General features: G+C 32.3%; 3 protein-coding genes and 1 long non-coding RNA gene across 4 annotated transcripts; 3 read left to right on the top strand and 1 right to left on the bottom strand.

Moving 5' to 3' along the window:
• Window positions 1–10952: 10952 nt before the first annotated feature.
• On the top strand, window positions 10953–17491 carry LOC136969298 (uncharacterized). Its single transcript, XM_067263413.1, has 3 exons — window positions 10953–11662; window positions 11924–13351; window positions 14968–17491. Exons 1-3 carry the CDS (start codon window positions 10996–10998, stop codon window positions 17436–17438), a joined length of 4566 nt encoding a protein of 1521 aa, XP_067119514.1. The 5' UTR covers window positions 10953–10995; the 3' UTR covers window positions 17439–17491.
• A 3204-nt stretch (window positions 17492–20695) lies between these two features.
• On the top strand, window positions 20696–51994 carry LOC136969336 (putative autophagy-related protein 11). Its single transcript, XM_067263466.1, has 9 exons — window positions 20696–20829; window positions 24761–24791; window positions 30821–30871; window positions 31084–31145; window positions 32270–32322; window positions 42714–42753; window positions 43890–48855; window positions 51827–51876; window positions 51991–51994. Exons 1-9 carry the CDS (start codon window positions 20780–20782, stop codon window positions 51992–51994), a joined length of 5307 nt encoding a protein of 1768 aa, XP_067119567.1. The 5' UTR covers window positions 20696–20779.
• A 6307-nt stretch (window positions 51995–58301) lies between these two features.
• Window positions 58302–72548, top strand: LOC136969351 (uncharacterized). Its single transcript, XM_067263480.1, has 6 exons — window positions 58302–58429; window positions 63763–63941; window positions 64468–64559; window positions 65710–65810; window positions 69655–69783; window positions 72315–72548. The coding sequence occupies exons 1-6, from the start codon at window positions 58383–58385 to the stop codon at window positions 72421–72423; spliced, it is 657 nt and encodes a 218-aa protein (XP_067119581.1). The 5' UTR covers window positions 58302–58382; the 3' UTR covers window positions 72424–72548.
• Window positions 72549–73166: 618 nt separating this feature from the next.
• Window positions 73167–102534, bottom strand: LOC136969322 (uncharacterized). Its single transcript, XR_010879805.1, has 4 exons — window positions 102118–102534; window positions 99079–99106; window positions 75750–75859; window positions 73167–73316 (listed from the first exon to the last, which is right to left on the bottom strand). It is a non-coding gene; the product is annotated as an uncharacterized lncRNA (long non-coding RNA).
• Window positions 102535–118985: the final 16451 nt, after the last annotated feature.

The raw sequence follows: 118985 nt of genomic DNA, 5'->3' as shown, positions 1-118985 counted from the left end.
AATAAACTTACAAATTTTATCGGTCGAATAGCCTATAGGCTTGTAAAAACAGAAAAGAAAAAAGCAACTAGCTAAATCGTAAAAGGTATAGTATTTTTAAGTTTTCGATAGCCCAGACCGCTGTATCTTTACGCTGTATGCTTTATTCCATATAGATTACATATAGATGGTGGCTGTAAGTAGATTAATTTGGCAACCTTGATTGTTTTTCACTAGGAATACGTCTAAGTGGCAAGAAGCTACGTAAGCAAATCAATGGTACGATTCGTAACGTATGAAATGAGTTATGCCATTGATTTGTTTACTTTGCTGCTTATCACAGTTACTTCCAGGTGGAGTTTAAACTGTCGTACGTAAACGTACCAGATCAAACAAACACCAAAATCACTTTGTTTCTGTTCCAACCTTAACTTTTAAGCCTAGCAAATTCGAGAAGAATGTCTGCAGAATATCATTTCCTACTTTACTATACGGAATTTGTGATTCTTTCTTTCTTTATCCTCGCCTTTCTCATGTTTATATTTCCTTCTCTAATACGTTTCTTCCATTTCTCCCTATCAAGGACTTCTTCTCTCTTAAGACTCCTCTGGTTCAAGTCTTTCACCTTATCTTTCCAACGCGTCTTTGGTCTTTCTCTTTTCCTCTTTCCTTTTACCACCAGTTTTCCGATCTTCTTTCCAACATAATTGTCGCTTTTTCGCTCTACATGACCAAACCACCTCAACCTACATTCTTGCATCTTTTTGCTCAGGGGGCCTACCTTAACAGAACCTCTAATAAAATCATTCCTTATTCTATCCTTCCTTGACACTCCACACATCTATCTCAACATTCTCATCTCCGCCACCTTCATCTTTCTTTCTTGGGCTCTTGTTATTGCCCATGTCTCCGCTCCATGTAACATTGCAGGTCTAACAACTGATTTATACAATTTTCCTTTCAGATTACAGATAACTTTCTTGTCGCATAACACATCTCCCAGCTTCCTCCAGTTCATTCATCCATATTGAATTCTATGCTGCACCTCCGATTTCAATCCTTTTCCCATTTCGACAAATGTCCCAAGATATTTAAAACTCGGAACCAAAGGGAGCGGCACATTTTGGATTTCAATATTACACTTGTCTCTACCATTCAGTCATATAAGCTGTTTTAGTTCTGCTAATCTTCATGCCACTTTCTTCCAAAACTTTCCTCCAATCTTCTAGTTTCTTCTCAGCCTTGGTTTGGGAAAGTTCATACAGCACAATATCATCCGCAAACAGCATACTCCACGGAGCCTCACACTTCACGTCACACACCAATACGCTCATTATCCGGGTTAAGGGCCGATCCCTGATGTAAACCAACATTAACGAAGAACCCTTCTGTAGTGCGCACACTACTCTTAACTTGGATCTCTGCTCCTTCGTACATTTCCTTGACGAGCCTAACATATTTTTCTGAAACATTCTTTTCCTTCAAACATCTCCATACCTCTTGCCTTGCTCTTGCCTATCATACGCCTTTTCTAGATCTATGAACACCATGTGCAAATCTTCCTGCATTTCCCTATGTCTTTCCATCAGCTGTTTTAGAGCAAAGATAGCATCAGTCGTACTCCTTCCCGGCAAAAAGCCAAACTGTTCCTCTCCAATCTCCGATTCCTGCCTAATCCTTTTTTCTACAATTTTCTCCCAAATCTTCTTAGTATGGGACAATAACTTTATACCTCTGTAATTTCCGCAATTCTGTACATCCCCTTTACCTTTAAAGATCGGCACCAGAATGCTCTTCCTCCATTCATATGGGATCTTCTCCTGCTGCCAGAGTTTCTTCATAAGGTCCCAGAGGATATCAATTCCCTCCTTACCCAAACCTCTCCAAGCCTCAACCGGAATCCGATCAGTGCCTACTGCTTTCCCCATCTTCATTTTCCTGAGCACACTTTCCACTTCTTCTCTGCTAATATCTCGCACCACTCCTTTATTTGTCTCTCCATTCTCGTATACAGTTCTGGGATTTTCTTCATTCAATAAATTCCTAAAATATTCTTTCCATTTTTCCGTGACCTTTCGTAATCTTGTAATACCACTCCTTTATCATCTTTAATCAGTTTAATAGAGGTAAAATTTTTTGATGCCTTATCTCTTGCTTTGGCGATTCTCATCAACTGCCTTTCACCACCTTTCCTTTCGAAAATTTTACAAGCCTCTTCTAAAGCCTTTGCTTTCGCAATAGCCACCGCCTTTTTAGTCATTTTATTTGCCAAAAGATAAGTTTCTTTATCTTCCGGTCTTCCTATCAAATCCCACCTTTTCTTTGCCTCTTTCTTTTGTTTAACTGCGTCTTATACAGTACATCAGCATTTCACCACCAAAGTTCCTTTCCTTCTGGCGATCAATTCCCTGAAGGTTTTCCAAACACCTCTTCTCCAACTTTCAAAATGCAATTACTATTCGGCAACCACCATGTTTGCACATCATCTGGGAACTGGATTTCTTTTAACACTCTTACCTTAAACTCTTTCCTTAATTCCTCCTTTTCAATCTCCACCATTTGATTCTTTGTTCAATCTGGCTAATACAATTCTTACAATTGCTCATAAGTGAGTCACAATCCACCAGGAGGACTCTATGTTGTGCAGCAACACTTTCTCCATTTAATACCTTACTATTTCTCACTTCTCTCAGATGTCTCCTGCGACACAAGAAAAAATTAATCTGGCTGGATCTACCTCCACTCATGTATGTTTGCTTTCTTCTCAAAGTAGGTGTTAACTAGCGCAAGGTCAAAAGCCACAGCATGATCGATAGTCTTTCTCCCTCTCCATTTCTTTCTCCCATACTCCACCTCCCAAGAACTCTTCTTTTCGCATTCTTCCTCTTCCCAACATGACCATTTAAATCGCCCCCACAGATTAATCTCTCGTTCATAGGAACACACATTATAACTTGGTCAAGATCTGTCCAAAAATTTGTCTTTTCTTCTTCTCCACTACCTGGCTGAGGAGCATACACACACACAATCGTAATGAAAATTCCACCACTGTCCAACTTAACGCTCATAATTCTATCACACCTTCGTTTAACCTCACAGACACTGTCTTTTAGAACTTTATGAATTACGATAGAAATATCGTACATTATATATATATATATATACTAGCTGACCCGGCCAAGCGTTGTTGTGGCTCAAAATGTATCTATTATAAATGTATCACACTTCCCCCGTGGGGAGAATTTCAAAAAATCCCTTCTTAGTGTACATTCTCTTGACGTACCCTATTAAAACGCAATCAAAAACGCATCTAAAATAGTATAATAAAAGCCGAGTTCTTCACAGTAAGCCTTAATCCCGTCATTTTTCCCGCTGGGGAATATCGAAAAATCTCTTTTTAGTGTATATTCTGTTGACGTAACCTATTAAAACGCAATTAAAAACGCAAAAAACCGCATGTAAAATAGTATAATAGAAGCCGAGTTCTTCACGGTAAGCCTTAATCCCGTCCATCTCCCCCCACTGGGGGGAATTTCGACATGTATATTATATAAAAACACGTGCGTATTCGAATGCAACGTTGTGTCAAAATTTCAAAGGAATCGGTAGGAACAAACGAACGTTATATTTTATTTATATAGATAGATAGAAAATGATCTGCTTCAGTCCATTCTCACAGAAAAGCAGAATGCCTCACAGAAAAGCAAACTTAGGTCGTCGGAAGTTAGCGCCATCTGTTGGACATAAAAGCCTTAATCCATATATAAATATATTTTTGAAAGGGGGAAATGGTGTAGGGGTATGAAAAATAGATAGTAGCCGATTCTCAGACCTACTGAATATGCATATAAAATTTGGTAAAAATCGGTAAAGCCGTTTCGGAGGAGTACGGTAACTAACATTGTGACATGAGAATTTTATATATAAGATATAATTTGTTCTAATGTTTAAACCACAGCGGTTATCGAATTCCGTTCTATTCAAATTCGAATAGAATTCGAATTTGAATAGGATAGAACGGAATGGAATAGAATAGAAATTCGAATTCTATTCGAATTTGAATAGAACTTAATTGCGATGCAATAGAGTCACACCATCCATAGTTTGCCATTCAATTACGATCGTAACTGCCCCAAATAAGCGGCACAAATTCCTATTAAATACATTGAATTGTTTCTGTTCTCTGAGTTTTCGACTAAATAAACGTCTACCCCAATTAACCTACGGCCCGATTAAGCGGAATCAACCGTAATTTTTATATAACAATTTTAAGAAAACTGTTCTAAAACTCGCAGCCCGGTATTGTGACTGTCACAATAAGCAATTGCTTTATTATAATTATCTTCTCCGATTCTATTTGAAGCTTATAATAAAATTTATTTTGAAATTTAGTACGAAAAACTTTTTTTAACTTAGTTAAAATGTGTCTAGTAGTTATTTTTTGAAATTTTTGTTTGAAAATTTTTAAAACTAAATAGTTAAAAAACTGCAGAGTTTCATTTTTTTCTTTTTTTAAATTGAAAGTAAAGATAACATTTTATTTTCTTATATTTAGGAAGCAACTGCTGAGGTGATGCACATCAATTACGAAATAGGAAGAATGTTCTTCCCAGATTATTAACATCGTTTCACTCAATTCACGCAACAGGAAGGAAGTTTCTGCGAATTATCGTACATCGTGTTAAATATAAATTATAAATATAAATGTTATTTATTTATGTATTACGAGAGATAATTTTATATTATTTTTTAAAATAATTACTTAATATAATAATAAATACTGATTACTACGAGCGAGTCAGTATTTATTAATAATAAATACTGATTTCCCGACTCAGACGTCGATTTTTTGGGTCTCAGAGGACTCCGCACTTTCAAATTTCTAAGAAAATTTGATTAAAAAACTTTTCTTTTGCAAATATATAGGCCTATATTAAAAAAAGCAGATTTATTTTGTGAAAACATGATTTCTCTTGTGTTATATTCACAAGAGAAATCATATTTTATGAATGAAAATATGAAAATATAAATTTTTAAGTATAAATAATTTATATTGATTAAAATAATAAATTTATTAACGTAAATAGGCCTATATAAAACAAAGTATTAATAATTTCCCTCAAAATAAAACATCCAATGAAGATGTTTACAGTACAGTTTTTGACGAAATAAATATTATAAACTAATTTCTTTAATGTCATTTAAATGAAATTAGTATTATATTAGTAGATTTAATTTCAAATTAATTCGATAAAACTAAAGTAATTGTCTAAATTTTTATACAAAATTTCAAAATCATTTTTTTTTTTTTTTTTAAATGATAAAACTAAAATAGAATTCGTGAAACCTCTGATTAGAAAATGAAAGTAAAAGCTGTAACGTTGAATAGAGAAACTATTTCTGACCAATAACAAGCTTAGTTTAATGTATGACGTATTTTACAATATGATTTACAAGTATTCTGTGTGTATATATATATATATATAGGCCCATATACACAGATATATACACGTGTGTGCGTCTTGAAACTGATCAGAAGATAAGAAAAAGTGTGCTTATAAGTTATATTCCCCACATTAAATATTTGCATTTAGCAGTCGAAAAAGAAATAAAAAGAAGGTAAATTAATTAATTTATTCGTTCTATTTAGTTCTGATTACCGTATAATTTTTACAAATAATATAAATTTTTTATAATAATAATTATAATAATTTTGTTTTTAAATCATAAACGTAGAGAAATGTTTTTCTTCCAGTTTAAGATAATTACATAACTCGGGAAGTGCTAACAACTTTTCACCTTTCGTGTAGTTAAAATATTAAAAAGTATTAGGGACTAAAAAGTCTCTAATACTTTTGAAATCAAGTTATACTTAATTTAAAAAAATTAAATCAAAATTGTTCACGATGATGATAATTTTAGAACAGTCTATTTAGAGTCAAAGTTAAAGAAAATCAAGAACACGCTCTTGATTTTCTTCAATTTCTGCCTTGTTTTGTCATTGTGCCAATGCGTGTCTTAGTATTGTCGATAAATTTTAATGTATTGCCGTCTGTTATAATATTAAATTCTTCTTCCGATGATAATTTAGTATGCCCTTTCGGAACGATTTATATTCCTGTTTATATGACATTTATAAAATTGAACAGTGTATATTGGAGGGGGGTCGAGAGACGTGGAAGAGTTCGGTGAAAAATTTACATGAATCCCAAGTAAATAAATTATTTAAAAATTTATTTTTTTAATTAATAAATATATTAGTTTTTTACAAAAATAGCGAGGTTGAGGCCGAAGTTTTAAACGCGAAAACGTGTACGTCGGACGTTCAGCGCCGCTTTCCTGTAAGCCTAGAAGTTTAACAATGGTATTTGGAAAGTCAGTGGAAGCATGCTCGACATTCCAAACGCCATTGTCAAACTTCTAGGCTAACAGGAAAGCGGCGCTGAACGTCCGACGTACACGTTTACGCGTTTAAAACTTCGGCCTCAACCTCGCTAATAAATGGCGATAATTATTGTTAAGCACTTTACATTACACTAGAGCATAAAAAAAAAATCAGCAACGAGTTGTTATTAAGCTTCAAAGAGGGTGAACAAAATCGTGTCCCCTGTACACATTTAGCATCCGTACATAAAAAAAAACCCGGCTATTTTAGCTAAAATATAGTGTGAATTTACATATATATATTATAATCGATATGGTATGATAAAAATAAAATCAAATATTGAAAATAAATAGAAATTCTTATAATTATCTAAAGTATTTAACCTATGATTCATAATCATTTCTACTGATAGGGGGAAAATGATAATATTATATACAGTATTTATAATACACTACAGCTTAAAAATATTATAATTGATAAATATGTTACGGCTAAAGTTGGATGAATCCAGGATTAACCGGCTAATGCTAGCTTTATCCAAGTGTTATGGCTAAATCAATTAACAATCTATTCATTTTGATAAATCAAGCTCTCGAATAAAGCGCGCTTTATCCAAGTCACGTGGGAATAAACTGACAAATTAAGCCAACGGGTTTTGTTCTTGCTTCCTTCATCCGCTTTTGAATAATGGATGACATTATCCAAAATGCTATCGTGTCCATTTTATCGGGTTTTATTTACCATATTTTGGATAAAGCCAGGAGAAAATTTAGTGTTTCATTTTAGCCGGATAATCTGCAATCTTTTCAATGCATGTTAGATTGATTAAGAAGGCGTGCAGTTTTGTTTAAATTAATTAAAATTTATTCTTAATTGCATAAAAATAAAGTGAACGAATGTCAATTTTGCCAATTTTTCCACCAAAATATAACCAGATTTTGCTTAAAAAATCGCTAAAAATTGTAGATTTAGCTTTAAAGTAACAAAAAGATCAGTCGAACCCTGTTTATCAGAATTGGTTTAAATAGTCTTTTTTTTTAATATATAAATTTTTGCTCATCTGTGGAAAAATTATTATTTTTTGCGATGTTTGTGAGATCATTGAAACATTACTATCTTAATATGTACTGACTGTATGTACGAAGCAATCTGACGTTTACAAGGATAAAAATACATGTGAGGAGGCTCTGGACACCTCCAACCCCTCACTAAAATTTGCGTTAAAATATTTTTGAAAGAAAGAAGAAAGAATCTAGAAATAATTTTTTTGTAAGAAAAACTTTTAAACAATAGAATAATGTAAGTCCTAAGATCGACTATCTCCGGTTGGGATCGAATTAAATGCCGATTTTGACCTCTCCCACAAGTCGAAAGCTCGTTTGTTACATTAGAAACGAGTGACCAATCACTTGGTAAGCGAGAACGAGGAAAAGCCACCAATTGGAATGGGAAATCGGGAACAGAAAATAATAAGAATTCCGAATTCAAAGACGGCGGCTTCTTCTCCCGAAAATTCCAAGTGTCGGATCATTTGTTGTGTGTGTGTCTCGTGCCTATCTTCGTCTCCGTCTCCCTTCTTCCGAACGACACGCGGTCGACTTCCGGAGTCATCGAGACCTACGAAGAACTCTCACTCGCGAACCAGACACACTCCTTCATTTGGCATTATTTTGGAAAGGAGAGGAAGACCCAGAGACCACCCTCGACTATGAAATTCGCGGAATCTTGTAAACTTCTTTCGTGTCAAACAAACGATTTCTTGCAACCCGACTCACAAGTCAGTACCAGTCGTACCCACATACGACCCACAACCCCTCTGTCCGACATCTCCTATCGGCAACCTTACATATTATTTGTATATACCGAGTACTTTACGGTACCTGTTGTTTTCGAGTCAGTGAACATAAGTTTATTTTCAATTCATTAAAAAAGTATTTTCGGTATGGAATTTTAGACTTTGATTTTCACATCGCATTAATTTCAGTTTATCCAGATTTTCGTCGATCTGGATCGGGCCCAAACTCGTTTGATGAGGATAGATAGGTTTCGACTGTACTTCGATTTACAGAACACCGATACGTAGGTAGATTTTCAATTGAATGGCAGCATGTACCGGCAGTTGATCACGTAATGAATAGCACTTAGCTTCGAGTACAGGTAACTTGGCAGTATGTTTTTTACACGATCCTGTTATGTGTTCGAAAAGACATCTATTTTGTCTACGTAGTGACTAAAAAAAGAAAATACTAATACCGATAAAAAGGCATCTATATTCAGCTGTATTCGAACAACTGTAGACAGACTCTACGTAATCCGAATTTTTAAGTTTTGTCCTTGCTTCATCTATTCGTTTTTGGTTAATGCCAGCTCCATTCGATTACTAGTATGACGCTTTGTACGGATAAGGTTCAAAATGAATAGATTGTTACTTGCATTAATCAAAATACTTGGATAAAGTTGACGTTATTATTATTATTTATTGAGACACTATGGCCATTGGCCTTTTATAAGTATCTTTTAACAAACAGAAACGAAAAAGAACAAAAACAAGGAAATTATTATCACGTCAAGAACAATCATAACAAATAACATATATATATTTTTTCTTTTTAATTAGTCCGTTGAGTTTTGCAAATCCTATAATTCGTTGTGTTTTATCAATTTACAATATCACTTGCACCCCTTTTGAAAAAAAAATTGTTAATAGCTTAATACTTCATTCTTCGTTAATTTTTCTTCTTTCTCTTCTATTTACCTTATGGAAAATATGACGAGAGGATTGTTTTTGATGGTTGTTTTGAACTTCTTTTGAATAGTTATCTTCTGTAGTTCGTTTTTTAATGAATTCCAATATGTTATTATCTGAAATATTGGAGCTATCTGTCCTATTGAGAGTTTTATAGTAGGTTTTAAGTAGTACTAAATTCGTCGATGACTATAGTTTTTTTTCCTGCAATGTTTTTCCATTATATCAAGAAGGTAACAATTGTTCGTTTTAATCTTTATAAGTTTGAAAATAAAAAGCAGGGTTGTTTTACGTATAAAGTTTTATATTGTCTAGTTTTCCTGGTGGTAATATATGGAGGTGGTTGCATAGTACATATGAATTAGCGAATTAGGAATAAATTTAACAGAATTAAATATCAAAGACTTAAAAATTTTAAAGAATTTTTTGTTAATATTTTTTACAAAGTAAAATGCTAAAAATCCAAAAAAATTAAATGTAACGTTTAACAATTAATTTTAACTAAACAAAACTCATAAAATTCATTTATTTTCTTAACAAATTTTAAGGAGAAAATTTTGTTTTCTCGCTTAATTTGCTATCGAGAAATATTTACATAAAATCTTTAAGGGTAAACGATCAATATATAAAATTAATCAGTTTAGATAAAATATTTAAAGTTTTTAATAAAATTCTAATTGTTTGTTTTCTGAAGTATAATTGAAGTATAAATGAATAAAGCGACATGTAATATGAATAAAATAATGCATATCCAAGCCAGTTAATGAAATAGAAATAGAAAACATATCGTTCGTTTTTACGGGTCTCACAACTCAAAAGTTACAGTTATATATATATATATATATATATGAACAATACCAAAGTAACTGTATTTTATGGAAAAAATACAGCTACTTTCAAATTGTTTTATTAAAAAATATTTAAAAAATTAGTGATTTTTGAGTTGGACGTTCTTCCAAACGAACAATACGTCTTTGTCGCTATCAAGCGACAATACCTATTGTGTTTCGGTGACAGTTCTCTGCTTTTGTAGCACACTTCGCATAAGATAGACATTCGAATACGATAACACATTCTTCTGAAGTTTTTTTAACGTTTATTTCAAGTAACCTTTCAACTTTGACTTCTAACGCTTCGAGAACGATGGTTATAATTTCACGTAATGTATATCTGTACATATTAAAATAGTTTTTATTTACGAAAGACGTCTTCGGATCTGGACTTTTGGAGCAACCTGTTTTTGACGTCCAAAGGGCACTCGCTTACTTTACACATGTGTTTTGGGCCGCAGTTTATTACGCAGTTCGATTCGCATAGAAGCAATTTTTAAACAAACATTCTATAAACTAATTGATAGTGACTGCTAAACTGCTAATTTCGACAATTATTTTGAAATAAGTGCATACCGAATCAGTATCCTACAACAGTATCCTATTTATACATTGCAAGCCTTTCAATTACTGTAAATAATTTTATCAATAATTACTATATTTTTTTCAAATAAATATTTTATAATATTAAAGATTTGAAATATATCATGTCAGTTTTATTAATCATCTTTATGCAAAATATTATGTATAGGCTTATATTTATAAAATCATTCCGATATTATAACTTTATATTAATAGGATTATATATACGATATAGCATTATAATAATATAGTATTAGTGCTGTAATTATTATTAACATGCTTTACAAGTTTGTAAATTTACGAATTTAAAAGAAAAATGGTGTTTGTAAGGGGAAAACATTCTCAATTTGTAAGTAGCCTATAATTAGTTTTATTTTATTTTATTTAAAATAACAACATTTGGGCATTTTTAATGTTCAGTGATGTTTTTCTAGATATTTTATAAAGTCAATTATTTTCTAGGTTCTTAAGAAATGACTCTGTTAAAATATCCTCTACCCGAATTGGATCATACAATGGAGGAGATGAAAAGAGTTTTAAAACTCATTTTAAATCCGGAAGAATTTGAAAAATTTTCAAATAATCTTCGAGAAAAGAAAGGGAAACTGAGTAAATATGACGAAGCGTTTAAGAAACAAATCGAAAACAAAGACAACTGGGCCACCGACATATTTAAGCATCAGCTACTGTCGCTTCGTTATCCAATACCCTTATCTACATCTTTGCCTGTAATTATGAAATCATCCATATCGCATACAGATCAATTGGCTCATTCGGCTGCTTTGCTGTGGTCGGTAGGCAAGATTATATTGAACAAAAATGAATTTATTAAGCAACTTGAAGGCAACAATTTGGAGGATACTCAACAATCAGAAATTTTTTCGACGGTTAGAATTCCTCTTCGAGACACAGACAATATAAAAGTTTATAAAGGTACTAGGCACGCCGTTCTTCTATACAAAGGTTCTGCATTTCAAATTGATATTTTAACCGATGCAGGAGAATCGGTCCCGATTCAAGATATTTATGATCAAATTATTAGTATTTCGTTATACGATGGCCCATTTTATCAAGAAATCTGCAATTACACAGCTTATGATCGGAATGTATGGAGCGATATACGATCTCGTCTTTTAGAAGGTAACTATATTTTTTAAAAATAAAATCTATTTTATGATAATTGCATTATATTTTACATTTTTAAAAACTTGAAAAAAGTCATCGGATATAGTCACATAAAATGCACCTATATCTGAAAATTGACACGGATACAACGGCAACAACTCTCAAAGTGTCGATGTAAAATACTTTAGAAAATAATGAGTTTGTATAAAATAGTTTAAAATGAAAATAGATTTATAATTACTTTAGTTTTTTGTAAATTATTTATTTTATTTTAAGGTGATTCACAAAAATCGTTGGACATTATGGAGAGAGCTATAGTGACTGTAGCTGTCGAAGAGATCGAAATGCCAGACGGAATGCAAAATGCCATGGATTATATAAGACTTGGAGGAGGCGAACAAATTAGTTGTATGAGATATTACGATAAAATTTTAAACGTTATAGTCTTCAAAAACGGCAAATATGGCTTGTTATTCGAACATTCTGCAGTGGATGGAACGATAGTCGCCATGATGGCAAAATTGTTGCACACCGTTTGCGAAACACTTATAATCGATAGAACTGTATTCAAACAACATCCTGTCAACATAATCGATTTTAAAATCCGAGAAAATATTTCTAAAGTGCCTCTTCAATATAATCATTCAATGAGTACATTCGAATATCACTCGTATCCGGATATCTTTAGAACACTTAGAGAAGAGCGAATTTACTTTCCGTGGATTAATTATTCATTGCAATTGGCTATACTCAAAACTTTTGGCAATTTAAAATATCTTATGGTCACTCCAACTCATGTTCGTCACTTTAAACATGGACGAAGCGATCCGACTTATTCGATAACGATAAATTCAAATAAATTATTGAATGATATATTAAATAACGAGGACGATACCAATGTTTTAATTCAGTTCGTTGCTGCTTTAGAGGAGCACAGGAAACTTGTCAAATTTACCAAAAATGGCAAAGGAGTTGGCCCTCATATAGCTCAAATCAGAAAAATGTTGAAAGAAGACGATAATGGATTGACTTCGTGCCTAGAAAAATTTGCAAAACCGCATATATACCTTACTGGCTCTGAATTATTAGAAGAAGTCGAATGTGGGGTTGGTAATGTATATGCTTCGGATCAAATTGCAGTTGGTTATGTGGGAAAAAGAGACAAAATAATAATTATTATGTCTGCTACTGGAATATTTGTCGAAAAACTAAATACCCTGAAAGAAAACTTCCAAAAATCATTACATTTAATGTTGAATATTGCATCCCGTGCTGCGATTGCATCTCAAATGAATGCTTTACACTTGTTCAGATCAAACAATCCTTTTGACAGAACTCCCAAAAAGAAATTTTCTATCGCTGTTCATGGAGGAGCCGGAGAAGAGTTATTACTTCAACAAGATGTTATAGAAGTTATAAAATTTTCTCTTCGAATAGCTGTTGTTATTGGTGTCAGCATGCTTAATGACGGCAAAAGTAGTGTAGATGCCGTAGAAGCTGCAGTCGCAGCATTAGAAAACTGCTTTTTATTTAATGCTGGACGAGGTGCTGTTTATAATTATGACGGTGCTCACGAATTGGAAGCTTCGATAATAGATGGAAAATCCCAAAATTCCGGTTCTGTGGCATGTATTACTGACATAAAAAATCCTATAAAAGCTGCTAGACTTGTTATGGAAAAGTCATCCCACGCTTTAATTTCAGGTAAATTCCTATTTTTTTTTAATTAATATATATTTTTTTATTTTATGAAATTTGTGTTTAATAGATATTTTTATGATTTATAGACGTATAAACTGTTAATATGTTATTTTAAAAATTAATTTCTTTATTTTAAATTAAATTAAATTTTAAGTCAATTTAAGTAATCTTTTCATGAAGGTGCTTCAAATTTTCATACTGAATTGTATTATTATATATTTCTAATTACTTTATACAATATTTTGTCCTATACAGCATAGTTCTGTGCGGCATTCTTGAAATTTTAAAATAGAAGCTACCAAACTCTTAATATATCATTAAGTTTTGGATTTTATGAAGCTTTTTACTGTCGTGCTTAATTGAAATTATTTAATTATACAATTTTTTTCCTATTTCTTGTGTTTACTTTATGTCTGATTGTTATCTGCTAGTTTCATTAACTGCCATCAACATCCGTTGTGATACCAGACTTATTAAACACAGAATACGAAATATCGCCCGATTAGAAAATCAATATTTATTGGTTTATATTATCTGGGGAATGCATTTCGCACCTTCTTGTTCCTCATCAGCCTCTATACAAGTTGTCAATAATTGTAAATCTTTTTACACAAATGAACACACATAGATAAGAATTTCACTTACACTTTTTGATGATGATTACCTTATCCATTTTTGAAGCCGTCAACGTTTTTATCATGCTAACTTCACTAGAATTACATTTTCTGCATTTAATCATCTTCAGTTCCAAACTGCATTTTACAGCCCCACTCCCTTTCACCCTTGTTTTTTTTTTTTCCTTTCCTTAATTGTATGTTTCCCCACTGGTGTTTAAAATAGGGTACCAAGAACTGTATAATTGTAAGCCATTATTATTATTAATTCTTTCTCTTTTAATCTGTAATTTTTTCTATTAATTCTTTCTGTAGTTTTTTCCCTCACAAAAATTTTACACATATTTGTTTGTGTATTTATATTTAAAAATTGTTTCCGGTAAATAAAAATAATGAAATTTTGCCTGTATATATTTTTAATTATCGATTAATTCTCAGTTTAAATGATAATAGAATATTTAAACTCAAATACAGAAAGGCAAACATATAATTATTTTTCGTATTTATATTTATTTATTCTCGGTATAACTAGCATCATATTCTGATAAGAGACCAGATATGAAAAGCTTAGGAGCACGAGGCCCAGATTAACTATATATATATACGAACTTCCGATGCAAACTGGGAGTTACGTTATTTCAATTTAAAAATATTCCCTCGAAAGGAGTTAGATAGACGACTGGCACAACTCCATTGCTTACGGAAAAGTATGATATACAGGGGCAAGCCACTACTAGTTTGAAGTGGAGAGAATATATTTTAAATTAAATAAATTAAAAATATGATTAAAAATTGCAACCCGGCATTGTGACCATGTTACAATAAATAATTGCTGGTTGTTTATACATTTCATGTATAGACAATCAGCATTTACTGTTCAGATAACAAACAATTGCCAAAAATTTTTATTTTAATTAGAAAATTAATCAATAAATGAAAAATAATATAATTTATAAATTAAATTAAATATTTAAATGTTAATATGTATTTTTCTCTTTTAAATAGGTACACTGGACAAATCCATTTGTATTGATAACAATATATGTCAAGTGAAAAATAATTATTTCGATACTGATATTAGATACAAACAACTAATGATGATTAAATCGAAATTGCAGAGTTTCTCTGTAAATCATCCTCAGACAGTTGGGGCTGTTGCAAAGGATGCAGATGGCAATTTGGCAGCTGCTTCTTCGACTGGAGGAATAGTTAACAAATTAAAAGGTAGAATAGGAGATACTGCAATTGTTGGAGCCGGATTGTATGCAGATCAAAATGTTGCGCTGGCGTGCACTGGAGATGGAGAAACTTTTCTCAGAAAATCCATTGCTAATAAAATTGCCATGCTTTGCAAGTATATGAATTTTTCTTTACAAGATGCTTGTCAAGCAGTTATTCAAGATGAACTGCAACGTTCCTATGGTGGAGTTATAGGCGTTGACTCAAAAGGAAATGTCAACGTAGAAAGTAATGCCAAAGTCATGTTTGCAGCATCTTATGATGGAGATAAGTTTGATGTTAAAGTCGGAAGTAAAAATACTGATGCGCATGAATGGATTATCTTTGAAAATGATCGTATCGTTGCTTATCTACACTCCTCTCCCTGTACTGCTGGTGTTACTGTAATACGGGCAAAATCTGAATTCGTTTATGATATTTTTGCACTTCCAATACAAGAATTTGTTAAAATAATGTCGGATATACAATATGTATCTGATCTTCTATGTGATCGACTCGGTGTACAACGGTGCGCATTGATTGTCGAACCACAGGATGGTCAGCCAACAAAAATTCTTCTAATTCCGCTTCACGGTCTCTCCGATGCCTGGAAACCATGCATCTGTTCGGAACCGGAGTTTAATTCATGCTATCCAGGTTACTGTACTTCTAAAAATGGACCTAGAGCTTCTGATGACGAACTGAACAAAATTCAAAATAAAATAAGAAATAAATTAGATTCACAAGAATTAAATTTTAAATTTTATGGAGATGCAAACGACGACAATCTCTTTGCAAAAATTGTAAGAGGTGACGAGAAAGCCCAGTGGAGAGTATGGGAAGACGAAGATCACGTTGCTTTCCTAACTCCATTTCCCAATACACCTGGTTTTACAGTTTTAGTTCCAAGAAAACATTTGGACAGTAATATTTTTGCATTAGATAAACAGGATTATGAAAAATTAATGGCAGCAACTCACAAAGTTTCTAACTTATTGATGAAGGCTTTGGAAACTAGGTCATGTGCTATGATATTTGAAGGATGCGAAATAGATTATGCTCACGTAAAACTGATTCCTTTATTAAATGGAGAGAAAGAAACAGAAAAATCGAAAACAAAAGAGTTTGAAGTCAATTATTCGGGGCATGTATCATCCCAGGATGGTCCAAAAGCACATAATGATAATTTGAATGCAGTTTACAAAAAAATTATTTCGATAGTTGCTCCAGCCTCGTGGAAAAATCCGGAGCAGCACTCTATTACCGCAATTACTCATCCTTGGTATTCAGCAATTTTTAAACTCCAGAACACACTTTATCATTCGACTATTAATTTTTTCCATCAATATAATAACTATTATTATGCTCTTACTCCAATGACTACGGATACAATATCGTCACCCATGGGATTAGGGTCTGATTCAGATCCTGTGAATATAAATTTAATGAATCAAAATGTTTATTTGGCTGATTCAATGCAGTTTTGTTTAGAATATTTTCTTAGATTGCGAGATAATCTTCCAGGAACTTATTATATCTCGCCAAGTTTTCGTGGAGAAGACCCAGATAACAGCCATCTCAATCAATTTTATCATGTCGAATGCGAACTATGTGGTTCTATGGACGATGCTATTCGTATAGCCGAACAATATATTTATTACATCACTAAAAGCATGCTTAACGAAAATAAGGAAATCATCCTCAAATTATCAGGAAGCATCGCTCATATTGAAGATATGCTGGAAAGATATGAAATTAAAAAATGTTTTCCAAGAATCACTTTAGACGAAGCACTGAAAGAATTGCCTTCCACCGATTGTTTTGAATTTGTGGAAGAAACAAGACCGGAATTAGGGAGGAAATTGACTAGAAAAGGCGAACAGGTTTTGATAAATAAATATCATGGCATCGTTTGGTTAACAGAGATGGATCATCTGAGTGTTCCTTTCTATCAAGCTTACGTTGAAGGAACAAATTTCCGCAAGGCTAAAGCAGCAGATCTCCTAATTGGAATCGGAGAATCACTGGGTCTCGGAGAGCGACACGAAACCGCTAAAGAAGTGCAAGATGCCTTGATACATCATCAAATTTCGGAAGAATCGTACAGGTGGTACATAAATATGAGACAAGTAAAACCTTTAAAAACGAGCGGATGGGGTTTAGGCTCAGAAAGGTATTTATGTTGGCTTTTGAACCACCATGATGTCAGAGATATGCAAATTATTCCTCGATTAAAGAACCAGAAATTTCTACCGTAGTTCAAAATCCAGTTAAAAAATTAAATAATAAACCGGGAAATATTTATAAATAGTTACCTCAATTTTAAATCTCAGGAATGAAAACACTATAATTCAACAAACCTCTCCTCTATTCATTGCAATCATCAATAGCGTACGAATGATATGTGTTAGTTAATGAGGAAGATATGCAATTTTCCAGTTAATGAATATTTGCTACACAGAAGTTTTACAGATTTTATTTTTGCACTGATAACTTCTTACATAGGACATATTTTACAAGTCGAAATGGTTCAACTAATTTCTTTGTTATATAGCCCTATTGTTTGTTATTATTGTTATTGTACTTTTTTCGGAATTATTGTAAAATCCGTGTTCAATTTTCATTCACGTTATATCTTCAATGTGGATTTAACGAATGTATTTTGTCCATAAAGTTCTAAAATTGAGTCGTAGATATTTTATATTGTAGGTGGTAATAAAATTAAATAAACTAATGTTTACGAGGTCTTACTTTATACTCAATACAGATTTATAGAAGCAGATTAGGAAAGAAAGCATACTTACAGGAGTTGTATAGGCTACCTACATTCATTCGTGTTAAAAATTAATATTATGTCTATATTAAGAAATCCAGCAACGAGTCGCCTAACTTTCTCGGCGCAATTTGTTAAGACATTTTGTTAAAAAAACAATTTTTATATTATTAATTATTATAAAATGGAAAAAGCTTTACTTGGAAGGGTAGAGATGAGTTTTATAAAAAAAAATTTGAATGCTAATAACGAGTAAAATTTTTATTAAGTCAGATCTCACACGTGACCCTTTTATCGCCTCATCCTTCGATCTTTAACCACCAAAATTTAATAGATGGAGACTCATTCACCTTCATCCGTTAGACGCCACTCTGATTATTAGCGAGGTTGAGGCCGAAGTTTTAAACGCGAAAACGTGTACGTCGGACATTCGGCGCCGCTTTCCTGTAAGCCTAGAAGTTTGACAATGACGTTTGGAACGTCGAGCATGATTCCACTGACCTTCCGAACGCCATTGTCAAAACACGAAATTTGACATAAGATACCGTGCCAAATTTCGTGTTTTAATCTTTCCCCATCCTGAGACATTAAACGAAATAGACATCAATACACAAACACACTCACATACATATCCACGGAATTTTTTCCGGTTTTGTTTTTAATTTTTTTGTTCAGGGGTCTCAAAACGTCCAGATTTGTAAAAACCCAGAGTCAAATTCGACACTATTTCACTCTCCCGCGTTATATAACTTACATAAAAAACCGGAAAAGTAAAATTAGCAGTAACCCGAATATTGAATATATTGAAATTTAGTTAAAGCTAAATTTAAGACAGGAAATAAATGACATCGTAGCTATGCATGCATGACGCTAATGACGTCATTTTGATGTATCAGTGACGTCATTACGACGATTGATGACGTAATGTAACGAAATAGATATCATTACTTTTTTATTCTTTCTGTCCGAAGATACTAAAAGGTGTGAAGTACTGTATATAGTTAATCGTTAGCCAACGAAGGAGAATACACCGAATAAAGAACCACGCACAACTCCATCCTTACTTTACGAGGGGGCCAGCCGAAAGACCCACAGTGGCAGAACGGATAAAACAATAAACACTCCTGGTAGTTTTTTTTATCTCATGCGATATTACTGTATTGCGCTACTTTCATTTATATGAGATTTTTTAGTGTTGTTTTTTCAATTTTTTTCCGGCTTATTACACGGACGTTTATTTAATCCAACTTTTCTACGGAACGACACCGTCTTGCAAAAATCAGCCAATCGTCGAAGATACATGTAAAGACCTCAAAACTACTGAGAGATAATCTTTTATGTTTACTTAGGATTGTTCGGAAGTACTAACCAATAAGAGAAGCGGTAGCGGTAACAGACGTCATCGATATGAGTTACCGATTGATACATTTTGAGCACATTGTTAATTAAATTTTCGATTAAACAACCTGGTGAATTAGCCAGACAACCACAATTACGACGAATTAATTGCTATATCTCGACAATTTCCTCAAAGTTTTTTTAAATGTATAATTTTACACTTTCGGGAAGTGTCTGACTTCAAATCACAACCCTCATTCACTTTCATCCGTTAGACGCCACTTTGGTTATTAGCGAGGTTGAAGCTGAAGTTTTAAACGCGTAAACGTGTACGTCGGACGTTCGGCGCCGCTTTCCTGTAAGCCTAGAAGTTTGACAATGACGTTTGGAACCTCGAGCATGATTCCACTGACCTTCCGAACGCCATTGTCAAACTTCTAGGTTTACAGGAAAGCGGCGCCGAACGTCCGACGTACACGTTTTCGCGTTTAAAACTTCAGCCTCAACCTCGCTATTAAGTAAATATCTGGTGGCAACCAAACCGTCACCGGAAACTTAATCGGCAATGGTTTTGAATGATGAATTAAGACTGTTTTATTAATATGTGACGGTATGTATCATTGGTCAAGATTTATGCCGTTTGAGGAGGAAATTGATTAGTGTGTATGCACACGCCACGGGTGGCGTGGAACGGAACCTGGCTGAACTCACGATTGGCACGATTAAAAAGGCTCACTTACTGACCACGGAGGAAAGAGACAAAAATGAAAAGAAAAACTTTCCTAATCAATTAATTAAATTTCTTACATAGTATTCTGCGTTGTCGAGAACATGGTCAAGTCTTCATGGGAAAGACGAACATATATCGTAATTTATAGTATAGTCACTATAGTGTATTAAAATTGTGAAAATGACAGTATTTTGTCCGAAAACTATAAATATATATTTTATTTGCATGTAAATATTTAATAAGCCTATTAAGCAAACTAATTACGGAAAACGAATTTTGACTCCGGTTCTGTGTCTTTAAGTAAAGATTTATGCGGCCGGATGGTCGAGCGCAGCCCACGGTTCTGGGGTTCTAAAAAGTCCCCGTAAAAAGTACTCGCAGGGCGGAAAGAGCTAACAAATTTTTAAAAAGTATAGATTTAACAATTCTTTCTTTTTCTTTTATTTTTTATTTGATTTCTTTTGCAAAAGAAATATTTTCCTCGTAGTTTTAAGATGAAATTTATTCAGACAAGAGCTAGAAATAAACAAAATTATTGATGTATCGTAATATATTAATTTTTAATTTAAAACGCGTGATAAATATTTCAATATTACAAAATAATGTTATAATATTTACTTTTACAAAAGAAATTTTAAAAAATTTAAAAAATCATACAATGAAAGTAAAATTCCAGGTGGCGCTGTAGAGCGGAAAATTCAAACCTAACGATTTCTTTTTTTAGGGGAATGTTTCTTAAGTGGTGTTAATTTGCTAAGATGAACGAAGATTGTCAGAATATTATCCTTCCCGACAAAGAAAATGTCAGGTATTTAGATTATTTGCAGTTACAAATAAATGTTTGAGTTTTGAGTGATACGTAGAGGAGTAATTAAGAATTGAAAGATAGAAGTTACTTGTTTACTTACGTGTGTATATATAGTGTCGGATCTTCCATTAGGCATGGGTGCCTGGAAATTGGAAAAACAAATAAAACAATTGTATATCAATTTTTAAATAATTCTTCTATGGCTATGACTGTTAGTTTATGACGTAAAAGAGTACAGTGGGGCCCGGAAAGTCGTCAATATGTGTAGTGTATGTATATATATATATATATATATATATATGATATATATATATGTTATGATGTATATAACTGTATATAACCCAAAAGTAACGTCTATCTAATTTGTTTATATTTTATCTGTAATTATTGTATTTGTTTGAATGAGTAACAAGGTTTACTTTTAATTTAATTTAAGATTTACTTGAAAAATAAAGGGAAACAAATAAATAAAATTTCCTGAAAGCTACAACCCTTTTCGGTTAATGTTACCTATGGTTCCAAGATGGCGGCTCGTCTGATTCCAGCAAGGAAACAGTGGGGACGCACGTTCTAACCTAACCTATTTTAATAATTTTGTTGGTAATAATTATGGTAATTTATTAGAATAGGTTAGGTTAGAACGTGCGTCTCCACTGTTTCCCTTCTATTTGCTGGAATCAGAGACGAGCCGCCATCTTGGAACCATAGGTAACATTAACCCCATTGTCTATGTAAATAAAATAAGAACTATATATATTTTTGTCATTGTAAAAGTTTAAAACTTTTAAAATTATTTGTTTTAAAGACAACTATAGAATAGCATTTAAAAAAAATTTAAGAGCTTAGATAAACATATTATATACTTTAATTTATATGATAATATTTGAATTTAAGAATTACACTTAACAGTTCTGTTTAAGGTAGTATTTCCCAATCTGAGGCATGGGTTTCCTCTTGGGCAGCAGTTCTTAATCTTCTCAGTGGTCAGCACCCCCTTGAATCTGAAAATAAGCTCTTGCACCCCCTTAAAAAATGTGTGTATATTTGTTGTATGAGGATTTTACCCAATTCTTGAACCGTGTTAGAGTGAATTCGTGCTATAGAAGTGCCATATTATACGGGGTTACCTGTAAATATTGTTACAAACTTTGTTTACGTTTTTATTCAAGGTATGCAAACACGTCTCAACTAGTTTCTGTACTGCACATGACAATGTAACTACATTAACTGCATGTAATGATGACTGATGACAAGCACGATGTGCTGAGAGACGGTAGAGTAGAGAGTGTAGAAGTGAGACAGTAGAGAGTGAAGAAGTGGGGATGCTGTGTTGCTGGGTACCACGGTTTGTAGAGAATACGATTGCCTCGTTCGTATTATTATTATTATTTTTTAATTTTTGAAATTTCTCTCACACCCCTGAAAAATGCTCTCTCACACCCCCGAGGGTGCACACACCCCAGGTTAAGAACCACTGCTCTTGGGTTAAGTGAAGTACTTTCAAGAGTATACAAAACAAAAAAAAAATCTGTAATGATTACCAAATGTAATTTTAAATCAGCAGTTTTTTAATTTAAAAGAGGTTTATACTTAAGCAATTCAAATTTTTTAACCCAAGTTCTTAAAGGCTGCTAACTTTCATTTTTTTTTTTAGACTTTATGATATTGATATAGATTTCTGAAAGTGAGTTCAATTATTTTAAGTTTTTAGTTCTATTGACTAATTTGTTGCTTATGTTACTAAAGTAAATGTCAAGTTAATAATTAAAAATCAATGATAATGGAGCAATTAATTTTTGAATTTCTTTAATAAATGGATATTCATTGTTGGCAGACAGAGCAACTGTCCTGTAGCCATTTACAACTACGTGCCATATACGATAGAGCAGGGGTCGGCAACCTTTTGGCAGTGTTGTGCCGAAATGATTCTACCAATTTTGTTATATGTACAGTATTATTGAAATTGATCTAGTTATAATGGACTTAAAAATATACAATTTTGAAGTTAATTTGTTAATTGAATTGTATTCTTACATGTGAAGTGCATGCACAACATGCAGATGGCAATACGGAGCGTAAATGCATGCACCGTAATATAAATTTACAAGCAAGAGATTTGTTTTTGATGTATCATGGCCTACACTGAACTATGGCTTCCATTTTAATGTGAAATTAATAATTAAAATTTTATTTTATTTTAAATTTAAATTTGGGTTCATAGTCCAACAATTAAAATTAAATTTTACTACATTTCTATTCAGTCAGAGTGCCATTGAAAATTGTCCCACGTGCCATAGGTTGCCAACCCCTGCAATAGAGCATACCATATGTAAAAAAGCATTTTTATTGCATATAAATCTGAAAACTAAAGATAGAAATAGACTGAAATTTGAACCAGATTAATGTTTTTATCTATCTTTAGTGGTACCAGGTTTTGAGAAATTGTGCAAACTAAAACAAGCATAGCTGTCACATTAATTATCTATTAGTAATAAGATTATTCCTGTTACTTATATAAGCAGTTTTTTGTGTATGTCCAAAGACAAATATTGTTTTCATGTTTACCAGAATTTAAATCAGTTTTGGCTTGCTTTTACTTTATTTCTGAAATATATCAATGAATTTAGAATGCAGATCTGATGATGATTCCCTTGGATAAACTACAGCATTGTGAACACTTGTCATTATACTTATTGTGTAATAGTTAATTACAAAACAATTTATTATAATTTATTTTAAAATATTAAATCACTTGAAAATTTGTTTGACTAAATTCTTTAACTGTTTATATTTTGGATGTTTAGGCCTTTAGGGATATGTGAAATTTTTTTTAATGCAGCACATGGACAGGAAAAGATTGAAAATTTATGGTTTAGGGATTAAGTTGTTATATCCTATTGGAAAGAAAATTTAGACTGATCTTATAACAGTTAACATTCAAATTTAAAAAAAATTTTTTTTGTCAGATGGTGATTTATGTTAAAGTTAAAATTTTCACTTTAACATCAATCACCATTTGATGAGAAAATTTTAAAAATGAAAATATTATAAACAGTTGTTGGCAGGGGACAGCTAAAACTACATGTAAATCTATCACTTACCTCAGTAGATAAAAAGCTTGAATATTATACTGAGTAGCATGGATGGAAACAAAAGATTTCATACATTTCATTCAAGATATACTTCATATTAGACATATCTGTCTATCCATGCAGAAAAGTCAAAATCACCTTCAAACTCCAACTAATAATTTCAATTTGATCTGTTATGCAGTAATACTGAAGAAATGAAAGCAGCTTATGCCTTTTCACTATTAGATAAAATTAGCATCAAATTAATTTGTGTGATGACTAGAAGAATGGTATCATGAGACTTTCTTCATTTGATATATTTATTGTTTGAATCTGAGTTGTTGAATTTTGAGAGATTGTAATGCTCTCATTAAAAATAACATAAACTGATAATATTTTATTATTATTTTGTTTTATGCTCATTACAAAATAAATATTAAACTTTGAATATAATAATTTGATTCTTCTTTTTTTATTCCCATTATTAAAATAACATCAAATATAACATTAGCTTTTCTTAAGTTCTAAATATGTTAGTTCTGTCCTACTGATAACATACTTATCAATTTCTGGTCCTCATCTATTTTAAAGTGTGCCACTGATGATTTAAATGGTCATGTGGTTGATTGCTATATTTCTATATTATTCTAATCTCAAATTGTCTTTATCTAGCTACTTAAATAGCTGGATAAAGATAGTTTCATAAATAATAATCTTATGCAATCTATTTGCTTTGTTAATCATGTAGTCAAATATATCTTTAAAAATTTACACTATGTTGAAAAAAGCAAGCCAATGTATTTAAATACAGATTTCCTTGGTACAGAAATATTATTTTAATGGTGTTGAATATATTTCAGGTCTAATCCACCAGGGAAAAGAAGATCTTCGGTAAAGTTTATTTTTAATAATCTAAACATTTTTTAAAGTAGTAAGGTTATATTGATTTATTTTGAAAAAATTTTATAAGTAGATTCTTAATGTAATTTAATGTTAAAGATGTTCACAAAATATAACTTTAGTACTTAAATTACATTTTAAATCTTGCTACAAATATATGAATAAGTATATTTTTAGAAATAATTTTTAACAAATAGAATATGATTTATGTAAATACGATATTATTATTTATTTCTATTATAGAATTATTACATAGATTTTATTATTATTATTATTATTATTTTTATATACAGTGTGTATCAGAATGACATTTTAAAAATTTGGGGGATTGTAGAGGATGAAATTTTGAACGTTTTGATATCAGGAACCCATAGCCGGAAATGTGATATAAAGCACTTTGAACTTTGCGGTTAGTATGCTGAATGAAACAGCAGAATACAGTATTTATGACAAGTTTTATTGACAAAACAGTAGAGTACAATCAAACTGTAGATCGAATCAGTGGCTGCACTACTTTAAAGTAAATGTTCAATGTGACAACCACGAACTTTGTTACATAATGTGCAACAACGAACCATGTTTTGTCCGACTCTCTGTAAGATGCCATGCTCCTCTCTGATGGTATTCCTCTGGGGTTATGTAAAGTCCCTTGTGTATGCAACACCTGTAGGAACAGTTCATGAGCTTACGGAGTACATGTTTACAGCATTTAATACCATCAGAGAGGAGTGTGGCATCTTACAGAGAGTTGGACAAAACATGGTTTGTTGTTGCACATTATGTAATGAAGTTTGTGGTCGTCACATTGAACATTTACTTTAAAGTAGTGCAGCTACTGATTTGATGTACAGTTTGATTGTACTCTACTGTTCTGTCAATAAAACTTGTCATAAATACTGTATTCTGCTGTTTCATTCAGCATACCGACCACAAAGTTCAAAGTGCTGTAGAAACTTTGTCACATTTCCGGTTATGGGTTCCTTATATCAAAACGTTCAAAATTTCATCCTCTACAATCCCCCAAATTTTTAAAACGTCATTCTGATACACGCTGTATATGCATACATACTCTCACATTCGTGGACTGAAAGGGTGAGCAACAGACAACGGGAGACTCAATCCTACAAATCATCCATTTAGCAACTTTCTCCACACTTTCCTGTCCAGACACATTCATGCCTCTTCTAGCACACTTCCCAATTTTTTTCTGACTCAACTTCTTATGTTTTTTTAAAATACTCATCCACTTGTTTCAATTAAGACTTTCTCAGTCTTCCCTACCATACTTCTTATCCATCCTTCTGATGTATAATCTCTTCAACAATCCTTTTTTCATTCCCTCAAAGTGGCCAAACCATCCTAGAGCTTATTTACTTACCTTTTGAGCCACACTCTTTCACACCACATTATTTCAGAACACATTTCTCATAGTCTTTCCTTGTTGTGCTCGACACTCCTATAAATATCTTATTTGTCATGCAGTGATGTGACGCTTGTGACCCTTTCGCCATACATGAGCAAATATAGGCATGACAACACTCCCTTATACAACCATTTGTGCCTCTTTCGGCTTCCTTTTCTCCCTCATAAATTTATTCATTGCACCTACTATCTGCACACCTGCATTTACTCATCTGGTGATTTTACCATCTATCCTTCCATTCCTATCTATCATGCTTCCCAAACATACAAATTCATTTACTTGTTCCAGTTGTTCATCACCCAGCTAAATTATGTAATCCATTTACTCATCTTTGCATTCAAACACAATAGTTCTACTCATATTCACTTTCAGCATATATTCCTCACATGCCTCTTCAAGATTAGATACAAGAATCTCAAACTTTTCCAAGCTTTCTGCTAACCCCATACATGAGGTGGTGTCTGTTGCAACAGACTTTCTTTCGTGTAGTCAGAGTGATGAGAGATTGCACTCCGTACTAAATTGTCCTCATTTTAGCAGAGATAGGGTTGTCATCTGGCCTATATTGGGTTAGCTTGACCAGCAAATTTAAATCAAGGCTGGTGATTGACAAAATATTTTAAGTGTCAGCAAAGTGTTTATATTTTAATTAAAAAAAAAATTATATAAAATCATTTTTAATATTTAGTATGTTTACTTATAATAATAAAAAGCTTGAAAAACACCTTAAATACTTTTTCAGCAACACTTTAATTTAAACAAAGCTTTTGACCACCTTTTCATAGGTCTGTGTCAAGTTTAACAAGAAGATTTGAACTATTCAAGAAGACAGTTCAAATCTTGCTAAACCTGACACAGACTTATGAAAAGGGGTAGAAAGCTTTTGTTTAAATTAAAGTGTTGCTTAAGAAAGTATTTAAGGTGTTTTTCAAGCTAAATTAGTTTCAGTTTATATAGAAGTGATTTTGTTATGATTCACAGATGATGCTATTAATCAGAATTGCACAAATCTCATTTGTTATAAATAAAAATAATTGTTTACAATAAATTTACTGCCATTTTGAGTTTTAAAAATTGATTTTTCAAGATGAAACAGTTTAGACATTCATGGCTCAAGTGAATGAATTCAAAAATTGGTTAACTTGTGGTGATGATATGTTTGTTCAGCATATTTTGCATCATTTTTGCCAAACCTCATTTAGTATTAAATATGATGGAATTAAAACATTTACAAGGCATGCCAATTGCAAGAAGCATTAAAAAAGAAGCACATCTCCTCAAAAATCAAGATTGATTGAGCTTATTCAGGCTCACGAATACATGTGGAATTTTAATTCTTCATTTTATCGAAGATTTTATCTTTCATGTATTCTCGCCATCTCTATCAAAATAATCGCCTTTTTTCTTTTATTCATTCCAGAAAAGGAACTGCTTGCCATTTTAATAAGGAAAGTGGTTAAAATTCTGTAAATACTCTGAAGTAGAATGTAAAATGGTAAATTCACGAAAGTAGTCAAAAACAAGACTATCGTAATTTTATTGATTTATTATAGGGTCATGTGTTTTCCTATATTAATGGTCTCATGGTCACAGTGAACAATGCGTGACCATGAGAAGACATGCGTGACTCATGCTTGTTGCAGTTGTGGTCGCCTGCGCGGCTTGAAATTGCATGGTGTGACCATGGCTTAAGTGATATGATGGGATAGTTCCTTGAGTAAAAGGGAATTAGCTGTAATTTCTTTGAAGGTAGTGTTGCAATATTAACTTTATTTGAAATAAGAATACAAATTTGTTTTATAGTACATAATAAAAGCATGCATATCCACATATAAATTGAGAATTTTTGTGTTTCTTTGAAAGATTGATTCTGGATTTCCCAATTATTTTTCATTGTTAAGCTTGATGTTTATTAATTAATGAATGTACCATGTTGGTAATGTAAATTGTTAAATTTTTAAACAAAAATAAACTATTCAAAAGAATTAAATCGGGAGTTTTCAGTGTAATTGGGAGAAATTTTGATATCGTCCCATCACTAATGAGCACTTTCTAGGTATGCTCAGCAAGTTTATGCCACAGAAGTTCTTGCAATCTGTCCTTTCACCCTTTCCCTTGTATGTCAGAACAATCACAATATTGTGAGGCTCTGGAAATGTCCTGGAACCTCACTAAAATCTAAAAATCACTAAATTTGTTAATATTGTTAAATATAATTTTAATGTCCATAAAAAGAAATATTAATTATTATAGTGGGGGGAAAAAACCCTGTTCTAAGAAAATAAACAAAGGAAAACTAGACAATGTAAGTCCTAAGATCAACTATCTCCGGTTGGGATCAAATTAAAGGTCAATTTTGACTCATTCTGCAATCAGGTTTCAGATCTCCTTATACTTAGTTCCGGACACATTTCTGAGTTCCGGAGGGAAAGGAAATGACTCCGGAGAAGGAAATGTGATCATTCTCGGATTGCATTGCAAGATCTCGACAAAAATTTCGAAAGAGAGGAAAAATGGAAGGTTTTTTTCCATTTTCGTCAGATCCGACCCTCACAGTAATGAGTGATGACCACTTAGAAAGTGGGGGTGAGGAAAGATAACCAAAGTGGTTGATCAGGGATTGAAGATGATAAAAACTTTGATGTGAAAGACAAAGGAGGTTCTCCCTTAGTGTTCTCACAGTGCTATACGTTATTTGGTTGCCTTCTCCACTTTGCTCTCAACACACTTGTTGAACTGACTTCAACATCTCTGGACTTTTGACGACATTACCCTGGGATAGTCAACATCGACAAATCTTTCCATCAGAATTCTCTCTCAACAGAAGGAACTGAAGATTTATAGTCATGCTCTACCCCCTGGGCATTATTTCTGCAAGCATGATTTGGTGTCTAAATAAATCAGGATAATTTTCTTCGTAACTGTTGAGTCTGACTCAGTGTTTATCGTGCTCACATTTTAAATCGGAACTCTCTTCTGTTCTGTCTTTAAGCACAATGTGACGACCTCACAATATTTCTCCAATCAAATGGCACTATGCTATTTTCTCTACATAAGTTACAGTGTCACAGCATCTATTCTTCTGCATTTTAACTTTTCTGCAATCACACCATCCAGACTAGGAGATTTGCCACTTTGCATTTTTCTTATTGCATTCCTAATCTCACTCAAAAAAATAGGGTCACATCCCTTTCTATCTTTATTTACCTCTGTAATTGTTTTTCCATTTGTGTGCCTCCCACCCAGCCTCTTGAGATAATCATACTACTTATGTACCTTACATTCATCCTATAGAACAGAGGTTTTCAACCTTTTTGTGTATTGACCCCTTTTAAGAAAAATTTTTTCATCTATCCTCTTCAATATTATATATACTTTGTATATTATACAATATTATGTTATATAAATAACATAATAATATATATGATAACCTGTCACTGTTTTTTAAATGTTTATATAATATTTAGTTAAAATAGAAAATAAACTAATAAGATTATGAAATGTGTGGTAGGTACTTACATAACCTCTTACATAATTTTTAAAAGACATCTTCCTCCATTTAAGAGCAAAATATGTGTAAAATTTTTAATATTTTTAAATAAATATTTTATATTTACAGTTTTATTAACCCCCTAAAGGCTTAATACTGATTCCATTGGGAAACCCTGCCATAGCAGCTCACCATTTGCACTTTACCCAGGATACATTTGTCTTTATTGCCAAGTTTAATTTTCATTTGCACCCAGAACACTTTTTTAAATGTCCCTTGCAAGTACTCAGTCCATTCTTTCATTCTATTCTTAACTTTCTTTAATGACTCATGCAGCTTCTTTCTTCAGTCTGCCTATGTATGCAGGCTTTTTCTTTTTCACTGCTTGCTCAACTCTCATTCCTTCACACAGTCCCCCTCTCATGGCCTACTCTCATCACACCACATACTTCTTTTGCTGCTTTTACGATTCAAGATCGCAAGTGCTTCCAAACCTCCTCCACATCATTCATTTTCTCACTTTCCCCAGTTTCAATTCAACATACTCTTTATACTCATTTTTTCTACTCATTAGGCACTCTGTTTTCACTCACTGCAGAGCCACCTTTTCTTCTTTTTCCATCACCCAATCTTCAGTTGCATCCTGATACTACTAAGTAATGGTCTAAGCCACAGTCAGCTCTTCTTATAACCTTTGTATCTTCCACTGCATCTCTGAATCTATCATCATATGCAACAAAATCTATTAACCTTTTCCGACCTTTTGTATGACTTTCCATGTGTACTGATGAATGGTCTTGTGTGGAAAAAGGTGTCTAACACCTTTTTTTCCACACAATCACACTCTGAAAGTCTTTTTCCACACAGAGCTCAATCAGTTGCTCTTCATTATTGTTCACCTGATATATAGACCCAGCACTCTCTCACACTTCTCTTCACACTCATCCATTCATTTATATCTCCAGTTAGAATCACACACTTCTGAGGGTCACACACCTTGCAACATTTTCCAAATTTATTATAGAATATTATTATTTATTTCTAAAAGTAATTATTTCATGATTTTATTATTATTTTTTTAAATTAAACATTTTATTTATTTTTTAGATACTTAAGCCAGTATCAAGAACACCTTTACAAGAACTGGATTGCAATATTGTAAGAGTGAATTATGTAACTATAAAAATAATAAAGGAAATTTAGTTTTTTTATTTGAGTTCTACAGCCCTTCTTTCCTCCTCCTGAAATTTTATTTATGCATTTATAAATAATAGTTTTAATAATTTTCTAATTTTAGTACTAGAACTGTTCATAAGTTTTAAATGTATATATTTATTATGAATTTTTAATGTTAACTATTAAATTGATAGAATAAAGACAAAGAAACTAGACGATCAAGACGAGTCAGTTTTGCAGATACTTGTCAGATAAAGTAAGTGTCATGAACACATTGTTGAATTGTGAAATTTTCATATTTGTTGTTTAATTAATTTAGTTTTAATTAATTTTTTTATCAAAATGTATATTTTAAGAAATATATTGATAAATATACTTTCTCAAAATTCTTCAAAATCCTCAAACTTTTTCTGTTTGTTCACTGTTTTTTAAATGTTTATATAATACAGTAGAGACTCTGTAATCGGAATTGCTGGTAATCAGAACGATTTTCAGTCAGACTGTGTCGTGCTGAATTGGACATTTTTGATACTAGATTTACTTCTAAAGTATAATTTTCATGTTTTTATATTCTTCAATATATTTATTTTGTTTGTACAAAATAAAGAAATAATTTTTAACGATACAATAGCCACGATTATTATTTTTAAAAATTTATGTTAGGTTTAACATCGATGAAAATTCAATGCAAAGCGACACACAACGGAGAAAAATTTGAACACCGGACAGGTTAATATATTTTTTCGTACATAATTGGTAATCGGAACAAATCACTAATCTGAACAACCCCAGTCCCCAATTGATTCTGATTTTCAGTTCTCTACTGTATATTTATATTAAATTTAGTTAAAATAGAAAACAAACTAATAAGATTATGAAATGTGTGGTAGGTATAAAAAATGAATTTTTTAATTATAAAATTTTAAAATAATTGAAGACAATTTTATTATAATTGAAAATAACATTTTAAAGGGTGCTACAGTTTGTGAAATGATTTATTTTCAAACTAATATAAAACTTTATTACTTGTTAGTTTGATACTAAAATAATAAAAGCTTACTGGAAAGTATGTTGAGGAAAGTCAGGAAAAGTCAGAAATTTCACAGTCGAGTTAAAAGATGGAACTGAAGCTGTGTAACTTAATGTTTATAATAGATGAAATTGATTTACTTTTCTTTATTTTTTGTTTAAATTAGTTTGAAATTTACATATTTTGCTTTCATAAGGATTATAAGAACTTTAAAAAAATGAAATACAATGTATATTAAGTATTATTATGTTTTGTGTAATTTTTATTTATTTTACACTTATAAATTTTAATTAATACTAATCTGAAATTAGTTTAGCAAATTTTTTGAATGATTCATATTATAATTTCAGAGAAGTTGTTTTTAGCCATAGTGGTATAACAGAATTCAATTTGACAAGAGAGAGTAAGTATTTTGTTTTTATATATACTCATAATGTTATACCACTTTTAAGAAATTTATTATGTTTTGTGTAACAATTAACATTTTGGCCGGCTTTATCAAAAATATAAATTTTATAAATATAGGCTCTCTATTTATTGGACTAATTGGGGAAGAGTTATTACTAAAAGTCCATTAAATCACATATATTTTAAAAACAAATATTAATAACAAACTTACAATGTACAAGATTTATTAAAATGTTAAATTATATATATGTATGAATTAGATGATATGATATTGAATTCTGCCAGTATGATCCAATCCTTGCTTCTATTTGTACTTGACAAGTGTTGGTAATGATTGAAAATCTGAAGCTCATTGGTTTAGAGAATATTCACTTTGTTCACTAATCATTTAAATTCAAATGTAAAGAAATAAAAAGTTTACAAATTGATATATGCAGGTCATAAAGTCACACTAGTTTTTTTTTCTTCAAGATAAATTTGCTCTTCTTGCTATTTTGTCTTTAAGTGTAAATGGGAAAAAAAACCATAAAAGAAATTAAGAGTAATTATACACTATTTCCTTCCAATTGCAGATTTTTTCATTATTACACATTGATAAAGTAAAGTACAGTGGTTTTTTTGTTTTTGTTTTTGCAGTTGATGATGATAGAATAAGAAAAATCTTGTTGACTTTCTCACACATGTCAGTGGATGACTTTTTGTGACCATGATTACTATGTAAGCACACCTTCTGTCTTCTCAATATGTTACTATTACATACTGATAGGTTTGTATCATCGAGTACTTAACCTAATGTAACCTCTTCCAGTTTCTCATTTTCTTTTTATATTTTGTTAGAGCTGTAGTGGGTTACAGCATCATGTCAAGAAACAACTATGTCATGATTGTCTTGGCACCCAACCTCCTCTTCTGTCAACTGCAAAAAAAGGGGGGGAGACTTGCACTCAACTTGACAAGTCAAACCTATCAGTGTGTAACAGTAATGCATTGTGATTGTGCACCAGAGACCACATTTAATGCAGGGCTTCATGGTAATGATGATTGCAAACAATTGTCAGCTGACATATAGGAAGAAATTCAGCAGGCTTTTTCTCTAATTCCATTGTCAACTACAAAAAAATCAATGGATCCTATTGGTACATATTAGTAAAAGATGTGCAGAAATAGTTCATAATTATTGGAGGTTACAAGTGAAAAAACTAATGTTTCAAACATGAAATTTTAAAATAAAAATCATTTTTTATCTTAAACAAAAATATAATAAGTTAGTTTTTTTATATTTTTAAATTATTATTTGAAATTATTTATTCTTATTAATTATTTATTAATTTATTACTATATATATATATATATATATATATATGTCGTATTATTTTGCAGTCGTAGTCGTGGGGTCGAGTGTAGGGTTAGCAAGACAAAAGAAAATTGGAGACCATAAAAACACGTCCGTTCACTTTCAGGTCCTCACTCGAACTCTCCTTTATTCTTTATTGGTGTTGTTAACCTCATTCCAAAAGGGGCGAGATTAACAAAGTAAATTACAGAAAAATATACAAAAATATATACAAAATTTAAAATATGTTAAATGCCCCCCTCCTGAAAAGGCGACATCATGGAGCCTCAGGGAGGTTGGGCTGGGTGTTATACAATTTATCGGCTTGAACTCTAAAGTTGGTTGGATTATAATACGGTATAATTTTATCTACATTTACAATATCAGTTAATTTATTTAATGATTGGACAGGTCTGTCTATTTCTACGTTACAAGGAGATACTATCTTTAATATGGTGAAAGGTCCATGATACTTTGGAGCAAGTTTTCCTTGGTCGGGATGGAAAAAGGTTTGTAGTAGTATTTGGTCTCCTACTTTGAAGTTTGGAGTTTGGTGTTGACTATTATATTTATCTCTGTTTCTTTCATGAGCTATTTCAGTTCTTTCGGTGGCAATCTTACGTGCTTCGCTGAGAGAGGGATAATTCAAGTTGTCAGGTGAATCGGGGATTTCTCCGTACATTAAAAACATTGGAGGGAATCCTGTTATAGTATGAGGCGTTTGATTGTATTCTTTCACAACGTCACGTAACATTTGAGTCCAGGATCGTTTTGGATTCTCTGAATATTTTATTCTTAGTCTAGAGACAAGTGTGGCGTTTAGTCTCTCAACTATCCCGTTGTGCTGAGGTCGCTGAGTACTTGTTAGATGTTGTTTGATTCCATTCTTTTCTAAATATCTTCTGAATCTAGAGGAGGTAAATGAAGGTGCTCTATCTGTTAGTAGACGTTTCGGGCTGCCTGTCTGTAATATTTTGCCTAGACAATCTATGTAGGCGTTTATAGAAGTAGATTTGGATGGAAAACACCAAGCAAACCTAGAAAAGTGATCGATGGCAACATGAAGGTAGCCTTTAGTAGATCCGTATCTTTGCATTCCAGAGACAGTGTCCATAGATAACATGTCAAATGGAGCTTTTGATGAAGGTAAATCACCTAACAAGCCAAACCTTTTATGGTTGTATGTCTTTGCTTTCTGACAAGCATCACAATGTTTAACAAACTCTACAACATCGTTGATGACATTCGGCCAATAGTAACGTGGACTAATTAGTTTCAGCATCTGTGTTATACCTGGGTGACCATAGTGTGCATGTGCCCTGGATAGCACCTTGTATTGAAGCGATGGAGGTATGACTTTCTTTGTAAATCCCTTCTTTCTGATACAGATTACATCTTCACGATCTCGGAAGAATTTGGGTGAGGTGAGTAATGAGGTATCCTGGTTGGAAAGGACTTCCTCAGTGGTAACAAAATGGCTCACGGGGGCTCTGGATAAATAATCAGCTTCTACATTCTGGCTTCCCTTCTGATGTTTAATATCATACTGATACATGCTTAGTTTCAAAGACCATCTAAATAACCTTCCAGATGGGTTTTTTATACCTTTCAGCCACTGTAAAGCCTGATGATCAGTGTGTATGGTGAAATAGATATCATGAAGATAAAAGTGAAACTTTTCAATAGATGCTACAATTGCAAGGCATTCTCTCTCACTAATGGTGTAGCTTTTTTCATATTCACGTAAGGACCTGGAGAAATAGGCAATAGGAAGTAATCCTTTAACAGGGTGTTCCTGTTTCAAGATACTCCCTATACCATCTCCGCTAGCATCTGTATAAAGATGTGTAGGAAGCAAAGGGTTATACATGTTTAAGATGGGTCTGGAGATAAGTGCTCTTTTTAATTTCTCAAAAGATTCTTGACATTTAGTCGTCCAAACCCAGTTTTGATTTTTCTTTAGGAGCTTATTTAGAGGAGCTCTTAAATTTGCATAATTTGGAATAAATCGATGGTAATGGTTTATGGACCCTAAAAAGCCCTGTAATTGTTTGATATTAGTTGGACATTTTAACTTTTGTATTGTTTCTATATTTGGTAATGAGGGGGAGTAACTTTCTGGTTTGATGTTGAACCCAAGATAATTAATTTCAGATCTAACAAACTGACATTTTTTAAGATTTAAGTAGAGACCCTCCCTTGAACATAATTCAAATACTTGTGTTAAATGTTTTAGGTGTTCGTCCACGTTCTGACTAAAAATTAACAAGTCATCAAAATAATTGATGAGAAAAGGAAATCTATATTTATTTAGGATATTTTTTAGAACTAGCTGAAAAATCTGGGGTGAAGTCTTTAGGCCAAATGGTAAACGATTCCACTGGAAATGACCAGAATTCGTTACAAAGGCAGTTAGTTCTTTGTCTTCAGAATGGAGAGGAACCTGCCAATAGGCTGACAGAATATCTACCGTAGAAAATATTTTCGCACCTATAAGTCTATCCAGTAGCTCATCTATTCTGGGAATAGGTTCATTGTTAACTTTAATCCTCTCGTTTAATTTCCTATAGTCCATACATAATCTAGTTTTTCCCTCATCTCTTTTCTTGGCTAATGTGACTGGGGCAGCGTAAGGGGACGACGATGGTTCAATCAATCCCGACTTTAGCAATAGTTCCACCTGTCTATCAATCTCTTCCCTATCACGGTAAGATGCTCTGTAAGGTTTTAAAGTTATGGGTCTTTCGTCTTTAAGTAATATTCTAGGGGAAGCTATTTTTAGGGCTGGCACTGAAAACTTCTCAGCAGAAAAAACTTCCCGAAATCCTAAAACAATGCTCTTTAGCTTCTGCTTCTGATCATCCTTCAGATTAGGGTTAACAACATCCCTAATGTTAAAAATATTTAACAGAGATTCCTTTAAGGAAGTAGAACTATTCCTACCCCTACAAGTTCCTGCTGCATTTTGAGCCAAAGGAGGTGGGAAGACAAGGTTAGGAGCCTGAGGGGTCTCCTTCTGATCTATCTTATATAAGCTATTACTATTTTTACTTATTCTATTACAAAAATGATTAATGTCTCTACTATAGTAACTATTTGTGGAACTAGAGTGATTTGAACGTACTTCAAAAGTATTAGGATCTAATGCTAGGATAGTCTGATTTTGGGAGATCTGATTAAGACTAGAATCTATGACAAGACTAAATTTTCTAATGTCTGGATAAGATAAAATTAAATAAGGGAAATACCTGGATACTACATGTAAAGTAATGTTTTTTGTCAGGTTTCCAATCTTAAGAGGGATTGATACATTAGCCATGCTTGTGGTAGATCCTGCAGCTGTAGTGATAATCTTCACATCCGATTGGTATTGAAAGTATTTGGATAAAGTATCTAATAGTTTTTGGGATATAAGGCTGATGGAACTTCCTGTATCGATGAGCGCAGGCATCGTCTTGTTCTCCATTGAAACAGTTAGTAGTAGTCAAGATGGTGAAGTTGGTTCTGCCTCATTTGCTTCAGATACCTTGTGGACGTCTCTGTGAATAGGAGCTGAATATCTTTGGGGACAGTCTCTTCTCCAGTGCTGTGCTGGTAATCCCTGCTGATAGCAAAAACGGCAAGGGGATGGCGGTCTGCTCATGTGATGTACCAAATTTCTGTACTGGGGTTGACCCCGTGGTGGAATCCAAGATGGCGTCGTTTTCTTTGTGTGCGGCCATGACAGTATCTGGTTTTTGGCAAAGTGTTGGGATCCTGTGTAATTTTCTCGATTCGGTTTAGTTGCCGGATGATTTTCTTTCTGGGTCTTCGGCGGATGATCTGCTTCTTCTTGAATTTTTATTAATTTAGTAGCCTTCTGAAGCCATTCGACAGCGGTGGCTGGCGGTGCGGCTATCATATATTTTCTAATTCCTGCATTTATGCCGGCATTGAGACCTGTAATGGTCTGTTGCATGTTTAACTTAGCTTTTTCCGCCAAGGAGGTTTTGTCCCTATAGTAAGTTAAGACGTCTTCATCTCGCTGGTGTTGTCGATTTACAAAATCGGTGAAGTAATCTTCTTCTTCCTGTGGAAAGTACTCGAGTAATTTTTGTTTAATTTTGTTCCAATCCGTTTCCTCCACTAAATTTTCACAAAAATAGTCGAAAGCTTCATGCTGTAAATACTCTGGTATGTAAAAGTGGAGCTCTTGTTCGTCAATCCTTTGTCTCGCCGCTTGCTTCTCAAACAGTCTCATCCACGAAGTTAGACTTAGCTTTCCACGTGGGTTAAACGGAATAAGATTTAGTTTAGGAGGAGAGGTAGAACTACCTGTTTCTGGGATGGATTTGTCTCTAGATTTACTCATTGCTGGATAAGGTAATCCTGTCGACTCTTATAAATTGTCGTATTATTTTGCAGTCGTAGTCGTGGGGTCGAGTGTAGGGTTAGCAAGACAAAAGAAAATTGGAGACCATAAAAACACGTCCGTTCACTTTCAGGTCCTCACTCGAACTCTCCTTTATTCTTTATTGGTGTTGTTAACCTCATTCCAAAAGGGGCGAGATTAACAAAGTAAATTACAGAAAAATATACAAAATTTAAAGTATGTTTTATATATATATAGTAGTATAAATTCTTCTATTTTACTATTTTCTTACATAATTTGACTATTTGAAAATTGGGTTAGTTTTGTGGCATTGGATCTGGCAACAAAAGTATCTCTTGTATGTGTATAAGTAAAAGATTGGCACAAATTGCTTCAAGGAGTTTGGCTGAAATAAGCAAACAGCAAAAATGTAGGGTAATGTAATAGTAAATTATAAGCTTATTGTATTGGAAAACAATAGAAATTCATTACAGTTAAGCAACTATAACTGTTTAGTTACTTGAATAATTATTACTAGTCTAGATATTATATCATTCATCAACACCAGCTAATACTTGAATTTTGCACAAGCTGTATACAATTTATCGAATTGGAAAATTTATGGCATTTCTGTTTGGAACTGATACATGCATTATAGTCTAATTCATTCTTCTGTTACTGTGCAATCAACTGCAGTATGTAAGTTTGGTTTCAAGTTGGTGCTTACATTTGGCATGCATCATTGTTTTCTGTTTTCTAACAGTCATTTTCATTTTTCTTTCTGACAGAACTATTTTAAAGTAAAACATGACAAGACAAAGTACATGCTTAAGGATGGATGGCTTCATAAAACTGACTCAATGGGTTTTGTGGTGTCATCTTGTGCCTTTGATCTTTTCTGTATATTGTGTACTTCTACTATCAGTGTATTTAGCAGAGGTTTCCCCGCAATCCTACAACATTAGGATATGACAAACACTAAAAGAAATGCAATGCCACCTTTATTCCCAAGTGATTAAGAATGACAACTATTCAGTTGTCTCAAAGTCTCAGTGCTGAAATTATTCCCAATTTGTGTAATGGAAAATCAGGTACCCATTCAGAGCACTATCAGTTAACCTATCAGTGATACAACTTTGTAATGTAAATGTTCTGCTTGTACTGCAGAACTTATTTGGACTATGAAAAAATACCCAGCAATTATTCATTTTCATTTTGTGATATAAAGGAGATAATGCCATATGCTCAAACAATCTTCCAAAGAAATTTTCATTGTTACATCAAAAAATTAGATACATGATCACTGAAGCTTTGGTTCCTTATTTCTTTGATCAAATGGTAGATGATATTCAACATTCTACAGTATCAGTTATGATGACATGTGCAATGTAGAAAACAAAAGAACTCCAAATTCTGATTAGATACTGGTCAGAGCAAAAACATGAAATTATCTGCAGGCATCTCTAGAAATGAATTGTGGGAAGATGGAAGGGATCTCATTACAGCAGTACAGTACACAGGTTTTTTGTTGGTTGACCCTCTGTATGGGATGAATACACAGATATTCAACAGAAACTTAATTTACCAAGCAAAAATTTATGAAACACTCATCAACAAGATGACTTACTTTTGGTCCTGCAGCAAAAAGGTTGATTGAACAACAGAATGGACTCTCATTGCATTTTCTAAAGCTTATTCCTGAAAAAGTCCAGCTTAATGAATGGTGTTTCATACAAGATAATTTCAGAATTTTTTAAATGTTCTACCATCAAAGCTGAACTTTATTTCAAAATATCTAGTGCTGAACTATTTACAAAATTTATTTAGCTGTTTCAGGGTCCCTTAATACATGAATTTTATAGTGGATTGTTTAATCTGGTGTGTTGGGACAGATTTTAACCACTGAATGCATGAAAAGTATAATGGAAGATAAACTACCATATGAAAAAAGTCTGTTTGCAGCAAAGAATCTACTACCATTGAGAGAGATAACATGCAGCACAAATTTGAAGGAAGAGTTGGATTCCTTGCAAAAAAAAGATTTTTTATCTTTCAAAAACTTGATGCAAAAGCACTACTTGCATGCATTTACTTACACACTTGAAAGTCACCAAGTGAGCTCAATGATATTAAGATCATTAAGGTGTTTGCAACCATGTGAAAGAATTTTACAGAGAAGTTATACAAACATAACCAGGATTACAAATGCTTACCATTTGATATTGCAATGGACATCTTACTTGACAAGTGGAAGCTATTTCAGTTGGAACCTGAATGAGCTGATCAGAAGGAAGTTAATAGAATTGACCATTACTAGAAACACTTCTTTGGGTTACAGAATCCTGCTGGGATGCCAAAATACTCAAATGTGTATAACATAGTCAAAGCATTGTTGGCTCTTTCCCATGACAATGCTGATGCTGAATGAGATTCCTCCATTTCTAGATGTGTTCTGACAGAAGACAGAGCAGCAATGTCAGATTGATTGATGAATTTATTGTTGATAGTAAGAGATGGGCTTCATATTTACAACAGTAATGCTTTTTTGGTGCCAATTACAAAAGAAATTACTTGACTTAGTCCACAATGCACATGCTAGTTACAAAGCCTTTTTGGAGATGCAAAATAAATTGAAAGAACAAGAACAAAGGGAAATAAAAGAAGAAAAGAAAGAGATACTTGAATAGGAGAGAAAATAGTTGATACACTTGAAGCTGAGTTGAAGCAGAAAAAAAAAGGAAGATAACATTCAAAGAAAAATAAGGGCTAGAATGTTTCAAGAAGCCAGTAATTGATTACAAAGGGCAATTAAACAAAACAATGTTGTAGAAATTCATCTTACTCAGGTATGTTTGAAGGTATGAGAAAAGTTCAAACTGAAGAAGAGGAGAGTACAAGAGAAGTAGGGAAACTTCTGGAAAAATTAAACAAAAGAAAATCATAGTTAATAACAAAGTTCCTTAAGTAAGAAACAAAAAAGTGACTTAGGACAATAGTAATTTTTTAAAAATAATAGTCATGGCTATTGTATCATTAATAACAAAAAAATTATATTTTGGAAGTTAATCTAGTATCAAAAACAGTCCAATTCAGCACAATACACATTCCTCAGAAAAACACCACACAAAACAAGCAAAGCTCACCACTCACAATGAGGGAAAAAAGGCTCATTCAAATACTGGCATGTCCTTAAGTATCCTCTCATGGTCCGTCAGTGCTGCCAGCTAAAACATGCACACCAACAAAAATAATATTAGAGTAGCCCAAGACATAGCCAAATATTGCAGCACCACAGCACTAGCAGAAATTTGAATTTGCCGACTGGAATGCTTTCAGTTAACTGATGTTTCGGTTGATCGGTATTCGGATAATTGATGCTCTACTGTATTTGTTTTAATATGAAACGTGTAAAAATGGTTGTAGTAATAAAGGAAAGATGATACAGAACTTTTTAAGAATTTTTCCTTTAATATGCATTTATCTCAAATCAACGTTTTGATTTTATATTCAGGCTGAATTAAATATAGTAAAGCACAAAATGTGATGACGTGAGCATATGCATACACATTTCTGGTGTAGGATTTCATTAGCTTTGTAATTTCGAGTCTTTCACAATACTTTTAACAGTATTTGCTTTTTTTTTTTTTTTTTTTTTTTTAATTTGACTTGTTTTTCTCACTTACTTTTGTTGACATGACTGCTTTAAACTATCCTATGTCGAAATTTTTTCTGTTGCATTATGCTGCAATGTTGAATTTTTGTAGATGTTAGGCTTAACAAAAAAAATTTTTTTTTAAATAATAATCATTGCTACTGTATCAGTAAAAATTATTTTTTTATTTTGCACAAACAAAATAAATATATTGAAAAATATAAAAAGAAAACAAATTATATTTCAAAAGTTTATTTTAATATAAAAATTATGATGCGTAGCGACATCTAGTATCAAAAACGTACCAATACTGTAATGAGATATATTGGGTTTGACCTGGTGGGCCAAAGGTCATGACCCTGATATATGTCTGGAATGACACAGGACAGGTTAAGGCCTGTATACAGATACTTTTCAGATCTGGATCTGGACCCTAGGCAATTATAACTGCCTAGTTTGCCTAGATCTGACTTCAAACCTGTTTTTAAAAAAAAATTCACACTATACCTTGAATGAATTTTTAATAGTATAGAAAAATTGCCAGATTGAAAATATCTTTTGCCAAATTACTAACTGGCTTGAAATATTGCTAAATCCCTACTCAAGTTTACATCTTCCCAAATAACAATCATATGTCATGGCTTCAGTAACAAATCACATGTGGGGAGGACACTGTCTACCATGGTTAGTTTTACAGCATGATATATATCCATTGCCATATTCAAATGCCTGCTGTTGCAAAACAATGTAAAAGATGCTTGTTGAAAGAGTATTGGAATTGGTTTGTAAAACAAACCAATTCAAATAGATCAGAAACATTTCAAAATGTCGATGTATTGGATTGTTATTATCAATAGTTAATTTGTAGTGTGGTTAGCATGCTTTAATTACAAACAAAAAAAATTCGTGCAGAACAAATTTTTTGTTTTTGAATTTGAAGTCATTAAATTGAAGACCTACAGTATTTTTTTTTTTTATGTGATTGATGCTGTTTATAATAATTTTAATTAATTTGATGTTAAATTTATTAATTTCCATTACTGCTTACAGTTAAGGATACGTCTGAAGCACAAGGCCATTCTCCTGAAGAGTATGTTATTTTTATAAATTTCTAATTATAAATGCTTTTTTAAAGTTGTTTATTGTGATTTTTGTTTATTTGAATCTATTATGCATTATGTGATCATATTCTGTTTTATGAATAGAACACTAGTTATAATATATATTACAATTATACATGTAAAATATATATATAACTTTTGAACAAAATCTTTTAAATAGTCATCAATTTTAAAAAATTATTGTTCACTAGTAAGCTAAATAAACTGATTTTATACAATTTTAGGATTATGAACATTTTAAAAGACAAACCATTAGCTAATTTTTTAATTCTTACTTCAAAAATACTTTTATTATTCTGAAGAAACTATATTGCATTTATAAGACATCTGAAAAACTATATTGGGCCATATAGTTACTAATTATTCATTACTCTTTTCCATAAATATTCAAATGATTAATTTCTGAAAACTATATAATCAAAAACACTATAACTTTCTAAATGTAAAATTGAAAAATTAGGCAAAAATGTTAACACTTATTTTTGATTGATAAGTTGGAAAAGTTAAATGTTCTATTATTTTAGACTTATTGTACAGGGTGTCTGAGAAATTTATAACACAAAAATGAAGTGATCTATTGAAGTGTGGTTTGCAATAAAAGAAAGAATAGTTTAAAACATTTTTTATTAGAATACATTTAATAAACGTTTGAGTTCTACCTTCAGACTCTTATAGAATTCTTCTTTAACCTGTTCCACAGATTCATCTAATGTCAATAGGCAACTGTAATCTTTTGACTGCTATGTTTTTAAATTTCTGCATCTAAATATAAATTGAAGGGATATTTTATGATGTCTTTTTGTACTTCTTGCAATACTCCCTCTGCATAGTTACAGCAATTTTGTTTCAGCTAACCACAATAAATATTGCCCTTTTTCCTGTATTGTCACCATTTTTAATTCTGCAAGCCACTAGCACTGTTATAAACATTTGTGCTAAAAAGCTTTTTTGTTATTTTTTTTACTAAAACTGCATTTCAATAGATTGTTTTGTTTTTGTGTTATGATTTTGTATAATAATAAAGATCTCAGACACTCTGTAGTGTATTTTTATTAATACACCATGCATATAACATTTTAATTGTTAAACATTTTAATTTCAATAGATTGCCTATTTCACAATCAAGTGGAGATGGTAAATTTGTAAATTCTAAAGAAGCCAAGTATAATGTTATAAAAAATATTCAAAATTCTATTGAAGTATCCAAATCAGTTATAGATCAACAATCTCATTCTGAAGAAATCTGTAAAGATAAATATAACAATAATTGCAAGAATGTTGGAAATAATCTAGTGGATGAAGCTAATATATCAAAATCTTATGAATATGGTGGAAACCAAAACAAAACATTAATATATAGTCAGCAAGATTTAAGCATGACATGTTTAGAAGACATAATAGAAACATCGAGAGAATTATCATCTACAGTTCAGGAGCAAACTACGTGCAAAACAATTATTGACACCATTGAGATGGATATCACACACATTCAAGCAGATGTTGATACTTTGTCAGAACGTTTTGGAGGATATTTTCAAAATGAAGATTATAACAAACAAGATGAAAAAGAGAATAAAACAATGATTTTTAATAATGAAAGTTGTGTGAATTTAGAAGAGACAATGTGTGGCAATGAAGTTGTTCAAGCAAGAAATTTGGATTCATCTGTAAATGAAACAAATGGAATTATAAATGCTACAATCTGTTCAGAAATAACCTGTGCATCTTTAGCTGGTGTTCCTGTTATTCAAAAAGATGATGACTATAGTTTTATTTCTAGAGATGAAGATGAAACAAACTTAAAATTAATTAAATTTACTTCAGATGCAGAATGTGAAGATGATCAATTTGGTAATAGTATTAATAAAAGTCAATATGAAAACAGAATATTATGTGAAAAATTAAAAATAAATGAATTTCATGAAAAACCCATTTTGGTAAAAGATGATGTGGTAAATACACAAAAAATATTAAGAGAAGATACTAAATTAGAAGAAAAAATATCAGATAATGTTCAAACTACTGCTATTCAACCTACTTCAGAAGCAAAATTTTTACAGATTTGCAAAGATACTATAAAAGACAGACAAAAGACTATTGGAATATCTCAGCTTGATAAGAACATTGGATTCAATTGTAATAGTAATGAATCAAAGCATAATGAAAAAATTCCGGATGACAATTTTAAATGTAATTTAGAAGAAACTGATGAAGTTCAAAGTTTTGAGAATTCTGGTATTTCAGAATTTCATTCTGAAATAGATGATAAAAATAAAATGGAAAATCTAATTGAACAAAATACTGAACAACCTGCAATAAATCTATCGTTATGTATGTCTGAAAATAAAACATTTTTTAACCAAGAATTGGATCTGAAAGAACAAAAACATGAAAAAAATTACAGAGAAAACAATCTTCAAGATAAAAATATTGATAATTTAACAAATATCACAAGTTGTACAGATATAAACAAATCTCATAAAGAAATTATAGATTTGCAAAATGATGATAAATGTGGTTCAAATGTAAAAATAGATATTATAAATACAAATGAAAATATAGATGAGAGAATGTCTAATAATGATGATTCAACATCAATAAAAGGTAACATTCTGTATCCATCAGATTTTAATAGGAAGAGTTTGGATGAGATACATCAAAAGAAAATTGATACTGAGGAGTTGCCACGAAGATCAGTTAAAAGCATTTTTGATAGAGAGTATCCATCAAATTTTAAATGGAAAAGTTTGACAACCGTCTGGCAAGAAACAAATGAAATTAATGAGTGTTGTCCAAAATTGGTACCAAATGTGTGTTCTGATGATAGTAGCAATGATGGACATGTGATAGAGGAAACTTGTCAAAGTGTAAAATTTCCAACTTGTTTTAAATGGAGAAGTCTTTCAGCAGTGAATGAAGCAGAACTGAATGAGTTATCTATAAATTCAAGCAAAAACATGGGATTACTGTTAAATAAAATAGATAAAAATAGTTCATGTAATCTCAGTTCAAAAAATATTACCAAAAACTCAATTGAAGTTTCAAAATTCAAATCTGATGATAAAAGATTTAAAGAAAAAACTGATGTTTTACATTCTTTCCAATTGGAAAGAGAAGTACAAAAAGATTGTGCAAATTCTTCAAAATTAATGTCTGAGAATGATAAATCTAATTATTTATCTAGGATAAGTGATACAAATGTCAAAAAACCTTCAAACAAAACTAAAATAAATATTGATGAAACAATGAATTTTACAAAAAAACTATCTGATGTATATTTTGAATGTTATGATCTTTCCAATGATGATCAATCAAAAGTAATGCCTGAACAATTTCATAAAACTTTAAATGTAACAAAGATTTTTGATGATGATGATTTGAGTTTAACAAGAGCCATACCTGATTGCTTGAAAAATATTTCTCCAAAAACTACAGTAATAGATGAAACCACAATTATGCAGGAATCTGACATGAAAATAAACAAAAGTTCACAGAAATCTTTAAATAGAACTAAATTTATTGATGATGATATGAACTTGACAAATATTACATCATTTAAGTTTTTGGATGGAAATGTTCCAACTACTGAAAAATATGAAATAAATACAACAATTCCAACAGATGTACTTTCAGATTCAAATGTAATTAAAAATTTGAGTGGGAGAAAGAACAATAAGAATACAAGAGAAAATATTGAAAATTTTATAGATCACTCAAATGATGATGATGATAACTCATTGACTGACTGTGATTTATTACAAAACAATGAATATATTAACCAACAGTTGCAAGAAAAAATTAATAAGTTAAATTTTAAAAAGTCATTGACTCAAACTTTAAATTCAAAATCAGAAAAGAATAAAAGTATGTTATTGCGTGAAGAAGTTTATGACAAAAAGACACAAAGCAATTTGCAGGTGATGTCAAAAGAAAACACTATAGATTTTGTTCGTGATAAAGAACTTATTGATAGTGAGTCGTACCCTAAGAATAACGACAATGAAAATAATTCAAAATATGATAGTTACAGAAGTTTAAATAAATCAAATGCATTTTATGAGGAATCTAACGTAGCTGAAAAAGAAAATTTATCTTACATAAAAAGAAAAAGAATTCATGATGAAATAAAACTTGATGCTTGTTCTAATTTAAAACTATTAAACAAAAAACCAAAACTTGCAGATTCTGCAGTTAGCTGTACTTGGAAAATAACTGCAATTAAAAAAGCAGATAATGAAAGTCTGAAAGTAAATGAAAGTAAACACTTATCTGATATAAATCATTTCCATTCAAGTGAAACAACTGAATTATCTAATCTGAAATCAAAAATCCCTGAGAATGAACACAATAATATTAGTTCTAATGCAGAGATGATGGATACTAATGTAAATTGTAAAAATAATGAAAGTGCAGAATCATGTAATGAATCAAGCCAACCAATGGGATTTTTCAAAGCATTTGAAAAGGATAGTGATTCAAGCCAAGATACTGTTACTCAGCCTTATTCCCTCCTGAATATGATTCCAATTAAACCGGTAAAGAAAATAAATCAAAGCCATTCTGAGATGGATGATAATTATTTACATAAAAAGAACTCTGTAAGCAAAATTAGCTGTGATGAGAATAATTTATATTCATCAAATACAGTTTTGCCTGAAAAGCAAAATGAAGAATTTTGCAAGAAAACAAAACTTGTAAATAATTTTGAAAAGACTTATGAAAGTGAAGAAAATCAGAATTATGTAAATAAAAATGAGTCGCACTTACATATCTCTGAAAGGATTTTGAGTAGCAGCAGTAATTTTAAAACCATGAATCAACCAGTAGCTCTGTCAGAATTATCAAAAGAACAACTTCATTTATGTTCAGAAATTGATGATATTGAAATATCGCCTGTCAAATTTGACCTTCAGAAATCTAACGTTACTGCTAATAATGACGGAGATACTTTGGATGTTACTGGTTTTATAAAACAAAATACTTGTAATTTATTTATACCTATGAGTTCAACTCAAATCATTAATTTTGATCAATGTAACAACATTACTTTCAATAAATCAGAACTGGAGAGTATTTTACCATTAGAAGAAACAAGAATGACTGAATGTCTTCCATTAGGTGAAATGGATTATTGTAATGCTGTTTCATCTCCTAAACAAAGCACAAGAAATAATAATGATAAGGTTAAAGAAATTGATACACCTGAGAAAAAAATTGAAAATATTCAGAGATCAAAGGTTTTAGGTATTAACGAAACTTTTGATAAAGTTCCAACAGGAAAAATTACTACTACAAATTCTATACAATTAGAACTAGATAATGATCTCACTAGAACTAAAAATATATACAAATCTGATAAAATAATTGAAAATGTCAGAGAATCAAATGTTGAAGAAAGCAATAAAACTTTTGATAAGCTTGCAATTGAAAAACTAGATGCTAATACTGTAAATAAGAATGAAGAAGCAATGAATAAAAGTAAAAAAGATATAAGCAGCAATAGTAAAATGAGCAATAGAATTGAAGATAAAATTTCTTTAAGACAGAAAGATGATGAACCTGAATTACATTTGAACCAAAGCACAGTTTCGCAAGTTGAAGTAAAAAAGAATCACATTATTGAAGACAGTTTACAAGCTAACCGTGTTAATGAAACTACACGTGAAACTTCTAAAAGAACATTTATTAACTGTGATGCAGATTTCAAACAGAATGATGTAACTGCTAATAAAAAAATTAGATTAACAGAATCTGTATGTTCAACGACAGCAATAATTGGAAATTCTATTGTTGATAACTGTAACAAAGAAATAACTAAAGCTGAAGAAGCAGTTCTTGTGCCAAGAAAAAAAGATTTTGATAAGGTAGAAAGAGAAGAAAAAGAAATAAAGAATGAAACTTTACTGATGAATAAAATGGAACAATGTATTGTTTGTAATCCAAGTATTTCAAAAACTTTTCTTGGAAACTTGACAAAAAATTGTTTAAATGAAAATGGAGATCAACTAGAACATGGTTCATCATGTTGTAATAAAAGATCAGAAGATGAATGTGTACAGCTTTTACAAGAGGTATGTTTCTCTTAAATTATTTATGTTATGATTAGAACGTTGTGGTTAATTAGAGTTAGTTTTAAATATTCAGCAATAATTAATATAATAGAAGACAAATACATTTGAAGCTTTATATGTGAACATTATAGCTTCACACAAGTAGATTAATTTAATTCATATACAAGAACTGTTCAAGGTTGAACTGCACATTTTGTAACTTTTGTCACTTTTTACACAATTAGTTAACTATGACATTGCTATAATATTTGCTACTTTGTAGACAGTAACTTTCTCTCCCTGCCAAGAGTGAGTTCTCCCCTTTGGTGATTGCACATAATGAAGTCAGACAACATGTCAGATTATGTTTCTGCAAACATGAAACAACAGTGCATGATAAAATTTCTTGTAAAGAATGAGAAACTAAAATTTGGCACAGATTGCAAGTGTGTATGGTGCAACAAGTTTAGCAAAGGTTGATCAACTATCAAGTGAATTTCAAATACAGGATATTATGGAAGTCAATTTCCTGATAGAGGATGCAATGATCAATGCACAATATTGGTTTCTTTTCTAAAAGATATACTTTGCAGTGCAATCTGCAAAAAGAGGCCAAGAAAATTGAAGACAGTTGTTTTACTGCACAAAAATTTACACTCACATATACCTCTTATGATGACTGTAACTTTGACAACTATAAACTGCAAACTCTTCACCCAGCCCATACAGTTCAGATTTAGTTTTAAGTAATTTTGTTTGTTTGAATTGTTATAGAAGCATTTAGGAGGAAAGAAATTTGTGACAAATGAAGCCCTGTAGGATTGTGTCCTGAGTTGGCTATGAAAACAGTTGGTAAACTTTCTACAGTGCTGGAATTCAAGTCCTTTCAGTACAGTGTGGAAGAATTTCATAAATGGTAATGGGGATAAATTAAAAAGACCACATAATTTGGATGTTGTATCTCTAATCCTTTTTTTTTTATAAAAAGTGTAGGTCAACCTTGAATTGTTCTCATATTGAAATTTGGATATGATGATTATGTAAAATTTATTAATATTTTCATATTGTTAACAGGAAAATTATCAAAAGTAATTAGATTATCTTAGAATTCCTAATGTTTAAAATCCAACATTTTTATGCAGTAATTTAAATTATACAGGATTTATCATTTATTTTTTATAAATTTTATGTTCATTAATACATTTAATATTTTATGTACAGTACCTTGAATTGCATTTTCTTTGTTTTATAAAATGTGATATATTATTGAATTGTTTATCATTATTTTCTTTTTAATTGAAATTTATAGTTATTACAGAAATTTTAGTTTATATGTAACTAGCAGATAGGCCCAGTGTTACTCGGGCAAAAGCAACAATAGTGAAGATTAAGAATATTACATTATAGTCAACCTTACCCATTTTCACAGAATGCAAGACTTGGGTCCCCCTGTTTCCAGACTAATTAGAGAATTTTTAGATGGGTCTAAAAATATGTTTGATTTCCCGCAAAAACAAAAAAAACTGCATCTGCGTCTTGCATGTCGCTTTCTCTTAACAATTCCATTGTTACTTAACACTTCCATTGTTGATGGAAGTGTTAAGCCTTAATTCTGTTCCTCTCCCCGTGGGGAGGAATTTTGAAAAATCCTTTCTTAGTGTGCGTTCTCGTGACGTACCCTAACTGTGCACCAAATTTCAACTTTCAACTCCTAACCGTTTGGGCTCTGCGCTGATTATTATTATTATCACAAACTCATCTTGATTATATATATAGATACAAAATACTAATAAAATAAAATTAAATATTAGTGGAAATAATAATATACAATTTCAATATATATTACAATTTTGATCAATTTTTTATTTAACTTTGCATTCAGCAGTAAGTACTCATGTTCAATATGAAAGAAGGTTAAAATAATAATATTCATTTTAATATTTTAGTTATGGAATTTTTTATTGAAATAATAATCAACTTTGCTTTTTCACTCTCCATATAAAATAAAATTGTTAATAAGGCTCAATTTATTGTCATTATCTGTAAATATAGTAATTCACAATCAGTAGTTAGTTAATTTATTGCCAAAAATTTGTTCATTTATTCATTACATAAGTTCATAAAGAACTGAGAATAACTTACATCTGATACAACAAAAAATAACATTAAAAGACCCAATAAATATTAAAATCTAAATAGAAAATGCATACATAAACAAAATACTAAACTGACAATTATATGAAAGTTAAAAATATAAATGATTAAAATTATAATTCAGATAATAATCCACCTCATGTTTGTTATTTACAATACAGAGAAAAAAAGCATTTTCAGATAAATTAAGGACTATGTTATGAAGTATAATTGGGTGGAAGAAGGCTATTAAAATTTAATTAAAAAATAATACACAGTCAAAATATTTAATTCTTAAAAAAATTTTAGCTAGACCTAAGTGTGGTCTGGTGACATCAGAATAATCAGTGAGTTTCAAATTAATTAATTATAAATTTATTTTAAAGCACTTTTAATGTTATGTAAATTTGTATTGGAAGTGCTAGCTCGAATAGGAAGGGAATAATTGATTAGTGACCGAAGAACAAAAGAAAGAAAAATGCACGACGAGTTAAACAAGAGGAAATATAACGACAATGTCATAATATGCCTTGACAGATAGCTAGGCTCTTTAAGATTTTTTTTCTGTATGTAAATTAAAAAGTGATTTAGTATAAAATATGACTCCCAATTATTAAGAAAATTTAAAAGTAAAATTTGAGATTATGAAAAAGTATTTACATAATCTTCAATACTATTATTTGATTTTATTTCTATAATTGAAATATTTTCTCCTTAAATTTTTCTATATTAATTTTAATGTTATAATTATAATTAGATGGATATTAGAGTTTCAAAAATAATTTAATAAAACTATAACTAGAATATTAATTTCAGTATTAGACAATATAATTGTTGTTATATGTTTTTTTTCTGTTAGGATTCAGTGATTGAAAATGAAAATGAAAATCTTAATGGCAGCCATACGAAGTAAGTTTATTTTATTATTTAATTACATGATGGGACTTATAAAATTGTTACTTGATATATTTAAAATATAATTGCTTTAAACACATTTTTGATTATTTCTTAATTTTGTTTTAGATAAATGTTTACTACACAAAATTAAATACAAGTTTAAATTTGCACATTAAATACACATTTATGAGACAGTCATTAATTTATTTATTCTTAGTACATTTATAATTACATTAATGTTAAAAGTATATTGTTTATTACATTTATGAATTTTTTTATTATGGAAGAACAATATCATACAAAACTGATTATCATGGCTTTCCAACATGTACACAGACAGACTATAATATATATAGACTCATGCAGTGCTCTACAGGCAATCAACAGTTGTAGGACTACTCAATTTTAAATAACATATAACACCTACTTCAATATCTGAAACATGCAGGAAATACAATAGCATTCTACTGGCTGCTTGGACATACAGGACTCCATGGAAATGAAACAGCAGACAAACTCATAAAACAAGAAAATGAGAACCAAGAAAGAACATTCAGATCATACTATAAAGACCGATACAGGTATCTTGATTAACACTGTTAATTAATCCCTCGATTTTACCACGTATATCAAAATTGTGTTAATCAAAATACGGTATCTATGTTAAGTAAAGACAGCTGGTAAAGCTGTGTAAATTAAAACTTCTGCCACATATATAAAGGGATTACTGCAATTAATTTTGTGCATTAATTAAATTCCACATTAAGCAAAACTGCATTAAGCAAGGGATTCTTGTATAGCTGTATCAACAACTACAGTACATATACAACAAATGGCAATAGGACTAAGACAGATAGCTCAACAAGATTCTAAACATCTTAAAACCAGATTTAATAAAATGAATAACCATTTAACAGAAAAATTGGAAAGTAGTACTAGTACTTGAGTGACAAAACTGGATACACAAGACTAGCACATAACTATCTAATAACAAGGATACCCACTCAATTTGCTCAACTTGTCACACTCCACTTACAATCTGACATATACTGATAACATACCCTCAGTATAAAATAGCCAGACAGATGACAAATATTTTCAGATGACCAAAAATTTAGACAAATTTAATAGACAAATAGTGACCAATAATAGACAAATTTGACCATATCTGAAGGCAATAAACTTATACACAGAACTGTAGGACATACAACAGAACAATTATGACTAGGGTTTCTCATTTCCCGGGATTGCAGGATAAAAGTGGACTGGATCCCGGGTAGAATGAATTATTTTTAAGATATACAAAATATCATGAAATCAAATGATATGATTATTTTTTATCTTTTAAACTAATTTAATACGTTCTGCAACCTCCAATATCATATTAATAATGCTGTGTAAGATATATATTAAAAATTACCTTTGAATTACGTAGAAATTTTCACAAATAGAAAAAATTTATTAAAATTTGCTGGAAACTGCATACAACAACAACAACAAAAATGCTTTGAATTGAGTTGAAAATTTAAAAAAAAATCAACTTAGATCAAACTTCTAATTCAAAAGGTAACATTTGTTTTTTAAATAAAACATAATACAAAATATTATTGTAAATTTTTATAATAAGATTTTAAAAAGCAAAGATGGTCAATACTCCAAACACTCGATCTGGTTCTTATTTAACTAATGAAAAGCCTGCTACCAAGAATGCCCTTTCCGATTCAATTGATGTGAATGGAAGTCGTGTTTAATGCATTTAAGAGAAGACAGATGCGCTGCTTTAATAGAAACATCAAGCTTATAGCCAAATAATTCAGCAATTCATTTGGCTTTAATAATCAGGTTTATGAAGAAAAACTTCATACTTGTACACTTCATACTCAATTGTATCTATGCCCAATTTGCACAACCAGGCATTATGCAGTTATTGAAGCCACTGGGCATGGTTAAAGATTAAGACAGCATAAGCACAATTATTCCAGATATTACAGGTTCTGACAAGTAAAGAATTTTCAGAGTCCTGCCACAAATATTGATTATTGACCATTTGGGACATGCCATAACGAGCAAAAATTTAAAAAACTAATAAGTAGGTTTAAAATTAATAAATACAAATAAAATTATGTAAAAGATAAAAATTATTAAAAACTGTTATCTTAAAAACCGATGGAGTCAGATAAAATCAGTCTTTTACTTATTTGTACTATATATTAGTACACGGAAATTAATTTCCAGTCTTTTCTGACATACGGAGGCTAGAAATTTCACAGAACTCTAATCTGTTTACTTAAAAACAAACACGAGTTAAAACTAAAAAATTCTTAAGGCAAACAGGTAAACTCTGAGAGAGAAATTTTATTCATATTACATTACCCCAAATGCATTTTGCTGCTAACAGCCTCCTCAGTAGGGCTTTTCACAAAGAAACCTTGATACAAGTTATCCATCAACAACAGAAACATCATCCACACAGTAAGTATTTCATGTACAATCTTTATATCCGATTAAGCTATCCCAGCATTCCGTGGTAATCATGCATTATTCAAATTCATTATGCTAGTTTGCATAATGATTGCATAATGTTCCTTAATTTTCCGCTTGATTACATTTTTTTCCCCAATGTAATATTTTTATATTATTAATATCGATAGAACAACTATTAGCCTGACAATGTAAGAACACTGGAGAACATTAATAAATACAAAGGAATTCTGACAGTTAATGAGTTAATTATACTTTCTATTTGCAAAATTTCCTTAACCTTAACACAAAATAAGAAAAAAGTGAACTTTTAAGAAATTTGTCGGATTTCCCGGGATATTTCCCAGGTTAAAAAAACAACCAGGATCCTGTTTGAGAAACCCTAATTATGACATATTAAAAAATCCAAGAGAACATATAGAGACATAACTGGCTAGACCTGGCACTCTGGCCTACCTAGACCCTTGTGCCACAAAATCCCAAATTCAACCAACAAAACTGATTAATAAAGAGTGCAGGCTCATGAACTTATACAGAAAATTTATAGTAATGAGAACACACTTTAAGATTAATGAAATAAGTATTTATGATAGAATATTTACACTCCTCAAAAGTGAAATTGTAACACCACAAAGGAATGTGCTTAAACAGGACCGGTAGAGGTGACAGATATGCAAATGATTAAAAGAACAAAGATATGCAATAGACACCTGTTTATTCAATAATGAATATGGCCCCCATGGGCAGCTATACAGGCCACTATATGGTGAGATATACTATCAATGAGGCAATTAATGGCTGCCTGAAATATCCCTTGCCAAGCTGTGTCCACTGTGGCATACATGTTGTCTAAGATATGTGGTGGTGGTCCCCAGTGCACCTCACATCGGGCAAAGTGCCACAAGTGTTCAGTGGGAGAGAGATCTGATGAGGATGCCAGCCAGGGAAGGATATGAAATCCATTCAGACTGGTGCAGTTGGGCATTGTCTTGCTGGAACATCCTGTTGGATGCAGCCAAAACCACAGGTCCCATAATTTATGTGGCATACTGGTCCACTGTCAGAGTACAGGAAATGTGCATTAGGGCTTTCCACTGATCGAAACATGATGCCACTCCAAACCATAATGCCCAGTCTGGGGCTGGTGTGATGCTCAGCAAAAATGGCCAGCATATAGTGTTTCCCACGATACTGTCACACCTGTCCATGGCCATCATTCCTCCGCAGACAGAAGTGGGATTCTTCCATAAACAATACTCAATGCCATTCAGTGGACCAGTTGCAAGATGAAGACACTGCGTCAGGCATTCAGCCTCGTGTCAAGCTGTTAATGGCAACTCAGTTGCAGGTTGTTTTGTGTGCAGTCCAACTTCATGCAACTTATTGCAAATGGTTTGGGTGGACACAGATGAACCTGTTGATGGCAACAGGCAGCTTTGGATGTCACATGTCATGGCAAACAGATTTTAATGAGCCATTCAGCAAATTTGCCAGAATATACTCTCTATCATGTGCAATCCCTCTTTGGTGTATTTACAGATGTTCCTGTGTCCATTGTCTCACATGTCACTAGATTGTAATAATGTCATGCCCAACACATGGCAATCTTGCACATTGACAGACTAAGGTCGTGCAGCTGGAGGATAGAGTCTTGTTTCCCCAGTTGTTAACTGGTGGTATTCAGTTCACTGTTGTCTCCAAGGAATTTTCTATGCTTCTTCAAAATTTGGCTGCTGCAAACTGTTGCTAATAGCATTTATGGCTCAAGGCAGCTGCTGGTCTTTATAGCCTGAAGTCAGGTACCACATGACTGAATGCATATGCAAACTTAATCATTTGCATCTTTTTCTCACCTCTACTGGTCCTGCAATTTGCAGGTGGCTAAAATAATCCATGAAGGTATAGGTGCTATGCCCATTCCTTCATGGTGTTGTGATTTCACTTTTCAGGACTATTTTGCCTACAGCATATAAATTTCAATATTTTCTAATTTGAAATTTATTGACTCAAAAAATAATCATTTTGTAAAGTTTAAAAATTCACAAAAATTGAAGAAACACTGAATAAATAAAGAAAAGTGTCTTTGCAGTTTGTTCTTGCTAAACACTTTGAGAACATAATGTGAGACAGAGTCAGGTTTTTATTGAAAACTACTCATCAGTCTGAATATGCAAAAATGTTAAAAATACTTCATTTCAGTGATGGCATAATCATAATAAATATATATTAAGAAATAATGTTCTAAGACGTATGTTCCTGAGGTGTTTAACAAAGATAAAATGGAAAAAGGCACTTTTATTTATTTAGTTTCTTCGAATTTTGTGAATTTTAAAAAATTTATTGTCATCCTGACCATTTTTTTGATTTGTAAAGTATTTAACGTACGTACAGGAATACTGTTCCTCATATATTTTATTGAATAAATTCTGAAATAGTTGAATATAAGGTTTGTTTTAAATTTTAAAAGCATTTTTCTCACAATTCAGGAATTAACAAGTGTTACACAAATAAATATTATATAAATACGTGTTATATTTTAAAACTTTTATTAAATGATTCATCTTTATGCCATTTGTTTCTCTTCTAATAATGCACAGAATAAATTGTTTATATATTGCTAGTCACTCAGTAAGGCTTTATTCTATCAATACAGGATCTAGATTTGAATCTGATTCAGACTTTTATTATAGATAGAATACAATAGGATGTGAATCGTTTGTACTGGCTTATCTCATTATTAGGCTTAAAATGGACAAAAAAATTATGCCTGGCCATACAATGCATAGTGTGTTTAATACTCCATATGTTAAATAACTATCATTTACATGCATTGATGCAATCAAAAATTTGACTATGTATACATTATTAATCATGATTAAAACTGATATTGCAGAATTTAAAATCTTAGTGCTAGTTTTCAGTTTATGAAGTTGAAAAGGAAAAAATTTATACAAACAAATGAAAAATATTTAAAACCAGTGTTTTTGACTATAAATTCTTTCATACTTTTATAATTATTGTGTAAGTACTTAAAGTTAGATTTATTTTAATATGTAGATATTCTCACGAGAGTAGTAAAGTTTGTTCTCAGAAGAATGTCATTTAAATATTTTTTTGACATAAATATAAATGTTATAAAATCATGGAAATTTATTTCTAACATTTAATATAAAAAGTAAAAAATGATTGGATCTTGTAGAGTTATTTTTAATTTTTTAAAAAAAAGATAAAATTATTTTAGACAACAATCTGTAAATTTATTTTTAACTAAACAGAATATTATGTAATTTGTAGAATTTTTGTTTTTGAGGTACTTAACTAATTTGAATTCTCTTGATGTCTTGTTGAATACTGTTATTAATATGATCATTTCAGACATTAAGAGGAATTGGAGTTCTTTTGAGTTATACATTTCTGTTCATTGAAAAAATGGACAGAAATGTGTAGTATTGATATGTTGATTTTAAATTTAAAGTACTCAGGAAATATTCTATTTTTGAAAGAAGTTAATTTAACATACGATGATGTAGCTTACATGATTATTTAATATTATGAAAATAAGAACTTAGCGGATTTCAACACTAGCATTTATGATATGCAAAATTAAGTATAATAAACACTGTATAATAATAAGAAATGTATGTTTTTTTTATTTTTTTTATTATTTTCATCTTTTATTTCAAATTTAATCATGAAGCAAAATGAATTAGCATCTCAAATTATATATAAAAATGGAGAGATTTTGTTATCTTACTGAAATTTATATCTGTGAAGTTTTATGTCACATGTAATAAAAACTATTCAAAGAATAAAAGATACTATGCTGGATGAAGTTTTTTGAAATAGATTTTTATACATTAAATAGCAAGTGTTAATTTCATAATAAAACAAACAACATAATTATGCAGCTTAACTTTTCGTTTACTATATTAATAATAATATATATTTAAAATTTCAGCTCCTCTGAAGAAAAAGAGCCATTACCAGCTTCACCAATTCCATCACTGCCACTACCATTGCCACCTCCACCAGCAAAAATGTCAACCATTCGAAAACTACGTGATGAAATTAACAGCTTTTACAGGTACATAAAATTAAATATATATCTGGTTTTTATTGTTTTCCTTATCCAATTCATGAAAATCTTGCTATTCACAATAGTGTATTCTTTTAATGTCATTAAATATGAGAAATTCATGTTGCAAGACATTAAATTTGTGATAGTGACAGTAATTACAACTAAATATCAGCTGTCTAGTTTTGAGAATATATTTCATTATTATTAAGTAAGTAAGCAAACAAGTAAGTGAGTTTATTGTAATAGGGTTTAACTTGTTACAAGGGGGTTTCAGATGTTAACCAACCACAGATGGTTTAATCATATTATAACATTATTTCCACTGTAATAACATCTTATCCATTTTCTTTAATCATACATTTTTGTAATAATATAAACTTAAATGTTTAAAGTCATAAAACATATTACTCAATTACAAAAACTTATTTGAGCTAGTTATAAACAATAAATATATACAATTTTTAACAAAGATGCTTATGTGGCCTGAGGGTCAGCACCTCTTTAGTGCCTTGTCAGGATTGAGATAACGTGTCTCGGTTGACACGGAAGCCGCGGCGGTTTGGAACTAGGTCATGCAAGCGGTCGCATTTCGGGCGAGTAGATTCGGGATGGAGTGAGAGACTGCGCACCGGAAGTGACTCACACAGAGACCTTGTTAGCAGAACTACGTTTATTTGTAAAGGACGAAAAACTCATTATCATACAATGCATAAGTAGGCCTAATGGTGCGGTTCTCGAGAGAGAGAGAGAGAGAGAGTTTACATAAGATTCACGTGGTGATAAATGCCTGATGTTTCTTGATTTGGTTTCTGTGAGGACTTGGAAGTCTAGATTCTTGAGGTTCTCCGGATGGGATCGTTGGGATAGGTCTAGATCAAGAAAGTTTCAGTCTTGGACTGGGAAAGTTCTTCTAGGCACAGTAGAGAGTTAATGGGAAGATTCAATAGATTATGACTGGCACTGACACAGAAAAATGTTTTTGACAACTTTAATCCTAGAGAGACAGGCGACAACTGACTATTTCGGCTGTCAATTTTGATATCAGTCTGAAGAGGTCAGCAGATCACGGGAATGCATTGTTTTTGTCGTCGGGAAAGTATAAGTGGAGATTTTCTCAGGTAGCTGAGGACAACAAAAATTGAGTATGTATGGCGTCGTCATTGATTAAAGTTCAGATTCTCATACTTACTTTGTTCATTAAAAATGTTGTTCAATGTGTGGTCTCGAAACAGGAAGATTCGATGAACGAAGTTGCTTTAGCCAATGTACGAGAGCATCTTCGACATCTTTGTACGGTGACTTTCTCTGGCGTTTTTGAGACAGCCGCGACGAAAGTCCAAGAAAAAGCTCATTAATTTCCTCTTTTTTCTTCAGGATTCTCACCAATGTGTTTGGAAGGTTTTTTTTTTTTTGTTTTGCAAATTCAGCTTGTGAAGTTTTCTTACATTCGAATTCAGAAACAAGTTCGTATTTTTCCTTCAGCATAAGCATTGTTAGCTTTTGGACACTCATTTCTAACAGAAATGTGAAACACATGAATGTTTCACAGAAATGTGAAACATTCATGTGTTTCACATTTCTGTTATGAATAACACTTGACGTGAGAAAATGCTAAAAAGGATTCTGCTGTGACACTGATGTAGATTGTATATTTTTTTTCTGTTTATCTGTTATTATTTTATATATAAAATTACATAAAATGTTTATATATATTAATAAAAATGCCTTTATTAATAAATAAGTTGACTTCTTTCCTGAAAAAAATGAGTTCACACTGCACAGTGCAGTGTGAACTCATTTTTTTCAGGAGGTGAGTTGACTTATTAGAAGTCTAATGAGTGTGGTACAGCAAAAGTATGTTGATTTATCTAGTGGTGACAAGTTAAACGGTGTCGAGTAAACCAGAGTTTTTTAACATTAATGCCTATGTAAGTTGGCTGGGACCACAGAAAACTGACTACTTAACCGGCGGTGTCGAGTTATACCTATGACGACTTATGCGAACTTGACTATGTATGCCAGGCATGGGCAAATGCGGCTCTTTTTGAGTTACATGCGGCTCTTGCTGAAAGTGCTATCCTTCCCAGCCTTATCATACTATCTGCCACGACAGTACAGAACTGCGGCTCCCATGCATTTTGCAAAACCTACATTTCGGCTCCCACTGAACTCTTGCTTGCCCACCCGTGGTATATGCATTCAACATATTATCAAATATTCAATACATATCTATAAAATTTGTGCATACTATACAAATTTTGAGGGTAAAAAATATATTGATGGTATTTTGAATCTCTTTTTTTAATTTGTAAGACAACAGAAAAGCATTAGCATTAGCATATTCTTTTTTATTAAAAATTTCTATTTGAATATAATTCTTGTTAATTTTTCTTTTAAGTAATTTGTTTAAAAAATTTATTTAAGGAAGTGTGTATTTATTGATTGTGACTTTTTATTACAGATGGCTTATAGCACACAATATTTATCAAAATATCTCTTAAATAAGATTGAATACTGGTACAATATAACACAGTGGTACCTGGTTAATTTGAATAAGTTGGGGTAAAAAAATTTGGACTAGTTAAAAAGTTTCAAGTTACAGAGTTTAGCTAAAAATCAAGATTTTGTGCATTAGTTTATTGGTGATCCATAATAAACTGTCCATATATTATATATTATGTAAAATCATTGCATTAATGTAAACATCTCAGTGTTGTCCAGAAACTCAAATGCTTAACTGAATACCAAGTAATAAGTTACCAAGAAATGCTTACCTGAATGAATGAACACGCTAAGTGTTAAGTAAGGTAATTTTTAATTTCAATATTTTGCACCTACAATCTATCTGTTTTTATTTATTTTTTATCACAAACATACCACTCTTTATGATTGTTTTTATAATTTTGCTGCGAAGGTTAAAATTTGTGTGTGAGAAGTCAGGTAGAGAATCAAACTCGAAACCCCCTTTTAACAGCAACAGATCAGCGAGATCTGCCCACGTGATCACTGGATGGCTAGGAGGGCTAATTGTTCTGACTGGGGATGTTGCATTGGGTAAGTCAATAGGTCGTTGGTGATACACGAATGAGAATAACCATTTTAAAATTCAACAAGTTTAATAGAAAAATAAAGCATAAGATACACTATACAAGCAACAGATACAATTATAGCTATGTATTACTAGTCATTGACCTAGACTATAGGCGTTTATATTATTACTACTGGCCTTAACTCAAATGCTAAATGATCGAGAGAGAGAGTTTACAATCGAGAGTATAATACCTCGGGACTCGTATGGTTCCAGATCCTGTTCATTCAATGTTGGTAAGACGATTGTGGATCTAGTCAAGGTAAAATTCTGGGTGGCCCATATCCTGATGGGGAGACGAGAGGGACAAAAAGTCGCAAGTCAAAGTTAATCCAGAGCATTACCCGAAGATTGGTACACTCTTGTTATAAGCGTATTTAGTGTGGGAGTCTGATCAGTTGACCATTTGTTTGGTAGCAATGACATGTCAAAGGTGTCATAGCTGGCCGATGTAAACTAAATAATAGTCGATTCGAAGGTTTAGTATTTCCTTCAATTGTTTTAAATTTCCTCCTTAGACAAAAGTTTAGTGCCAACTTTCTCACATATTTGTGATAATTTCGTGGGTCAATGAGAAGGGGAAGGACTTGTTGACAGTTAACCATGGGAAACGGGCGGTAAAAGGGAAAGTTTCTAGCCGTATCTTTTTGTTAAAATTTTATGTAAAAACAGCTCCTGGATCCTCACATTTCCATAGAATATGTCTTATTTTTTAAAAATTAATTTATCAAAAATCCATTTATTTATTATGTCGACTAGTCCAAGAAATCCATCAACAATTAAATAAAACAAAAAAAAAGCAGATTCAAATGTCAGTGTAGATCACACATGATTATTTTTAGTCATGCATAGTTTTCACACTTTATAGAAAGTTTCTGATTAGTGTATTGGATAGATGAACATTAATTATTTTATTTAGTGGAAAATTAAAATTTCAGAGAGTTTATGAAAATATAGTATCAAAACTCCATTTGAGTTAACCATTTTTATTTAATTAATGTGCAAACTCCTATGCTGGATGATCACATTATCCATCATAGGTGCAATCACATTAGGGATAGTTTAATGAGAGCTTCTATTCTTGAAGGGTACAACTGGCCTTGCAACCGCATCAACTCATTCACATGTGTACAATGTTCCATTATCTACTGACATTCATAGCATGCACGCCAAGGGCATGGATGCTGATGGCAATTAGCTTTTCCTTGCTTTGTTTCAACTGTCTGTATATAGCTGCCTTTCAACTTTGTATTTTAATTCTTATTTTCCTTCTTTTCAGTCTAAATTCAGTTAGTTTAAGTTAGTCCTAGTTGTAAGTTAGATTAGGGACTCTTAGCTTGGTTTCCGGTTAGGTTAAATTAGATTAGGGTTGTCAGCTCTAGTCATCTGGTTAGGTTCGTCCCAGGTTATGGTCGGTTAGTTTAGTTAGTAAGTTAATGTTTAAAAAATAAATAAATAAAGGGGGGTCTGTTCATCTTGTCTAGTTTGTCATTGTTAGTTTGTTTTCACACTGTCTGTCTAGCTGTTAATAGTATTAAGATTTGCACTCGCATTCAGTTTTATTAGTATTAAGTAGATATAAGTCGGCCACTTGGCACTAACTTCTACACTTAGCTATTCGTGGCTGCACTCAATTTTTGGTGTTTGCTACACTCAAGTTTTCTTTTAGACCCTTTGGGGGACTACAGCTTTGTAGCCTAAAAACTGCACACCAACATCAAACATCAAACATAGAGGGTACAGTAGCCATACATACGCCATTCAGAGGGATCCTACCTTTCTCTACTGTCTATCTCCTCTCTCCCTTTCTCCCCCCTTTCCCTTACCCTCTTTTCTGCCAGCTGAACACCTTGTGTATGGCTGACGTCTTTCATGTATGTATGCTGGATGATCAGGGAAAGAAAATAACTTGGAGTAAATGTGACTTTGAGTTATTCCGGGGCCGTGTTCAGTAACGCAGAACACCTAAGTTAGAATTCTGAGTGGCTTAGTGGGTGGAGCTAAGAACAGATAAAAGAAACTGACTGAACTAGCTAGAATTCTAATGGTGGGAGGAGTCAAGCAGTAGTTAGAAACAAGTTCATTGCAACATAACTAGACTTAGCAAGGATTCTGCATTACTGAACATGGCCCAGGTTAAGTTAACCAGGTTCCACTGTATGTCTAAATTGTTTTTTGTGTGTTTCAGTTAACTACATTTAAATAATTTAAGCTAATACATTTTAATCTAAAATGTTTATTTTTTCCCCAGTGATAGGTATAAGTGGAGGATTAGGAAATTAGAAAAGGGCAGAATCATTATTGACTTCTTAGATTTTAAATACAGCATTGCATTACATCTGCAAATGCCCACATTGCAAGATGAATACAATGTTGAATACAAAGAGAACTGTCTGCTTAGTGGTATCAACTTGGAATCTCTTAACATATGTAAGGAATTATTATATAAATTTTATTCAAAATTTTTAAAAAATTTCAACTTTATCATTACATAAATAATTGAGCCATTCACAGGCCAAATTGATTAACTCCATTTGTAAATCCTTAATATAGTTGTTATTATTTTAAAATTTTTCACGTAACAAAATTTATATATCGTTATATTAAAGCTATGTTTTAATACATAACAATATATAATAATACATCTGCAGTGTTTATTTAAATTTAAAGTTTAAAAGGAATTTTAAAAACTAATTTATATTCTTAATTTTTATACTTTTTGTTTTGTGGAGTTAATTGATTTGGCAAGTGAGCAGCTCAATTGTTGTTCACTTGTATAATTAAACAGGTGAACTTCCTATTAGCAATACTGTTCTTTTATTCCCCTATTTTCATTACAGAATTTTTATTGTTTTAATAACTTACTGAAAAATTATTTCATTGTGCCCAAAATTATTAAATTTTAATATTTCTTCTAAGTTTATCACAAATAATTGAAAGTTTTGTTTTAATACAGTCTTCAAGTATAAGGAATATCTACTTCCTTTTGTTGAAAAATCATTTGAAAACATCAGTAAGGAACATCATAACCTTGAAAATGTTGCTAAGGTTAGTGAATTATTTTAAATGAAAGTAAAAATTTTTAAAGTTTTATGATTCTAAATCTGCTAATTTAATTAGTAAAAATTTGTATTATTTTTTTATTTTTTAAAGTATATATTAAACTGTTTTGTCTGTATAACAGAATTCCACAATATTTTTATCGTTGCATGATTGACATTGATGAATACAATACTTTAAAGTTGTATATTAGTTTCAATAAGAATACAGTAGAGAGTCGTTTATCCGAACCTCAGTAATCAGAATCGCCGGTTATCCGAACGATTTTCAGTCGGGCTGTGTCGTGCTGAATCGAATGTTTTTTGATACTAGATTTACTTCTAAAGTATAATTTTCGTGTTTTTTATATTCTTCAATATATTTATTTTGTTTGTACAAAATAAAGAAATAATTTTTAACGATACAATAGCCTCGATTATTATTATAAAAATTTTTGTTAGGCTTCTTCTTCTTTGTTCCAGTTTATATGGAGATTTTAGCCTGTTGGCCTTTTCTCCAATGTACACCACTTAACGATTATACAAAGCAGTTCGAACGATATATAAAACGTTCTAAAGCTTCCATGTGCTGACGAGAAGGAAGGTCGACGTGAGCCCAGTAAATAGGAGTAAGGGTTCGGACTACTGTTAAATCTATTGATAAAGTGCGGCCGAGGTCTTGATGGGCCTCCTTATATTTTGAACAAGTAATCCAAAAATGGCGGGATGTTTCCGGAGCGCCACAGTTCGGGCAGTCGGGAGAGACACAAAGACCTCTGGAAAAGAGAAACCCGTTTAACGGGGCTGTATCAGTTCGAAGGCGGGTCAAGAGGGTTTCGGCATAGCGAGACGAGATGTATGAATATGGCCAGGGAACAAAAGGCCGGAGGTGATCTCGTCCTTTTTGTCAGGCTTAAAATCGACGAAAATTCAACACAAAGCAACACGCAACGGAGAAAAATTCAACACGAAGTGACAGCAATGGAGAAAAAATTTGAACATCGGACAGGTTAATATATTTTTTCGTACATAATCGGTTATCGGAACAACCCCAGTCCCCAATTGATTTGGATTAACGACTCTCTACTGTAGTTACTAATAAATTGATTGAATGATTAAAATTAAAGGCTAATTTATCATAAAATGTTTATTTATTTTAGTTAATGGAAGATTTATTATCTACTATTATCTATTATCATAAAATAATTGTTGATTTGAGGCTTGTGGGAATCTTTCATGAAAATTCTTTAAAAGATTCAATGTAAGTACTGAATTTGCTTTTTTTAAAAATCATACTTAGCAATATTTCCAGTTTAAGAGATTAAAAAAAAGGGTAAAAATAAATTTCAAAATGCAAACAATATTATAAGTACAGTAGAACTTGGGTGTAGTGGACTCTCTTTAACTCATGTAGCTATTAAAAATTATTGTATGTTTACAAAACTATGCAGCAGTTCCTAAATAATCAATAAACTGTTCTGTTTTGTATAAAAAAAAATTATATAGCTATTTTTATGCAATAATTAATTACCGTATTTACTCACATATAAGACAAGGTTTTTATTCATTTTTCACTGCTTCAAAAACCTAGGTCATCCTATACGCATGAGAAAAGGATTCTTTTCGTCTTTGCAATAATTTTTGTGAACGTATTTGCATTTTTTTACCGGATTCTTACCTTCTGGTGTTTAAAAACAAAAGTAATTTTATCTGGGTTGTTTGACTCATTCTTGTGTATTGTCAGGAGTAAAGATGAATAGCAATAACAAAAGCAAAGCTTTTGAATTGAATTCCAAAATTACACAGGAGCCCCAATATAAGTTTTAATTCATTCCCATGTGAAAACAGATGATTATTTGGAAATCCGAATTTAGAGAAACTCATAAGTGTAATCGATGAAGAGTGCATTCGACTGTTAAGAATTGGCAGAAAGGTTCCCGATTGTCCAGCTTTTGTCGATGTGGAATTGCTGCACAAGTGATGTGTGACTCTGTGCATTATCATGATGGAAAAACCACTGTCCGTGCCACTTGTTGGGCTGCCTCCTCCCAGCATCATGCAACTTTGCAGCATTTTCCCAAATTTGTACATGAACTTGATGCTTTTAACACTGCTCAAACTAGGACATTGCACTGAATGATAAGCAGTTATGCCCAATAAAGACGCTACAGTAACGACTGTGCAAGTCTAAACTTGCTCGTGCATTATCACACATTGAATAGACATACTGAGCTTCCTACCACAGCAATGCATAACCTTATATCACATTTTCTAACTGTAGATATAAATTCTGGGAACTTTTTAACTGCCCCTTGTATTTTATTTAATAAGGTTTAATATCGATTGGTAGGCCATTGAATAAATTATAAGGACAGTATTTACAAAATTAGATTATTACAAAAATTGAGGAGGGAGCAACAATTTTTTTCTGAAAGAGGGGGTGGAAGTATAGAAAGTTTGGAAACTACTGTATTACTATATTTACTTGAAAGTAAAATGCATTTTTTTCAGGTTTTAGTATCTCTGAAAATAAAGTACATCTTATTCCTCTCTCATTATAAGTTACTAATTACATTGCATCATTTTAATGATTTTATATGACCAGTAGAAATTTTTGAGGTAAATTTAGTTCAATTTTGTTAATATTAAGTTACAGCAATGTTTTAAGTACTTGGACAGAAATCCCAAGTACTTAAGAATGCAGCAATCTTCCAAGAAATGTTACATTTCTGATGCTTTAAATGACACTGAGTGTGGTTGCATGTGGGAAGATGTAAGCACAGAATCCAATTGTGGATTCAGAAGAGCCTAAACCAGAAGGTGAAAAGGTTTTCAACTTTAATACCATTTAAGACAGTGATATAATTTACTTTACCTGCAATAAATACTGAACAAATTTGTGTCAATAGAACCAGTTCTGCTAACATAACTTTGTTTCAAGTTATTTCCAAAAAGATTCATGGGTGAGCATGTAAAAATTAAGATGTATCTCACTGGATCAGACAAGACAATCTTAGTCATGTTGAGACAAGACAAAACTGTCTGAAACAGAGTAAAACAATGGTGTTTCCATTGTATCGAAGGGGACGCCACACACTCGATCAGTCGTCTTGTTTGAGACAGTTTTAGTCATGATTAGTCAAAAAGACGATGTACAGTACCTTGCACTTCGTTGTGTCTGATATGTGTATCAGACAGACTGTTGTGCACATACTCAAGCTATCACATGTCAGCCAGAGCAAGAGCACAGCAGTGATCCAAGTAAAATGGAACTTGATAGTGAAAAGTTGCTGGTGTAGATACAAGAAAGACCATTTATTTATATTTATTGTCTGAAAGCTCCAGCTTGAAAATGATGACCAGAAAAACATATTTATATATGCAATTTCATGGTACTGCAGGCATCACGAAAGTATTAAGATAAGAAATGCAGAATTTTTAACAAAAAGTTTGTTTCATATTTTGAAATTCTGATCAGGTTTTACCATTTTACTCCATTAAACAATTACCAACTTAGTCACAACTGAGTACGGGTATCCCTTGCTTAATGTGGTATTTGATTAACGTACAAAATTCATTGTGGCAATCCCTTTATATACACTGCAGAAATTTTAATTTACGTGGCTTTACCAGCTATCTTTACTTAACATAGATACCGTATTTTGATTAATGCAACTTTGATATACATGATAGGATCGGGGGATTGATTACCAAATTAATCAAGGGATACCTGTATTGGCTTTTTGTTTCAGACACACTGACTAATCTGGTCTGATGCTAAACTATCAAATGCTTTGGACAAAACATTTTGACTAAGACTGTCTTGTCTGATCCAGTGTGACACAGGCCTTAGATCCAATGGTGTCTTACATTTGAGTAAGGATGATATTTTTACTATTGTATTTATCTTCAGTGCCATTTTTTTTTTATAGAATTTCTTTGTCCTTTTAAGTTTGTCAAAGTTTTCACAGTTCCATGTTTAGATAACACTGACATTCTATGAATCAAACATTGGTACAGTACATCAATGCTGTAATTTCTCTCTTGCATTATGGAAGGAAGGCATTAAAAAAACTCCTAGGATCTTAAAGAAGGAAGTAGTAAAATCAGTATTAATCATATGAATTATATGTTAGGAAAACAGACCGACATCCAGACTTCAGAAATCTAGACAGTATAATTAGTAAGGCTGCCTACATAGTTTTCAGCAGTTGCAGTTTTGAATACAACTCTATTTCAGATCTTTTGTTCTAAATTTCTCTATATTAATTCATCATTAATTTATAATTATTAAATTTAGCATAAAATGGTACTTAACAGTTCTAGTATCAAATTGTATTACCATCTTTAGTGGAATAGAGTTAATGAAAACTTTACTAGTTATTTATGATATTTTTTTTAAATACACATAATGATAAGTTTGAACAGATCAACAACATTGTTCACTATATCAAAAGTTCACTGCAAAATACTAATAAAACAATATGTTAAATTATTCTGTTCATATAAGGCAGTATAGAATTTCAATATAGTATCTACTAAGCTTCTAATTCGGGTTAAAGAATCTACTAATAAAAGAAAGCAAACTGTGCAGGAGAAACTTGCTTCAGTTAAAATACGAGAGAAAAGATCTGTATAAATTTGTAAGGTTTAATTTTCAAATATGTGGTCACTATCAAGAGTAATTCCAGAGTTCCAAGTTATTACGTTCAAACTATGCTAATCATTCTATGATTTTCAGTGTTTTTGTATTGGTGCTCTATGTTAATCGTTTATAGCCCGATTATTTACGGCAGTTGATAATGTATTGGATTAATATTATCGGGTTTGATGAGTGGTTATTAAGATTTTTGATTGAAAATGACAAATTTTTCAGGAACTATAACAAATCACTTTTTCAGATATTTTTTCCTAGTTAAACCAATATAATTACAACCACCTTTTTGATTAAAAACTTTAAAGTTACAATACTTAGACGTAAGTAAAATACGAAAATTTTCCAGCAATGCCAAAAATACTGGTTTCCTTTTGATTTATTTATATAAATAATTTTATTAAACCCAGTTTTATGATCATAGCTGCTTGTTGTTGTATTAATTTTTCAGATTGGAAGTAAAATTCGTCAATGCTAGCCGAAGAACATTGTTTTCGCTGAAATTGCCTCTAAATCCCGAAACCCATTTAGAATCGCCAATAATTCCATGTTATCATCATCTTCGAGGAGTAAATTTGAGGTATTTTGAAATTTTTCAGATTAAAAATTATTCATTCTATTAAAGGTTTCCTCGGTGCAATGTCTAATGCCATTTAATCACCAGTGAAATACAATGGCACTTAAGAATCAGATGAAAATTTTTGAAAATACTAAAATTTTTTAAACATTTCAACATCTTTAAAATATAATTTGTGACATCCAATTTAAATACTTCACAAACAATATTATGATTCTTTGGCATGCACGACCAAAGCAACATGTCGTACTCGGCGCCTCCGTAAAGCTTTTTTGACGGCTGGACAGTTAGGGTGGCAGCCCGCTGTTTTGGGGAACTCTGGATTGGATTCGGATGGGCTGGAAAAACCCCAGGAATTTTTTTGGGAATAGCCCATCCGATAAGTCGATCCCCGGTACCTTGTCACCTGGCTACCCCATCATGAGCTTGCTAAAAAAGAGGTCCTCTTACTGCCCACAGGACAGAGAGATGGGGAAAAAGATATATTCTTCTGATGTAACTAGCAAGTGGCAGGCTATACTATTTTTATTTACATGTTAATGAGTTAGTCCAAAAAGAAGAAAAAGTGTTTATTAATAGCAACTAAATAACATAAACAAAAAGAATATTATATTTAATTTCGGTTTACAAATTCCTTCTAAACAATATATTTTATCATCTATCGCTGCGTGCCATATCATAAATCCTGATGTCGGCGAGCACCCGGCGCACGTTAGTAAGGTGCCAAGGTGTATCCTGGGGGAAGTTACGACCAGAGTGGTTCCCCGTTGTCTTCTCTGGTGTGCGATGTTACATGAAGGATTTTATCATACTCTCAAAAATTATTTTGCATTTAAATTTATAATAAAACTGAAATGCTATTAACATTTTTACTTCATTATTTATTTATTTATTTTTTTCATGTATGATTTTTATAAATATATTAAGGTTTTATTTATGTAATTTTAGAAAATCCCAGTTGTTTTATTATAGCAGAATTATGAAGAAAATTACTCAACACATTAAATGAATGATTCCTTTTTTTGTGGATTTTTCCAGAATAGTCTGCTTTTAAACTATTTTATATGAAATGATTCTATATTTATTATAATACAAGTTGAAAGGCCCGATGCAGGCATCAGGGCATACTAAATTACAGATAATAAGTAGTAATAATAATAATAATAATAATAATAATACTGTAAAAATATAAAATAAATATAAATTATTTTAAATAATAGCTAGGGGTGCCTTTAGTGGGCGTTTTTGGCATACTGCGACAGAAATAAAGCTGAAAAAATGGGCAGTCTCTTTCTATAGTAGATAAATTTATAGTAATTGTAATAATTAGAATCCTATACATGAAAAAACTTGCATATTTGGCAGAATCTAGCGTAATATGTCTCAGTTACAGAATCCTACCATCCTAGTTTCCTATTAAAGGAAAAAAATATAAGAGTGTTTGCTTTTGCATTTATCCAGATGCAAAAGAGATCTTTCCAGCATTGCATGAATATATGCTTTGTGGTGAAACTAATTTACCTTACACTATGTCTACAATAAATATAAATGAATTCGTTCAAAAGCGGGACACGTTTACATTGCAAGGTAGTTCGTGACAATATATAAATTTTCCGGTCTCTTTCAGGTGCAAAGGTAGTGGAACAAAATTGTTTTAAGACGATAATGTGCAAAGAATCTCTGACCCTAAACGACAAAATCCAACATTGTATATGTTAAAAATGTCTTGGTCTCGGTGCAGTTGGAAAGTGCTTGTAGAATCTGCATTCTGCATCTTGTGCATTTCGTCCATTTCCTCACAACATAATTGTTTCATGGTAGCTTTCTCGTTCGTCGGTAGAATGCAATGCCATGCCATGCCATGGCATTCTACCAATTAGTAGAATGTTGGCATGGTTTTCATAATGTTGGCTCTTTTATAAGTGGCACGTGGCAAAATTGGTGTTGTCACTGCACGTTCCATGTAGATGGATACAAATTAAATGCTCGTTTGGGTTTGAAAAATTTACTTATTGTCGCAGAACTTCTGTGCAATTTACATTTATTTTTAAATGAATTAAAAATTTAATTAGACAAGTGCTATTCTCCAAAGAAATTAGGTTTATATAATAAGTATTGCATCAATTTTTATCTTCTATCTGTTATAGCATACTTTAAAGCAGGGGTGGCAAATCTATGGCATGCATGCCCAAAGTGGTATGTTGGGAGAAATCATCTGGCACGTATCATACAATTTTGCATTATTACCTGCCTTTTTTACATTTATTCCAATTAAAGGATGTGTGTTTTGTTTCTTTAAATATAGTTGTTCTAAATCTGAAACTTCGGTGCATGCAAACACTTTTAAAGATAATTACGTTCGCTTGTATGGCGTGTGAATTCAAAAGTTTGCCATCCTTGCTCTAAAGTAATTACCAAATTGGATTTAATAAATTATAATAAAAAAATTTAACATTTGTAGATATTTATTTTTAATATTAGCTATTTAAGTAAATTTCTTGTTTGTTGATTAAATCAGAATATCTATCTTTCAGGGAGGAAATCATAAAAGTGTGTGAAAGTGTGTTACCGGGCGAAAATTACTTATCAAGAACAATTTGTGTAGTGGAGGATTTTTTAACCAGAATTCAAAAGACAGTTTAAACATATCCATGTCAATTTGACTATTAAAATTTTGTATTATATGTCATTTATTATTTTTAATTATTATTTGATAGTGCGAGTTTGTAACGTGCTCGTCATTAAATATATTTATTTTGTACTGCGAAGTACTTTAGTCATTTGTTAGTTTTTAATCAATTTATCCTAGTCATGGTTCTACGTACAGGAGACATCGTGTATTAACGATGAAGAGCCATGCAATCGTCCAACTTTAGAACTTCCCGAGCATCGGACAGATGTCGCAAATCGCATGGTCGGATCTTATGTAACAACGTCGGAGTTTTCTGCCCATTAGTATTTTGGACAGTGATATATACCTATTCTAGCTCTGGTGCTTTTGTCGTCACTTCCCTTTAATGCAGGTAATTTCATTTATTTCTGTTTCAGTCGATTTAGTTTTTGCACGTGTTGTATTATCGTTTGTTTTATCTTAACTTTGAAGTTCATTCTTATTTAAATTCTTAGGATTTGTGATATACCATTTGATTTTCAAATTCTTTGCCCAAGGGTTAAGAAAAGATTTGCCCAAAGATGTTAAGAAATTTTAATAAACTTTACAAGTACTTTTCAGTTTTAAAAGAATTGTTTTCTATTCATGTTTGCACTTGTTACCATTGAAACGGTAATTTTATCAGAATATGCGATGTGTAATAAGAGAAACTGAAGAGGTAGATTAAAACTTTCAACTTCAGAAATCCAAGTAACCTTTTATGAAATACAAACAGTCTTGCTGCATTGTCTTTATTTTCAAAAATTTATACATTCAAAAAACAACAAAACTACAAAGGAGTTTATGAAGCTAAGCAGCAAATAGTTAGATTATTCCAATAAGGGTTTTAATCTCATCTTTTCTTTGTACAGAACCCATCGTTCAACTAAGAAAAATAAAACATTTATTTCAATTTTTAAGTTTTTTAATTAAACCAATATATTCTATAATTACTTTCTAAAACTATTAAGCGGCTATAGAAGCTTGGCCGCATACCAATCAAAAAAGTTCCATTTATTTCAGTAATATAATACTCTTATTTGTCACAAATTAATTAATAATACACAACTAAAATATTTTTCAAGTTGATTTCAATACTTATAGCAGCAGATAAATTTATCCCATTAACTCAAGAGATTTTATTTGTTACTTTTTAATCATTTAAAATAATAATTGTCCCACTGCTGAACGTGCAAATGAAAATGGCATGTAACTGTTGTGTTGTCAATTGTGAAGATATAAATTAGTTCCACTGCTAGTGGTGGTTGTCAGAAATGAACTTCTTTTCAGAGTTTTTAATAAAATTCATATACATTTACATATTCAAAGAAAAATATGTAAATGTAACTGTTGTGTGTCCTCCTTCCTTAATCTCGAGAACAGAACTAAAGTTACTATAAAAAAAACCTAGAAAAGTTTGACACGGGCAAAAACATTAGCACATCTGAAACAGGCAATGACAGGAATTGCCTTATGCACACGAAGAGGAAAGGTGACAGGACGATAAGAATTTACAGTTTGGAGAAACACTTCCGTGCCGTGGGGAAGGAGTCGACGTGGCAAAAATTAATAGCAGTGTTATTACTGGTGGCCGGGAAGGGTTACGTAAGAGGTATTCGCAGTCGAAATCCAGGTTGGAGGCAAAGATGTCCGACACTCCTCGACGTGGGTGTTTGATGGGCACGTCGTGGCACCTACATATTCTAAGGGATGGCATAGATGCCAATTTGGATGGTCTTTATAGTTGGAGAGGGAGGAAATTGAGGGACTTCTAGGGAGGCTAAACAATCCCATGAACTGTCCAGAGTGCAATGTTTTTTCAATGAAATGTCTTGGCTGGATATTAGATTTTTTTTAGTAGGTTTAGTTTGATTATGCCCAGTTTTTGAATGCTAGCATTACTTCAGAACAGAGTTAAATAAATGAAAATAAAGACTTCCTTAGACTCCAATTAATTATATATGAACTTCTGGTCTGGACTTGAAGCCACACAATTTTCACAATAATTAATTGCCCATTCTTGTATAATAGAAACCCCTCTCGTGTACTGTATATATTTTCTCCAAGTTATGGTTAATTCTTTTGGGGACATCTTCCTGGGACCAAACATAAATTCTATTCATTTTTATGCCCTACCTCCTGGATAAGATGGTATAGTCCTTCCAACTTAGTAGCTATCAAAACACTGAATACTTTGCACATCCTCCCCTACAACTGGGTGAAGACAGAGAAACGGGCATCAATAAAGTTATTTTCAGCTGTTTTGTTTAGGAGAATAGAAGCAAAACAGGTTCTTTTTGGAATATATAACATCAGAAATATTTCCTGGTAAACTAACAGTATTTTCATTTTATCTGTTTGAATAAATTTTTTAAATTTAATTATTCTTAGATATATTAATATGTACAAAATAAATAGCATTTGACACACACACAATTTGGTTTAAAAGGCATTAATCTTTAGCTGATTCAGTTTCCATCAGAATTAATATTCTCATTCAGATGTATCTAAATGATATGAAACTGTTTTGCTTTTACTAATTCTGCTTCACCAAATAAATCACTATTTATTGGTACTCACTCTTCCTTTTCTGTGTATCCTCCCTTAAGACTCGGCAACTGCTACGTGAAGTCGGAAGGACCATGCATTGCCCCGGCAGCACAGGGACATTATTACTTTAATGTTTTGCTAGTATTGCCTGTTAGAGCGGCGATCGACGTGCAGATGTCGTGAATGATTGGCTATTTGTGTGATTTTGTGTATATTATAGACTGTATCACTAATTAATCTTACTGCAAATATATCTTTTTTAATCAATTAAATTTTAGAAAAGTCTGGAAAAAGTAAGTACAAATTTAATTTCTGAAACCGTGTCATTAAGATGCAATCCAATGATTCACAACCAAGTATTTTTAAACAACTAATGGCAAGTTAACAAGTTAAGTCTATAAAGTCAAGCTTTTAAGATTTTTGGTTTTGGCAATCTGCCAAGGGGAGGACTTTTATGAGAAACTGGCCCCTATTTAGGTGTTACTAATATGAAGAAAATGTGGGTTCTCCACATGGAGTTTTCCAGGACTAACTACCAGTGTTTGGTACTTTAATCCACTGTGGACACACTGGTAGACTGTCTTATTACGATACTTATTGCGTACATATATGTATCGGTCAAAAACTGAATTTTGAGAATAAAACAAATTATGATTACAGATTTTCAGATCAATTCAATAGATAAAAACAAATTTTTGATTAGCATTGTAAAACATATTAAAAAATTACAACAACACTAATTAAATATAAATTTAATACGCTCACTTACCGTGCGGATCGTATCGAACAAACTCTAGTCTGGGAGTCCGCACCCGTCTTCTCATAGCTAATGAATGCTTACTGGCGGTGCTTTGCATTAAAATAAGCGCAAATGGATATCTAAAAATATATATAAAAGAGATTGTAAGCTACACTATTTAATTTATGAAAATTTCGGCCTCAACCTCGCTAATAATTACTGTAAGCTCTCTCGTATTAGTAATTTGAACTAGGAATCATTGATGCATATATTTGTTTCATTATTTTTATAAGTCAATCGGATATTCATTTGTTATTTTCATCATTTAATCAATATATAGAATTGTAACCTACTCCTTATAATTTTTTTGTAAATAAATATATAGTCATATAAGCCTACTTTCATTGCTGAACAATGCCCCATCCTTACCACTCAGACTACATTTAAAATAAGACATTAATTATTCTAACCCACAATAAAAAGAATTTTGTTTTGCATCCTAACTGGTGTCAGGCTCCTGACATAAGAGACTATCTTAAACTTGATTATAGTGAGTGGGCTCTCACAGCCCCAGATCTCACATTAGATTCAGCACAATTTACATTGTACGAGAGAGAGAGAGCTAATTTTTACATGGCATAAACATTATCCCAAACTGGATGTATGCAATATAAGAACACTTCAAAACCATAATCCAGTTAAAAGAACAAAAACATTTATTAAGAAACAAATGTTTTCAACCTTTATAAAGGCAATTCTTGGGTTCTACTGGTAGGACGGAAAATCAAGCGACAAAAAATGTTTGCTCCCACACATGTGAACTTCTTATACAACATAGTAATATATTATAAATTAAAACAGTTGAAAAATAACAAATATAAAAAATTTATTCTACTGTAGATAACAAAAAAGAATAAATTATAACCATTTTGGTCTTAATACAAAGTTGACACTGTTGCTAAATGCGTTCAAATACTGCCCTCTGGGTGTGCAACATAGGAGCAGTGTCCCTGTTATACGGTGCCATCTCTAAAGGAATGGCTATCGATGTCTTGATAATCTCCAGATATTTTAGACGCGACTGTAATGTGTTTCGATGTAGAAGGCGAGCTCTATCAAAATGAACCTCCAGGTCTTTGTTCGATGCGTAGGTGGTCAAGGCCGTGGCTCCCGTTCTTTTAGTAATCGAGTCCCAGTGTTTTTTGACTCTTGTCTCGACAGGTCTAAAGGTAACACCTACGTGTTCGTATTGTCGATCGAGCCTATGGTCATACAAAGGAACCATGTATACTCCTGGCTGAGCCTTTTCGTTCCTAAGTAATGAAAAGAATGAATTGCATACAAGAGATCTCCAGCAAATGTCTGATTACCGCCCGATCTTCTTGAAGATACCACTTAATCGCCGAGTATGTATAATGGCTCAAATGGGCTTGGTATCCTCGTCGGTTGTTGCCATAGGCACATTGAAATACTTTATAAATGTGTTGATAAGTTTGTGTTCATATCCGAGTGCTTTGGCAATACGGAAAAAGCATTGGAGCTTCCTTTGTCTAAGGCAGTGATTCTCAAAGTGGGGGTCACTGAAAAATTGATGCCAGATCAATTTTTTTTCAAATATTTTATAAATTTACTATGGATTTGTGTTTAGAAATAATAGAAATAAAAAATATATAAAATAATTTTTACTTAAATAAATTGCACATATAAATAATAAAAGCAATATAAATATTTAAATACGAGCCTAAATATAATCATCATGTAATATAAAATAATCATGTAATATAATATAAAATGTGTGCACTATTGGGGAATTCCCCGAGTTCCACTCTCAGCCTAAACTATGATAGAACAGTGTTGTCATTTGGAACAGTGTTTGCTAGCAGTGTTGCGTCTGTAGGCAAGTCCAGTTAGAAATACAGTAGAGCGTCAATTATCCGAAAACCAATCAACCGAAAGCGTTTCAGTCGGCAATTTTGAATTTCCACTAGTGCTGTGGCAATGCAATATTTGGCTCTGTCTTGGGATACTTCAATATTATGTTGGCGCATCCTTAAGTACCCTCTCATGGTCACACCAGTGCTGCCAGCATTTTTAGCTGGCAGCACTGGCGTGACCATGAGAGTGTACTTAAGGATGCGCCAGTATTTGAACGAGACTTTTTTCCCATCGTGAGTGGTAAGTTTTGCTTGTTTTTCTGAGGACTGTGTTGTGCTGAATTGGAACGTTTCGAGACTAGATTAACTTCCGAAATATAATGTTTTTTGTTTTTATATTTTTCAATATTCAATGCAAAGCGACACGCAACGGAGAGAAATTTCAACATGGAATAGATTAATTAAACAAAAGAAATTAACTCCTCCTGAATTTAAATTAACCCCCCTCCGGGATGTTTTTCTACACATACTCATTCTTCGGGGGTCCTTTGAAATTTTTAAGTGTAAAAGGGGGGTCGCGGACCAAAAAGTTTGAGAAACACTGGTCTAAGGCAGCACTGTCCAACTTATCATAGCCCGCGGGCCATATTTTCTTCACCAAACATTTCGGGGGCCAAGAAGGTTGATAAATGAAAAGTCAGTTTATGTTAATTAAAAAAATATTTTATTTATACTAAAAAGAAAACTTTAAAATATTCGTAATATATTAATGAGAACATTGTGGCCGTAATTTTCATATAGTAAAATAATTTTAATTTTAATATTAATAATAATAATTTAGTAACATAAATTTATTCATAGTAAAATGTACTTGCGGGCCGCCAGTTGGACAGCCCTGGTCTAAGGTATTGTTAAAACAGCGGGCGAGTGTTCTGTGGAACTAAGGCCCTGAAGGCAGCTGGTTTGTACTTCAGAGGATCACCAATCATGGTGGAATGAAGAACGGTTTATAAGTAGCTTTACGGAAAACATCCATAGTGAGAACTCTGTTACTTGAAGTAATGGAGAGATTCAAAAAAATGTACCTGCCTATTGCTACTTTGCTCCAGAGATAATGTTAGACTGTAAGGGTTATTAATGGCCATCAGGGTGCCTTAGTCTCGAGTTTTTTGTGTTGTACTCGAACTGACATCATTCAACTCACTCGTGTTACTATGACTCACATAATCGGTAGTCTCGGGTTAGACCCATCAAGCGAACTCGAAAAGCGAGAGGAAATACATCATACTCGGTTACGTAGACCAGTGGTGCGCAAACTAGGGGTTGCAACCCCTGTGGGGGTCACCAGAAGTTTTTTGGGGGTTGCCAAATTTTTATGAAATGCATTATGCCTGCATGCTGCATACCATACAGTGTACTGTACATATAAAGAGTGAAGCGCTGTCACTCACTGTTTAATTGCAATTTCATGCTGTCCGCTCTTTCTTTGACCGTAATGCGTAATGTATGTAAAGTGTGAAGACGCAAGTTTTTCACTCCGGTAGATGGCGCCCTCTTCGCGGTAATTTGCCAGTTTTACTAAAAAGCGCCTATTTGTCCGACGTATTGATGTTATACGTACTGTGTCGAACGGTGCGCACTGAGCATGCGCGCCGTACGAGATGGAGTGGTAATCAAGGGCTGTGGTAGTCATCTTGTAGACATGCGTACCAAGCCAAGGCCAACCAAGCCATAAAAGAAGAGATAAGATAAGTGAAGCATTAAGCATACCAAGCCGAACAAAGGAACAAAGCCACAATCCTCAAAGGCCAACCAAACGACCAAAAATTATCGCTGAATGTTTTACTGCGCGTTTCCATGTAAAGTTGTAGCATGTAGCAGTTGGCCTGCAATTGTTTTAGTTTCTCCTCGAGTTTTTTCATGTGACGTTGTGTAATTATGATTTTGTATATTTTTATCGGGCTTTACTACTCTTTGTTATCAGGTATGTACTATCATTACAGAAAGATCTCTGTTAATTTTATTGAATTTCTCGAAAAAAAAATGATAAAAAAAAATATATTATTTGTTTTAGTTAAAAAAATTTAACCCCTATCTTCATAATGGATAAATGGGTAATACGTACACCAGGTACTGTACATCTTCAGCTAACAAACGAACAAATACTGATGAGGAGTCGCAAAATACTGAACTAAATGCCCTATCTAAAAAAATAAGAAAATACAATGAGGATTTTATTAAGTATGGTTTTACATTTTGTGTTGTTGGTGATGAAGAACGCCCGATGTGTGTCATTTGCAACGAAAAATTAGCAAATGAGAGCATGAAACTAGGTAAATTAAAAAGGCACCTGGAAACTAAACATAAATCGGCATGTTCAAATTAAACATGCCGATTTTTTTCAAAGACGAGCTGAAAATCTGAAAATTCAAAGTGCACATTTAAAGAAATTTACAACAATACCTCAGAAAGCATTACGAGCTTCTTTAGAAGTTTCTTATCTAATAGGAAGAACAATGAAACCTCATACAATTGGAGAATCCCTTATCCTTCCTGCAGCAACCAAGATGACATCAATTATGCATGGCAATAAATATGGAAATGAACTAAAAACAATACCATTATCAAGAGATACCGTGTCTCGGCGGATTTCCGAAATGTCACGAAATATCGAGTATCAGAAGTCATATCAGATTCAAAATATTTCATATCATATTCAAAATATCAGAAGTCATAAAACGCATACAAAATTCATCTGTATTTGCTTTACAATTGGACGAGACTACCGATATTACTAAAATGTCACAACTAATTATTTACGTTAGGTTTATTTTTAATGAAGATATAACAAACGTTTTTATGTTGCAAAAGTTTGGAAGGAAAAACAACTGGAGAAAAAATATTCGAAGTAATAAATGAATATTTTGAAGCAAAGTCCCTTACCTGGGCAAACTGTGTTGCGGTTTGTACTGATGGTGCTGCAGCATTAACAGGTTCGAATAAAGGGCTCGGAGGCTTAATTCAGAAAGTGGCGCCTCATCTGGTATTTAATCACTGTATGATTCATCGGCAAGCTCTTGTTGCAAAAAGATATGGATGAATACACAACATATTACAAGACGCTGTTAGTTCAATTAACTACATTAAATGCAACAGCCTCAACAGCCGTTTCTTTTCAATACTTTGCAATGAGATGGGCTCAACGTATGAGAGATTACTGTTACACACCGAAGTCAGATGGCTATCACGTGGGAAAATACTACAACGGATATTTGATTTGAGAAATGAAGTGTACATGTTTTTAATCGAAAAGAAACATAGATTGGCAAGTTATTATATCAATGAAGTTTGGCTAGGGAAGCTAAGCTATTTAGTTGATATTTTTGAAAAACTTAACGACTTAAACTTGCAGGGTGAGAATTCAACTATCATAACTTCAGCCAGTAAAATTCAAGCTTTTAAGAATAAGCTTAGTCTTTGGCAAACTGAACTGAATAAAAACAACACCGACATGTTCCCTTGCTTTAACGATTTTATCAAGGAAAATAATATAGATATATTTACATTTAAAAACATCATTTCCAATCACATTGAAAAGTTAAAAGGAAAATTTTTCGAGAAGATTCAAGGATTTTCCTGAAAACGATCTTGGTTGGATTCGTGATCCATTTTCCTACAACATATGCAGTTCAACTCTTCAAATTAGTGAGAAAGAGCAATTGATAGATTTAATTAGTGATTATACTCTTCGAAATCAATTTAAGACTCAGCCTTGCCAAAAATTTTGGCTATCCGTGGAAAAGCAATATCCCGTTTTATGCAAGAATGCCATCAGAGTTTTAATACAATTTGCATCAACGTATTTATGTGAAACTGGATTTAGCAAACTAGTTTCAATAAAAACTAAATACCGCTCGCGTTTAAACCCTGAAGATGATATGCGAATTGCAATTAGCAACATACATCCAAACATCGATGAGATAATTAGAAACTTGCAGCCACATACATCTCATTAAAGGGCAATTTACTGATTTTTATGTTATACAAAAAGTATTTTCTTAAAATTATAAATAAAATTAATATGAGTCAGATATGATGATGTTTTTATTCGATGAAACGAAAGAAATGCCCGAAATATACATCGTATTTGTGAACATTTATCTCTAGGGGTTGCCAAAAATTTTCTCTCTACAAAAGGGGTCGCAGTCGAAAAAAGTTTGCGCACCACTGACGTAGACCATTAAACACGATGGGATAATTTACAATGCATCTGGGTTTGCGACTATAATGATTCGACCGCTCAACTTAACTGTAACAAGTTGTAAACAAATCAACTTGAACTGAGCAGCTCACTTGCCAAATCGATTAACTCCACAAAACAATAAAAGTTGATAATATAAATTATTTTTTAAAATTCTCTTTAAACTTTAAATTTAAATAAACATTGCAGAATGTATTTTTATATATCGTTATGTTAAAGCTATGCTTTAACATAATGTGTTACAGTTACTTTTGTGTTATAGCGATAGAGGCTTCCATTTTGTTCCTGAGTCCTATAATGTTTTATCTAAAAAAATAAACAAAGAACAGAAAGATATTATTTTCTATATGTGTGATTAATATAAGAAAATGAACAGTGGAAAATTTGACAACAAATTTACTAGAAAAAAACATTTTGATATGTGAAAAGAATTAGTTCAAAAATTAACTGCTTGTGTCAGAGCTAAAAATCCATTGTGGAATGGAAAAAAAAATATTTCAATTTAATCCTTTCTTCAGTTTTCTTCCTTGATCTATTTCTTAAATTGTTCAATGAACTTAACACTTCTGATTAATAAATAATCTTAATATAGTGTCTATGCTCTTAATAATAATAATAAATTATATTATATAATTGGTCGAAAAATTCGTTGCTATCTTAAACATCATTTTTTGGTTCTTTCTAACGCTTTGATCGTGATCAGAATAGCATATCTGTCAGCCATTTTCACTTTCGTGTAGCGATCTCACATGGTGAGATGGGAAAGCACGTGAGTTATAACTCGAGACTACCAATTTGACGTCAGAGTGTGAGATGGTACATGTGACACAACTCCCAACGTGTTGAAGGTAACACGAAAAACTTTAGACTAAGGACCAGGAAGTCGTGTAGGGATGGTTCACAAGACCAAATGATCAAGATGTTGTCGACATACCTCAAATACAATATGATGATGATGATGATGATGATGATGATGTCATAGGATAGTAGCACTTTTTCCTCCAGTTGGCTAACTACCAGTTCACATAAAGTCCCCGATATGGGACTCCCTATTGATACTCCCGGATTAGAGATAGGGTTGCCAACTGTCCTTTATTCAGCTCTCCTGTCCTTGTCGTTTTTTGAGTTTAGAAAAGATGCCAAATGTCCATTATTTCAAAAATAAAAAGTATATATAATAAACTTTTCATTAATTTAGAAAACAAGCAAGGCTTTATAAAATTTTGCCTGAATTACAATTTCTGCCATTGAATTTGAATGAACGAACGATTTTGAAACAAGGGTATTGTATGCTGTATGAGGCCTAGCTATAACATTTGGTGTTGTGACTTGAAAAAGTTGGCAATACTGCTTAATGCCCACTGGTCATTCTGTCTTCCCTCCCAGTCTCATTGTAGATGTGTTTCATTTGCACTTGTTTTGTTTGTTCTAAAGCACTTAATGTGCCTGGCTACATATAATATTCACTCTTTTAACTTGTGACTTGTATAATTGTTATATACATACTTTTTGTTCTCATCACACATCATTTTAAGTGCTGTTCTACCCATAAATCAATTATGGAACCAACAAACAGAAGACCAAAAGATTACGTTCAAATAACAAAAGCTACGAAAAAGATTACAAATGGATTAGTAGTTGCCATCAACCATAAGAAGCAGTGTACTATTTGTCAAAATGTTCTCAAAATTGGATATATGGGTGTCTTAGCAATAAGACAGCATAAAAATAAAAACAGTGCTCTATCTTTCCAGTTATTTAATTGATTAGTATTTGCTTTTGCAATATACTTAAGAAGATATTATAGTTGCTTCAGAAATAGCAACTATAATATTTGGATGGAGGATATTAATACAATCATTCCTATAACTCACTTGATTGCAAAACAAGTAGCAAATGGCACTTGATTTTAAAAAGTGCTGATTATAAACTGTGAATATTCAATCAATCTTTATTATTTGATATAACATGTATTATTACAAAGGGGGTTAAATATCATTGTTACTTTATATAAATTTCTTGTTCATATATCAAATTTAATGTTAACATATGAAATTTTATTTGGTGACATTTTGCTAACAAAAATCAAATGTCAGTGTAGCAGCTCAGATATCCAAAAGAATATTACAAGAATCAAGAAGGTGTTTTCTCATAGTCATCACTGTCGTTCCACAAAAAGAACACTCAGCATCACACAGGACATTATTGAAAACTTATTTAACAGTAAAATAATTAAACTTAATCTGAATTGTTCAGCAAATGACTTTATTTTGTAACTCAAAATAGATAATAAATATAGTGCTGGTATCCATATTCCCAACCCCATTCACTCAAATAATGAACATCTTTTGACCAATAGTCGTTGATCACAATCCAGGAGGAATGAACTTTCACTTAAAAAATAAAACTAGAGGACAATCCAATATTATTTAATAATTCTTTAACTATAACAGACCATGGCTTCAAAAAAGAATTACCATTTATTCGTGAAAGTCTTGTACGTATCAATTTTCGATAATCGTCTTCCAGTTGGTCAATATAGTTCCTCCAAAACCGAAACAAATTTCTCAATAAATTAATAGCAAGGGGAGGTCTTCCCAATTCCATTCTCAGTGCAGGTCCTGAGACAGATATACTAATAAGGAACACCTGGTTAAAGTAGAACAACTGTATTGCCTCAAATCTGTCAACTAAGAGTGTTCTGCAACCAATGTGACGTGAACTTTTACATATTCTATTAATTGTCAAGTTTTATTTATATATTTTTATCACAGTTGCTTTGTTTCTTATAATTGTATTTCATTCTCTGCTGCAGCACTGATGAAATAAGATAGTATTTGTTTATTCTTTATTACAAGCCATGCATTTTTATGTATTCTAAGAAATTTGTTCACAGATGTTTAATAATAATAATAATAATAGATTAGTGGCATTACGTAATTCTATTAATAGTATCATATCATATCATATACATTTTGATGTGCCATGTCGAGTCATGGGTGTGCCACAAGTAGAAAAAGGTTACAGAACACTGAACTAAGAAACTGCCCCAAACCATAAAAAAAATACTTAGTTCAGTCAAGGAATCAAATAATCTAAAATAATTATTTAATGAAGATGCTTTAATTTTAATAAATAACTTGATGAGATTACTTGATGCAAGAGCTAAAATCATTTAAATAAAAGTTTGAAGATAGGAAAATGTGCCCTGTGAAGAAAAATAAATATCTGGCACAATTTCCAGTTTTATAAACTGAAATTATCTGTTATTTTTAAGTTTACCACCTCTACAAAAAGTCATAAGCTTTGTCTTTTCCAAATTAATTGTCAATCGATTATCTCCACAATATCTCCAAGTAAGATTGAGTCTTTCCCTAAGCACAGAAGCTGAATTAGTTAAGAGAAGGATATCACCAGCATAAAGAAGACAATTAATTTCAACATGAGAAGATAATGCTATCATAGAACTTTCAGAAGGTCAGGAAGATCATTCAAAAACAAAATAAAACTAGGACTCAATAGAGGACTCCTTGAGGTAGCCCTCTATTGGACTCAACATAATCAATATAAAATGAAAAAGTCTCTATAAGATATCTAGTATTAGAAAAAAGACTCTTAAGTAAATTGACAAACAATGCAGAAAGACCAATGCTCCTAAGCTTATACCACAAGAAATCGTGATAAACTGTATTGAAAGCTTTCTTGAGATCAATAAAAGCATTATATAATTTCCTTCATTTCCTCAAAGGTGATATTTGAATAAGTCCAATCAAAATAAACAAATTGTATTCGACACCTCTATTTTTAATAAATGCTCCTTGGAGAGGTGTAACAATATTAAACTCATTCATCCAATTCGGGAGACAATTTGCCATAATAGTTGAAAAAAACCTTTCTAAATACGCTAATTAAAGCAATTGGTCTATAATTAGTTGACGTCTGCCTACTTCCCCTCTTATAAATCATCCTTAATGTGATTTGTTTCCAAGATAAAGGAAAAGAGCAACTAGACCAAAAGGAATTAAACATATCCGATACATTTAGTAATATTTCTGTAGGAAGGTATTTTATCATTTCATTCCTTGTTATCTAGGTGATTTTAATTTTCTGATTACAGTTTCTAATTCACTCAAAGTGATAATGTTTCTCTTTTGGATGATCCTATTACCAAAGCTTAAATCAATATAAATTGCTATATTAGGTCCAGTGAAAATACTCTCTCAAATAATTCAACCAATCCGAGGGAGATATAGCATTTTCACATGGTTTCTTAATTTGAAGTTTATTAAATAATGACCAAAAATCTCTAGTATTTTTAGTCCTCAATAATTGCGAGTTTAATTTGGCCAAGAATAACTTTTTCTTTGCCTTACATAGTGACTTATAGCTTTTATTTAATTTGCAGTATTTGTCCAATAGATTTCTAATTTTATTTCTACAAAACAATCATAATATTTGGTTCTTTGTTTTCTTTAAATGTGGACACTGAGGATCAAACCATTGTTTCTCAAATGATAATAAAGAAATATTTTTCTTACCCATTCCATATAGTAAAGCTGAAGTTAACAAGGTTGTCAACAGTTCATCATAGTAACTCTGCGCATCCAATAGAAAGGTCCTTTTAATTGAAATATATAATGAACTGATCAAAGATAAATAATTATTCAATCTTTCTTGTTTCCATACATAATGAATTTTTAGACGTTTCCGAGTCAATACACTATCTGTCGTAAATCCAAACAATATTGAAATTGGAAAACAATCGGAATTAAAAATATCAACAACTCTAAAATCTAATAATCTATCTAATAAATTCACATTTACTGTTATTAAATCTAATAACAGATAGACCAATTGTTGAAAGAAAAGTAAATTTAGCTGGATGGTCAGACACATTGACTGTTTAAAATATGTAACCCATAAGACTTAATTAATTGTAAAAAAACCTTTTCCTCTTTGATTTAATATTAAATCATTAGATCTTTGGGAATTTAAAACAGTTAAACCCAGAATAAAAATTATCCAATTCCTCAACAAATCTTCCAATTTAGCTAACAATACATCATAAAGATCTATTCTCAAATAAACAAGAACAATTATCAAACTATAAGTGAACAAAAGTTTTCCTACAATTAAATCTAATTACTATCAGATCATCGGAGTTAAACAACAATTCTGAAGAACCTAGTTTATGGGGAAACTGCAAGACTGAGACCACCATAGGGACAACTGGGACTAGTTGGTTTTTTTTAGCAAATTATTCATATAAAAACAAATCTGGATTTGACAAAGAAAGGACCCGTTTATAGGAATTAGTTATGCAAGTCTCAGTGAAAGCAACTAGATCATAATTTTGCAAAAAATATATAAACTCTTGGTCATTCACTGTCAAGTTCAACATTCCTTGACAATTCCAAGACAGTATTCTCATTACTAAAGTTTTATCCCTCTCTTTAGTAATTGTTCCCATTAACCCTTTTGGCTGGATTTGTCTAAAAACCTATTAATCTTCTGCAGTTCATTCATTTCCAAATTGTAAGTGAATTTATCACCATTGACCGTCAAGCAATCAGCTTTCAGAAATGCTTTATTATTCAAAGATTTAGCTTCTGCAAAAAAGGCAACAATTTTTTATGTCCAAGTCTTGATCTATAGAGAGGTTTCAAGGTCGCATGTCACGTGATAAAACACACGTTTGCTTCGCCCATTCGCCATTTTTGTGGTAGTTTTCGCTAGCTTAGCTTGCACGTGGTCTGTTGTTCGACGTCTTTTTTTAGTTTAAACGTACAAAAATACTGCAGTTCTATTATTATGGATTAAGTTAAAAAAGAATTTTTTCTTGCGTGCTATTCTAGCGGTCTAACAGGACGAGATGCGGCTCTATACGAAGAGAAAATTTCGTTATGTCAAGGCGATCCATACGAAGCCAGTTTATCAGACTAAGTCGTAGATTAAGAGTTGTGGCCGAAAGTAGAATTTGGTGATATTATAAACTATTTGGTTTTGACAACAAATTTCTACACCCTGTCACAAATGAAAGCTTATAAATATTTAGAGGCCCATAACTATTTAACAAGTGGCTGGGTTTCTCCTGATATAAAAGTAAAAGTAATGAATATCAGCAAAATAATATTGCTTGGAAAGATATGTTTTCTTTTGTTTGTACGTAAAACTCGTGTTTTTACGTATTTCTTAACTAAGAATTTATGTCTGAAAGTAAAAAAGTCTAATTAAAAACAGCTGTGGCAATTTTTTTAATTCAAATTGTTCCTTTATTTTCTAGTTGAAATTAGCATATAATAAGCCTACTTGCTTTTTGTTTTAACGTGTAACGTTTATAAGTTTGCATTAGCTAAAGCTTGAAATTACATTAGTTATTCATTTATAAATGCACTATACCGAAATAAATTAATATAAGCAAATCAGTAAACTCTTTTAGGTTTTAAAATATAACTTAGTGTTTATTAATGTAAATATTGAAATGAAATGTTTCTGACAAACTCTTGTATTGATATTCACTTTATTCGTATCGAAATTTTTCCGGTTAATTCTGGAGAGCCATGCAGTTTCCTTCGTCATGAAAGCTTCTCAGTTTGGGATCCTTGATGACAAATAATGCCGGGAATTTTAAAAAATGATGTTCCTTTGTTCTCGAGTGAACTAGCATCACACCCAATTACACAACAAATCACCATAGTGATATACGCGATGAAAAAAAAAACAACACAAAAACTCCAGTTAAAGCGCACGTGAACACACACAAAACGTAAACAAGTCACAAACAGTCACAAAGATGGCGCTGGACAATTGCGCATGCTCATGACGTCACTCGTGATGTCGACATGAAACCTCTCTATACAACAAATCATCAAAAACTCTAATACACAAGGACGGCAACTCCTGAATTTCCTTTAAATTTTTTAAAATAAATCTTTTATCAGCTTGAGTATAGAGCTCGAAAACACAAGCAGAGTTCCTAATATTTGATAACTGTTAATAAAAGGAATAGACTCTTGTCTGTCTTTTAAACAACTCAATAAAGCGATTAGAATTATAAACTAATTCTTCATTGTTACCACTCAAACTGGAAAGATAATGTTATTTTTCTTCGAATCATTGTACACAGAGTCTATATAATAATTCTGAAGAGAAAAATTATCCATACATACAGTTCTAAAAGTCAAAAGTTCAGTAACTTCTCCTTCCAGGTGGGTTAGACATTCATCATATTCCTTATGTAAATTAAACAACCAGTCAAATTTTGACGACAATTCTTCCAGTTTCGATGGAATAGTATCAAAATGTTCCTCAAGAAAACACAGAATCTTCTGATAAATTTGAGAAGAAATATCCTCTGATGCAAAATAATCATCCAATGGAGATGATCTCCAAGCGAACCAATATTGAAGTCAACAACTTTTACCAGCTGAAATCAAAACTTTATTGCGAGGAGAAGGTGGTGTATGAGACATCGGACTAGGAAGTTCAACTTCTCCAATAATAAGTAAAAAGAACAAAATTTTAAAAAATATTATGGTAGAAAAAGACATCCTCAATAAAGTCAATTAATGACAAACAGTTGATTTGTGGATCGTAGCAGTAAGTCATAAAAAAAAACACACCAACAGCTAGCACTGTCAAAAGCTTGTCCCTAAATGTGTGAATATTTTTAAAATATTTCATATGTAACGACTCTCATATGAAATATTTTTAAAATATTTCATATGAGAGTCGTTTATCTGAAAGCTTTCCAGTCAGACTGTGTCGTGCTGAATCAAACGTTTTTTATACTAAATTAACTTCTAAAGTATAATTTTTTTTGTTTTTATATTTTTCAATATATTTATTTTGTTTGTACAAAATAAAGAAATAATTTTTAATGATACAATAGCCACGATTATTATTATAAAAATTTTTGTTAGCTTAAAATTGACGAAAATTCAACACAAAGCGACACGCAACAGAGAAAAATTTCAACACGGGATAAGTTAATATATTTTTTCGTATATAATTGGTTATCCGAACAACCCCAGTCCCCAATTGATTTGGATAAACGACACTCTACTGTACTTTCAATTCCTGCAATATCAGCATATAGTGAAAGGATTTTTAGTGTCATGTCAACTAAATGGCAAATTGAAAGAAATAGGTGTTCAATTGAATTTATGAAAAATGAACTTTTTATATATTTTAACTTGAAAGAAAGTTGTTTAGAATTTGCTGAAAAAATAAATGATGATGTGCATTTCCTTAAGTCTGCCGAAAAACAAAACAAGTATAATTTTAAAAATTAAAACTTTACTGTTTAGCAAGGTAAAAATCTTTCATTTTATTTTTTGGGTCTTTGAAAAAGACACTATTTTTTAATGATATTGATGATGATAAAAAAAGGAATTAATATAAATTTTGTGTATGTCCTCTATTGTGACTTGACAGAGTTGGCAACCTTAACTTGAGATGAACAGTTCCTTCAAAAGTAAAGAATGAGGAACGACAGATCAAGTGTGACAACTCCAAGATGGACAAATGGTATGTGAAGGTGTTTAATATTTGTAAATAGAAAGGATTTCTGAATTCTTTCATTTTATATAATTCCCATCCCCTCCATTTCATTCAGAAAATCTCTGGACAAAATGGAGTTTCTGCTTTGATGCCATTTCCTAGATATTTTCCCAGCATCTATCATGAGGATTAAACTATCATTCAAATGCTCAATGTTGCTACCTACTATCAGAAGTTTGTGTCTTCGTAAATCGATCAGTTTGGCTAGGAGATGGATGTATTCGATCCTTAATTAAGGAAATCATCACATTGGAGGATCGCTTGACTGAATGTGATCCAGCCCTCTTAGGATATGTTAACGTAAGGATGGTATCACTGACTGACTCCATCTCCACGCATCTCACAGCATGCATAAATGTAAATATATTTCTGATGAACAATCGATTGGTATGTTATTACATCACATCTGGTATTACAATAAACGGATAATAAATTTAAACTTTTTAAATCTTAATAGTTTAACAGTTAAATTAAGGCATATGTGGAATGTTATGAGGTTTGGACCTGCTTTTGCACTGTCACCCATACACAAGTCTTACCAATACATACCTGATATGGAAAGCATCCTGGAAAGCCTAAACTAGGAGTCACCAAACTTTTTTCACAGTGGGCCACATAATTGAGAGAATGATGAGGCACAGGACATAGAACCATTTTGTTCAATACAGTATACCAAATACACAAAAAGTAAAGACAACCAATATATTTCTTTACCAATACATGATCGCTGCAGCAAGCTCAATTGCTTTTCTTAGAAACTTCATTGCAAGTACTTACACAAAAAGCACTGATATTCAAAGCTGCAAAAAGTCATCAAATTTTTTATTTCACTGATTTTCCTAAATATTAAATTATCATCAGATGCAAAAATCAGATCAGACCAAGTTTAGTATTTTTACTTACTATGTAGAAAAAACTGACATTGTCATAATTGGAGCTCAAGGGGAGATGACGAGATTAACATCAAAATTAGCAACAGCTGCCAAGAGCATGGGTCTGATCATCAATGAAGAGAAGACTAAATACATGGTTATTTCTAAAAAGGGAGAATCCCACAAAGAACATCTAACCATAGACAATATGACATTCAGCACTACAGAATCCTTCAAGTACTTAGGGACTGACATAAACAGAAACAATGACATCAAGGAGGTAGGGACTGACTTGCTAAAGGGAAACAAAATCTACTTCAGGCTCACAAACATACTAAAAAGCAGACTCCTTAGTAAAAGGACGAAGCTAACTGTATATGAGTCGCTGATTAGACCTGCAATTCTGTATGGATGTGAAACATGGCCAATGACAAAGCAGGAGGAACTACAACTACAGAGATTTGAAAACAAAATACTAAGGAAAATCTTTGGACCTGTGGAAGACTATGATGATAATGGTATCATGGTCAATGGAGAACCAATATGGAGGAAAAGAACAAACCAGGAACTGAAGACAACCTACAGCTAAGCCCAGTGATAAAGGCCAGAAGATTACAGTGGCTAGGCCATGTCGTAAAGCTTTCTATAATGGCAACAGCTTCATGAGGGCTTCACTATGAGGGGAAAGGAAAGAGGCCAAGAGGCCGTCCCAGATAGGTGAGGTCACTGAAGATCTTCAAGACCTCAGAATCAAAGATTGGCAGAGGCAGGCTATAGACTGAACGAGATGGAGAAGTATTGTGATTGCAGTTAAGGGCCTCCTAGCCCATAATGCCTGATGAAAAAGAAGAGATGTAGAAAAAAATTAAAATAAGTGTAAGTTTATCTACAATCTATGATATTTCCATATAAATAATTATATTTTGGCTCATTTATGGCGCAGTGTGGCAGTTGGCCGAATGAACTGACCTCGCGAGCCATAGTTTGGTGACCCCTGGCCTAGACCAAACAAAAAACTTTTATTGGTAGAAAAACAGCATTTTGTATTTGCAATACTATGGTTCCAAGGAAAATCACATTTTTTCTAGAAAGATGTGCATGCTTCCAAACACCAGCTACAAAATAATGATATAGTGGCTACTAGAGCTGATAAATCAAAGGATATAATGTTGATTAAATGGTTCACATATAGGACAGCCATCTCGAAGCCCATACTGGATACAGAATGCATTACTGCACCACCGGATTTACCCATAAGCTACACTCCAGAGTCCTATGTTTCATTAACATACCTCTAGCTGGAGTCCTTCATTTGAGGTAGGCATCAATTTCAAGTCCTGCAAATCCTCACATCTTTGCATTTGCTAAGGTACTGTACATAGGGAAAGAACACAAATGAGACCAGTAGTGGATAAGACCACATCAACCACCATTTACATCGAGAGGATTCTCAACCATTATCTCTCTGATTGCCTCAAAACCTCCCCATTTGTTGTTAATGGCCCTGACATGTTACTTCTGAGAATATGCAATCTTAATATGGGACCATGGGTGTTCTTTATAGTATTGGATTTCAAATCTATGTTTCCATCAATCATGATTGAACCTGTTTTTGTGAACTACAAGACTTTCTATTTACAAATACAAGTGGGTGATTGGATAACGAACATTTTGCAAAAGATTTTTATGTTCGGACAACAAACACCTCACAGAACAAACACAAGAAGAAGTGACATAAAATAATGAATACCGATTGGTCTTTCCTTACTTCGGGCAACAATTTGAAACTTTTCGGGTGCAAAAGACATCGAAATCGATGCTCAACTCAGTATATACTGATCGGATAGTATTCCTCCAAACTTTGAAACTCTCCCTTGTAATTCCAGCCTTTTATTTTTCTGACAGAAACAATTCTTTTATAGTATTCGCGAGACTGTCAGGTGGGCACTCGTTAAGTTTTGCATCGGTTTTTATTTTCGAAATGTGAGAGTATAATAGCAAAGATAGAGAATGGGCAGAAGATGTCTGATGTTGCTGGGCAATATGGCTTGAACAAGTCTACAGTAGGCTGCAGTTCAATCTTATCTAAGAAAGGTACAGTATAATCAAGAAGACTCAAGCAACTAAAGGAATAACAAAAATCACATCTGAGAAATAAAGAACACTGAAGAACTCATAATGGAACCTGAAACTGATCTGATGACAGAAAAACGCCAAGAACTCTAAGAACACCAAGAAACTCGGTGAGATATGTTTTCTTCTGAAAAAGAGGATTAATACTGATATCTGCCATTAAACATCTTTTGAAGTGGGAGGATGTCAGAACAATGGTCTTAGAATGGCATCCAAACCAGGTTGAGGTTAATAGGCTTGGGGATCTCTACAATTACAATGCTATTAATTACTTCTGAAAAATCCTGAAGAGAGAAAAGCAATCCACATTAGACAGATTTTTTAACCCCCACAAATGGAAAAATCATGACTAATAAAAATGGAAGACTGTGTATATATGTATTTTTATTATTACACATAAATAAACGTAGTAAGAAAGTACATAATTTTTTATTTTTTGGGGTCTGCAGAACGAATTAATCAAATTCCCATAAAAACCTATGGTAAATCAGTGAATCGAGTTAACGAACAATTCAGATAGCAAACAGTCTTGGAACGAATTATGTTCGTTAACCAATCACCCACTGTTCTGAAACCCTCACAAGTACCATTCTTGGAGTTGTTGCACTTGATCTGTCATTCCTCATTCTGTACTTTTGAAAAAACTGTTTATTCTAATCCAGGAGAGTATCAATGGGAAATCCCATATCAAGAACTTTATGTAAACTGGTAGTTAGATAACTGGAGGAGAATGTGCTTCCATCCTTTGACAACAACATCTTATTGTATTCAAGGTATGTCAACAACATTTTGATCATTTGGTCTTGCAAACCACCTCTACACAACTTCCTGGAGGCCATTAATAGGGTGTACACTTTTCGAAACTACTAAGCGGTGCTAGTATCGGGCTTATGGATAGGTAGCTTCTTGTTTCATCTATCATACTGCGTATACACTGTTTAAAAGTTCTTATTTAGGTATTTTTGAAATGCAATTAATTGTTGTTTGCTGTTTGTCTCAGTTTCAATGATAAACACAGAGGTTTGAAATTTCATAAATTTCCAGATGATCCAATAAGGAAAAAAAAAGGAAAGTAAAGATTAAAAACCAAAAAGAAAATCAGTTGATACACTTGGATCTGTAGCATGCAAACTTATAAGGACAGTTAATTTTGAATAGTTTACAGTAAAAATACTCTAGAAATGTATATATATTTCTGATGAACAATCGATTGGTATGTTATTACATCACATCTGGTATTACAATAAACGGATAATAAATTTAAACTTTTTAAATCTTAACAGTTTAACAGTTAAATTAATGACTTGAAACCGTGTTGTGCTTGATTCTTGTTAACTACAAAACACAATATAGTGCTTTGACAATCACTTGGCTTTCTTCTCCCTTTTATTTAGTTGATACATGCGTACATAGCTTGTTTCGGGCCTAATATGCCTGTCTTCAGTCAACTAAAATATTAAGACAATTAACACTTTACAACCAATGTTTAAAAAAAAATAATAATAATAAATAAATAAAAATAATAAAAAATAAAAAATTTTTTACATTAAAAGGTGCAGATCGGTTAACCAACATACCTACACACCTTGATATCTCGGGTTCTGCAACTTGAACAAGGGTTCACATACATTCGGCATGCATGCGATTTATATACATATTCTGGCATGTCCGTTTCAACAAATATATACTGTTAATTATACCATCAACAGTTATAATCTTTGTAAAATAGGGCTGGCGGAAATACAGTAAAAACACGTAAACAGATAATGAAAATCTTCTTTACTTGCCATGTCCAATCACCAGGAACAAACTATTCTCCACAGCAGAGACGATCTTTCTTTAGAGGCTATGCCTCTGCCAAATTATGTAAAACAGTCTAAAATGTCCACAGGTGACAATCCCTTCACAATTAAAAATATAAGATTTCTTTGTAAAATAGGGATGGCAGAAATACAGTAGAAACACGTAAACAGATAATGAAAATCTTCTTTACTCGCCATGCGTAGCCTCTAAAGAAAGGTCGTCTCTGCTGTGGAGAATAGTTTGTTCCTGGTGATTGGACATGGCAAGTGTTATTGTCTTAATATTTTAGTTGACTGAAGAGAGGCATATTAGGCCCGAAACGAGCTATGTACACACGTATCAACTAAATAAAAGGGAGAAGAAAGCCAAGTGATTGTCAAAGCACTATATTGTGTTTCGTAGTTAACTAGTTTAACAGTTTTAAATACTAACACAATTCCAAGAAATAGTGAACTTTCAGAGGCAAAAATTCTAAATATAGATGAATTACGAGGTGCTGGAAAGTTTCAGAAAAATAGCTACAATAATTAATTATTCTAAAACTGCTGTGGCCAATGAAGAGAAGTGGACAGATGAAAAAATTAACTGACAGAGATAAACAAAAGGATTTTTCCTTACTAAACAACAAGTAAATTAGCAGCTATCTACTAGACAGGTAGTTGTTAATTTACCAAAATCTGTGTGTTAACAACCAGACTAAGTGATGATGTGTTCATGATAATAACAACATAAAATACTGCAAAATAAAATTGAAACCTAATTTGACACCTGTTCACAAGCAACAAAGACTTCAACGAGCTAAATCTGTCGTAAGATGGACCAAGGTGTGGGAAAAAGTTGTTTTCTGATGAGTATAGTAGAATTTAGATGGACCAGATTGTTATGGATATTATTGGCATGGTGTGAAAAGAGAAGCCAAAGTTAGAATGAGTAGTCAGGAGGTGGCATTGTAATGGTTTGGGATGCTTTTGGGTTCAATGAAAAAACTGATATTGTCATTGTTGATGAAAAAATGGATTCTTCAAAACATCAGAATATGTTAAAAAATAATTTAATTGCATTTGGACCTTTAATTGGTGAGAGTAATTGGATGTTTCAACGAGACAATGCTCCACTCCATGCTTCAAAATCAATTAAGATCTGGTTTATTAATAAAAACATAAAAAAGTATTTGACTGGCTTTCTAGAAGTCCTGATTTTAGTCCAATGGATAATTTATGATGTATAATAACAAAAATAGTTTATAGCCAAAACAAGCATTATTCTCAAGTAATCCAGTTAAAATCAGCAATTATGGATGCTTGAGAAGTGAAACAATTGCAAAAATCGATTCAAACTATGCCTGGTAGTGTTTGATATTATTCAAATAAAAGGAGGTCCAACTAAGTATGAAACAATATGAATTTTGCCAAAAATATGATGTACTTATGTTACATTTAAAATGCAGTTAATTTCAAAAACAGTACAAAAATATCTTATTTATCATCAAGCATTAATGGCAATTGATTTTTAACATTGTTTGGTGTTTATTATTATGTATCTAAAATTTCAAAAAGATATTACAAACTGACATTAAGTAATTAAAACTTTGTCCTCAAATTCTGTTACAAGATTGAAAACGAATGTCAACAAGTATAAAAGCGTCAGTTTATACTTATTGTTTTAAGCTTGGGCACCTTTCTAGAAGTTCTGCCTTTGTCTCTTTTGTCTTCGACCGTAATTCGTTTAATTTGTTTTGTAATTCAGCAACTATTACATTCTCTAAGTCCATATTTTTATCAGTAGATTAAAACTTGCCATTCAGTTTCCACTGTTTACTCACTACCAAAAGTTAAGTATACATCAAGCTGACACTAGAACTGCAAATGATGAGATTTAAACTGTGCAAGCCCCATAGCAATCCTTAAGGTCTAACACTATCTCTCAAGCAAAGTCATTCCACCGTGTTTGCACAATCCTCCGAAGTACAAACCAGCTGCCTCTGGGGCCTTAGTTCTGCAGAACATTCACCCACTGTTCTAACAATACCCTTTGACCCGTGGTTCTCAATCCCTGGTCCGTGGAACACGGGTGCTCTGTGAAGTCACTTTAAGTGTTCCACAAAAAAGCATACATACAGTTAAAAATTGTTACAAAAGAAAAATCAATACAATGTAAAATAATTTTTGTATGGGAATGTAATTAGCAAATGCCAATGTCATCATCTACTAGACCAGGGATGGTGAACCTTTTTGAATCCATGTGCCATATTGTAAGCATACTTAGCTTTAAAGATGTTAATGTATGCCAAAGTCTTAGACTTCAAATAATGATATTTAAAGAAATTAAACGAATACGCTTTAATTCAAATAAATGTAAAAAATCTGATTGAAAAAAGGATGATCAGGTGATAAACAGAAAGGATGATTGGAAAGGACAGAAATCATATGATACATTACGTGCCAGATGATTTCTCTTACGTGCCACAGGTTCGCCACCCCTGTACTAGACTGAGTGCACTTGATTTCAAAAAGTTTGCCACCTCTGCTTTAAAGCTGATGTATTGTAAGAGTTCTGCAGAAAAAAAAATGTGAAAGTTTAATGTTCCCCTACTTCAAAAAGATTGAGAACCACTGCCTTAAACAAAGGGAACTCATACACATTTTCCGTATTGCCATTGCCAAAGTGCTCAGATATGGATGCAAACTTATCAACATGTTCATAAAGTATTTTGACATGCCTATGGCAACAACCGATGAGGACACCAAGCCCATTCAAGCCATTACACATAATCAGCAATTAAGTGGTATCTTCAAGGAGATCAGACAGCAATCCATCTGAATTGCAAACAAGAGATCTCCAGCATTCTTTCCATCACTTAGGAACAACGAGGACTCTCCCGACAAAAAGGCTCTGCCAGGAGTATACACAGTTCCTTTGTATGACCGTAGGCTCGATCAACAATACGAACACATACGTGCTACCTTCAGACCCCTCGAGACAAGGCTCAAGGAACACCGGGACTCGATTACTAAAAGAACGGGAGCCACAGCCTCGACCACCTACACATCGAACAAAGACATGGAAGTTCGTTTTGATAGAGCTCATCCTCTACATCAAAACGCGTCTAAAATATCTGGAGATTATCAAGACATCGATAGCCATTCCTTTAGAGATGGCACCGTATAACAGGGACACTGCTCCTATGTTGCACACCCAGAGGGCAGTATTTGAACGCATTTAGCAACAGTGTCAACTTTGTATTAAGACCAAAATGGTTATAATTTATTCTTTTTTGTTATCTACAATAGAATAAATTTTTTGTATTTGTTATTTTTCTTCTGTTTTAATTTAAAAACATATTACTACACTCCACACACACAAACTTCTTACGCAACAAACATTTTTAAATATATCTTGTTGTTCGATTTTCCGTCCTACCAGTAGAACCCAAGGATGGCCTCTATAAAGGTCGAAAACATTTGTTTTTGTTCTTTTAATCGGATTCCAGTTTTGAAGAGTTCTTATATTTTACATGGCATTACAAAAGTTTGCCTTTAGATAGAAAACCAAACACCATATTATAATATAATACAGTGTTTTGCTTCTTCATATAAATTAGTCCACGGACTAAATTATCGGTATTAAAATAGCAATTATTTTATTCAAACCGGTCAAAATATTAGAAATCGGTTCCTACTATAAATTTAAATTTTATATAAGAGATCATTTCTGTATTATACTAGAAATCTATCAGACTAAAATTATTCCTATGAAAGCATCATCAAAACATTGCTCGTTAAATCTCCATTTAGACAGTTAGGAACATTCAAAGATCAATCCCATAAAAGTCAAAATTATAAAACAACACTCACTTTGAAATTCTTGGCATGATGATTTTATCTGAAACATAGAATATAAAGAATTTAATAATTCAATATTTAGAGAATGAAAAACAAAACTACTAAAGTTAGCACAAAACTGGTCCGTTTCGATTCCTAGCGCACAAAAAATCGAAACAGTTCCAGAAACGGGGAGCATGCTGGCCAAACACTACACCATTTAATTCTACAAAAACGCAAACAAATAGAATTTAAATGTTGTATGGACATTTGAAAACACAATATGAAAATTACAATAATTTACTCGATTGGTAAGATCAAGTAAATTATTGTAATTTTCATATTGATAAAAGAAACACAAACTCCAAAAACTCCACGGAAACTCGCAGAACTACCGCTTTAAAACTGTATAAAATAAATTTAGTTTGTTTTTAAAACTGGAATAATTAATTAATTTGTAGTTTACAATTTTATTATTCTTATTTTCTTTTTAGCGCCTGCTCGTTCAATTAGCTACAAGAAGGAGAAATATGTACCACGTAAACTGGTGCCGCTCAAACTTTTTTGGATCGCTCCCTGGGGTGCCACAATTAGTAGTAACTAGGGTTTCTCTAATGGGATTCCGACTGTTTTTTTAACCCAGGAAATCCCGCAAATTTCGTAAAAGTTCACTTTTTTCTTATTTTGTGTTAAGGTCAAGGAAATTTTGCAAATAGAAAGCATAATTAATTCATTAACTGTCAGAATACATTTGTATTTATTAATTTTAAGCCTGTTAATTCTTTTTTTAAATTTTTGCTTGTTTTGCTTTCGGCATGTCACAGATGGTTAATAATCAATATGTAGTCTATTTATGGCAGAACTCTGAAAATTATTTACTTTTCAGAACCTGTAATATCTCGAATAATTGTGCCGATGCTGTATTAATTTTTAACTATGCTCAGTAGCTTGAATAACTGCATTATGCCAGATTGTGCAAATTGGGCAAGGATACAAATAAGTATGAAGTTTTTCTTCATTAACCTGATTATTAAACCCAAACAAACTACCGAATCATCGGGCCATAAGATCGATGCTGCTATTAAAGCAGCAAGGTAGACAAATTGAGAATACTAGACAGTAAAAGAAGTACTGCAACGCATCTCAAGAAATCTTCGAGGCTACAGGTGAGAAACCACGTAACATCCGTCTTCTCTTAAATGCATTAAAGATGATTCCACCTGCATCAATTGAATTGTAAAGGGCATTCCTGGTAGCAGGACTTTTTATAACTAAAATAAGAACCAGATCGAGTGATCGGAGTATCGACCATCTTTGCTTTTCAAAATCTTAATACAAAATATTATTTTTATAAATTTTTATATGTTTTTTATTTACAAAAACAAAAATTACCTTCTAAGTTAGAAGTTTGATCTAAGTTCATTTTTTTCTTTAAATTTTCAACTCAATTCAAAGGTTTTTTTTTAGTAAGCACTTTCCAGCAAACTTTAATAAAATTTTGGTTAAAGTATACCAAGGTAACCCCAATGGCGGCACTTCTGTTAGGTTAGGTTAGATTAGATTAGATTAACTATATATTTAGTAGACGTTTTCTTTTTTTTCTTTTGTTCAATTACTACCGTGAATCAATAATTAGTGACGTTTAACACAAGGCGGCCTGCCGGCAGCTCCCCTCCGGGAGGTAAGTAGGGAGCACGAACAGTTGGAAGCACGGCCATAGTGCCACCATTGGGGTTACCTAGGTATACTTTGACCAAGATTTGCAGTTACTATAGATTACCACCTATGGAATTTCGGGTCTTTGGGTATATATCTGAACTCAAGAGACTGAGACGAGTTCAACGATACCCTACTTTTGGACCGGAGACGAAAAATAAAAAGTTATCATACTTTTTTCCAGCAATCGCGCGATGATGGGGAGTTGCGTCGCTCTCTCCGCTAAGTCGGCCTCGCTATTGCAATCGGAAGTCGCGTCGCTTGCCGTTAAAATTGCCTTTAGTAGACGTTTTCCCCTTTTTTTACTCTGTTCAAGAACTACCGTGAATCAATAACTAGTGATGTTTAGCACATGGCGGCCTGCCGGCGGCTCCCCTCCGGGAGGTCAGTCGGGAACACGAACAGTGGGAACGGCCGCCATAAGTAACATTAACTGAAATGGCGATTGCGTGATGATCAGAACTTGCGTCGCTCTCTCCGCTCTTGTATCGCATGTTTAACCCTCCTGGAGATGACCGTAGTCCGACGTCATGGTTTGCAGACTTTACCGCAAGATGGCAGTACTAGCAACTACAGTGCCGTCTGCATGAGAGCATTAAAAAAAGTATGGTAACTTGAAAAGGATGATAACTTTTTTATTTTTCGTCTCCAGTCCAAAAATAGGATACCGTTGAACTCGTCTCGGTCCCGAGTTCAAATATATAATCAGTCCTGAAATTCCATAGGTGGTAATCTATAGTACACCCCAAGATTTTTCTATTTGTGAAAATTTCTATGCAATTCAAAGGTAATTTTTAATAATAATAATGCTGTGTAGAAGATGTATTATTATTATTTTAGAGATTGCAGAACGTATTAAATTTTAAAAAATTTATGTAATATGTGAAAGTTTTACATAAAATATTTGAAAAACGGGTAAAAGTTGTAAAAAGTGTGCTTTTTCCCTTTAAAAATTAAACATTCTTTTATCTAAGGATGCAAATCGTAGAGGGCGTGCTTAGTCTTTCAATATGGCGGCGATTCCGATACGTTATCGTTACTTTTGTGTCGAGTTCGAGAGAATTCCCTCATTTCTGATTTATTTTTAATCTAGCGATATATAACAGAACCCAATACTCGTAAACCAGCATAAATCTGTTTATATCATTTTCGATTTAAACGAGTTTTTAGACGAAAATTGACACTTGCCTGGAAAGAATTGTGCTAACTTTACTACTCTTAAATTAATATATTAGAAAACGAAGAACGTGAAACGATACATTAAGCTAAAATAGACCGTCACGGTTTAATTTATTAGAACCAATCGAGGTTCTATTACTAATAAAGTAAAATTTTCGATAAACGAGATCTACTCACCACACACGTGTAGACGACGAAAATAATGTATAATTACTTTAATCGACAACAGATGGCGTAATCGAGCAACGAAAATTTGCTTCCTCCAAGTGTTTTAAATCGGCGCGACTTCCAATATAAACCTCCGAACAAGAACAAGAAAAAATCGGCGCGATTTAAATTAATTCAATTTCTTATTCAAATATTAAAAGCAAAATATATCCACATTAAAAAAAAAGTTCTTTGAGCGACTAGCAACAACTCGGCGTTCGATATGGCAGTGGCTATAGACCACTTCGCTATCTAGTTTACTTATATTTATCTATGGTCGTCATTATTATTATTATTTTGAGTTCTTTACATCCCGTGAGCACTAAGTGGACCTTTTTTCTAAGCTGGCAATCGAGACGTTCCAGATCCTACCGCTGCGGGGATCCGAGGTACCCGGTCGTACCACAGCCTACAATAAGAAACAGCCTAGTCATTTGCTCTGAACACGTGTGTCGATTCCTGAGGCGGTTTGCACATAGTCCTCACTAGGAGCGCTGATGACCGGACTATTCGATCAAGTAATCAATGCTAATTCTGTTGTAAAGACGTGGTTATAATATATTTAAAAAATTAAAATTTTGAAAATATTTTACATCAAGATATTGGTAAATTTTTATAAAGTTTGATTGAAAATGGTTCATTGCTCTGTGCCGTTTTGTTCATCAAACAAATCAAAAAAAGATGGAACAAGTTTTCACGAATATCCCGCGGAAGAGAGTTTACGTTTAAAATGGATAAAAGCTGTTAGCAGAGAAGGTAAGATTTATTTAATACTCCATAATTAAATAATGTAGGAAAAACGAATAATTTTATAACATCTATGCTACTTGCCATTGATGCTACACTTTTGCAATTATTTTATTATATGCTGTAAGGGTTCGTGCAAAAACCACGTGTCCCCATATTTCCCAAATCTTGCTTCCCCTTCCCATTATGATCTTTTGTGGCTTTTATAAAACCTCCCTAAAAAAGCACATGGAAAATTTCAACCCTCGAAAATTTATATATTACTTTCTTTTATCAAATTTCTCGGATATTTCAAAAACAGTAGAAAGACATTGCTGAAAACCACATGGATGTATTTGAAAAGCATTTAATTTCAGCTTTTTAAAATACAAATAAAATTAAATACATATACTCCCCCTTAATGAGGACAAGTACGGTTTTTGCACAACCCCTAACTTCAATGAGATTAGGCTATATTGCAATTGCATTTTAAATTTTTGTACAATTTATCTATTTATGCGTACAAATTATTTATAGATGGTATAACTAATAGATTTACTGTATAAGCTAACTCTTTTTAAAATTTACAGATGAAAACAGTTCCAAACTTTGGAAGCCAAGTGACTGGTCAGTTGTCTGCAGTAAGCACTTTCTAGAATCAGATTATAAACCAGGATTGAAAAAGAGAATATTGATTCGAAATGCCGTCCCAAGCGTTTTTCCCGAATACCCATCCTATAAGCAGGTTGTTTGTAAAGAAGCCAGAAGAGAAGTAAAAAAGGTTAGTCCCAAGAAAGGAGTTTGTACTAGTACCAAACGAAAGCATGTTCAATCTGAGCAACAAGTACATGATCAAGTTCCATTAATGAGTCCTGTGGACGGAGCTGTTTTTTTAGACTATGAAAGCAGGTTCTCTAGTTCCACAGCCAGATGTGAACTTTCAGACTGTGACATAAGGCCATCTAGTTCTGCATCTGGTATAGAAGTTTCTGTAGGGACAAGTTATACAATGTTAAAACTGAATTCTGACAAGAGAAGACTGAAAACTTTGGAGCAGAAATGCAGGAGACAAGATTACACTATCAAGCGCCTGTATGAAGAACAACGTAGAATGAAAGCAGAAAATAAATTGTTAGCTGGAAAGCTTGAAAAATATCATATAGAAAGCTTAGAAAATGACAGTGCCCAAGGTATGTTACAATAATTCATGTGATAACATATTAATATTCCTAATATCCTATTATATCAATATAGTACATTATAACACAAAATTGGTTTTATGTAATCTGCTATTGATTGTTTAACTTTTTTGGCAGATTTGTGTTAGTGACTAATAAAATTATATTGTACTTTTAGGTAACTGCAAAGCAGATTTCATACTTGAACAGCTGGTTGTTTACAATAAACAAAAGCCTCGTTGGAGTGACAACACAGTAAAATACTGTGTCTTATGGAGCAAAAAGTCTTCTAGGGCATATACATTTGCTAGGAAAACTCCACTTTTATCATTACCATCAAAATCAACATTGAAAAGATATATAGGCTCTGTTTCTGGGGTTAGTGTGGGTTCCCTAATTAAGCAACGATTAACTCAGGAGGCAGAAAAGTTGTCACAAGTGGAAAAATTAGGTTGACTTATTTTGGATGAAATGACCATTAAACCTAATCAACAGTATAACAAGCAAGCAGACAAAGTAGTGGGAACAGTAAAGATGAATGGCCTGGAAAAACAACTTGGACTTGAACATGTCACAGCAAATAGTCTCCTGTGTTTTGTGTTTTCAGGATTATCAAAAAATTTTCGAATTCCTGTTGCATATTTTTTTACCAATGATTTAAAAGGTCAGGAACTTTATACTTTAACTTTAGATGTGATCCATTCAGTGGAGACAGCAGGTCTAAAAGTACTCAGGATAGTTGCTGATGGCCATAGTAAAAATGTTAAGTTATTTGAATTACTTAGTGCTGTCAACCCTCCAATTCCAAAGATTCCACATCCAATGGATAATAATTGTTCAATATTCCTATCATATGATCCATGTCATATATTAAAAAATTTCTGGTCATTGCTTCTTTCTCCAAGTAGGGTAATGGTGAATCATGGAAAACATATTAGTGGTGTATTGAAACTCTCCGAAATTTGTTTCACCTACAGAGAGATCATGTTATTAAACCAGTAAGATGCTTAACTTTTAAACATGTCTATCCAACAAATTTTGATAAGATGAAGGTTAAGCGTGCAGTGGACATATGCAGCCAAAATGTAATTGCTGCACTGAAGTTTTTACAGAAGCACGGACACAGGTTTGGGAACTTGAACTTTGTTGAGGCCGAGGGCACAATTGAGTATTTGGAAATAATGCAAAAATGGTTTGCTATTCACAATATCAGCAATACTCAACACCACATTCATTCCAGAAATGCAACAGTGATGCAGTTTGTTTCTGCTAATGATGAAAGGCTCAATTGGTTGGATGGTGAGTTTTTGGGATATTTACAGTCCTGGAAAGATAGCTGTGACAGTCCCAATGTTCAATTTATCAGTAAGCAAACTTATGAAGCTGCTTGTCTCACAACCAGATCCACTGTTCTGTGTATCAGGTATTTGTTGGAGAATGGTTTTGATTTTATATTAACCAGAAAATTCAATTCAGATGATATAGAGAACCTTTTTAGTGGACTGCGGTCCATGTCTGGATTCAATGACCAGACAAACGCCTGCAGCATAATGCAAGGACTGCATACAATTCTTAAAACAGGACTAATTAGTGCATCACTTGAAAGCAATGCAGAAAGCTTAGATTGTGAGGAATGGATGTCTCCTAATGAAGACATGTCCATTATTGTAAATCAGGTATTATATTTTGATTAATAAATTACTTTAATAGACCTAATTTAATTTAATTTAATATACCTAATAAAGTAATCATTATAATAATAATTTATTATTTTTAAAGGCATGCATGGATAAGAACTATACTATCAAGGAAGTTACTAAGCATATTGAGCCACAACTGAAACAGCTAGAGATTAGACCTTCCAATATTATAAAGCCAAACATTCAATCTGCTACAATGGCATACATTGCTGGATACTTAGTACGTATCACCGAAGAGAAAATTGAATGTTCCGACTGTTTGGACATACTTGCATCAGTGAAATCCCCTGCACCTATCATGGGCATAATAAATTTAAATGATCTAGGCGGGCTCTTATATCCAAAAGTAGAGTTTATTGGGTTTTTGCAGCAACTGGAGAAGGCTATTCATGCAGGCTTACCATTTTTAATTCAGCAACCAGCTGTGATGCATAATTTACATAAGATTATTCTTCCTTGGATGGAGAAAAATCCATTGTTTATGTGTGGTAAAGATGGACACCAAAATATACTGTGTAATGTAATTCTAAGAAAATTCATCAGACCCTACATTTCCAACTACATAAGAACTGTGAACGACACTTATATTCGGGAGAATCATAGACCCAAAACGTCAAATAATAAAGCTTTATCAAGAAAAATAATAAAAGTGGCACCTCTATAAACATGGGGTGGCCACAACTGGTACAGGCATGGTGAAAACTCGTGATTTTTGTATATTTTAAAAAATTTAAATTTTGTTTATAAAATGTTAAAATTAATCAAAATTAATGTAATAAAGTAAAAGAGAACATGTTTTTTGCATTATTTTTACTGTTTCATTGCTTTATAAAATTGTAAGGATATAAAAATATTTTTTAAAGTTGAAAATTGTTTTAATATGACCAGAATAGGTACAGTACATCTAGCCCATTAATTATTATCGCATTTAACCGTCTAGATAATTATTGATAACATGTCTATTGTTTTAGATTGTTCTGCAGAAATCCGGGCAAAATCTTAATTAAAAAAAATCAATAATTTGCTATATCCTGTTTGAATTACTGTTTTATTTTACGAACATATGACAGCATGTAGCTAGGATAACTTAATCAGTGTGTGTTGTTATGGTCCGTTGTGTGGCTCCGTCTAGCGGGAGAAAATATTTTCGTTTGGACACAACTCTTCAATGGGATTTCCCCCATTTGACTAGGCTGTTTCTTATTGTAGGCTGTGGTCGTACCATCGTGGCCGGCCGAACTCGTAATGGACTTGCTAAAAAGACTCTTACTGTCCACAAAACGCAGAAAAAGTTATGTATTCCGAGACAGTGTCTTCTTTTATTTGTTTTTTTCCTCACGACAAGGTGTATTAATGGACACAAGGCATTTTACATCATCTTTATTTCCGAATCTTCTATAGGCCGATACGCGTTTCGGGCAAAGGCCCCTTATCTGTCGGCATGACATCCGGGAATTTCTTTGTTGTGTTGATACTATACATTTCGTTTAAAACTACGTATTTACTGTTAAAATATTGTTGCAGTTTCTAAAATATATTTATGATTTAAATTACTATTACGATGAAGGTTTCATGGTTCGACATCTAGCTTCCTCCAGCATACACCCTTGACACCGGTGTCAAGGGTGTATGCTGGAGGATGATCGAACCATGAAACCTTCATCGATGCTAGATGCAACAAAGCTAAGCTGTAATTAGAGAAACACAGATGGAGAGAAAAGTAACCTTACATACCAAAAATATGAAGACCAAGTAAATACGAACCCATTACGGGAATGTGTGGGAAATTATGGGCCAAGAAGGGAGAAAGGTGTGTGATATAATTTTTTAGGGTTCTAAATTTTAGTCATGTTTTAGTTGTATATTCACACGTTACAATGTATAGAGTAAGTTTGTTTTAGTTTTTAGTATTTTACTTATTTATAGTATTGATTTTTAAGATTTCATAATTTTTATTTTAGCTTTTTAGAGGTCCTCTGCTGCTCACGATATACGTCTCTGTAAATTCAGAAATCTGTAAAATGTAAAATTGTTAATTAGAAGATACCGCTGGACATTGGCATAGCCAGGATTTTGTTATGGGAGGCTGTAATTTTCTGGGGAGGAGCACCAGGTTAACTGGAGGGGGCATGCTCACCCATGCCCCTTCCTGGCTACGCCCATGCCGCTGGGTTGAATACATTTGGCTTAATACATTTATATCATTGCTGGCACAATGGTATAAATGTATTAAGCCAATATATATCGTCGCGGTTGAAGAAGGTTGTAAAGATTAAGAATTGTCAGTTCAAGAGGTGTATGGATATGAAGATCGTGATGTAAAGTTTAAGAGAATAAATTAAAACATCCAGCAACGTTGCTTAACTTACCGGCAACATTTAACCACCAAAATTTAATAGCATCAACCCTCTAGTACACAAACCTCTCTTCAAAATTTCAGAAATTTTGACAAAAAGCATAGGAGTTATTAAGCTTCAAAGAGGGTGAACCCCCCACACACTAACATCCATACACAAAATACCCCAAACTTTTTTTCATTTCGTGACGTTTCAAGGTCCAGAGTCCAAAAATATGAAAATCTTGGGGTTTTTTGACCTATGGCCATAGTTTACCTCTGTAAGAAGAGCCGGGAAAGCAAAAACTTTTTCGCGGCTAATGTTTCGCCGTTTACTGAAGATTACCGTGGAGGGAACATCAGAATGAGCCTACAGGCTATTTTTAGATCCCGATATCACGCGAAATGATTAATAAATAAAAAATAGAAATATTATTCGCACACTGTTTGACAAGAAAAATCAACGTCAAGAAGGAACTAATTGGGACAAAATTTGGCTTCGTCTAATTACCGCATCGGTCTGACCCAAATGTTGAGCCATACTTCGACTTGTCCAGCTACACTCTTTTAGTCCAATGACACGTCCCCTTTCAAATTCCATCTTATGGTTGTAGTGGGCACAAATTTGACAGTGAAGCATTGTTTACAATCATTACGATGCGTACTTGCAATGCGCTATAGTTCAGACCATTCATTCATTGGGTGTTACTTTATCATCATTTACGTAGTCGGTCGAAAGGTGTTCGTCTATGACGTTTCACTACAGTTGGATTATTTTTGGAGGGCGCTTCATTTTTTTTTGTCGAGTATATATGCTTAAAATGTTAAACAGTATAGTTTCAACGTTGCCAGCCTCCGCTAAATGGGAACAGTACCATAAGCTGCTATTTATAAACTCTGAGACCTTTTCGTAAAGCTGTGTTCCTTATTGTATTCAGTGTGTTCTAACGCGTATAGGTAGTGTTACCACCCGTCGGGTTTTCACCCGGACAGTCCGGGAATTGACTCACTGTCCGGGTGAACTATTAATTTTGTCCGGGAATTTCGTAGAAATTGTGAAATTACGGTGAAACAAAGTTCTTGCAAATATTGTTATAAATTTACACCATTTGAATAACGAAAGACCTCACACTCACTGAAACTCATCTGCCATTCCACCATGTTACTCATGTTTATAATGACGTGTGACCTTTTTTTTTTCTCGAACAACCCAATATGTTACTCCTATGCAAGTCCCTAGTCCCTAACTGTAACTGATTTAGAACCAGCATGCAAGTTATTCTTCATTGTAAAATGACATTGCACATGCGTCAGGAACTTCTGTTCGAACAAACCTGACCTGCCGTCCGGGTCAGCGATTTCGTACAGGTGGCGCGTATAGGGCACAAGCAACTGAAAAGTCGATTGTAGTAGACTATCGACCGATCAGTCGAGTAAGTACACGATTTAGTAAACAGATGCTTAGTGATAATATACATCCTCAGTTATGAAATATTGATATTTACGATTAAATGGCAGAATATATTGTTGAAATCGATAAAAAGTTTATCATAAAATTAAAATTTGCATTTTAATGCTGTTACTAGCTTTCTCTTTTTAAAATAATACATTAATACAAGTGCAATATTTGCATATTTCATAAATACTGTATGTTAGAGTAAATATAAAATGGGAGATCACAACAGAATTCATTTTGTACATCACAAATCTTTTTATAGGATGAATAATTTATCATTCTATTGAGTGTAACTTTTTATTAGTCGATATGAATAGTCTACATGTTTGATTAGGGTGGATGGTATAGTGTATTAGTTACTGTTACATATATTATTGATGGTAGCTGGAGACTGGTTTCCATAGAAAATTGAAAAAATTAATAGAGGAGACTGGGGCTAGTTGTCACAGTGTAAATATCACCAATATAATCAAAACTGAATGGTCACATCATCTAGGAGTGGGTTCGTTTACCCCTCGCCTATGTCATTACAAAATTTGAATAATATCCATTGCATTGTTTACAGCAAGTTGTGTAAATTTTGATGCATCATGTCTTGTGCTGTTTGAAAACTTGCAATTAGAAAAAGGTGAGTAACAACTGTATTTCCCATTAGATGGGTCCTTAATGTATATGTACATTATGAGCAATCAAATTTTCTATTTGAAATTAGAAACTATGAACCAATTTGTTAAGAAAGTTCATTTGGGGCAAATTGTCACTAACTTGTAAGACGGACTCATCAGAAGAGAAAGAAAAGACTTTGTTTAGTTTGTGGTGAGAGTTTGATCTCATGAGCTATGTACAGATGTAAATCCATATTATATTTGTCACAACTGTGACTCTGAAGACAATATGTAAAGATTCAAGTTACTTGTCTTTCGCAGAATAAATAATAGTAAATTAGTAATCTATTAACTTTATAGAATTGGTACAAGTAAATGTCATATTATGCATAATTTAATATAAGCAAAATAAACTCGTGAAATGTGAGAACTTAGGCTATGTATACCCTGTGACAATATACCCCTTACTCTGTGACAACATACCCCTAGACGGGGTATGTTGTCACAGAGTTTCTAAAATAATTAATAACTATGACAAAAAATTATTGAATGTTCATATATTTATTATAAACCAAATCAAAAAATATGCAGGTGAATACATTTTCACTTAAACCTAAATAAATTGATATTATAGACCCTAAAACTAGAAATGACTAAAAACTGTAACAAGTAGCCCCAGTCTCCCCTAACAGTCAGTCTGTTGATGGTCGGATGGTCAAGATGGCAGCCTACTAATTTGGGGAACCCGGATGATTCGAAAGACCCCAGGAATTTTTTGGGAATGGTATATCCCGAATATGTTGGGTCCTCATTGTGGGCCTGACCAAACTGGTAATGGGTTTGCTAAAAACAAACCCCTTCTAAATGCCAAGGGCAGTGTTAAGAGAAATGTATTATTGTTAGTATAGATGTTACCAATATTTAGGCGTTAAAAGTTAATAATTTTTTTTAAATTGCAATTTCTCAATAGTTAATGTTTAAATTTCGCCAATTCTAAAATGTAATTTTAGTTTTTACTACCGGTAATTAGATGTTTTATTTTACTTCCAGTCCATTTCAACTACAAATGAAAACACATCATGAAACTGATAACACAATAATTGATCAAAAAATGCAATTTTAATATTTGTTATTTACTAAAATAATAAACTAAACATTTAAATTCATTTATGTTAAAAAGATTGTAAATATAAAAATGATTAAAGATTTTTATACAGAACCACCATATATCTTGTCAGAAAATAACAGTAGCGTATTTGATATTTCGTGGGCTTGAATAATCTTATCCAAAAAAGACTATAACCATATTACAAAATTTTCTATAATGGATGGTTCCACCATTACTTCTTCCTCCACAGCAACTACATTATTTTTAATTAATTTTAAAATTTCATTAATAACGAAAATGCTGATCTGCAAAATTTGTTTAGTCCACAAGCAACGTTTGTGGTTCTGCAATTTGGAACATTATATCGAGGTACTAACTCATTAATGAAATTTTTGAATCCTTCCTAGAGTCTATAAATTTACAAACTTTCTGCCAGTAAAAGACTTTTTTTTAAAATACTACACTTTGCAGAAGATTGAGACATTTTCCAAATGATTCCATAAACCTGATCTATTTTCTCTAGTTAAAAATATTAAGCTAAAAAAATTGAGTAGGACAAGAAGCTACTGATTTTTCAGTATGAATCAGTAATATCAGTAATTCTGAAAGTTAAAAAAAATTTTTATGAATTTTATAGACAACAAATCCAATAAAAAATTATAAACATATTATATGATTTACTTTATTATTGAACATGAGGCAAAACATATGATTGCAGCCAGTCACAGCTTTATATATCTCTTTATAAGTAGGCTCAACTTATAATGGGATTAGCAAGAAGTGAGGGATGGGAAACGATACTCCAATCCATATTACCTTGATATATTATAGACGTTTGAATTAAGTTTAAATCCAAACCCCAATGCTGATAGACATGATATGTGGCTAATATATGGCATTTTTGTTCATTCAATTTTTATATTTATTGAGCTGCAATTTTCAAACTGAAGAGATATATTCCTGCTGTCATCTGTCTGTCTGCCTGTCCTTTGTTAATCTGGAGAATGGAGTGAGTTAGATGAAAATCAAGATCAGATATAGAAGGTTTATTTTTTAAACTATGGTTAAAAATTGCAATCCTGCATTGTGATGATGTCACAATAAATGCTCAGTGTTGTTATTTATTATTAAAAAATTAGTTATTGGGCTGCAATTTGAAAAAATTATAGTATAAATTTCCACAGTCATCCATCTGTCTTTCCTTAATCTCGAGAACGGAGTTAGATAGATGAAAGACCAAATATGGAAATCTTAGGGGCAAGAGGCCCCGATTAACTATATACAAACTTCTGATGCAAACCAGAAATCAAGTTATTTTAATTCAAAATGTTCCCCCAAAAGGTGTTAGATAGATGACTGGCACAACTCTATTGTTGAAGGAAAAGACACTACAGTACCTATTTGAGGTGGAAAGCATATATAGGGTTAAACCAAAAGTTTGTTCAGTTTTTAGAGAGAAACAAAATACACTATTTTGGAATAAATGAAAACCTTTAATCCACAATGTTCGATAACCTTATGCCCTCTGATGGGTAGTTTCATAATTCCATCTGTGTAGAATTGGGTGGGTTTCTGATTGAATAAATTATCAATGTGATTTTTGATACTTCCTAAAGATTGAAATTCTATACCATTTAAATTATTTTGAAACAAATGAAAAAATGATAGTCTGAGGAAGCTATATCCAAAGAATATGCAGGGTGACTCAAAACATCCTGGTTAAAGTGTAAAAGTTTTTGGTGCATGTTCAATAATATGTGCAGCCTTGCGTTATCATGATGGAGTACCACTCCTGATCAATTTTCAAGTTCTGACTGTTTTTCATGCACTGCAGCCTTCAGTTCACCCAGTTGAAGACAATATTTATTGGAATTGTTTGGGTATTGAGTAAAAGCTCGTAATAAAGAACCCCTTTCCAAACCCACCAAACTGAAATCATTACTTTTCTGGGATGCAAACCAGCTTTAGGCTGTGGCACTGGCAGATCACCCGGCTTACTCCAAGATATCTTACATTGAATATTGTTGTAAACAATCCATTTTTAATCGCTTTAAAAATGGATCGTCATTATTGTGTTTTGAAAGTGATTCACAAACGGAAGCACACTCAATAAGATTTCATCCATTTAACTGATGGGGAACCCAAACATCATAATGGGAAGTGTATCCAAGGCTAGCCAAATGTCTGACAACAGACATTTGGAATATTTTTCAGGTGTCAGCTATCTCTCACATTGTTCTATGTCGATCATTTTGTATTGAAGTCACTATGGACTCATCTTCATGGTTGAGAACAGTCCTGACCCAGTGCATCTTCGAGAAAGAAATGTGCCCTAAATTTTGCAAACCATTTCTAGCAAGTTTTATCAATAACTGCATCTTCTCCATATACAGCACATACCTTCTCTTAAATTGTCACATTTTTTCCTTTTTGGAAATAACAGAGCATAAGAATGTCAAAAATGCACCTTCTTATCTTTCATTTTAATGGTTTTTTTAAATTCCTACTATTAGTTCACACTCTCCCTATATATATATATATATATATATATATCTTGTTCAAATTTTCAATCATTAATAAAATACTTTTTATTCGTCCACTCAAGTTCAAATACATTTTTTAAACTTGTAGTGGTAGTGAATGACACTTGATGTTAATACAGTTTTTCAAATATTAATTCATTAATTAAATTTAATTATTGGTTAATATTATCTGTGGTATCGAAGATGGCGACGGGGAAGTTTTTCTCCAGATACTAGACGGCGACTGGGAAATTTTTTTCCCTACATTCAAGATGGCCGCGTTTCTGGTAATCTCAAATCAGATTATCGAGTGATAATCTGGAAGCAGATTAACAATGGATAATCTCAAAGTAGAATACTGAGTGATCTAAACGTTAGGGGGCGTACCCATACTATCTGTCGCATTATGCAAATTAATAAATTTTCCCGTCGCCGTCTAGTATCTAGGGAAAAAAATTTCCCCATCGCCATCTTTGATACCACAGATAACATTAACCTAATCATTAATACTTTAAATAGAGTTTTAGCAGTTTGTAATGAAAATTGAAATCAACAGGCAGTAGCTCAATCGGTAAAATGCAAGGATTTCAGTATTTTTCACGTAAAGGTGAAGAATGCGAGTTCAATTCTTGCGAAAATCAATAATCTTTTGATAAATTTTTGCTTTAAGTAGACATTTTATCCAAATTATTTTCGAGAGTGAGTTAGCAGTTGTGGCTTAGTGGTTAGAATGAAGGATTTTTCTCAAAAAATAAAATTGAAGAAATTTTATGCTTTGGGTTCAATTCCGATTTCTCTTTCTATTTTGCCACTTAATATTGTGATTCTGTCATATGTATATACATATTTATATTAATTGTAATTATTTAATAAAAAGTAACTAAACTAAAATTTTTCTTTGTTGACCTAAGTAGGAATTGACTTTTAAAGTCAATTCCTACTTAGGTCAACAAAGAAAAATTTTTTTTTATATTACTTGTTTTCTTAAAAGATAATGGAAGTTTAAAAAATAACTGTAACTAGACTTACATATTAAATATGAAAATATTCGTAATTCCCAACTAAACAAGTTAAAGCTTGATAAGCACGACAGAGGTGACACAAAAAGAAGTTAAAACGTTAGTTTTAACTGAAATTTATTCTTACTGGGATATAAAAAGGTTCTAGTTGTTTGGTAACACAAACAAGTGATTATGTAAATACCTGAACAAACTTTAAGTTCAAGCCTATATTTAAATTAAATAAATTAAAAACATAGTTAAAAATTGCAGCCGAGAATCGTGACATTGTCACAATAAATAATTGCTTATGATATAAGAAGAAGTTATAAAACTTTAAAATAAAATATTGTTTAGTGTAAACTAAACAATATTTTATTTTTGAATATCCAATTTATATTGGATAAACAGCATCTAAAGTTCCAAAAAAAAAAAAAAAAATGATAATATCATTTAATCAAGTCTATAATTTGAGTATAATCTTCTATGTGCATATCTTGTGAAAAAATTTCATTTTGTGTATTTTACCACAAAACATTAAATAGTTTAACCAGATTATAACGTCATCGGATGTAACGACAACCCTAATATAACGTCGAATTTTTATCAGTCCCACAATTTTACTATAATAGATTATGTTAAAAAACCCACTTGTAACGACATAAAACCCTGTTTTAACATCACATTTGAAGCACTCTCAAATTTACAAAATTAAATTATAAATTTTATTTAACAAAGAAAATACTACATGTTCAGTCCTAGAGTCAGAGTCCACTTCCTAGAACAACTGTGAATGGTACTCTCACCACCTGACTTCTGTGAGGTGAGGTTTGATTAGTTTAACCTTTTGTTGCCTTTTGATTAAAACATTATTCTCAAAACTGGAAGTTCCGCCATTATTGAAACTTAAGACAAATAGAAATTTCTTATAAAAGGTAATTTTTGAAATTTTTAATTACGTTGATGTAAACTTAGACATAATAATGTAAATAAAGTTGATTTAAACATGTAGTTTGCATTTTTTATACATATGATAATAAATTATCATCATCATAATAGATACAGTATACTGTATTACCATTAAGAAATAATTTTACAGTAATACATACGATGTTAAATTAGAATGGATTTTATAATAGATTCTTAAACACACTTGGTACTTTTTATGGGACTGAAATTATGACCCCGCAGATAATGACACTCAGTTATAACGTGAAAAAATTCCCGGTCCCATGGATGATGTTATAATCATACTGTATACTATATTATTGTTTTCTGGAACAAAATCAAAACATGTTTAATTACTCCTACCATATCTTTACAATTGCAATAAATGAAAAATCTGCACTTAAAAGAAGTAATTACCTAAAACTTCTTAAATATTTTATTTTTATAATATCACAGCATTCTTTTAATTCAACATTTCTATGCAACACTTTTGATTTTTTTCACTTCTTTATAAATGACTTTCTGTTGAACTGAAAAAGAAAATTCACAATTAATTCAATTTTAAGATGTCATAAAACAAAATAATTTCAAAATAATTTTAAGAACTTTATCCTCCTGCTATTTAAAGTTTATTTATTATTTAAAACTTTTAATTAAACATAATATATAAATTTAACAATATTAATTTAAATGAAAAGTTTACCATAAGGATCGTGTCTGATAATTTCTAGCTTGTCAGCTAATCTCGGACGTCGCATGGGCCAGTAATGACCACTAACTACACTTTTCATTAGTACGATAATGGTTCTAATAAAAAATTTAAAAATTTTTTATTTTAAAGATGATAGTGATTATCATTTAAAATAGTAACAAAACTTACTTTGCCTTAGCTTTTGCCATTAATCAGTCCAAAAACTTATCTATAATAGAACAGACAGTAATTTTGTTTTAACACACAAACTTCTAGTCAAAATTGTTAAAATTAATCCATTAATCAAAAGTTCTTTTCACTAATAGAGCTATCAGTTATCAGTAAAAACAAGTAAATTAACAAAATGTTATGAGTAAAAAAGATTATTAAAATAAATACAGTAAAATCTATGTAAACTGTACTCATACAGTACCAAATACTTTTTCCAGTTTGTCAGGTTTTACTGTATAGAGAAAAATTATTTTTCTGTATACTTAATGTAGGGAAAAGAAAACAAGAGAAAATGTGAAGTTTACAAAGTAAAATATTGCAATTTAACCATAAAATTATAAAAGATATCTGTAATTGTTAATTTTATATGAGTAACTATTTTGTAAATATTAACCTTTAAACAAATATTTTTGAGAATATAATTTTCAATTTCAGATATATAGCAACACCTTCATTATAACGTCAAAGAAAGATACAAGTACATTTGTAATCATTATAATCACTGTTGTTGAATTTTCTTTATAAACAGTTTAAAATTGATTCATATAAGAAATAAAAGCACAGTTCCAAACAGCAAATGAATTATATATTATTAATATCATTTAATCCTAACAGCAATGGTCTGAAACTTTGAAAGGGCATGGATCCTTGATTGGGCTGCAATTTAAAATTGTACACCTATAAATTTCCACTGTAATCCATCCATCCATCTTTCCTTAATCTCAAGTACGAATTTAGATAGGCGAAATCAGAGACCAGATACGGAAAGATTAGGGGCAGGAGGCCCTGATTAACTACATGTGAACTTCTGATGCAAACTGGATGTCACATTATTTCAATTCAAAAATTTTCCCCAAAAAGAGTTAGATGACTGGCACGATTCAATTGCTAAAGGAAAAGTATGATGTACAGGGCAAGACATTACTAATGTAAAGGTGGAGAACATATATTTTAAATTAAATAAATTAAAAAATATGATTAAAAATTGCAGCCCGGCATTATGACAACGTCACGATAAGTAATTGCTCACTGCCTTTCATTTTTGACTTTTTTTTTCTATTAATTTTACTGTTGGCATTTTGTTAAAACAACATAATAAATAAATTATAAAATTTAATAAAAATAGAACTAACTATTTTATTTTTCAAAAAGTCATTAAAATATACCACTTTAATACAAGACACACAAATTTATCACAATTTCATTTAAAACAATATAACTTTAGATAATATTTTTAGGTTCTTTTCCTTTAATGGGACACCAGTCACAACTTTAATCCCACGTACAACACCATCATTTACCAAGACCATCACATTTAACTATTTAGCCCACGAGACCGTGCCGGCTTCAAGTAGCCTGCCCGACCATTGGCGGAGTACTCGATGACATAGTTTTAGGGGACGCGGGGGCTGGCCCCTACCCAGCCACAGAGATGCGAGCAACAGCAATAACAAAAGTGCAGGACCACGTGCGAAGCAGGTAGAAGGCATTATACCAATACATGTTAAAAACTGACCTTCGGAGGCAAATATCTTGCAAAGGGTCATTCATAGATGTACGGTTCCTTTGACTTTTTTGCTGGTAGGAGTATAGAGCATACTCATTATGCTCCACAGCTCCATTAAGGTCCCAACCATCTTATTCAGAGATGGAATCGAGCCCACAAATTGCTCTAATCGAGCGCATTAAAAAAATAGAAATACGGTAAGATCCAGCTAATCTAAGCCCTGGTAGTCCAAAATTACAATTAATCCAAATGGCAAAAAACAAAACTTGCTCTCTCCAAACAAAACGGCCGTCGTTTACCCACAAATATTTTCTTACCAATCTTATATAACTTCAAACGTACAAACTGCACTTTAAACATTTGACGACTGAATAATTTAAAATACGAAATTGTGAAGTCAAATTATGTCAAAAATGCCGTGGAAACATTATCAAAGGGCAACGGTAAATTATACGAAAAACTTTTATTATTGTGTATACAAAATAGCCAGAATTAAGGGTATATATTACTGGACTTTTACCATATATTATATTATTAAGTGTTTGTATGTATGTACTGTACGTACAATACAACACACAGAGAGAGAGAACACGCAAAATTTAAATGAACAATTCGTTACATCACAACTAATCGTCAAATTAAATCATCCGTACGATTATTTTAGTGTAAAAAAATAAAAACGAAATGGTTTTAGTTAGACAATTGCTTAATACGATTTAACTTAAATAACAGAACCGCGAAATTACCTTACAAATCACACCATAACGTTTCTCACAGAACTTGTCGCTAGATGTCGGGACTAGAGTTGCCAACCTTACGGGATAAAATTATCG

This window comes from Centruroides vittatus, unplaced genomic scaffold, assembly GCF_030686945.1.
Source record: "Centruroides vittatus isolate TY-2023 unplaced genomic scaffold, ASM3068694v2 contig_1776, whole genome shotgun sequence".
Taxonomy (NCBI): domain Eukaryota; kingdom Metazoa; phylum Arthropoda; class Arachnida; order Scorpiones; family Buthidae; genus Centruroides; species Centruroides vittatus.
Note: the sequence above shows the minus strand (reverse complement) of the source record. Positions and strands in the feature narration are given on the sequence as shown.

Excerpts from the sequence above, each read along its gene's own strand:
- LOC136969298 (XM_067263413.1), top strand. The coding sequence starts at position 10,996 with ATGACTCTGTTAAAATATCCTCTACCCGAATTGGATCATACAATGGAG. Across the intron at positions 11,663-11,923 it reads ACGATCTCGTCTTTTAGAAG|GTGATTCACAAAAATCGTTG; the intron begins GTAACTATATTT and ends TTTTATTTTAAG. Across the intron at positions 13,352-14,967 it reads ATCCCACGCTTTAATTTCAG|GTACACTGGACAAATCCATT; the intron begins GTAAATTCCTAT and ends TCTTTTAAATAG.
- LOC136969336 (XM_067263466.1), top strand. The coding sequence starts at position 20,780 with ATGAACGAAGATTGTCAGAATATTATCCTTCCCGACAAAGAAAATGTC. Across the intron at positions 24,792-30,820 it reads CAGGGAAAAGAAGATCTTCG|ATACTTAAGCCAGTATCAAG; the intron begins GTAAAGTTTATT and ends TTTATTTTTTAG. Across the intron at positions 42,754-43,889 it reads CAAGGCCATTCTCCTGAAGA|ATTGCCTATTTCACAATCAA; the intron begins GTATGTTATTTT and ends TAATTTCAATAG.
- LOC136969351 (XM_067263480.1), top strand. The coding sequence starts at position 58,383 with ATGTCAACCATTCGAAAACTACGTGATGAAATTAACAGCTTTTACAG. Across the intron at positions 58,430-63,762 it reads GAAATTAACAGCTTTTACAG|TGATAGGTATAAGTGGAGGA; the intron begins GTACATAAAATT and ends TTTTTTCCCCAG. Across the intron at positions 63,942-64,467 it reads CTTGGAATCTCTTAACATAT|TCTTCAAGTATAAGGAATAT; the intron begins GTAAGGAATTAT and ends GTTTTAATACAG.